General features: G+C 51.6%; 5 protein-coding genes and 1 non-coding gene across 8 annotated transcripts; 3 read left to right on the forward strand and 3 right to left on the reverse strand.

Moving 5' to 3' along the window:
• The first annotated feature begins 10,449 nt into the window (after nt 1–10,449).
• On the forward strand, nt 10,450–49,994 carry DEDD (death effector domain containing). Its single transcript, XM_077841532.1, has 5 exons — nt 10,450–12,330; nt 26,909–27,307; nt 39,817–39,924; nt 42,932–43,078; nt 46,750–49,994. Exons 2-5 carry the CDS (start codon nt 26,956–26,958, stop codon nt 47,124–47,126), a joined length of 984 nt encoding a protein of 327 aa, XP_077697658.1. The 5' UTR covers nt 10,450–12,330; nt 26,909–26,955; the 3' UTR covers nt 47,127–49,994.
• LOC144280043 (5S ribosomal RNA) lies at nt 36,407–36,525 on the reverse strand. The gene has a single exon (XR_013348715.1). It is a non-coding gene; the product is annotated as a 5S ribosomal RNA (ribosomal RNA).
• On the reverse strand, nt 49,889–60,523 carry NIT1 (nitrilase 1). 3 transcript variants are annotated; one of them, XM_077841529.1, is made up of 7 exons: nt 60,376–60,523; nt 58,705–58,809; nt 58,172–58,447; nt 57,106–57,209; nt 55,448–55,581; nt 53,906–54,031; nt 49,889–52,811 (listed from the first exon to the last, which is right to left on the reverse strand). In XM_077841529.1, coding segments are annotated over exons 1-7 (1,026 nt in total). In that variant the 5' UTR covers nt 60,378–60,523; the 3' UTR covers nt 49,889–52,532. The 3 variants fall into 3 exon arrangements, with proteins under 3 accessions (XP_077697655.1, XP_077697656.1, XP_077697657.1); XM_077841530.1 differs by lacking the exon at nt 60,376–60,523 and adding an exon at nt 59,746–60,252; XM_077841531.1 differs by lacking the exon at nt 60,376–60,523 and adding an exon at nt 59,362–59,673.
• A 53-nt stretch (nt 60,524–60,576) lies between these two features.
• On the forward strand, nt 60,577–64,227 carry PFDN2 (prefoldin subunit 2). The gene is made up of 4 exons (XM_077841533.1): nt 60,577–60,725; nt 61,287–61,375; nt 62,098–62,221; nt 63,908–64,227. Exons 1-4 carry the CDS (start codon nt 60,633–60,635, stop codon nt 64,085–64,087), a joined length of 486 nt encoding a protein of 161 aa, XP_077697659.1. The 5' UTR covers nt 60,577–60,632; the 3' UTR covers nt 64,088–64,227.
• A 6,747-nt stretch (nt 64,228–70,974) lies between these two features.
• On the reverse strand, nt 70,975–83,767 carry KLHDC9 (kelch domain containing 9). Its single transcript, XM_077841561.1, has 4 exons — nt 83,262–83,767; nt 82,560–82,710; nt 82,135–82,333; nt 70,975–71,138 (listed from the first exon to the last, which is right to left on the reverse strand). Exons 1-4 carry the CDS (start codon nt 83,765–83,767, stop codon nt 70,975–70,977), a joined length of 1,020 nt encoding a protein of 339 aa, XP_077697687.1.
• A 10,376-nt stretch (nt 83,768–94,143) lies between these two features.
• On the forward strand, nt 94,144–112,257 carry LOC144279511 (V-type proton ATPase catalytic subunit A-like). The gene is made up of 14 exons (XM_077841049.1): nt 94,144–94,225; nt 97,092–97,220; nt 97,591–97,805; nt 100,658–100,795; nt 101,650–101,801; nt 102,975–103,137; nt 104,732–104,840; nt 105,201–105,323; nt 106,104–106,218; nt 107,103–107,166; nt 107,263–107,466; nt 107,586–107,680; nt 109,272–109,443; nt 112,165–112,257. Exons 1-14 carry the CDS (start codon nt 94,144–94,146, stop codon nt 112,255–112,257), a joined length of 1,854 nt encoding a protein of 617 aa, XP_077697175.1.
• Nucleotides 112,258–140,394: the final 28,137 nt, after the last annotated feature.

Raw genomic sequence — 140,394 nt, forward strand, 5'->3', positions numbered from 1 at the left:
CACAGTCCCATGGCCAGACAGGGAGATAAGTGTCAGCTATGTCCTACCAGATAGGAACATTTCCAAGATACGTACCCTCGTGGACTCCAAGCCCTTAAGAACACAATTTTCTGCACAGATTCATAACTCCTTAAACAGTATCAGAACTTAATCACAATTATTATGGTGATCACTGGCTCTTGTAGAGACCTCATGTGCCACCTGATATTGGCAGATATCTGATATTCGGCTGGTGATCCTTGTAAACCCTATCCACCCCTCTTCCAGTCAGCAGCAAGGGGTCCCTAGGTCCTATTCATCTGCTCCAGCGTCCCCTCTCTGACAGTGACCATGCTGCACGCAGGGTCTCTGTGGCTAAAGTCTTGGCCTATTCCCAAGGATCTGTACGATTCAGTCAACCCTAGAGCTGTAGCCTAGATTGCCTCCCCCGCATAATTCCCTTGCTCTGTCAATGAAAGCAACAGGGGGAGTGGGTGCCCACAACTGGGAGCCTCCCAGCCCATTTGGGAAGCTTCATATCCAGGATCTCTCGGGGGCAGTGTTAGAATTCCACCCCCTGAGCGTTCCATGTCTGGTTACTCACAGACACGTCTGTTCAGTGAAAGGTTTAATTCATCTGCTAACACTAGTATGCAGACTTCTGGGGAGGAGCGCACCTGGGCAGCAGAACAGTGGAGAGCTCTTTGCAGAGAACACACCAGTAGGGGCAGAAAACAAATCTGCCGGCTGATGGCCTTCCCAGCATTTTGGCTGCTGAGTGAAACCTGCTTTAGCTGGAGCCTTCGAAGCTCTGCAAAAGCTGTTAAAGATTTTGTTCTCAATAAATTCATCGAGCTACGGCACTCGATACATTGCTCATGTCCTGCCCAGTCTTGGCTTACCCACTGCCACTGTCACTACGAGACATTACAGAATTAAGCCATTTGTATCTATTGCCTGCAAGGTGTCTGCTGCTACCAACCCTCTTAACCAGATCTTCTAGTGGTACCGTTTGGTCATGTGTCTATGTATGGTCTAATTGCTGGGGTGGAAGTGACTGCCATCTACTATGGGCAGCTGATATTTTTTGCATAAGAAATGGGCGGAAACTGCTTTATCAGGAGGAATGAAATCACCTGCTTTTTGATTTCATATCCACATTTCTAATTTTCTATTTATGGCACAGACGAATCTCAGGCATTGTCCCATAGCTGCAAAATGGAAACTCCCATACTCAGCACCCCCTAGTGCTGCACTGAAGGTCTGTCTCTGCTTAGCTGAGCTCACAGCAGAGGGAGAACAAGAGCAGCCCACGCTGGCATGGCTCTCTGGCCTTTAGACTGCCTGTTTTACAGACAGGGAAACTGAGGCACAGGGCAGGGGAATGACTTGCTTAAGGTCACCCGGTAGGCCAGTAGCAGAGCTGGGAATAGAACCAGTCCAGTGCTCTGTTCACTAGGCCACACTGCCTCCTACACCCTGCTTATCTGCACAGACTCCCTAAGCTATTGGCCTGCAGGTCCCTTCTACTCTGGCTCTCCCACAACCATCCCTGGTGCCCTCCCATGACCAGGCTCCAATGCTTTCAGTTCCACCTACGACGCAGCTCCCCACTCTGGTTCCTACCACCTGGCATCCTTGGTCTCCACAGAGTCCTCAGCTCCTTCCCACTGCCCCTCCTCCCTGGCCCCTGACAGGGCCTCTGCTTCTTCCAGTTACTGTCACTGTGGATCCCGCTGTACATGTGCACATGCCTCATGCATGCAAAATCAGGTTCTTTCAAATTGCAGTGTCTGTCAGTGCTGTGCATGCCCCCTATGCCTCCCCCTGTTCCTGTGGAGGTGTGTCATACCCGGAATACAATCCAGACCAATGAATAGCTGTGTCAGCCTGGGGTGCCCTTTACACTGCTTTGCTGCTTAACCTGCAGGCGGGACTGCTCACAAACAGCCTCCAGCATGCAAGTCACTCCCAGCTATGTCTGGGTGCTCTTACCAGTCTCGGTTATACTGCAGAGTGACCCCAACTCACTCCCAGTCTTAGATTTCCCCCCAGAAATGTATGTCCTGTACTGCCCAGCCCTCTCCCAGACAATACAAGTTTATATAAAGTCAGTTATTGCTTTAATAGAAAAAATGCATATAACTTGCCACCCCAAATGGACTTTCCCAGACACTTCAATTTAAACACACTGGATTAGATCAAACAATAAAACAAACCACTTAGCTACAAAGAGAGAGCTTTTAAGTGAGTACAAGCAATGAGGAATCAAAGTCAGAAATGGTTACGAAAAATAAAGATAAGAGGTTTACTAACATCTAACTTAACAAACTATCAGATTCAAGCAAAATTTCTCATCACATGGTTTCAGCAGTTTTACTGGCCAAACTATAGATCAGGACCCCTTTCCCAGAGTCCAGTGAATGCTTCTTTTGTCACTTCAGGTGCAGTGAATGCAATGGGCAGGAGTGGGGGTCCTGTGATGTGTTTGTTCCTCCTTTTTATAATTTCAGTCCTCTCTTGAAAAACATTTCCAGCTAGGCACTAGGGGACAAAGAGTCTGTGTGGAAGGATCTTCCCTGCTGCTTTTTTCTCACCTGTTTGAGCTTTCTTTGATTCCCTTCCTGCTTGATGATTCTGTCTACTGCTTAAATGCAAATTAAGCAGAGCACTCGTTCCTTTGTTTAGGATAGACCTGTTTGCCAACCTCATTTTGGGCAGCGTTGTGGGGTTTGGAACATGTGTTAACAACACCATACAGCGGTATTTTATAACTCTACATACAATCTTGCCATGCATTTCACCAGGACAATAATAATCAGCGGATTATGGGTTTTCAAATGATACCTCACAAGGCACACTTTATACAAAAATTATCACAATAGTGTGTAGGATGTGAACACAAGTGTAACATTCTGTCATAATCCCCTTGGTCATTCCCCACTCCCTCCCTCCCTCCCTTTCTGGTTCCCAACACCCATTCCCTTGGGGATCCCCATGAACCTGCTCTCTCTCCTCCTCCTCACTTTCATCTTTTCCTGGTCCTTCAACAATAACTACCCGCAGCACCCAACTCCATTCCCCACCATTGTTCCGTCCCGTTTTATTATTGTGTGTGGACTAGACCCCAAATGGGAATGCATCTCCACTTTCTCCTCCATGTGGCCTCTGATTCTTCCTAAGAGTTGAGTTGCTTTTCCCCATGGCAGCAGTTTGACAGGGTTTCTCTCCAGGTGGGATTCCCTCATGGGCATAAGAACAGCCATACTGGGTCAGACCAAAGGTCCATCTAGACCAGTATCCTGTCTTCTGACAGGTTTCAGAGTAACAGCCGTGTTAGTCTGTATTCGCAAAAAGAAAAGGAGTACTTGTGGCACCTTAGAGACTAACCAATTTATTTGAGCATGAGCTTTCGTGAGCTACAGCTCACTTCATCGGATGCATACTGTGGAAACTGCAGAAGACATTATATACACAGAGACCATGAAACAATACCTCCTCCCACCCCACTCTCCTGCTGGTAATAGCTTATCTAAAGTGATCATCATCATAAATGGCCATTTCCAACTTGATGATCACTTTAGATAAGCTATTACCAGCAGGAGAGTGGGGTGGGAGGAGGTATTGTTTCATGGTCTCTGTGTATATAATGTCTTCTGCAGTTTCCACAGTATGCATCCGATGAAGTGAGCTGTAGCTCACGAAAGCTCATGCTCAGATAAATTGGTTAGTCTCTAAGGTGCCACAAGTACTCCTTTTCTTTTTGTCTTCTGACAGTGGCCAATGCCAGGTGCCCCAGAGGGAATGAACAGAACTGGTAATCATCAAGTGATCCAATGAGGACTAAGTTCCAGTTTACTTTTCCTACAGTATGTGCACTGATGGCACTTCTCTCTCATGTGGACTCCCCAGCCCCACCTCTGCCTGGGTCCCTGCTCCAGATTTAAAGAAACAGTATGTGTCCATCTCTCTCTCGACCCGCGAAGGCCCAGATGCAGAGTTTAATGTGTGACAAAGACCCAAAATGAGGGACACAGAAGCTGTTCTTGCAGAAAACATAATATGATTTGAAAAGCTCCCAAATTTCATGAACATCAAGCGCCTTGTGCCCTTCCACAACTGGATTGAGTCCAGCTACACTCAATCCTTGAAAACCAAGAACTGGTGTAAATAACATTCAGTGTTAAAGGTGAGAGAACAATGGCTCTGTGCGGAACAGAGGTAACTGGGGGACAAAAACGAGGTGGGCTTAAGAGGTCTGTCCCTATCTTCAAATCTTCCCTCCCCCATTGCTTGGTCTCAGCAATGATCTCATAGTTCAGAGATGTCTATTGGATAACAGCTCACGCCTCTAGAGGGCAGGACATGGCTACTATTGCTATTGCACAGATGGGGAACCAAGGCACAGAGAGGCAAAGTGACTGGCTGAGGCCGTGTGTGGCAGAGCAGGGAGTTGTTACTTGTGTTCAGTATTGTTTCTCATTCAGATTTATCAGGACTGGGTCTCCTGAGGGAGTTTAAGGAAGAGGAAGTATGGTCCAGTGCTTAGAACACTAGCCTAGGACTTGGGTAAGACAATTCCCTGCAATGTCAGACTCTTTGTGTGACCTTGTATAACCCACACACCTTCTGGGTGTAGTGTTCTGTCCCATCTAGTGGCACCAAGACCACTTAGAGAGAGAGATAAAATGAGTCTGTTCTACAGCCTTAGCTAACAGCCAGTTGAGTTTTAGCTCTTGCGGTAAAGGCTCATGCACTAAGCTCCAGAAGCCCCAGGTTCAATCCAGCCCACCGAGGACCGGGGTCTGTCAGCGTTACACTTGCACAAGTCACTTAGCTTCTCTGTGCCTCAGTTTCCCATCGGTAACATGGGGAGAAAAGCATGGCCCTGCCCCACAGGAGTGTTGTGAGGATAAACACATTAAAGCAGGGGTAGTCAATTATTTTTTTGTCACGGTCCAAATTTCTTGGTCAAAGCTATACTCAAGGTCCAGCCTTCAGAGAAAATAATAATTAAACCCCCCCCCCCATTCTAATGATAGAAAGTAAATGAAAAGATTTTAAGGTCTGTCCAAAAGCATCTGGAGGTCTGGATTTGGCCCGCAGTCCAGCTACTGACTACCCCTGCATTACAGGTTATGAGGTGCTCAGATAGAATGGCAAGGGCGGGGTGTCATATTGGTAGACAGCTTTGGGCTGCATTTTAGTAGTTAAAGAAGACCTGATTTGGTGTTTCTCAACCTCATGCCATATAAAGGAGAGGCACATAGGGCAAAACTCTACCTGTAAGAGTTGGCATATTTGTTTTGAGCTGTCACTCCACCTATATGTAGCTGAGCTGGAGTTAGTGCTGGATTGACATCGGGGATAACATGTTTCAGAGTAACAGCCGTGTTAGTCTGTATTCGCAAAAAGAAAAGGAGTACTTGTGGCACCTTAGCGACTAACCAATTTATTTGTTAGTCTCTAAGGTGCCACAAGTACTCCTTTTCTTTTTGGGGATAACATGGAGTCTTTTGGTCATAGAATCCTCTTAACAAATAAAGTAAATACTAATGGAAACTGTGTGATCATGGGAGACTTTAACTTCCCAGATATAGACTGGAGGACGAGTGCTAGTAATAATAATAGGGCTCAGATTTTCCTAGATGCGATAGCTGATGGATTCCTTCAGCAAGTAGTTGCTGAACCGACTAGAGGGGATGCTATTTTAGATTTGGTCTTGGTGAGTAATGAGGACCTCATAGAGGAAATGGTTGTAGGGGATAATCTTGGCTCAAGTGATCATGAGCTAATTCAGTTCAAACTGAATGGAAGGATTAACAAAAATAAATCTGCAACTAAGGTTTTTGATTTCAAAAGGGCTGACTTTCAAAAATTAAGGAAATTAGTTAGGGAAGTGGATTGGACTGAAGAATTTATGGGTTTAAAGGTAGAGGAGGCCTGGGATTATTTTAAATTAAAGCTGCAGAAGCTATCGGAAGCCTGCATCCCAAGAAAGGGGAAAAAATTCATAGGCAGGAGTTGTAGACCAAGCTGGATGAGCAAGCATCTTAGAGAGGTAATTAAGAAAAAGCAGAAAGCATATAGGGAGTGGAAGAAGGGAGGGATCAGTAAGGCAAGCTACCTTATTGAGGTCAGAATATGTAGGGATAAAGTGAGACAGGCTAAAAGTCAAGTAGAGTTGGACCTTGCAAAGGGAATTAAAACCAATAGTAAAAGGTTCTATAGTCATATAAATAGGAAGAAAACAAAGAAAGAAGAAGTGGGACCGCTAAAAACTGAGGATGGAGTGGAGGTCAAGGATAATCTAGGCATGGCCCAATATCTAAACAAATACTTTGCCTCAGTCTTTAATAAGACTAAAGAGGATCTTAGGGATAATGGTAGCATGATAAATGGGAATGAGGATATGGAGGTAGACATCACCATATCTGAGGTAGAAGCAAAACTCAAACAGCTTAATGGGACTAAATCGGGGGGCCCAGATAATTTTCATCCAAGAATATTAAAAGAATTGGCACAAGAAATTGCAAGCCCATTAGCAAGAATTTTTAATGAATCTGTAAACTCAGGGGTTGTACCGTATGATTGGAGGATTGCTAACATAGTTCCTATTTTTAAGAAAGGGAAAAAAAGTGATCCAAGTAATTATAGGCCTGTTAGTTTGACATCTGTAGTATGCAAGGTCTTGGAAAAAATTTTGAAGGAGAAGGTAGTTAAGGACATTGAAGTCAATGGTAAATGGGACAAAATACAACATGGTTTTACAGAAGGTAGATCGTGCCAAACCAACCTGATCTCCTTCTTTGAGAAAGTAACAGATTTTTTAGATAAAGGAAACGCAGTGGATCTAATTTACTTAGATTTTAGTAAGGCGTTTGATACGGTGCCACATGGGGAATTATTAGTTAAATTGGATAAGATGGGCATCAATAGGAATATTGAAAGGTGGATAGGGAATTGGTTAAAGGGGAGACTACAACGGGTCCTACTGAAAGGTGAACTGTCAAGTTGGAGGGAGGTTACCAGTGGAGTTCCTCAGGGATCGGTTTTGGGACCAATCTTATTTAATCTTTTTATTACTGACCTGGGCACAAAAAGTGGGAGTGTGCTACTAAAGTTTGCAGATGATACAAAGCTGGGAGGTATTGCTAATTTAGAGAAGGACAGGGATACCCTACAGGAGGATCTGGATGACCTTGTAAACTGGAGTAATAGGAATAGGATGAAATTTAATAGTGAGAAGTGTAAGGTCATGCATTTAGGGATTAATAACAAGAATTTTAGTTATAAGCTAGGAACGCATCAACTAGAAGTAACGGAGGAGGAAAAGGACCTTGGAGTATTGGTTGATCATAGGATGACTATGAGCTGCCAATGTGATATGGCTGTGAAAAAAGCTAATGTCGTCTTGGGATGCATCAGGAGAGGTATTTCCAGTAGGGATAAGGAGGTTTTAGTACCGTTATATAAGGCACTGGTGAGACCTCACCTGGAGTACTGTGTGCAGTTCTGGTCTCCCATGTTTAAGAAGGATGAATTCAAACTGGAACAGGTACAGAGAAGGGCTACTAGGATGATCCGAGGAATGGAAAACTTGTCTTATGAAAGGAGACTCAGGGAGCTTGGCTTGTTTAGCCTAACTAAAAGAAGGCTGAGGGGAGATATGATTGCTCTCTATAAATATATCAGAGGGATAAATACCAGAGAGGGAGAGGAATTATTTAAACTCAGTACCAATGTGGACACAAGAACAAATGGATATAAACTGGCCACTAGGAAATTTAGATTAGAAATTAGACGAAGGTTTCTAACCATCAGAGGAGTGAAGTTTTGGAATAGCCTTCCGAGGGAAGTAGTGGGGGCAAAAGATCTATCTTGCTTTAAGATTAAACTCGATAAGTTTATGGAGGAGATGGTATGATGGGATAACATGGTTTTGGTAATTAAATATTCATGGTAAATAGGCCCAATGGCCTGTGATGGATTTTAGATGGGGTAAGATCCAAGTTACCTGGGAAAGAATTTTCTGTAGTATCTGGCTGATGAATCTTGCCCATATGCTCAGGGTTTAGCTGATCGCCATATTTGGGGTCGGGAAGGAATTTTCCTCCAGGGCAGATTGGAAGAGGCCCTGGAGGTTTTTCGCCTTCCTCTGTAGCATGGGGCACGGGTCACTTGCTGGAGGATTCTCTGCTCCTTGAGGTCTTTAAACTACAATTTGAGGACTTCAATAGCACAGATATAGGTGTGAGGTTTTTTTTGTAGGAGTGGTGGGTGAAATTCTGTGGCCTGCGTTGTGCAGGAGGTCAGACTAGATGATCATAATGGTCCCTTCTGACCTAAATATCTATGAATCTATGAATCTATGAAACAAACTGTTCTGATCTTTCCACCACCCTTTGTGGGTAGTGGGGACTGGAAGAAATACATCTGAAGTCATTCTGTAGCCTCAACACTTGGAGTTCGGAGCTAGTAAGCCATGGTCAATAGCTACTTCTTCCAGAATGCCAGAATGAGACTTTTAATTTTTTTCTGACCTGCTGAGTTATAGGGCTAGTGAAAAGCAGAATTTCTACAGCTGATTATTAATATATTACAGGAGCATCTGGAGAGTCCAAGCAAATCAGGGCCCCATTGTGTTAGGTGCTGTACAATCGTATGGTGAGAGGCAACCTCAGACTCAAGGAGCTGACTAGCTAAATAGACAAGACAGATAAAGAGTGGAGGGTGAAACAGAGTCACAGAGCAGGGAAGTTATTTGCCTAAATTTTTCCAGAGAGGCATGTCTCTTTTTCAGACATACACTGCCATTTATACAATACAATACACAATGCACACAAACAGCTCCTAAGCACCTTTCTTTGTAGCTGCCTCATCCCTATAAACCAGAGTAACTTTTTTCCCAGCATGCTTTTCTGGGGGCTAGCCCTTTAAATTTGACAGAGCCAAATACCAGCAGCCCTAAAATGGTGATTTGCCACTGCACTGGGTTGCTGGCTGCTGCTTCTTCTTCCTTTCCAATTGGTACGTATTAACCCTGGTTTTCCTCTGCTTTTTCCCTTCTTATTTCTGAGGAGCTGATACATTCTCACAGTAGATTAATGACAATTCAGACCTTAAGGCCCTGATCCTGCTAGAACTGACTAGTACAGACCCGGCTGCAGTCACATATGAAGCTGGGTCTCTGTTATAAACAAGGAATATTTGACCATAATATTAAAATATGTATTTTAAAAGAAATGCATATGGATCTACATAATAATTCTTGGTTTCAGAGTAACAGCCATGTTAATCTGTATTCGCAAAAAGGAGTACTTGTGGCACCTTAGAGACTAACCAATTTATTTGAGCATGAGCTTTCGTGAGCTACAGCTCACTTCATCGGATGCATTAGCTCTTCTCTAGCACTTCTCAACTGTAGATTTCAAAGTGCTGTCAAAAGAAAATTAATGTAAATATTATTTATCATCTACCTAGGGCCTGATCCTCCAAAGACTTAACTGTAGATCATAGAATCCTAGAAATGTAGGGTTGGAAGGGTCCTCAAGTCCACCTCCCTGTGCTGAGGCAGGACCTAGTAAACCTAGGACCTTCCCTAACAGGGGTTTGTTCAACCTGTAAGGGCTGGTTTAGGTTTAGCTTGTTCGGGAGGACTGCTCGCAGTACCTAATGTCAATAATGGCTAGTGCTTATACAGTTTAACTTAGTTAAACTCACGTCTTTGCAGGATTAGAGAATTAGATTGTGAGCTCTTTAAGGCAAGGATCATCTTGTCTGTATCGCTGTGACCATGATCTTAGCGCATTGGGACCTTGCTCCCTGCTCGGGACACCAGACACTCTCAGAACAGAAATAAATAATAACAATGATCCCCGTATTACAGATGGGGAAACTGAGGTGCACGGGCAGTGACATGCCCAAGGTCAGTGGCTGAGCCAGGAACAGAATCCAGGTCTCCTCATTCCCAGCTCACCCATCAGCCCTCTTTATAAACAGCAGTTCATAACAATATTCCTGACGGTAAGGCAGGCAATAGCAAGAGAGGCAATGGCCCGGTGTTTACTGGTGTTGGGCACTACGCCTGTTTTGTTTAGATCCTAATAAGCACAAGGGAACGCTGACCAACAACGTTCCGCGAGCCGCCTCAGGAGCCGACCCTACTTTCCCACGTGCCCATTTGCCCTTAACAAAGATGGTAGCACTCTCCCATTCTCTTCAGTAGTGTGAAGTCAGATCCCGGATGTGCCGGCCCGTCTGCCCTCTACCAACATGGCGGCCGCCTCCCCAGTCTCATGGTATTGAAACCACCCACGAATACCCCGGATGGAGCCGCCAGCCTCCCTCCACAAAGATGGCGGCCGTGCCCCCATTCCTTCCTGTGGCGGTGAAGGAAGGCGGCGGGACCCCGGATGTACGCAGCCCCTCCTCCTCCCCCGCCCCCCGCCCACTCGGGAGGAGGTGCCGGTTACCCGGATGTTGCTCCTGCTCTAGCGGCAGCGGCCGCCTCCCTCGGACGGGGAGAGAAGCTGACGGATCCAATATGGCCGCCCTGATCCTGAGGAGAGAGTGAGAGGCCTAGGGAGCCCGGGGCAGCCCCCCAGTCCGACAGCAGCAGCCCCTGGGGGCGGGGAAAGGAGGAGCGGGGGGAACCAGCCCCTGCAAAGGTCCAAGCTCCCCCCAGCTCCTGCCACCCCCCCGGGCCCTGGGTGTCCTGTTCTCTGGGGGGAGGGGCAGCCTCTAGCTGATCCTGGGGGGAGGGGAGCACTTGCCATAGCCCCCCTGTGCCAGCTCCCACTGAGCCCCACCTCCTGGGGTACGGGGGGATGGGGAAGAGAGGGTAGAGAGCAGGCAGCTAGGAGGGTCCCTGGGTTGATCGTTGCTGGGGAGGAGCGAGCCATTCATTTCTAGCTTCCCATCAGCCCTCTTTCCCTGGGATCTTTATTTTTGTTGGGGGGAGGGAAAGGGGCAATAGAGCTGGAGAGAGACGCATGACAGGCAGGTGGAGAGTCTCAGGGTGGCTTTTTCGGGGGGAGGGGGAGAAATAAGCCAGTTAAAAACATCCACATTTTCCAGCTTCTCATAAACCCAGTTTTCCTGATTTATTTTTTATCTGAGGAGGCAGGATTAAATGTATATTGACGTGTGGGAGAGGAGGGGATCGTCTCTGGGGGGGAGAGTTGCAGAAATTAAAACAAGACACTTTAAAAACCTTTTCTCAGCTTCACATTAAACCAAATTTCCCTGGCCTAGGAAGGGAGAGAAAAGGGGGTCAGGGACAGAAAAGTAGGACTAGAACTGCATATTGAAATGTGGGAACTGCTAGGTAGTTATTGCAAATATTAGTTAATAAAAAGGGAGGAAAGAAGCAATCACAGGTAAAAAGCAAGCTGTGTGATGACATTAAGCATCTTCAGATAACCCTATTTTGGTGGGTTAGTTATATTTTGGGAGCTTATTTTTAATTTCTGGGGGAGTCAGAGTTTTAATTTTTTTTAATATTTAAAAAGAATGTAGGAAGATACAGCTGTAAAAAGTGGGGAAGAGCCTTAAAGTTGAACAGCTGCGTGGCAAGCCAGTTTTCTGAAAATTTAACCCCCAATTTCTAAATCTCCTGCTTTTGGAGAGGGGTCTGTTCTTTGGGGTAAAGTAGTATTATGGGAAGAGTGTGTGTGGGGGAAGACAAGCACTAAAAGTAACAATCACAATTAAAAATAAAAAGGAAAGTACAGGTTGAATTTTCAAGTATTTCGGAGATTCTAATGACTTTTTCTTGGTTATTGTGGTAGAGTCTCTACTTAAATTTCCCAGAAATTCAGTTAGTTCTAATAAAACTAGAACAAAATAACTTGGGAGCAGAGGAAAGTAGACAAACCTTCCTTTTAAAAAAGAGATCATCTCTGTTTTTGCAAGAGTGGCAAAGGAACTACTAGTAATAAGGAAACAGAGACGCGTCAAAGCTTTAGAAAAATGTTTTTAAAAGAAATGACCTAGAGGGTGCAGGATAGATTTTGGATCTTCCCCTCCTCCCCTTCCTTTTCTCAGTGGGGTGAGATAGATGGGGAGATTTTGGCATCAGAGTTATTAGGAAAATTCTTTAGGCAAGTGTACCTGCTTTAATACCACACTCTGATGCTCTAACTGTAGAAGTTAGGCTTCCCTGACATGAGAGCCATACTGTAAAATCATTCACAAAGAGCTTAAGCTGTTCTGCTGGGTTTTTTGTTTATTTAAAAAGTAAAGTAAAAGGGAGGAATAGAAGACTCTTTAAAAATTCTTGTTCAGCCCCATGTTCGAATCAGTGCAGTAGAGCGGATATAAACAAGACAAGAAGAGCTTCAAATTAAGGTTGGTCTCTATTTTGTCTGTATTTATATATCATTTTATAATACGCTAGTGATTCATCCGCTTCAGTTTATCTTCATAGGAGGTTCTATTTCTCCATAAGTGGAGATATTGTGCCTTGTGCTGGCTTCTGTTGTGTGAACTGACTTAGCCTCCAACTGCCCAGCTGATGTGTAAAAGTTTCTCACACAGTGTAAGCCTTAAACCATTGATTCATTTAAAACTGAACATGTGATTTGAGGGAGGGGTGAGAGTGTGGTTTTCAGTCCAAGACATGATACTAATTGCTAGGACTGAGTCCAGTTGCTCTTGGTTTAGCTTCTTGCCAGCCTTCTAGAATCATAGAATAAAGGAGAATGCTAGAAATTCCATGACTTGAAACATTTAGGGCACTATCCAGTCTAGTTTTAAATGAGCATTTCCTAAAGTGTGGTGTTACACCTCCCTAGGGTTGTCTGAAGCTGTGTGCACATATGTGTGAAGACATATACCTTAAGGTGGGTAGGCCTTTAACAACACATGGCACAGTTCTGTGATTAGTTTCATTTTCTTGATGGTGGGATTCAGCTTCCAAAAGTTTGTGAAACGCTGCTCTTAGACAAATACATAGCAGAAAATTCTGTCCTGGAGATGAATGGGAAGGGAGGGTGGATGAGAAATGGCTTAATATATCAGACATCTCTGACCTCTTTGCTTATATAAACAGGTTTTTGGATAAGGTTGGCTAGACTTGAGAAGTTTTTGCAATGTGGTCCAGGTGATAGAGTACTGGGCTGGGAGTCTGGAGATGTGGGTCCAATTCCTGGCTCTGACACTGATCTGCTGTGTGACTGTGAGCGAGCTGCTTCACCTTTCTGTGCCTTAGGTTCCTGATCTGTAAAATGACAGGTTTCAGAGTAACAGCCGTGTTAGTCTGTATTCGCAAAAAGAAAAGGAGTACTTGTGGCACCTTAGAGACTAACCAATTTAGTTGAGCATAAGCTTTCGTGAGCTACAGCTCACTTCATCGGATGCATACTGTGGAAAATACAGAAGAAGTTCTGTAAAATGGAGATGATACTGACCTCCTTTGAGTTTGCTGGATTGGGACGATGCTGTATTAGAGCTCAGTAGTATATAAATAGCCAAAGTGCTGTTCAGAATACTTATTTTTCAGAAGAAACTCTGGATTCTTAGTTGAACTTTCATGTAGCCTTAAACTTGGGGTCCAAACTTGGGCTCCTGATTGGAGCCTGACATTTGGCTAGATCCAGCTTTGAAGCCCACTCATTTAAACTAGCGTGCTTGGTTAGTTCTGCTGTCTGTGGCTCCTTAGGCCCTGCCTACGCTATAACTTTTAACTGAGTTTGTAACTAGTCCTCTGGCTGTAAACATAGCTTGTGTCTATGCCCAACATGGTTATATTACAGTTGTTAACTCTGGTAGCTGTTACGCCCTTGCCAGCAGCCTGGGCTACTGCGTGGCTGTTTTTCTCTAACTGTTCTGACAAACTTAATTTGCTTTGTAGATGGATTCTCTCACTGTGCCTGTGCATCTCAGTTGGCTGGTCTTATCCTCCCAGTTTTCTGCGTGGTAGGAAGTATCTGAGTGCATTTCTGTATGTCTTACTCCTCTGTGTGTGTGTCCTACTGGCACTCCATTGCTAAGGCATTATAGGAGAGCTCTTGGATACTGTGCTGGTTAGTGGTATAAATACCTGAAAAGAAAACGGCCTAGTTTTCCCATGATACACTGATACCATGCTGTCAACCATGTTTGTAGTGTGGATGTGCAAACAGGATGGATATGTGGTTGTGCTGTGGGGGAAAAAAAGGCCTGTTGCATGGCCGCAACCATTTTTGTTGTAACCTGGTTAGATAAGGGTGTCATGACCAGGATACAAAACCATGGCTGTCGTTATAGTGTAGACAGTATTTTAAGTTATTTGGCGTTGGAGTCAGCCATGGAATGGGCGTGTCATATTGAAAGCCATCTCTGGACTGAAGAAGAAACTTTTGAAAGGACTACTTTAAAACAGTGGGTCACCCCAACAGGGTTACAATCACTTTGTCTAACAGTGTAAACCATGTTTTAAAAACTTTGGCAACACTAGTTCCTTCTCTAAGAGCCCTTCTCTAACCCCTGTCTATGCTACAGATTGAACCACGTTGATTATAACAGGTTACTGGTAAACAGTTCCCAGCTGTACTAGAAAACTTGTAACAGTATTTGGAAGGTGAATAGCACAGGTGCAACAGGCTTTTTAATAACTAGCCACTGAGCAGGACTAGCTGATGTCGAATGCCCATGTCCTGCCTGCAATACAGCTTAGAACCCCAGTAATTCAATTTCAGCTGTTAGCTGTGTAACACACATTGGGCTCAATCTAGTTCAATGCAACCATTCAGTGGCATTTCTGCCAATGTACAGAAATCTCCATACTGTATCAGATCAACGGTTCCTGCAGTCCAGGATCCTGTCTCTGGCAGTGACAAATACCAGTTGCAGAGGAAGGTGCAAGAAACTCCATAGTAGACAATTATGGAATAATACAGGTTAGTGATTGGCTTATGCCCTGAAGCAAGAGTGTTTATACCTCTGATATTTAAAAATAATCCTATCTAATGTGCCTGAACTTTATTGAATTGTTGTTTGCTTGTCCATACATACCATGCTTCACAGTTACATTTGTTTGCATTCTGGCAAAAATCAGGCAGTTCTCCCATCTTCCCTTCCCAGATGCCATAGGTAGAGGATTGTGGGTGTCTTTCAGGTGATGTAGTCCACATTGGGGTATCTGGTGCTTAGAAGCCAGAGAATTAAGACGACTTGCTAACCTTGTTATACACGCATTTAAGTATTCTAGTCTACGCGGCAGAAGAACCACCCAAGAACCTGATTGCAGGAGGCCTGATGATCACGTTGTTCGTCTCATGTGCAGGGTTGAAACATTATGCCACATGCACAATTGGGAGCCATGTGTTTAAATATGTTTAAGCTTGGCATGATTCAATTTAAATAATTAATTGTTGGTAAATGTCAATTTCACCTGACACACAGAACAGCTAGCAAGCATGGCCTCCACAACATCTAGGGCCTGTAGAGATCCGGTGTCCCTGGCCCAGGGCTATGCAGGGAGCCCTGTGCAGTCCCCTGTCGTGGCTGTGGCTCTGCCCGCCCGCTTGCTCACTCGTGGCTGGGAGTATGGGGCCTATTCAGCAGTGGGATGGTCTCTCCAGTGGCTGGGAGCTTGTCCTTCTCTTCATGAGTCTGGCCTGGGGTCACTGCTCCACAGCCTTACCTGTGCCCGGGTGTCTCAGGCCCTGCTGTTAGCACTAAGAGCTCCCTACAGCCCCGCTGTCCATGCTGCACTAATCCAACCCCCCCTTAATTTCCTGCAACTGCAAAAATTAAAATGATTAAAAATGAAAAAATTCTTACAAATAAAAATAATTATTGTGAAGCCTTACAAATAAAAAACAATATTGTAAAATTACAAAAATAATCAAATTTTGTCAAGCCTAAATATATTGTATATAGGCACTCAAAGGCTCTAGTGTGATTTTTAAAAATAAGCTATGCTATTTTTTGTCCTACTTTTTGATATAGAAGGCCTTAAGTTAGCACCTCCTCCACCCCACCCCCCAAAAAAAGTTTTTGCTTTAGAAAGATCGGGAATGCTAACTGTACAGTGTCTTTATTTGTACTGGGTCTCAGTGATGCTGGATGGGAATGGGCCAGAGACACACAAATTGGGTCACTGGTCAACAGCTCACAAACCCAGACAAATAAGGAGTGTCATTCACATACCATAAATTAGCTTTCAAGCGGAGCACTAGAAAGACATGCTGATTCGTAATATGGAACCAAGAGACGGAGGATTCTTGATGCTGGAGCTTATGGAACTTAGATACAGACAAAAAGTACTGTATTGGTCCCTTTGAGTAAAGAATTAGGGAGTTTATGGTGGTTGTGATGGTTTGGGAAATTGAAGAAAAAGAGAATCCTCGAGGAAAGAGACATTTTTAGTATTATAAGAATAAATAATTGCTTCTGTCCCTCCAGAATTTTGCACTTATATAGTTAATTGCATTTAAAAGGGAAAGGCATCTGTTTTTAAAAAGACCTTGTCAACTTAATCAAATTTTCAAACCAGGGGTTTGACTTTTTTCATGTACTCTGGTTTCAAGTAATATGTAAGGGCAAAACAGTTTTGCAAAAACTTAAGTATGAGAGTATGTGTTTGGACATACGACTTCAACAGGACTATTCACATGCTTAAGTTTTTGCAAGATTAGGGTTTACGGTCCTGATCCTGCAAAGACTTTTCCACATGCTTAACCTCATGCACTGGGTGTAGTTTCACTGAAGATTAGTGGAACTGTTTGAGATGTGTAAAGTTAAACATGTGCATAAGTCTGATGGATTGAGACCTAAGATTGCCATTACTGATAGGGGTAGGGATTGGGGGGGAGGGGGTTTGGGGAGGGTGTATAAAGCGGTACTTTGTCTAGTGTCCGTTGAAGTATTTCCCCTGTATAGTGGGCTTCCTCTGGTTTTGTGAGTCTTTCACTGTACAACAGATGGAGAAAGCAACGTGTTTTAAAACAAAAAAACTAATAAAGTGTGATTGTAAAACTAAAAGAATAGGCAGGGCTGACTCGGGACTGGTGGAGAAGCTGAAACTATCTGAACCTTGATTAGATTTCAAAGTTGATGGTGGCCCTTTTAAAAATATTCCTTGTGTGTTACTAGTAAATTCCTGAATTATGAAAACAAGACTTAAAAAATACAATTTACTCTGCAAGAGGTAGAGCATTAAGGTTGACTTTAGAACATTAACCTTCCATTTTCTGAGTTTTATGCAAAATCTCAACCTAAGGTTTGCACTTGTATAGCTTTTAATATATTGCGTGCGTGCAGTTTTCATGTATAAAGGGTACCATAGATCTGTTGCTCCATGGAATAATTTTTTGGCCATTGTCTTAATTTAAAAAGTGAGTATTTTGAGAGAACATCCCAGGAATCTGTGTGTAGTAATAATCTAGTCTCCTAATATTATTTGAGTTGATCTATTGTAGAACATATGTGACTTAAGTAGAGTTGTGGGGTTTTTTTGTTTTTTTTGTTTTTTTGGCTGTTCAAGTTACTTATTGTACCTATGTCTTTCTGAGTAGTGTGGAAGGAGAAAAAAAACAATAACACAACAAACTCCTTCATTTGAATAGGGGGGTGTGTGTGTGTGGGGAATAAATGTTTATGTACTAGCTATTAAACTCAGTAATAGCTAGCCAGGCTGTGATGCTAGAATGATCAGATACTTTATACCACGTGCTGGTGCAGTGGTGTTTTTGTAGCCATGCCATAACGGGCTTGTCTTACTCGGTTACAGTGAGTACAGTTGCGTTGTACCTGTACATCCTCTTTCTGCAGAATATAGCCATGTGGCTCAGATAGATGCTTGCAAGTACATGCACCTGTGTGTGTTTTTGTCAGTGCATTCTGGGAGAACCTGGGCAGCTGTCTAGTGCCTCAAAGGGACAGAGTGTCCAGAGGATATGTGCGTGTATAGTGTCAGCAGCCTGTGGACAATGTGCTCCTCGAGCATGAAGAGCTGGGAGGAAGGGGGAACTGCCAAACCAGTCGTACATGCTCACTGCCAGTGGTCTTGCGTATGCTGCAAAATAAGTGCTATGAAGTGTTTACAGGAAAACAACTCAACATGCCAACAGCATATTAAAGGGATACCATCAACTTAAAATCACACTTCTGCGTGCAATTTTTACCCATTTTTGTTACAAATAATAAAACATCTAAGATCACTGAGTAAAAGAGAAGAACTCTTCTCTGTTTTTGCCGTTTCGCTTCATGTATTTTACAGCAGTTTTTACAGTTCACTTTCTCTCTCCTGCTGTTGTGTGAAAGACCCACACAAACAGGGAAACGTGTGTTTTAAAAAAAATCTCTAAAATTGGCTGGAAGAGTTGGGACAGGTGTAAGACACGTAACTACTACTTTGTAATTAAACTTTTGAAACTGGCTGCCTCTCCAGTTGACTGGGTCCCTTTAATCATGTGGGGTGTGGACACAAACAATTGGAGCAGATCTTTCACCTGGTTTGTTTTGGCAGGAAGCTATTCCAGTTTGAGGAGCTGAACTCACTTCCTCTCCTCCCACCCCCCCCACCCCCCCACCCCCCAAAAAAAAAAATCATTCCACTTGCTTGTTGCAAACTGGGATTAAGAACTGTCCTGTACACAGGGTTTTAGTCTTCAGTGAGAGATTCTGTTTCCCATCCATACACCCACACCTTCAATCACAGAGCCACTGTAAAAGATCAAAGGATTCTAGTCCTTGATATACATGCTACTGTACAACAAAACAGGTTGCGTTCTCCTGGGTGGGTGACTTCGAAATTGGAGGAGAGCAGAGTTGGAGGGGAAGTGGAGTGTCTTCTATCCTGTACACAGTGGAAACCCCTGATTAAAGTAGCCTGAATACAACAGACTTACATGTCGTTCTGGGGTATTGCAGCAATGAGAAGCTGCCTGCTGGGACATCAAGAGACTGGAGTTTTTGTGCTGAATTTTCATTTCTGTCCAGAGTGTACAGCATAGAATTTCCTTATGCTTATTAATTTTTTTAAACTTTGCACTTCATTTTCCAGGTGTTTGGTACTTATGTATATATAAAATATACATACATGCCTTCGAATTCTAGAGTAAGGGGTTGTGTTAATTTAGCTTATACCTCAAGTAGGTTTTATAAATCCTAATGTCCCTAGAAATGACTCATGAGAACAAAAATACTTATTTAAACAAATTGTATGTATGCATATGTATATTTGGCATTCAAACCTTGCCCTGCAGTCTTGGATTCCCAGATTCAGCATCAGGCCTAGAGCATGGGAACCAGGAAGTGAAACTTGAGTAGAAACAGAGTGAAACTGAAGAAGTGCCCATAATAAACAAACAGCATAAATGGGGAAAAGCGAGCTAGACTTTTAGAGTTGGTTTTTTAAAATATGTTTCTAAAACATGGAAGGTAAGTTATTTTCTTGATAGTGCCCCTTAAACTGACCTGAGTGTGCGGAGGCTGAGAGTGCAAATTATGTACAACAGGTGCTTCAGGATAGAAATTTGGTTGCATGGGCTGTCCCCATATCTAAAATGATTAGTGTTGCCACTCTAGTCTTTTGTGTTGTTGCTGCTCTTGGTGGAGTGTGGGAAGGAGGAGGAAAATGTTACTGTGTAAGCTGCTAGGTACAGTCTAGCTAATGAATTCGGCTGAATGATACTTGGCACTACTTTGGTGTCATCTCTATAGAGATCTCAAAGCATCGCACAAACACTAAGACTTATGATTGAGGAAGGCAAGCGTCATTCTCCCCTTTTTGTAGCTGGAGGAAACTGAGTCACAGATTATGAGCCTACACCCAGTGAAGTCAGTGGAGCAACTCCATCAGCTTCAGTTGGGTTGGGATCAGATCCTCAGTGACACACACAAGGTCATGAAGCGAGTGTGTGTGGATCCCTGCTGCTTGCCTAACTTGCAGATAGCACTTCTGCCTTCTGCACTAGCTGCAGGCAGCAGAGAGGGAACTACTGTAGTTAATCCACTTGGTCATGAAGAGAAGTTGTCACACAACAAGCAAAGGGTTGGCTTGCCCAAATGCAGCAGAAAGAAAACTTTATACTACATCCAGCATGTGGAAGGGGTATGTACGTTAATGATGTGGTTCTTAAACTGCTGTAGTTAAAACAGTATGACCTTCCTCAGTGGATGTGGTTGTATTGATACAAAGGTGCTTATTCCAGTATAGCAATCCCTGTGTGAAAAGGGGAATAAGCAGTACTGGTGTAAAGTACCTTTATATTGATATAACTGTGTCCACACTTGGGGGTGCAGTGCTATAACTATTTTGGTTAAAAATAATCAGACCCCTGACCAAAATGGTTATACAAATATAAAACCTGTGTAGTCCAGGCCTAAAAGCTGGAATATATTGTTGGCCTCTAAATATAACATTGATTGCTCATTTTGAAATATGCTTTTGGCCACTTTTGTTACAGGAATTAAAAAAAAATCACTATCCATTGCAGTCTTAATATTTCACACTGTTATAGCACCTTCTACCCAAGGATCTCAAAGCACTTTGCCTTAATCAGTTAAACTTCATGGTGTCCTGTGAGTTGTGGAAGAAGTATTTAGAGATTGGTTTGCTTACTGCTGAAATGCACTCCTTTCTGGGGTGGAATGTGAGTGCACCTTAGCATCCTGTATCAACAGCACACAGCACTTCAGAGCAGAAAGTGAATGAGGTTAGCCCTTACAGCTCTTATATCCTCAAAGTGGTGCACAAACATTCATTAAGCCTCACAACAGCCTGTGAAGTAGGTCAGTATTGTCATCCTCAGTCGTGAGTCATTGATGGAGCCAGAAATAGAACTTAAAAGATTCCTGTCTCTCCATTCATGCTTACTCCATCAGGCCATGTTCCCTCTCAGAATAACGCACCTTGGCAGTGCCCACCCTCATTTTGTTGAAGTCCCCCCATTCTGTGAGTTGGTAGAGGGGTGCCCTCTTTCTATATCCCCTTTTTGTACCATGCCGTGACCAACTTCTCGTTCTGTCCGTTTTCTTTCCCTCCTTTTTTTCTAGTTGTCTCCATAGCCTTTTAGAGAAGGGAGGCAATGTGCTACTCAGGGTGATCGTCCACTGACTCTCTGGGTTTGGACCTTGTTTTCTTGCACCCGAGTCAAGTGCCACAGGGCTAGAGATTGGGGGATGGAAGGGAAACTTGATCAGGTCAGCTGCTGCCTGAAGCCCTGTGTGTGAGCTGCTTCAGTGGCCAGCTGCAGTGGGGGAAAAGACTGGTGGTTTTCTAGGAGCTACCACCTGCAGTCAGGGGAGCAGGTTGCAGTGGATGGAGGAGATGATCCAGGGTTCTGCAGTTTTCTCGGCCTCCACTGCTCTTTCCCTTTCTCAATCTCCAAACTAGTTTGATATCCCTGGGCCTGCTCTCCCAGGCAGGAAAATGTTGCTGTGTCTGTGGGTTGAAACCATAAGGCCAAGTTAGGGAGACTCCGTAGTTAACGTCCTGACTCTTGTGAAAGGACTGCTCAGGACCTTGGTTTGACATGTCACAGGAAAGAACAGGAGGAAATCTTGGACACAGACTGTAAAGGGCCTGCATTCTTTGAAGGAAACAAAAGCGGTTTGATTAAATGAAGCTGCTAGATCTCCCCAAGCTGGCAAATTGAACATCTCTTGATGTTTCACTACTTTTGGTTCTCTTTTAAAATGCTGGCTCTCTTCAGCCCACCACTCATTTGAGAGGGGTCTCTTTCCCGTGGCTTTTTTACTGCTTGCTTTTACATTCTGTTACAACCTCAGACGCACATCTCTTGACTTAGGCTGTGTCTTCCCTGAAGAGCTAATTCAGGCTCTTATTTGGCTGTTTCCCCTAACTCTTCTCTTGCCCACAATCACATCCCTCTCATCTGTGCTTGGTGCTTTCACAGCTTGGGCTGGCTGGAAGTGTAGGTTAGAATTGTGTGCTGCTTTCAACAGGGCTGATAACCTGCCCGCTTTGCAGTGAGGATGCAAGCTAAACCACTTGAGTGTTTCAGTGCTCCTCCAATGCTTTTCCACAGTTTCCCTCTGTGCGCCCAGAAGGACAGACAAGTTCACTGGGAAGGAATCATAGAGTGGCTCAGCTTATTGCAGCACAAAGAACCATAGGATATGCCCCTTGAAGTCCTAGTGACACACTTGAGTGTGTTCAGCACCAGTGAGGGGGCAGTGATTTGAGCAGGGCTTTCTTTGGTTGCTCACACCCATGCTAGGCCTGGGTGCTGATCACTGGAGTTAATTGTGCAGTGAGGACATCCCTGTAGACGTTTCTGATGGTAGGGGTGTCATTGACCTTGATGGAAGACCCTACAGTTGAAGTGTAGACATGAGTTAACTTACACTAACTTTATTTGAAAAGAGTGCGGGTGGGTGGGTGGGTGAGTGTGCGCACCCGCACATGCCTGTGCACACACGTGCGCTTTTAATTGGAGCGTGAGGATTCCATAGCAGCCCTGGAAGAGATTAATTCCCAGACAGCATGAAAAGTCAGAGGAGCTCCTCTGTGGTACAGGTTTTTGACAGTTAAAGGATATAATGCTATCAGTCCCCAACTGTTAGGCAACTGTGCTTCAGCATGGTCATTTTCTTGCTGAGAGACAGGAGCAGGAGGTGGAAGGAGGAGGTCTCTTTTCTAAGATTTTAATTGGCAACATATATACACTCCCTTGGTTGAGACTTTGAAACAACCTTTTCTCCATTGTTTGATCTTTACTTTTAACAGTTGCTACATCTAAGTCCAGTGTGTACCTTGTAAAAGTACAGCTCCTTCAGGAGAAGCTGCGTCTCAAAAGAGATAAGCAGGGCTTCTGATTTTAGATTTTAACCAATAAAACATCCCTCCCCCCACATGCACACAAGTGCAGTATTTATTCAATAAACACCAGAAATGGTTACTCAGTTCATACTGACTTCACCTCTTTCCTAGTGCAGTTTGTTTATAAATGTGATGTTCCTGCTCCTTGGCTCATATCTAAGCGCTTGTCTACACAGAGCAGTAATGCGGGCTATGGGGATTGATTTCTAAAGTGCATAAAGATGTTCCACATGAATTGGTCTGTATGGACCCTACTGGTGCACGCTCGTAACATAGTGCTGTTTGAAACAGGACTACCTGTGTATACAAAGAGATCCCTGAAACCTGCTGATTTTTGGACGGCTACATGGAACTCAAAAACTAGTTAAAAAAATATATATATTCCCCCCCCAACCAAATTAAATTAATAAACTCCAAAAACCAGAAGCCTTCAATACAAGCCTTTTTAATGTCTTCAAAATGTTCCCTTGTCAGTTTCTTACGGCATTATTTGTTCCCACAGTGTGCTTTGTGCTCTGCAGTGCCTGCTTCCAATCTAGTGCAGTCTGTTAAAACAATTCAGACATATGCAGTTTTTTTTTCCCATGTAGCTTAGCAACTATGGAGGACAACCTTCTCTGAAAGGGGTAGGCAAAAATAAATCCTATAGATGCCTCCCATCAGAGCCCCGGTGCAGCAGGGGGCAGAGATCGCACTGTGTGTGACCCAAAATAGGGCACGCAAAGCATTCTCTGCCTATCCCAAGCAGCCTACCTTGCCTACAAATATCCATGCTGATGATATGCAAACTTCATATTAGGTGTAAAAGCTATGTAAAAGTAATCGTAAGTTCAGAAATTCACAGCTATCGCTGTCTTGGCCTGTGAGAACTTTTCAACTCAAAATTGTCCTAAAACTTAAATTTTGCTTTAAAAAAAAACAACAACAACCTGTTGCTTCTCTTCTCCTCCTCTCCCCCTTCCCCCCCCCCCCCAACCTTCCCTTGTAGTGAGAACCTGGAAGTCAAGCTGATTCTAAACAAAACCATAACTGGCTAAATGGGGCATATGTCAAGATGAGAGAAATGCAAAAAATAACACTGCAGAAAGAAGGACCAGGAAACTGGGTTTTAAAAAGATTATCTGTTTTAATAATCTAAGGTGGAGTTTTAATATCGACAGGGAACCTATTTAAAATATGATTAAATTCAGTCCCATTAATGTACTTAAATATTGACAGGGCCTGTCTTTACAAGGTCTCAACGCTGAACAACCTACCATGGGCAACTTTCCTTAGCTATGTTAGTGTCCAGGTATCCTCTCCTTTGATCACTTTCAGAGCATGTGTAGGTGGATAGGGTTTATGTTCTCAAAGCTCTGAGAATTCCCTCTTCTCTCCCCACCTGCCCCCAGATTGGGGGCTTGACAGAACTCCCTTGTTGGAACAGGTCAATGCTACTTTTAATCAGTTATGGGTATGAGAACATTAAGATGCGGACACCTACCAAATCAGCTGCTCTACACTGACAGCCCCTGCCACTATGGGAGTAATGTCTGGGCATCAGACTTAGGTGTCTGGCATGGCAGGGTTTTCCCAGCCTTTTGGGGCAGTTTTATAGCAGGTGAGTGTGCATAACTGAATGGTAGACAGGTGACATAGACTAGTCTAGAGATTCACTGAAGCAAGAAGAAAAGGAGTACTTGTGGCACCTTAGAGACTAACCAATTTATTTGAGCATAAGTTTTCGTGAGCTACAGCTCACTTCATTGGATGCATCCGATGAAGTGACCTGTAGCTCACGAAAACTTATGCTCAAATAAATTGGTTAGTCTCTAAGGTGCCACAAGTACTCCTTTTCTTTTTGCAAATACAGACTAACACGGCTGTTACTCTGAAGCAAGAAGGGGTCACAAAAGTCTGTTCCCATCTGATTTTAAAAGTGAAACAGGTTCTTGCCAATACTTGACATATTGGGCTTACTGTTTCATTGTGATACCAATGGCTGCTCTCAATGATTTTATATATTTGATGGCCTTTATCGTAAAAACCCTGCCCATAGGCCTTGGATGGGGCCATTAAGCAGATTCTGCTTTATCTCCGTAGTTGGAGGCACTACTGTTAGATGCAGGGGTCGTTGCTGGAATGGAAAAAGCTAACTGTTCACTTGATTACTTGCTTGGATTCCTTTAGAATACACTAACCAGTTCAGGCATTGTAACTTGTATATATGCTTGCTAGAAGGTATTTGGGATCATAATAGTTAAAGATGGTGTCACAGAAAGGCTGGTCCCTGTAAATGAAGTAGGTTCAGTGCCCCCTGTGCCAGGACGGGTGCTTCCATTTGGCTAATTAAGAGTGCTGGGCAGTATTAGGCTGTTCAGCCTGGGGCTGTTCGGTATTAGGAAGGGGAGTCCCCATGAGTCAGAGCAGACTGGTTCAGTCAGGAGGGTAGATGAGAGCTGCCAGGGGACTGTAGGAATCCTGATAGGAAGTAGGAGGTATTTCCTGGGGAAAGGCTGAAGGCAGGGAGAGCAGCAAGAGGGGTTTGCTGGCTGGCATCCCCAAGCCAGAGAGCAGAACTGAAGGAGCACCATAGAGAGTTGCTTGCTGGCTCTAAGCTGGAGGGGTAGGGGGATGGGGGCTGAAGGCAGGGTAGTAGTGGAGGGGCTTACTCACAGGGCCAGAGAGCTGGACCTAGCAGAGCCATGAGAGAACTGGGAAAGTGAGGGATGCTTCCCTGGCAAGAAGGCTCCCCAGCAATGAAGTTGTGGGGGTTCCCACTGGGAAGAACAAGGGTGCTCTCCAGTTGGAAGGGTTAGGGTGGCTATTCTGGTACAAGGACAGGAGAGAACTGACAGAAGAGCCAGGGTATGGTGAGAGATGCCAGGGCAGTGCTAGGGAGCTGGGGTGTGCTGAGGGCTGCTGAAGCTGTATTTGATGCTTTGTCTGGACTGTGGTGTTGTGACTTATGTGCCCAGGGGTGTGTGTGTTTCTCTTGTAATAAATTAAATGCAAAAGGGCTATGAGAACTAAGTCTTTGCACTGTTTCTGGCGACTCTGAAGGAGGGAAGCCGAGGCAGGTGTGCCTGTTATGCCACAGCCTGTCACAGGAGGGCACTCAAGGTTGGGCAGCCTGATGACCGATGAAAGACCTGCAATACAATTAATTTATATTCCACCCCTTGAAGGGTTGGATAGAGTCTGTGCCATACATTTTGCACCAAGTCTCTCTCTCTCTCTCGCTCTTAATCTAAGTCTTACACATGTGCAGGTGGCAGGATGACAAATTACCAAGCAGGGTGAGAATTGAGCCATATGGTGTGAGTGGGAGGAGGAAAAGTTAAACTACCTTAACCTCCATGAATGAAATGCTTCAGTTGTGCTAGTATTTAGAGTGGGGAACTAGGTGTCAGGGCTCCTGGGTTCTCTTCCTAGATTTGCCACTCGTCCATTGGATGGCCTTGGGCAAATCGCTTACTCCCTCTATGTGCCAGAGTATTCCTCTGTAAAAGAGAGACTGCACCTTTCTCAGAAGGGAAACTGTGAAACTTAATGTTTAAAATACTTTGAGATGCTTAGATGAAAAATGATATAGCACTTTATATTGGTCTATAGATATGTTCATGCTGGCCATTCAGCCATGGGAGTAGCGTCAGTACCTGGCTAGATACTTCATGGAAAGCTTCTCTTCCCCCCCTCCTTCGTAAAAAGCCGAAGTATGTTTTTGCATTATGTCTTGAAGGCCAGTAGACTGGTCTCTAGTGAACAGCAAGATGGAGTGATTTCCAGCATCTTTATAGGAGGAGGAGTTGGTAGAGGAGATCAGATATAGGGCTGGTGATCAGGACTCCTTGTTTCTATTTCCAGCTCTGACACAGACTTGTTGTTTGGCCCTTGAACACACTCTGAGCCTAAGTAACCCCACTTTCCAGATGGGGGAAATATAATCCTGCCTGATCACCGTAGGGACTTAGGTGAAAAGCACTATATAGAGAGAGGTGGGAAGTATTAGCATGAATATTATGACTCTGCATAAGGAGGATCTGAGCACAGACTGCTCCTGATGCAGGAATTCAGACAACGATTTTCATTTAAGTATCTTGTGAAGAGTAATTAGGGAACAAACCCAGCAAAATTCTTGATTAAAGCCTGTTGGACCTCTTTATCTTCCAGGGTTGCAGTGCTGCGAACAGCCCCCCAATCCTTTGGAATTGGGTGGCATGTGGCAGGATCAGCTGTCGTGCAGGATGGACACCTTGAAACGGAGTCGAGCACAAGCCTGGCCAGAGGAGACTGGGGACAGGGAGCATGGACTCTATAGTTTGCACCGCATGTTTGACATTGTGGGCACTCACCTGACCCACCGGGACGTACGTGTGTTGTCCTTTCTTTTTGTGGATGTGATTGATGACTACGAGAGGGGGATGATCCGCAGCGGCCGGGACTTCCTGCTGGCACTAGAAAGGCAGGGCCGCTGTGATGAGACCAACTTCCGCCAGGTGCTGCAGCTGCTGAGGATTATCACGCGCCATGACCTATTGCCCTATGTCACGCTGAAGAGGAGAAGGGCCGGTAAGTCATCTGATCTGTGTCCTAGGCTGCTCTTAATGCTCTATTGAGAGCTTTAGAACTCTGTTGGCAGTTTAAGTCAAGCTGCTACTGCTTTGTGTTGCTGAGAAGTGAGATAAGCCTGTCTGTGGCTGTCCAGTAACCATGTGGGCAATGGTCTGTGCTGCCGTGAGGGACAACCTAGTTGAGTTCTGAGGGCTGTTAAGATAACTTGTCCCATCAGAAGCGGGGTAGACCATACAGTAGAATCTCAGAGTTACTAACACCAGAGTTATGACCAGTCAACCACACACCTGTCATTTGGAACCGGAAGTATGCAATCAGGCAGCAGCAGAGACCACCCCCCCCCCCCCAAAAGCAAATACAGTACAGTATTTTGTTAAACATAAGGTACTAAAAAAATAAAGGAAAAGTTTAAAAAAAAAAATTTGACAAGATAAAACTTTCTGTGCTTGTTTCATTTAAATTAAGATGTTTAAAAGCAGCATTTTTCTTCTGTATAGTAAAGTTTCAAAACTATATCAAGTCAATGTTCAGTTGTCAACTTTTGAAAGCACTACCATAATGTTTTGTTCAGAGTTATGAATATACCGGAGTTACGAACAATGTTCATTCCCGAGGTGCTCATAACTCTGAGGTTCTACTATATTATGAAGATGAGCAGCAGCAGAGAAGTGTCCTGAAAGGAATCCCTACTGGTCCCCCTGAGCCTAGAAGCATAATGGGGATGGTGGAGGGGATTAGTGTACTGGTGTGAGATGCTCAGACAAGGAATGTGGGGGAGCTGAGATGGAGATGCCTGCCTCTTTCCTCCGTTTCTTTGCTTACCAATAGCAATACCATGCAGGATTTCAGTGACTGGTCCTGCCACCCTGAGAAGGTACAAATTCACACACTTGAGAAGCAAAGAAATCCTGAAGTATGGTAGAGTCTGGTTATAGTTCCCACATGCAGCAGGGTCTTCCATTTTCTCTAATAGCAGAGAGCTGTAGTGTGGTCTCCTGTTGCTAATGCTTTGTTACTCCTACAAAACAAACCATTAAATATCTGTTAGTACTTGGATAGAGATAGGGCTGCATATTTGCCATGTAGTCATGGATCATCTTTTTTTAAAACAAAGCAAAATGAAGCTACCACATTCATTTATTTACAGAAGTTTTGCGGAAAATATTCCTTTTTAGACTGAAGTCTCTCACTTGGTGCTGTCCCAGCTGTGAAAGTCTTTTGGGAAAAATGGAATAAGTTCAGTTGGTTTTGATGCTTGTATGTGTAAGGTGAGGATAGGAATGGCAAGCATATGCTTGGGAGCTTTCTTGATACAAATTGTTTTCACTTCTCTTGCACTCAATTCAAAATTGGGTGTTACAAACTCCAGTGCACTGTGTACCTGCTGTCTTTGATGATGACTTGATATTCACTACACTGTGGGAGGGAAACATTTTGAAATGTTAATAATGTCCTGGTTATACCCTCCCCTTGCTAAGCCCCTGGGGATGTGCACATTGTAAGTCAATCAGGGTGAACTTTGAAATAGACTAGGGTGCAGGGGTGTAACTCTCTGGGAGTGAGGCTTCAAAAACACATTTGTCATCTTCCAGTGTCAAAGATAGTGTGTGTGTGGGGGGGAGGGCGGCTAGAACAGTTTCTCAATCCCTCCTTCTTTCCTTCATCCCACAAAAAATCTGTTCAGAAGGGGTTAATGACCCTTCTGCTTTCTCCCCTGCCCTGTCCCATAACCTGCTTTCATACATTGTGTGCTCTGCACACTCAGCATTCTGCAAAGCACTGGTCTGAGAGATGTATTTGAATGTGGGATGTAGTGAACATTTCAGTAACCACCCAGGTACAGTGATTCTCCCTTCCAGATCTGAGCAAATTAACCTGTAGGGTCTCAGCCACACCACAACTCTGTACCAATTTTTCAGCTTCTGAACCTTCCTGGATCAATGCCATGCATCTACTGGCTATGTACTGCCTTAGAGCATGCCAGGATTCCAATGCTTGGCCTAAGAAACTTTGACCCAAATTAAACAGAACCTGAGAGATCCACCTGCCAGAAGTCAGATAGAAACTTTCACTTATAACAAGGAAAGATTGTCATCAATTTTTTGCAGAATTTAAACTTTCATTTTTCATAAAAACCAAAACACAACTAGCCCTTATAGTTGCAAATGTAAATCAAGCTAATTCTGGCTGAGTCAGCTGCTTCTGGCCTTCCTAAACCACCATGAAATTGACATGTGTCTGATCAGTTTTCAGAGTGAAAATGAAAACTGACCTTTGACTTGTCAATTTCACCCTGCCAAGTTTCTGGTCAGTTTGCAGAGTGAAATTGACAAGTATTTGATCAGTTTTCACTGTTGTTGTTCATAGGATTATGGACAGCCGTGGCATTTCATGCTACTGCTTAGGAAAGCTGTGAGCAGCTATATAGGCAGGCATAGAAATGATACACAGGTGGAGGGAAAAGGGGACCAAAAACAGGCTGGGGGAGGTGTCAAGTTAGTAACTACAGCCCCAAACTTCCTCCTGAGCTGGCTGTTCCCAGGCTTTCTCCTAGCAGGACATATCATGCTCTCCATCTCATTTGCCTTAGAGACTGTAAACTTTGATACTCTTGATTTGGAGCTAAGGAGACCCACCTGGTCTACTAGAGTGAATCAGAATAGCTATTCATTCCCATGAAAACTCCTAGAACGTGACACCTAGGTTCTCCATAGCTGTTGAATAGCTCTTGCTGCTGTCTATATTAGTCTCTTAATTTAATTTGATTACTTTTAGCTGTGTCACCTTGTAGCACCCTGAAGAATCCCCCTTCTTTAGTGTTTAGGCAAGGGTTAACATTAAAAATTGATGGCATTCCTGTTATCATATTATAGTGTTGTCTTGCCTATATGGCGACTATAGGTAAATGTTGACAATTTAAAGGTATCCACTGTAAATCAGTGTATATTACCTTTCTCTGAGAAGGACACCCATTTGCTCTCTGTTCACTGACTTATCTTCACAGCATTGGTAGCTCAAGTTATAACTTAAGTGTTGCCTCTCACCCAACTCCTGCCCACACCCACAAATGTTTTGCTTGAGTTAAGTGGTCCTTTAAGCTCACGCTAGGTGTCCTGTTGTGGATGAGAGTTGGAGCTGGAGTGCTGCTGAATCTAGAGCTGGGGGATGCAGGGACTTGAGTTACAGCTCCTCAGCTGCTAATCCAGTCATTCTATGTAGTGAAAAGAACAGGAGTACTTGTGGCACCTTAGAGACTAACAAATTTGTTAGTCTCTAAGGTGCCACAAGTACTCCTGTTCTTTTTGCGGATACAAACTAACACGGCTGCTACTCTGAAATCTGTGTAGTGAGTGTTTCACAGTGTGGCTGCCCTCACTTGAGCTAAGCTAGTTTGAATGGTGTGACTGGAGGGTATTAGTAATTCAAGCTAACAGTTGCAGTGAAGACAAACGCTAATAGAAGAGGAGATTGGGAGGAACATATATGCCAACTCTTGATTTTTCTCGACAATAAAGTGTTGGAAGTAGTCGTCAGTGTAATAGACAGTTTCATTTCCTCAATAACGTATGGTAAACCTGGAAGTGAATCAAAGAGCTGTCTAAACAGATGAGCAAACTGTCAACACTATTTTTTTTAAATTGGTATTTTGCCATATAGTGTCCTAATAACATAATTGTTATACAGATGAAAGTAGATTTGCATTTACCTGGAAAATGAATAGAAGAGTTAAGTTTACTGCACCTTTGGGAGGAAGGGATGACATTTGAGTTCTCCTCCTGATGGCCACAGACATTGACATTGGGCAGGTCACTTAATCTGTGCCTCAGTTCTCCATCTGGAAAGTGGGGATAAGGTTTTTTGTCCTGGTTGTGGTGTTGTGATGATAAACTCCTTTGTGTTTGTGAGGTGCTCAGAGATTGCTGTGCTGAGGGACAGAACCATAGAAAGCCTCTAAAGAAAGTAAGATAATTCAGCTTTTTATCAATCGCGTGTTTTAAGGCTTCCTTCATTATAGTGTCTGGGATCTACCTTTCCTTTAAGTCAGGAGGAGCTTCAATAGGAGGGCAAGCATCTTTCCTCCACCATGGGGGTGGCCTTCAAATGTTAAGACCTATTAGCCAGAGGCTCATGATAGAACCCACAAGCTGGGTCCATAGTCAGCAACCTTGTAGGAATCTCGGTAAGCAGTTGGAGTAGGGCTGGGCTTTTCATCCATGCATCATCCTTGAACTTCCTTGGGGATGGGGCCCTCCTCTTTTTTGCTCATGCATCATCCTCTGGCTAGTGAGTGACTGGCAAACTTTTAAGCCCTGACATAAAGGCTCCAGTGACTTGAATGTGCAGCCCCACTCAATTATATTTCATTTCTCCTTCCCTTGTTTGGGTTTTAACCAACAAAATTAAAGGGAAAAAAGGAAAGTTTGAGAATTGAAGCAGACTGAAATCCAGAGTTAGTTCCCCACAGCAGTGTTAACCATATTAGATATATATGGTACATAAATTCACAGTACAAACACTTACGCATATTGTGACTGAATTAATATTGCTTTGAGATTCCCTGAAGACACCTGGATTTAAAAAAAAAAAGTTAGCTAAATAATGATTTCATTAATTTCAGGGAATTCATGTGTCCCAGAACTTCCTCTGCCAGTTTTCTGAGCATTACAATAACTTTCATATTTTCATTAAATGCTTTTCTCTTCCCTCTTGTGTTACAAATCCAAACAAATAAGCAGTAACTGAGAAATTGAGTGTGTAAAAAAAAAAAAAAAAAATGCTGAGAACAAAAAAGATTTTTTCTTGATCTTTTTTTTTGTTTTTTTGTGTTTGAGGTGTACAGGGGTCTCTGATATTGGAACAATAGTAGGTAAAAATTCAGTGAAGCATGATTTATTTAAAAAAAATCTAAACTGAAGGCCTCTCTTTTGAATTTGCACATAAGTTCGCAACATTTTGCATTTGTACAAACAGCACTTCTATTTTAATCTTCATCTCTATGTCCTGTTGCATGGCGGATTGATTTAAATAATCCATTTCAATCTAATTTTGCATTTGTACTTTTTAAACTCTTCTTTTCCTAAAGATTCTCAAAGCTTGGTATAATTAATTACATTTTTGTTCACCAGCACAACACTGTATCTATACACATTTATTTAAGCAGTTATATAGCTTAACATAAACTTATTCAGATTCATAATTTTTGTGTTTTATTGTTAGAAAACAGTGAAGCATTTCTTGTTTACTAGATTAACTTTTTTTTTACTGATTGTTGAGCTGCATTTGGAGGGAAATTGGAACAGAATTAAAAACACACAAAACCAGCATTTTAAAATTATTGGTTGAATTAAATTATCTTAAATGTGCTGTATACATAAGAACTTATCAAGCATTTACCATTTAAAATTGATTTATTAAACAAAGGAAATTTTTATATTTAGTGAATCGAACTGATTATTTTTGGTCGACATATCCTGCAATGTTTTAGAACTAGTAGACCGTATCCTCTCACACCTCATTTTTATTTATAGGTTGGAAGAGGGCAACATGCTTTTTTATTAAAACTTACAATCAGTTTCTTACTTTGAAAGAACTAACTATTGAACTGAACTGGTTGAATAAACTGGAATGAAGGAAATAGAAGAGGCTGCTGCTGTTGACAAAAGCTGCTTTAGCACTTCAGCGAACTCTATTTCCAGATACTCAGCCCATGATTTCCAGATCTTGAGCCTGTGATTTCCACCAGTTCAGGGGTTGACTTTCTTTGGCAGCATATGTGTACTGCTTGAATATTATTTTTATTTAATTTAAATGATTTAGTAGATTAAAATAAGTTTAGGTCTTAACAAAGGATGTCATAATTTAAATTTATTTAATCTGAATTTTAAAAATCAGAATTTTTCATCAATTTTTATCGAGTCTCCAGGTTGTTTTCACTGGCATAAGAGGATAGTAACTATGCTCAATGATTGCACTCTGATCTTGCGTAATAGCAGTTTCCTGCCAGACTCCTTTAATACAATTTTGAAACTGGCTGGAATCAAATGCTTAGACCAGTGGTTCTCAAACTGTGGGGCATGGAGGAATGTTCATGGGGGCATGCAGTGGGGCCCAGGCCAGTGCCCCCATGGGGAGCAGGAAAGGGAGTGCCATACTTCCAGCCCTGCTGTGCCCACAGGCCCAGTTCCACCCCCAGTCTAGCTCTGTCCCCAGACCTGTTCTGCCCCCAGCTCCACCTTCAGCCCAAGCTCCGCTGCTGAGGAAGCCTTGGCTGTGCATTAATGTGTGAAGGAAGGAGGCAATAGATTCCGTTAATAGTAAAGGGGGGGGGCGGTGCGCAACTGGAAAGTTTATGCACCACTGACCCCAGACTCATGTGATCTTACTATGTTTCAGTCCACTGCTGCATGATTCATAGATTCCAAGGCCAGAAGGCACCATTATGATGATCTAATCTGACCTCCTACCTAACACAGGTCAGACAACTTCCCCAAAATAATTTCTAGAGCAGATATGTTAGAAAATACATCCAGTCTTGATTTAAAAATTGTCAGTGATGGAGAATCCCACTACAGTCTTGGTAAGTTGTTCCAGTTGTTAATTACTCTTACCATTAAAAATGTATACCTTATTTCTAGTCTGAATTTGTCTAGCTTCAGTTCCCACACATTGGATTGTATTATACCTTCTTCTGCTAGACTGAAGAGCCATTATTAAATATTTGTTCCCCATGTAGGTACTTATAAACTATAATCAAGTCACCCTGTAACCTTCTCTTTGGTAAACTAAATAGGTTGAGTTCCTGGAGTCTGTCACTATATATGATAGGCTTTCTAATTCTTTAATCATTCTCATGGCTCTTCTCTGAACCTTCTCCAGTTATTCAACATTCTTCTTGAGTTGTAGGCACCAGAACTAGACACACTATTCTAGTGCCAAATACAGAGGTAAAATAGCCTTTCTGCTTCTACTTGAGATTCCATCGTTTGTCTCCCAGGATCTCATTAAGTCTTTTGGCCAGTGTCTCACTAGTTGCTCATGTTCAGCTCATTATCCACCATGACCTCAAATCTTTTTCAGTCACTGCTTCTCAGGGAGAGTCCCCTATCCTGTAAATATGACCAATACATTCTTTGTTCCTAGATGTATACGTATACATATAGCATATTAAAATGCATACTGTTTGTGCCCATTTATTAAGTGATCTGAAGAGAAATAAGAAAGAGTTCTGCGATTGTTGAGCATACTTAAGTCTTTCATCTGAGATTTCAGGTTGTAATGTGGATAAGCCAGATGGGTGGCCAAGTCTGAACTCTGTGGGTAGCCTGGAATATACTGGGTTAAGATACAGAGGGAACACAACTACTAAGTATCTTTAAAAGTAAGTAATAGATTTAGAAATTAATACAAAATTTGGTCAGCAAATGTAGGGAGCGTAAGTCAAGGATGAAAGGTTCATTCAGCTGGGCACCTGTGAGAATAGACTGCGCTGTTCTATACATATTGCTTTCTGGGCAATACGCACCTGCAAGTGAAGGATAACTGTATCATGCCCTGAAGCAAGGAAAACTTGGATTAGTGATTCCTTGCGAATGTAAGACTGGAACCTGGGTGAGAGTTAAAGTTATCAACAGATTGCTCAGGCAATTAGGCTATAAGGAGGCCTTTGGGATGTTTGACCACTGGGAGGCATTCATGGACAGAGGACAGTTCTTAAGGGATGGACTCCACCTGAACAGGGAGGGAAATAGACTTCTGGGATGGGGTGGGCACAACTCATTAAAAGAGCTTTAAACTAGGAACTCAGAGAAGACTGCTGGGAGATGCTCATGTAATCTCCATGCCTGATTTTAACATTGAGAGGGAGGAAAATCAAGTAAGAGAAGATATATTAATGAAGAAAGGAACAGCCGTGGGTAGGAGAATGGACATTAAGAGGAAGGATAGATAGGCGATACTGGCAGTGGAATGACTGTACCCAATTAGGCGAGGAATTTGGGCGAAACCAAGCAGCAACCGCTAAGATGTTTGTAAACCAATGCAAGGAGCCTGGTAACAAAATGGAGAAATTAGAACTACTGGTGCAGGAAGTGAAACCAGATTTATAGGGATAAGAGAGACATGGTAGAATAGTAGTCATGACTGGAATACAGGTATTGAAGAGTGTATGCTGTTCCGGAAAGACAGAAATAAAGGCAAAGATGGTGGAGTAGCACTGTATGTTAATGTTGAGGTAGACTGTAAAGAAATGAGAAGTGATGGAATGGATAAGACAGTCTGTTTGGGCCAAAACCACTTTGGGGAAGAAAACGTCTAGAGGTTCCCCTGATATAGTGGTTGGGGTGTGTTACAGACCACCAGGATCCAATTTGGATCTGGATAGAGACCTCTTTAATGTTGATACTGAAATAGATACTATGGGGAATTGTGTGATTATGTGAGACTAACTTCCCAGCTATAGATTGGAGGACAAATGTTACTAATAATAGTAGGGCCCAGATTTTCCTGGATGTGATAGCTGACAGATTTGTTCACCAAATCATTGTTGAACAAACGAGAGGTGATGCCATTTTAGATTTGGTATTTGTGAGTAGTGAGGACCTCCTAGAAGAACTGATTGTAGAGGACGACCTTGGTTAGAGTGATCATGAGTTAATTCAGCTTAAACTAAAGGGAAGGGTACACAAAAATAAATCTAAAACAAGGGTCCTTGATTTCAAAAGAGCTAATTTAAATTAATTAGTGGGGAAGTGGACTGGATTGAAGAACTCGGGGATCTCAATGTGGAGGAGGCTTAGCTTCTGCAACTTTGACAAAGTAGCGCCATCTAAAGTCTGGATCCCAAGCAAGGGGAAAAAATTCATAGGGAAGGGTTGCAGACCAAGTTGGATGAGCAAGAATCTGACCGGTTATTAATCATAGAGTACCAGGGTTGGAAGGGACCTCAGGAGATCATCTAGTCCAACCCCCTGCTCAAAGCAGGACCAATCCCCAATTTTTGCGCCAGATCCCTAAATGGCCCCCTCAAGGATTGAACTCCAACGGTGGGTTTAGCAAGCCAATGCTCAAACCACTGAGCTATCCCTCCCCCTCAAGAAAAGCCTACAGCACCCAGTATTCCCAGGAGGTCTCCCATCCAAGTACTAACCAGGCCCGACCCTGCTTAGCTTCCGAGATCAGATGAGATCGGGCATGTTCAGGGTGGTATGGCCGTAGAGAAAACAGAAAGCTTTCCTCGCTGGTTCTTCCCATCTTCCATTTCTTGTAGGCTGTCTCTTGGAGTCAGAAAGTATAGAGATAAAGGGAGAACTGCCAAAAGCCAAGCAGAGTTGGACCTTGAATCAAAACCAATAGTTAAAGGTTTTGTAGCCATATAAATAAGAAAACACAGGAAGAAGTGGGACCACTAAGCACTGATGATGGGGTGGAGATTAAAGATAATCTAGGCATGACCCAACATCTAAACAAATATGTTGCCTCTGTTTTTAATGAGGCTAATTAAGAGCTTAGGGGTAGTGGCAGGGTGGCTAATGGCAACAAGGATATGGAGCTAGAAATTACCATATCCGAGGTGGAAGTCAAACTCAAACATCTTAATGGGACTAAATCGGGGGGCCTGGATAATCTCCATCCAAGAATATTAAAGGAACTGGCACATGACACTGCAAGCCCAATAGCAAGGATTTTTAATGAATCTGTAAACTCAGGGGGCATACCCTATGACTGGAGAATTGCTAATATAGTCCCTATTTTCAAGAAGAGGGGGGAAAGTGATCATAGAATATCAGGGTTGGAAGGGACCTCAGGAGGTCATCTAGTCCAACCCCCTGCTCAAAGCAGGACCAGAAACTACAGGCCTGTCAGTTTGACCTCAATTGTATGGAGGGTCTTGGAACAAATTTTGAAAGAGAAAGTAGTTAAGGACATGGATGTGAACAGTAATTGGGATAAAATACAACATGGTTTTACAGAAGGTAGATTGTGCTAGAACAACCTGATCTCCTCCTTTGAGAAGTTAAGTGTGGTTTTTTTGTTTTGTTTTGTTTTTTTTAAGACAAAGGAAATGTAGTAGATCTAATCTATTTGGATTTCAGTGAGGCATTTCATACAGTTCCATGTGGGAAATTATTAGTTAATTTGGAGAAGATGGTGATTAGTATGAGCATGGAAAGGTGGATAAGGAACTTGTTAAAGGGATGACTATAGTGTGTCATACTGAAAAGTGAACTGTCAGGCTGGTGGAAGGTTACTAGTGGAGTTCCTCAGGGATCGGTCTTGGGACCGATCTTATTTAACATTTTTATTACTGACCTTGGCGCAAAAAGTGGGTGTGTGCTAATAAAATTTGTGGATGACACACAAAGTTGGGAGGTATGGCCAATGTGGAGGAGGACTGGCTTATTGTACAAGAAGATCTGGGTGACCTTGTAAACTGGAGTAATAGAAATGGGATGAAATTTAATAGTGCCAAGTGTGAGGTCATGCACTTAGGGACTAACAACAAGAATTTTTGCTATAAGCTGGGGATTTATCAGTTGGAAGCAACAGAGGAGGAGAAGGACCTGGGTGTATTGGTTGATCACAGGATGATTATGAGCCATCAGTGTGATGCAGCTGTGAAAAAAGGCTAATGCAGTCCTAGGATGCATTGGGTGAGGTATTTCCAATAGAGACAGGGAATGTTAATGTTATACAAGGCGCTGGCGAGACCTCATCTGGAATACTCTGTGCAATTCTAGTCTTCTGTGTTTAAGAAGGATGAATTGAAACTGGAACGGGGCAGAGAAGGGCTGCTAGGATGATGAGAAGGGCTGCTACCTTATGAGAGGAGACTCAAAGAGCTTGACTTGTTTAGCCTAACCAAAAGAAGGCTGAGGGGAGATGTGATTGCTCTCTCTAAATGCATCAGCAGGATGAATACCAGGGAGGAAGAGGGAGTTATGTAAGGTAAGCACCAGTGTGGACACAAGAACAAGTGACTATAAACTGATCATCAACAAGTTTAGCTCAAAATTAGGATCCAAGGAGTGAAGTTCTGAAACAGCCTTCCAAGGGGAGCAGTGGGGGACAAAAAACCTAACTGGCTTCAAGATTGAACTTGATAAGTTTATGGAGGGGATGGTGTAATGGAACTGCCTACGATGACACGCGGCTCATCAGTGACTGCCAGTTGCAAAAATCCCCAATGGCCAGAAATGGGATACTCTGAGTTACTACAGAGAATTCTTTCCCAGGTATCTGCCTTGGAGATTTTGACCACATGCTCAGGGTCTAACTGATCGCCATGTTTGGGATCAGGGAGGAATTTTCCCCCAGGTCAGATTTGCCAAGACCCGGGGGTGGGATGTGGGGGGTTGCCTTCCTCTGCAGCATGGGGCACAGGTCACTTGTGGGTTTAAACTAATGTAAATGGTGGATTCGGTGTAACTTGAAGTCTTAAACCATGATTTGAGGACTTCAGTCACTCAGTCAGAGGTTAGGGGTCTATTTCATGAGTGGGTGAGGTTTGTGGCCTGCGATGTGCAGGAGAACAGACTAGATGATCACGATGGTCCCTTCTGACCTTAAAGTCTGAGTTTGAGTGCGTCACTGGTTGAAGCCTTGCACAGGGCTAGGTCATTACGGTTGTTAACTTTCTAACAAAGGGTTGTGTGTATGCGTGTGTGACATATAACGCCCAGTTAAGTCTGACCAATCATTAGGCCCTCCAGCTTCTAATGAGTTGAGATGATGTAAGTAATAGTGGTAGTAAATCCAAATAGAAGTGTTTCTGTAAGTTCTGTTTTATAAAGTCATTGGTATGCTCTCACGTTTTGAGTATTTTGTTTTAAAATATGTCCAGCCAAAGGGATCTTAAAGAACAATTAATAGTTCTACACGCTGCAGTTCTTGATGTGCTGTTTAATTTGAAAATGGGTTGTGCCGCTTTTTGTTAGGTTATGTCTATCATTTTGCAAACTTAATTAAGTTTGGGAATAAATATTAGATCATCACTGTTAGGGCTAGAAAAATCTTCTTGTCCCTGGGATCCAAGCAATCAACTTTTTTAGAATCTAAGGTTTAATTAAAAAAAAAAAAATCTAGCCTTTACGGTTGGGAAGAAAACCATTCAAAATGTGAATGAGCGCAGAGCCATGTTCCTGAGACTGCTCGCAGGTCCACCGCCTCAACTGCTGCTTATAGATTTCTCAAGCAGCAAAGTGAAACTGACAACAGTTCCCTTGCTGCTCTTCAGAACCCAGTGGGCAACAGTGAAAGTGACGAGAATGATGTTAAATTTCATTCTTGGGAAGGCAGTCTCTGCATTGGAGCTCTTGCCCCTGGACCTCCTTTGTGTGAACCCTTCCTTCACCCTGAAAAATCTTTCATGTTGGCCTCTGGCAGGTAGACGTCAAATTTCTCACACCCTGATTTTGAACAGTTCCCTCTGCCTTCATGTTAGTGTCTGCTAGATCAGCAATGGTCTCCTCTGCCCTCCTTTTAAAAAAATACATTTTCCTCTTTTCCAGTGTGCCCAGACCTTGTGGACAAGTACCTAGAAGAGACGTCCATTCGTTACGTGATGCCCCGAGCTCACAGCGACGCAGAGCATGGTCTCGCCCCCCCCCACAAATCAGGTCAGAGTTTGGTACTGCTGCCTCATACCAGGGTTTCACTGGAATCCTTGGTCGTAAGCAGCTGGGATCTCCTGAGACTTATGCATCACTGTGTTGTAGGTTAAATGTGGATTATCGGAACTGTCCTTTTTCCCATTTGATCTCCTTGTCTGCATCCCTTTACTTCCATGGCACTAAACTCTTAACATATTGAAACTGATGCATATTACACCCTGTTTAGGGGTGCTCTAGTTGAACCAGAAGTTTTGGGCAGGAATTGCTGAGGGAAATTCTCTGGCCTGTGTTATGCAGAGGTTGGATTAGGCGATCGTAACTGTCCCTTTTGGGTTTAAAATCTATGAATTTATAAATGTTTGTAAAGCCAGCTGAGACCTTCCAATGAAGGCCCTAGAAAGGGAAAGTACTACTTAGCAGCAAAAAGAAAAGGAGTACTTGTGGCACCTTAGAGACTAACCAATTTATTTGAGCATGAGCTTTCGTGAGCTACAGCTCAAGCTGGAGTCCTGGGCTCCCAAACTGTGGTCCCAGGTTGTCCCAAATGCTCATTTTTTTCCTGGAAAAGTTCAAGCCTGTAATTTCTGGCTCAGAAATGTCACTTGTAACAAGTCCAGCTCACAGCTGTGATTTCAAGCGTTGTTCAGGGTGAGAATTAACTTTTCAGCTTGTAGAACACGCTCAATGGAAAAGGTTCACGAACTTTTAAAGTGAGGTTCTTTCCATGGCAAACGGAGTGTTTTCTTCAGCAGGCTGTTGGAGGCACCCACTACACTGTGAAAGACTTCTGCTCAGACATAGCCCTGTGTATCCCAACGCAGTTTAGGGTGGAAAAATATTATGACCAAATCTCTACTTCTAAAATCAAAATATATTGTTACCCTCCGAAGAGGACCCAGTGTGACTCCATGTCGCTACTCTGTGATTCCAGACCAAATGTGCACTATTAAGTTAGGGAGGGGGGAAAAACTTCTAACTGCTGGTATTCCAAACTCCTCTTGGAATCTGAAAATCAAGCTGCTGCTGCTTCTGACCTTGTCCAGCAATTATGATTCTGCATTTGGCCATGCTCAGCAATCCCAAAGGATGAGCCAGAGCATGAATTCTAATTCTTTGGGTTTTGATTAAATGAACATTAAGGGCAAAACCATCCTTGCTATTGTACTTTGCTATAGTTGCTTAAAATTAGCAATATAACTCTGACACACACAGGGAATGAGGTAGCAGTGTTTTTACATAGACACTTTCAAAAAGAACACACATACAAGCGCTCCTTGGGTTCCGGAGGGTTATATTCCTCTGACTATAGATTTTAGGCCAAAATATGCTCTAACCCTGCATAGGAACAATAAAGCAACTCCTTGTAGATAGGCTGCATCCAAAATGCACTTGCTTGCTGCTGTACTGGAGCCTGCCACTAGAGGGTGCTTGTGACACTTCAAGCCGGTAAGTGAGCTGTAGCTCACGAAAGCTTATGCTCAAATAAATTGGTTAGTGTCTAAGGTGCCCCTCGTCCTCCTTTTCTTTTTGCGAACACAACTAAAGGCTCTCATTCATTGAATCAGTGCAGAAATGATATTGAAACAGATTAAAAGGCTCTCGGTGATGAATGAAATCCCAGCAGGCGTAAAACTGAATTTAAGGAGCGTCATTTCCTTCTGGAGGCTTATGTCAAAATTATCAAATGTTGCCTTGGCAGGTGTCTAACTTTAAGCTCTGGGGCTGAAATTTTCAAAGGTAACTCTCCGAGCATACTCCACCCAAACACCTCAGTGGGGGGTTAACTGCAATAACAGCCATGCATTGAATTCAGTGAGCAAAGTCTTAGCCTCAGACACCCAGGCCTGTCTCTGAAATCCTGTGTCATTTTGTTCCAGAGCAGCAGGTTGCTGTGGTATGTGCCGCTGCCCTCGATGAGCCAGAATTATATTTCTTGTCCCATTGTGCTTGCTAATGTCTGCCTCTGCAGCCATCCCAGCCTGTGCTGTGATCTTGTGGGAGCTTGCAGACTCTGCAGGCTTGGGAGAGTGATGTTAAATGTTCAGAAGGGGTGCTTTTCCCTCAGTGGGTCGTGCGCCCCAACATGCTCTGAGAAGCACTGTGCTGCTGGAGGAGTTTCTTTTGCATGAGATGCCAAACTGCAGTCCTGACCATATGGGGCCATTAAATATGTTCTAGCACTGTTGGTAAGAGCTGGAGTGTTAACCTGGCCAAATGCCATATGTTCTGCTTCCTTAAATTCCTCCCTGTAGTTTGAATTGGGGATAACATGGGAGCAGAAGTGAAGAAAGCTCTGGTGAGCAGTGTTGTGAGCTGTTAAACCGCTACCATGCCCCACCCAAGAGGCAGCTGCATTTAAGTTGTGGTTAAAAGTGATCGTGGACAGTAAATTAGACTAGTGTTTGCATTGTAATATTTGACCAAAAAAGATGAGTGCAACTTTGGGCAGCATGAGCACAGGTATCACTAAGCAAGAAAGTGACCATCCGTCTCTCTGGCTCAGTTCTCTCTGTCTTTGGGTATTGGTTCCGTGTTTCCAGAAAGACGGAGAGAGACTGGGGAGAGTTAAGAGAAGAGCAGCAAAATCATCTGGGAGGTGGAGGGTTTGGCTGGATGGGGGCGACAAGGAGGAGATGGAGTGAAAGCACAGGGCAAGGCTGGGGCTTTTGTCTGCTGATCTTTAGAGGCTGTACACAGCAAGGAGGGTGAGGAATTCTCTAGACTGCTGCAGGGGTCAGGGCTAACTGAACAGCTTCCCTACTGTAAGGAACTTCCAGACTGATGGGATGTTGACCACCTTCCCAAAGGAGAGGCTGCAGTCCCCATCACTGGAGACCTACAAAACTTCCCACAGCAAGTGCTCTGCCATGGCTGGGGAAGGAATACATGGGAGCTGAGAGGCTTCATCTGTGTTTACTTGGTGTGATATTGTTCCCCCTTGGAGAAGTGATGTGATCCTGGGCTCTATCTACCCTTCCCTTTCTAACCCCTGGCTCCTCTTTCTCTGTATTAGTGCCTCCTCATCACCCTGTGGTCTGCCGCTCCTCCACTGGACCTCCAATCTGTACCAAGAGGCCTGGCCGTGGGAGAGCCCTCCTCAGTAGCCAGCATAAGAGGAGGAAGTCAATGACGCCGGATCCTAAAGAGAAACAGACTTGTGGTAAGAACTTGTGAGGAGCCTAAGTTCATGGAGGATAGGTCCATCAATGGCTAATACCCCAGATGGTCAGGGACACAACCCCATATCCAGGTGTCCCTAAACCTCCAACTGTCAGAAGCATCTAACACTGGCCACTGTCCAAGACAGGACACTGGGCTAGATGGAACCCACTGTGGCCATCTTTCTGTTCTTATGCCTGTCTGTGGCTGTGGTGGGTTTGTGGGTTACGCACTGGGGTGCTGGGAGAAGCTTATTCTTCCTCCTTCCAGGGACAGGTTTTATTTTATATGGTCATCTTGCCTGGCTGGTAGAAAGATCTGCATCCCCACTTTACACAACTCTCCCAGCAAGGCTTAATGGTGGGGCAGGTTTGGAAGCAGAGTTCTATTATTTTTACTTTGCAGATAATATAAATTAATACTAAGTTCCGGGGGGATGGGGGGGGGGGTTTGGTGGCCAAATTGAACACCGTGCTGAGGTCTCTAAACATTTTTGGAGCATTTTGATGCCTGTATTTTCATCCACCAGCATCAGAACAGCCTGACAAAATTCTGCTTTGCCTCAGATCTGGTGTTCTGGCTCAGCCTGTTACAAGGTGAGCCACAAATTGGGATCTAGCCCAGCCTGGAACTGGTCAAAAGCTTTGTATTCTGATTTTGTTGATGGGGCAGAGGGGAGTAGCTTGGGGGCGGGAGAGAGGGTTGGGGTCTTTTCTTGGACTAGGGAGTTAAATTTTATTCCCCTCCTTGTGTGAAGGGTGGGGCTGGCTGATCTTGTACCTGAGCTTGATAGTTTGGCACCTGTCTTCCAAAGGCTGCATTAGAAGAAATTAAGGAAAATATCAATAGTCTGATTTAAACAACCCAAGCCCATTTTGTGTGTGCAGCTGGATCCTCAGCCTAGTTTGGCGGGAGGGCAAGGGGGGAATGAAACCTCTGACTATTGCCCCCTGCGCACGCCAGTTTAGGAGGAGAAAGAGAAAATCCAAAGAGTGAGTTTAGTAAAACTAAATATTTCAATGCAATTCCTAGACCAGAAAGAATCTGTTGTGCAGATGCTCACAATTCAAACCCTAGAGGTCACAGGCACCTTAAGGGTATTGGACATAATAGGAGGAGCAGTTATGTTGATCAGCAGCTTGAGGTTTTTAAACCTTCTGTCCTTGGAGATTTTTAAAAACAGGTTACACAAACACCTGACAGGGCTGGTCTCCTTTACTTGACCCTGCCAATTGTGCGGGGAGGGCCCAAATGACCTTTGGAGTTCCCCTCCAGCCCCCCGTTTCTAGGAGTCTCTAGCTGTCACAAGGGCTAGATTATTTTTTAAATAATACATTGGGACTAACATGACACTTGCCAACTGTCACTCTTAATTCTGCTTGTTGTTATCCCTTTTACCCAGTGTACCCACAATGGGGTCCTGGTCTGGCTTGGAGCCTGTAGAAACTACTGGAATACAATAGAGATGGTGAACCTCCAGTTTCAGGTGGTGAATCTCTGCCTGTGCAAGAAATCAACGTTTGTATAATCCCAGCCCCCGCAAAAGGGTTTTTTAGTCCCGGTGTGAATGAGGAATCTTTCCAAGGGGTTGAGAAGCAGTTGAGGTCTTCATTGAGATGCTAAACATTGTGTGATGGGAGTTGGGTACTTACAGCATGGTCAAGTTTGGAAGACTTGGCATCAGTAGACCCCGTTCTTTACTCTGCTTCGTCGTGGGGATGACACAGTCTCCTTGGAGATCAGTCAGTTGGGAGGGGCTCCTGGCTATGAGCTCTGTCGCTTCAGCTCTTCTCGAGGGGCTTGGAAAGGCTGCCTTTGGTTGTGACGGCAGGACTTAATTCCAAACTTTCCCATTGAAAGTGAGGGGCAAAAACCAGTCAGCTCCTTTGATCTCCTCCAGATGACCCTGAATGGCCTTCTCCTCTATTGCCTGCGCGGAGAGCAATCTTCTGCGATGAGTGACATTGACTGATTGGTCTGACTTCCAGTTCACTGGTGCTGTGGCCTCTGGGCACGTGATTTTTAAACGGCCCTCATGAGACAGCATTAATATCACCCCCACCTCCCAGCACTGAGTCCAGCCTGGGGCTCTGAAGGCACTGGTGGGCAGATTGCCAAAAGGAGCTGGTTCCCCAGCTGGGGACCCTCTGCTATCTCCACTCTTCAAGCATGATCACCATCTAGGGACTGTCAGCAGAGTGACCTCTGCTGTTTGCAGCCATTAGTACTGCCTGGAGGAGAAGTGATCCCTAGGCCAGGTGGGTCCCACACCACCTGGGACTAGGTAGGTTAAATGTACACCTTCCATCACACTCTGAATCAAGGGAGAAGGTGGCAGAGTTCCTGGAGCACAGGAGACTGTGTGGCCAGCGGGTGCCTCTAGATGGGAGCTTGTTGGGATAGTCCCACCTGGAGGTATTGACAGGTGAGGAGAGTGTGTGGCCTCTTAGCCACCCACAGATAAACCTGTTTGAGCCACCACTACTACCTGCAAAGCCAAGAGCAGCCCGGAGTCCTGGCCTCCGGCAAGGGGTGACCATGTCTGCAGCACATGGAGCAGGCAGAGACCCCATCCCTCTTCTCGCTGCCCCCCCCACCAGCCCCATGGCTCCATTAGCCAGACTGAGGCAGCTCATTCGTGCCTGTCTCACCCGAGCCTGGAGACTCTGAGCATGACTCTGAGAGCTGTTACAGCTGGCCCTGCCCCCTTGCTTTCCCCCATCCTCCTCCTCCATATGTCGAACAGGACTTGGGAGTGGGGGGCAGCAGCCACTGTCAGAGCTTGGCCCATGTTTTAATTCACAAGAAAAAACTGGCCATGGTGCTGCCGTGGTGGGAAAGCTCCTGGCGCTCGACGACAGCAGGGCCCGCTCGGTGCACTTGTGCTCAGTTAGACAGCGCCCCGAGCTCAGAGCTGGCAGTCACGCTGACCTGGTTTGTCCGTGGGAATCCGCATGGGCATGCGGACGTCAGGGCACAGGTTTGGATCGCACAGCTGCTGTAAATCGGCAGAAGGGGTTGGGGCTTTGGAGGAGACAGGCTGTCGTCTCTGCAGTGCGCTGGGTGGTGATACTGAGCTGGGAATCTGAGCACTCTGGGCCGGGTTTTCGGAAGAGCTCCGCTCCCGGTTAGGCGCCTATAGCGAAGGGCTTGTCCAGCAGCTCCTGCTCAGGGGGATGCTGCAGGGGTGCTGCTGGCAACAAGCGTAGGGCTGGGCACAAGGCACTGCCCTGTCAGCTGGAAACAGACCAGCTGTCATTGATATTTGTGACTGTTCTTTGTCTCTTGGTTTTCGTGCTGGTTGCGCTGACATCTAGGCACACAGCATACGGGAGAGGCAAGACTGGGTCCAACAGCCAGACCCTGTGGTCCCACCTCCCCACCCAACACCAGAGCCACCTCTCCACAGCTGATGCTTGGTGACAGATGTATGGGGAAGTGCAGAGGGAGTGGGGAAGGAGCGGTGAGCTACTGGCCACTCTTGGGTTCTAGTCTGAGCTCCGCTGCTGGCTCTGGCCTTGGTTACATCCCTCCCCTCTGTGCCATCTGGACAGGGCAGCTACCCCTTCCCAGGGCACGGAGCCTCCTGTCCCCAGGGCAGAGCGCTGGGATCCTCAGGCAGAGGGGGGTTGCAGTGAACTCACTAACTCCTGCCCTGCCTTCCGCCCCCAGACATCCGCCTGCGAGTGCGAGCCGAGTACTGCCAGCACGAGACGGCGCTCCAGGGCAACGTCTTCTCCAACAAGCAGGATCCCCTGGAGCGGCAATTCGAGCGCTTCAACCAGGCCAACACCATCTTAAAATCCCGGGACCTGGGTTCGATCATCTGTGACATAAAATTCTCAGAGCTCACCTACCTCGACGCCTTCTGGCGCGACTACATAAACGGCTCTTTGCTGGAGGCCCTCAAGGGCGTCTTCATCACGGACTCGCTCAAGCAAGCCGTGGGCCACGAGGCCATCAAGCTGCTGGTCAACGTGGACGAGGAGGATTACGAGGTTGGGCGCCAGAAACTCCTGCGGAACTTGATGCTGCACACGGCCCCTTGACCCTCCCCCAGGCTTGGCCTTGGCGGCTCTTTGGGAGCCAATCGTTTCATTTTTTTTTTAAAAGGAAAAATCATTTAAATACCCACCGCCCCCCCGGTCCCCACCCAGCACCACCGCCCCCCAGCAAACTCCTGCCAAGTGCTGTGTAACTGTAGGACCCGCCTGAGCGGGAGGAGGGCTATGCTGCCACTTAGCCAGCTCTCTGGTGGCCCCAGCCCAGCCGAGAGTCCACGATACCTGGGGCAACCCAGAGAGCAACTCCCCGCTCTGCTCCAGGAGCCTGGCCAGAGGATGCCGAACCGCCCAGCGGTAGGAGGAAGGGAGAGCTGCCGGCAGGAGCGCTGGGTGCTCACGTGTCCTCCCCTCCCCCCCGGTTCTCTTGTGCTGGTTTTTCTTTTATACGGTCTTCTTTTTAAAAAAGGCAGAACTGTCATGTGGCACCGGGGCCCTGTGCGTGTGGGGGATGCGGGGCAGAGATGGGCTGGGGAGGTGGGACTCTTGATTATTCACTTTAATAAAAATGAACGAGTGCAGCGGGAGCTGTGTGCGTGTGGAATGAACAGCATGCGGGGGGGGCCTGGGCCATTGGCCTTCCATTGCTGGGAGCCCGTTTCCACCAGTCCACTTCGCACTCAGCTGGCGATCCAGCAGGGGTGCCCTTTAGCCAGTTTGGGTATCTTTCCAGGGTGGGATGGTGGGGAGGGAGGCTGAGCTAAGGCGATTGCTGTCCCAACCCCTGGCGGGGTCCTGTGGCATCATCTGCTCTAGGCTGGGCAGGCTTGTTTCAGGAGTAACATCTGCACGAATGGAGCCCATGCTGTTAATCTGCCTCCAGAGGCAAGAGCTAATTGTTGGGTCAGTGTTCCCTTCTCCCAGCCTGTGCCTTTGTTACCCCCTTCCCTGCAATCCTCCCCCCATCCCTGCCAGGCCAGCATCTGCCTCTGACCCCAGAGAGGAAACCTGAGCAAGGGGCTCCCTGCCCTGCCCATCTGATGCATAGAGCTGGTCGGACCCAGCCACAGCTGCTCCCCCCAGAGCTGAGAGATGCTTGCAGGCCCAGCAGGAGAGTTCTGCGCATGGAGATGTGCACCCTCGCTCCCTTGGCCTGCAGGGCGGGAACGCATGGGGGCAAGGCCAGGCTTTTGGGATGTTCAGGGACAGTGTCACAGCAGCAGGACCTGGGGGTGGTGAGCGCCCAACCCTGGCCTATGTCACAGATGATGCCCCAATGTCTCCCTCTTGCTGCTACAAGGCTGGGCCCAGCAGCGGGGCAGATTCCTCTGGTGGTGGGGTTGGCTGTGTCCCCTGGGCTGTGCAGCAGGGAGGGATGCAGTGGGGCAGATGGTAGAGTAAGACTTTGGCACAGGGCCCATTCCCAACTGGGACGAAAATGGCTCCTGTTTGATCCTACCCCATAACGGAAGGTTTGAGAGTTAAATTTGTTCCCCCTGCCCAGATGTACAGACTCCAGCTGGGAACCTAGAGGTGGGGAAAAATCCAAGGAGGGGCCAATCAGGGTGGTGCTGCCTGGTTTGCTCCCGGTCAGCTCCTTGGCGCTGGGTCTTGTCTGTCTGTTGCTGGCACTGGACGTCCATCCCAGGAGGAAGGAGCTGCTCCCAACAGGCAGGACTAGGAGGTGCTGTCCTGCATTAGGCCCTGTCTAGTTACAGCGATGGCTCTGGGGCCAGCAAGCTGGCTGTTTGCAAAGCACCTGTCACCTCGGGGCTGCTGTAATACAAACAGTCTCAGGGCTGGCCCTCTGCCTGCCCCTCCCTTACAATCCCCATGGCTGAGAGAGAGTCCTCGCCCAGCATGGGGAGTGGGGCTGGCTAAAGCAGTAACACGCTAGAGGCTGCGGTCCGAGCACCTCCTGCCACTGCACGCAGGATGCCACAGGTGGCCTGGGCCAGTGGCTGGCTTAGCTGCATATTTTTAATTTTGGGCTGACTTTTGTTACTTTTTGGTAACAGGCCTCTGGGCTTGTTCCCTCCTCTCTCCCCTCCTGCTGAGCCCAGAACTTGGTGCGAGGGCAGACCTAGCCAGTTACGTGCCCACTTGGTAACATCATGTCAGGGATACAGTGGGCCTGGGGCTGAGCGGGCTTGTCAGTGAAATGGTCATTCTCAGTACCAATCTTCCAGGAGCCACGAGTGCATTTTAATTGGAAAATTCTCTTCCTCCCCAGTTCTTTTCCTGGTAACTCAAGTAAACACCCCAGGATTTAGGAGCCGCAAATCTAAAGCAGCTCCACAGAACTCCACACTGAGTTGAGGGAGAACAAATGGGTCTGAGGGTTATTTTTGCTGCATTTGATTTTCTTCTTCTCATCCTCCCAAATCTCTGCTGAGCTGCAGGACGTTTTCCCTATCGGTTCAGATGCTCAAAGGTATGCAGGTGCCCAACTCCCATGAGGAGATACGCACCTCCGTACTTTTGAGGAGCTGTGCCTTGAAAGACTGTTGAAAGCCAGATCAGTGCACGTGGGGTGGAGGAATGTTTGTTACAGATTGTTGCCTCCCTACCTGGGCATGGGCAGAGGGATAAGAAAGAGGGTGTTGTGCTTACCGAGTCCCCATCCAACGAAGCTGGCATGTGATAGCCCTGCAGGCTGCAACCCTCATGCCTTGATGGGGTTGTTTGGTGTGTGTGTGTGTGTGTGTTGATGCATTTTCTATCCACAGGCTGTCTCAGTTGAGAGCGTGTAGACCCCTCCCTCCCTGCACACACCTCCCTGTTTAAGGACAATTCTGGCACAAACTGTGTAATTTCTGTGACTCTTCTGTATTTTTTAAACTTCCAATATAACAGTCATAATCCCCATGTAGCTTTCAGTTTTCTTGAAATAAACATCTACTGCATCTCGTCTGCTTCCTTACTGCACAGATGCTGGGTCAGTTCCGTTCCCTTCCAGCTGTTTAGGGTGGTTTGTTTTGAAGTGTTGCATCTGGCCTGGGGTTTTCCATTTCCTACCAGGGTGACCTTGAGCTCTGCAGAAGCACATGTGCCTGGGAAGTGCAACATTCATCTTGTTCTTAAGATCCCAGCTGGCCTACCTCAGCTAAGCCCCAGAGCGCCGTTAACCACCAGAGCTGTGGCTGGGCCGCTGGTCCCCCCTTGGGTTTTGTAAAGGTGGGTCCTCGTTGTGTCACATCTGCACTTCAAGTAAAGGTGCTGTGCTGGGAAAAGAAGCCACGAGTAGCAGGGGCCCTGGCGGTTGCATGGCTAAAGACTGCCCCTCTTCACTGCTGAGTTCAGCTCCAGAACCATTTTGCGATGTCTGCCTGAGTCTGCAGCCAGCCTGAACCGACAGCTCCAACTAGCAGGAACTGCCCCACCGTATTTAGATCAGCCTGCAGATGATGTAAGTGCGGCCTTGATTAATTGCACTGGCTCAGCCAATGCACCCAGCTAGGTTAGGGCTGGAGCCCCTCTCCCCCCATACAGTGTACTCACTGCCCCCCAGTCAGCTCACAATTCTCTATTATGGACTGAACCCTCACGCTCTTCCTGGGAGGAAATCCAGCCTTGGCCCTGGTTTATAGATGCAAACCAAAGGGCCACCGCAAAAGTACTGTCCCAACAGTCAGTCTCACTCTGAGTGCACCAACCACTAGAGTGACAGTCCCTTTACTGGGGTAGGGAATGTGTTTCCTGCTAAACTGTGGGTCTCTGGGCCTTGCTCTCCATTGGGCCAGTGGAATCAGAGGAGAAAGTGATACACAAGAGGGCCAGTAGCTTAGATACAAGGCAGAGCCACCATCAAGCGCTAGGATGGGAGACCTTGCTGGGGCAGGGCTGGGGAGGCACTGGCTGCCTACAGAGGGGAGATAATGGCAGGGAGGGGGTCCTGAGCTGTGGGAGAGAGGTACAGTGGGAAGATGATCCAGTTCTCCTGCTTCACCCTAGGGTTGTGGCCAGCATCCAGCCCTCTGGGCTGCCCATTACCTCAATTATTAAGTGTCACTTCTCCTTTCCCCAGCCGCTTGGGTCTTGTGCTAACATGGAGCTTTTCACCTAAAGATTGTGGAGCATGTGTCATCAGACAGATGGGGAAACTGAGGCAGAGGGAAGGGACCTGTCCAAGGGCTCAGAACAGCATTGTAGGGGCTATAACTAGGGTGCAGTTCCATGCTCCAAGACCCATGAGCTCTAAAGGTGAAGTAGCCCAGGCCCATCATTCCCTTGCTGAGGCCAAAGGGCGGAATCAGGCACACCCTATACGCTCAGAAGTAACAGACTTCTCACCCTCTTAGAATTTCCTAACTAGTTATAAATCACAGGGGAACTGCCCAGGGTGGAGAGCCCCTCTCCCTCTGCTGGGAAATTGAGCCCCACCCCACCTCAGGCAGACCATGGGACAGTTTTAGGGCACTAAAAGAGGAGACTAAGGGGGGATATGATAGAGGTCTATAAAATCATGAGTGGTGTAGAGAAAATGAATAAGGAAAAAAGTTATTTACTTGTTCCCATAATATAAGAACTAGGGGCCACCCAATGAAATTAATAGGTAGCAGGTTTAAAAGGAAGTTGTTCTTCACTCAGCACAGTCAACCTGGGGAACTCCTTGCCTGAGGAGATTGTGAAGGCTAGGACTAACAGGGTTTAAAAGAGAATTGGATAAATTCACAGAGGTTAAGGCCATTAATGGCTATTAGCCAGGATGGGTAAGGAATAGTGTCCCTAGCCTCTGTTTGTCAGAGGGTGGAGATGGATGGCAGGAGAGAGGTCACTAGATCAGTACCAGTACCTTGGGAGCACCTGGCATTGGCCACTGTTGGAAGACAGGATCCTGGGCTGGATGGCCCTTTGGTCTGACCCAGCATGGCCGTTCCTATGGCAGGGACGTAGTGACAAGGGCAGCAGGCAGGACGCCTCAGGAACTGGTACAGCTTGAGCGCTTGCTGAGAGGGGAACGGGTCCGACACACCAGCTAGCCCCAGCCTCCCCAGGAACCTCTCCACTGCTCCGTCTCTGAGCCAGGGTTTTACCAGCAGCCGCCTCACTTCCGCTTCCTCCCCTCTACCTGCTCAGCTCTGGAGCCCACTGCAAATGCTCCTTCCACGGGGCAGCTGCCGCATCAGCTGCTGCCTGGAGAAGCCAGGGGCCCGGCTGGAGCTGCTCCCTTCACCCTTGGGAAATGCTCCATCTTCGCTTGGGCCTGACAAGGCAGCACCAGCCCGAGCAGGAATTGTTGGGGGATGCTGCAGTTCCATGCTGTCTCCCAGAGGGCGCCTCTGCCCAGCACACGCCAGGAGAGCCCTCAGCCCTGCTCAGTGGGTCTCGGCAGGGGGAGGTGGGGGGGAGGAGGTGATACCAGGAGGGGTCTCTGCTCCCTGCTCTGCCTCCTGATTACGGAGGGTTGCAGGGCTTGGCTGGCAGTGGCTGATTTTCCGGGGGGTCAGCCCCTCAGGGAGGCGTGGGTTTCTTCAGCACAGTGACCCTGCCGTAGAGGTCGGCCCGCCGGTGGGTGCAGACCGGCATCTCCTGGCGGATACGGCGCAGGTAGCCCAGGTCAATCTCCGCGTAGCACAGGCCTGGCCCCTCCTGGCACTGGGCGATCACACAGCCCCAGGGGTCCACCACCATGGTGTGGCCGTAGGAGGTGCGGCGCTCGTGGTTCTTCCCGGTCTGAGCTGCTGCCACCACGTAGCACTGGGTCTCGATGGCGCGGGCCCGCAGCAGCGCCTGCAGCGGGTCGGACAAAGGGGCAGGGCAGCTCACCACGGACGCTCTCCTCCAAGCGCCACACCAGCCAACCCTCCCGGCTAGCTCCTGGGCTAGTTTTGTGCTGCTGAAAAAGGCAGGAGGCTCCCCACATATCATCCAACCAGTGGGTCTCAGCTCAGTCTCGGCTGGAAGTGCTGCCTACAATTAAGGTTGCCTGACACTTCCCATTCTGAGACCCTGTTTTCAGTGGCTTCCAACTTTGTCAAACTTGAACTGTTCGGGCTGATTCCCCACGCCAGGCTTCAGCCTCGGGGTGAACGCTTTTGGAAAGTTGCGGCTAAAACGGCTCTGCCGTTTCTGAGAACGGGATTAGGGGATACATGGCTTTGCCCGAGTTAAACACATTCTCACCACGCTTTCATTGAGCGGTTCTAGTGCCCAGAGGCTTTGGAGCAGGGACTGGGTAAATGGCCTTGGGGCCACTGAGGTGCCTTTTGCCATCACCCGGAAAACTGGCCCAAATTTGGCCAAGTTATGAGCCTCTGAAAAATCTCAGTTTGCACATGCGCAGTAGAGACTTCTTAGAGTTGGCAGCTAAGTTCTCCCCCCGAGCATGCTCCAGCCTCCCCCACCCCAGCTCCTACATGCTCCAGCCTAGGGATGCCAGAGCTGAGCGGGACTTTCACTGCTTGTTTCTCCGGGTACTGGGGGCTCATCTGGCATCAGAACTTAGAGCAGGGGCACCCAAGAGGAGGAGGGATTGGAATTTGGAGTGGTGAGGATGGGGGCTGAGCAGGGCAGAAGATGGAGAGATGAATAAGAACAAAAAGTCAGAAAGGGGCAGGATCCAGGACAGGGAGGGAGAGGAATGGGGGGCAGGGGCGGCCATGGCTGGGGAGGGGAAGGATTGGGCATTGGTAGGGATTGAACTCAGGGCTGCCAGTACCAAACAAACACAGAGACCTCTAAAGGAATCCCCCCCTTCTTATAATGGTCAGGAGCTGTTCTAACAGCTCTGTGTGTTCCACCCGCCAGAGTGAGCCATGGTCTCATATACACAGGCTCTGCATTGTCCATGTCACTATGCAACAGGCAATCACAGCTGGACTCACCTCCCAGTGGGCGGAGCCTGTGGTCACCGTGAAGGCTGATGGGTAGGTGAGAATCTCCGCCCCCTCCTGGGTTAGTGCCAGAGAGATTTCTGGGAAACGCAGGTCATAGCAGATGGCGAGGCCGATCTGGGGGGAGGAAGAGGGGTTCTTTGAGCCGGCGAATGACGCAGAGATCGCCATGGGTGCTGCCAGTGATGGGCCTCAACCAAGCAAGGGCCGCATCTGCCCTGGGCCCCAGAACTCACCCCCAGGGCAGTTCCAGTCTTGTCTGCACAACAGCTGCCACCAAAGTGTGTGTGTGTGTGTGGGGGGGGGGCAGGGATCCAAGGACCTGATTGTGCCTGCTGCTCCCCAGACCCCATCCTCCTCCACCCCTAGGATCACTGGTTTGGCCCTCTTGGGAGAGGGATTCGAGGCAGCTCCATGATGTGCATCAGCTCAGTGTGTAACAGCATTCGCACATTCAGCTTGGGCCACCTCATTGCAAGGAAGGCCTGGCACAAGAAGGGCAGGGAGCCATGGGAAGAAAAAGCCAAGTGACTAGGGCTATTTCACTGGAGAGAAGGCCAACTGGGCTCCCATTTACCCTGTGCCCAAACACCCAGGGGCGCTAGATGCATTGTACAGGCCACCCATGGAAAGCTGCAAGAATCTACCTTCTAGATGACCCACAGAACTCACTACTGCAGGATTTCACTGCAGCAGACATTGGCAGGGATCAGTCAGGGGGCTGGAGCCAGGATGGCACCTGCACTGATATTAGCAGGAATCAGAATGACGTGGACCACCGGTCCACATGCTCCAGGGGTTACCGGGGGCCAGGCATAAAGCCACACTGCACACCAGGGTGCATCATGGTCACTGTTGGGGGAGGGGTTGGGTCTGTCATGCGTTAGTGAAATAAGGGAACTGGTCCTGACACACCACTGTATCTGGAAGCGGTTACCGGTACCAAATATGGTGATGACAGCCAAATATTCAGCCCTGTGAGATGCCTCCCCTCCCGCTTCGGCAGGGAAACACAGAAGCCAGCACAGAGTCCTGGGGCTCCTGGTTGGGCCCAGGGCTCCCCCAGCCTCAGTTAGCAATAGTACTTCTCCCCCCACCCCGTGCTTTGAACTCTCATTTGCCATGGAACAATCCGACCTGGGGCAGGCAGTGGTCAGGGGCCCCGAGCAATGACCCAGCCAGACCTCAACTCCCAACGGAAACATTTCTGAATTCTCAAAAATACTCGCCAGACGGGAAACCCGTCTCCAGCCCAGCCCTAGCCAGAGTTGCCTACGTGCCCAGGAGATGCCGACTCTGCGGGGTCTGTCTCGGCAGCCATGGGAACTGCTGCCATAAGGCTCAGGCTCCGTGGGTGCAGGAGCACTGCAAGGGCCCAGCTCTGCTCTCAGCTACTCCAGGGTAAGTCCAGAGTCACCCCCACTGTTGGTGCCGTCGCTCCGGATCGACAGCGCAAGGCTTGGCCTGAGAATCTCGGATCTTGGAGCACCCTGCCCTGTTCAGACCCTCCTCCCCGCCACACCGGGCTCCTACCTTCCCAGCAGGGGTGCTGACAGGCAACACAATCTCAGGCCCGGGGTTGGTGAAGTTGCTCTCCTTCATAGACACTCGCCCTTCCAGGTCTACATCGCAGAGGTGCGTCTTCCTGTATGTGGCCACGACGTGCCCTGGGGACGAGTAGGGAGAGGAGACTGCAGGCAGCATGGGCATCCCGCTGCCTCTGGGGAATCACTAGGAGAAGGGGGTTAGGGGAAAGGGCCAACACTCCATGGACACTCAAAGGGCCAACACTCCAAGCACTTTGCAACCCCACCTCTCCACAGCCCCTAGGAGGTGGGTAGGCAGCATTGTCCCCATTGGAGGCAGGGGGAAGGGACGACCACAGCAAAGAACAGAGTTGGGGACAGAACCCAGAAGTCCTGACTCCCAGCCCCACCACTGCTCTAACCCATTGGACCCCACTCCTCCTGCAGAGCTAGGGATAGAACCCAGGAGTCCTGACTCCAACACTGCCTCCTCCTTGCCAGCTTGGATGAATTGGGGGTCTGGTTCATGCCCTGGCCCGAACTGCCAGAATGGGTGTGATACTGTCTAAAGGGGAAGGTGGAAGTCTACACTAATATGGTCACCACTTTTACAAAAGCGAGATAAACCTTGTTGAAAATATGTATTGTGAGATATCATTGGAAAAGTTGTAAGCTGCTGAGTATTATTATCCTGTTATAATGTATGTATTAACACTGTATGGGGAGTTACGAAATTCTGATATATTTTTGTAACTCAAACATGTTATATGTCTGAGAAATGCCTACAGGCTGGCTCTTCAGGTATAACAAAAGAACTGTAAATAGGGGCCTCTGCATGTTGCCCCGAAGACCCTCAGACTGTATGTGCACAGGAGGTGCCAGCAAAATTTGTAGTTCACATCCAGGACTGATGGCAAAGCACGTACACCATGGAACTGCCTGACCCATGACACAGCCAGGATTTTTCCCGTTAAGATATAAAGAGGGAGACCAAAGGCCCCTCACCACCTCTTTCCTACCTCATCTCAGGACTGGTGAATTCTAAATAAATGGTCTGAGGTCCCCAAAACTATTTGGCCCAACCCAGGGAGACTTATAGACAACTAGCAGATTTAACATCCTGCTATCATTTTGGACAACATAGTTTGATCCAACTTTTATTTGCTTTGGCCTTTTAGTAACTCTCATTCCTTTTTCTTAGTTCATAAATCTTTAGTTAGTTTACTAAAGGATTGGCTACAGCGTAGTCTTTGGTTTAAGGTCCTGAGCATCCACTGATCTGTTTTAATAACCTTTGCTCATAGAAGTCTAGTCTGCCTGGGTGATGATATAGACTGGAATGTCTATGGGGACTGTCTGCGGCTCCGGATTAAGCTAGTATGGCAATCCAGGAACACACAATTGTTGCAGCTCTGATTAAATCTAATTCTAGACTATACCCCGAGTGTGGGAGTGCCCGCCTAGTTTTTGACAGTCTGACCTGAGATTGGCCCTCTCAGCTGTGACCCATACCAGGCACGGTGACAACGGGCAGAGAGCGGTGACCCCTTCACATCCATCAGTTACCCCACAATGGCAGGGGCTTGGAGCCAGGTCAGTGGGCACAAGGGGCAGTGCCTGGAGATTTCCCTGCAGGGAGTGGCTGGCGGTACCCGATGCTCTCACCTGTGGGGTCCAGGAGCAGGTGACAGTTATAAATCCTCCGGGTGCTGGCCCAGTCCTCACCTCTCTCATGGAAGCCACCCAGAGACAGCCACACTTGGCACTCCCTGTCAGGCAGAGATGCACCCACGTTACACAGGGAGCGCGGAGACCCTCGCTGCCCCTGCGTGCCTGAGGAATGGCTCTGGAGCCTGACAGCCTCAATCCCCAGAGCGGCTGCAGCCCAAGGCAAGCTTCCCTCCCGCACTTCCCTGCTTGTGTGCGGGTTCCCGCCCTGCCAAGGCCCCGTCAGAGGATAGCGCTGGTTCCATGGCTCACTCAGCACTTGGCCCTTCTGCCGGCTAGTGCCAGCCACATCTGTCCAATAGGAACAGGGACCCGATGGGGACAATGCCCCAACCGGCAGCCCAGAGGGGACGGGCTCCACTGCTTGTCCCAACGAGAGCGGCTGTTGTACACGCTGCCATTTAGAGAGACGCTGTCAAGGCTGGGAGGCCTGTAGTGAACCCTAACCAGCTCTGCTTTGCTGCCTCTCCTCATCCCTTGCCCACCCAGCCTGGGAAGGGACCACAAGCCCCATCGGCTCCACTGGGGCTCTTCTAAACAGGGTTCTGGTCACGTCCGACCTCTCCCCCTTGTGGGCCTGACCCTTCAGAAATGTGACACCACCTAGGGTAGCTCATTCCTGCCCCCTCTCATCACCCGGCTCCCACGCCGAGTCCCTTGCTTCTAGCGGGATAATGACAGAGCGAAGGGAGTTCAGGAACAATCGGGGGTGACAATGGGGAAAGATTCAAAGCAACACGGGCAGGGGAGCAAGCTCCAGACAGACGAGGGACAGACAGGGCGGGACATGGGGGCGGAATAGTGGGAAGAGGGCAAAACGAAACACGGGATCACAGTTTGGCTGGAAAGCAGAGCACTGCCGGGGGCCAGCTCCTCAGGGATGGGGCAGGAGCCCCATCACACAGGCCATTTGAACAAAGGCGGGCTGCGCGAGTGGGCCCAATCCTGCCCTGGCCCGGAAAGGGATTTCCCAGCCGCCGCCTTCTGTCGAGCAGAGCTGTACCTGGCCAGGCCAGCGTAGCGCTGAATCTGGGCCCCCTCCAGGCTCTCGGCCAGGCTCAGGGTCTCTTGCGTGTCGCTGCCGATGAAGTCGAAGGCCTCGGGAAGGAAGACGACGCAGGCACCTCGCTGTGCTGCCTCCCGGATGAGCCGCGAGCAACTGGCGAAGTTCTGCTCCTTGTCAGGCGTGGAGGTGAGCTGGCACACAGCGATGAGGGGCTTCAGCGCAGTGGCAGCCATTATGCCAGGCTGCCAAGGGGCACAGGACAGCAGGGAAGAGCTGGGGGCCAGGAACAAGAGGAGAGTGGAACAGACTGATATGGGGAGGGGCAGACGGCTGCAGTTTCTGGGCTCTCAGCCCAGCTCCAGCCCAGTTCAGGTCCCAGTGGGGAGGCCATGTTGCTGGACGGGAGCGTAAAGCGTCCTCCCAAAGAAGGCCTTGGACAGGAAGCCTATGCAAAGGCCTCAGAGAATCCGGCATCAGCTTCCTCCAACCCTCCCCAGGAGCCCAACTCCCCACACCCCTGCCCATTGTACCTGCGGCTGGCTGTGCGGGATGGGATCCTTTGCAGCTGTCTCCCAGGAACCCGGCGAAAGGCACAGTGCAGCGGGCATAGGGCAGTCTGGATCACTGCTCTCAGCCTGGGGGGATGTGCAGAGAAAGGGGGGTTAATGATTCAGTTCAACCCCTGCAGCGAGAGGCCCAGACCAACCCCCCTCCTCAGAGGCCTGATGCTGGCAGCCCGGGGTGATGGGTGGAGGTGAGAGCAGGGGGGCTTTAAAACAAGATCAGTGTCTCCCTTTTCAACAGAATGTAATCATAATGGGAAATGGGAATAGACCAGTGCTCACAAACAACCCGATCACCACACACCAGCTGGCCAGCCCAGGACTTGTGAACAATCCTACCATAACAAACCAGCCCGGTTTTCAAGAACAACCCTGCCACAACACAAACCTGCCCGGCCGGCCCAGCGCTCGTCAACAACCCTGCCACAACACAAACCGGCCCGGCCGGCCCAGCGCTCGTCAACAACCCTGCCACAACACAAACCGGCCCAGCGCTCGTCAACAACCCTGCCACAACACACCAGCCCGGCCAGCCCAGCACTCGTCAACAGCCCTAGCACAACACACCAGCCTGGTACTCGGTAGCACAGCTTAGCACACTCCTTGAAAAGCTTTCCAAAATACCTGTGCCAACAAACACCAATATTTCTTCATCCAGATTCATGTCCCTTTTGCAGTCACTTTCCCTGAACATCTGACCCAAGAGGCTTCCTGGACTGACCATCCTAGAAACGTGGCCCCAAGAAGGGGGCTCAGGCAGCCAGAGACAAGAAACCAGTCTCTTGCTCTCAGTGGCTTATCTCAGCAACAGCAGGAAAGTCAAGTCTGGCCTCCCGGGGGTTGCTTGGAGGAGCTATGGGAGGGCTCAGCGATATTTGCTCAGTGCTCTTTGAGCTTGTCTCCTCCAACACAAACACAGAGCAACGTGCGTGTGAAAATACCCCCCCACAACCGGCCCCCACCCACAAGAACAAACCCCACCAAAGCAAAACCATCCCCTGAACACACTTATTCTCCTAGGGAGAGGGAGCGAGAACCACACATGCCAGATGCCCGGCAGTTGCTTAATGCGTGACCGGAGGGCTCCTACGCCAGAGACGAGCTTGGGGGCGTGAGACTCCACGGGGAGCAGAAAGTCCTCGATCAAAGGGCAGGGCTGCCGCCCTCACCAGACCTCGATCAAAGGGCAGGGCTGCCGCCCTCACCAGACCTCGATCAAAGGGCAGGGCTGCCGTCTCAGGCACGAAGGCTTCCGTCAGCCAAGACGTGCCTTTGCTGTTGAAGTCCACACAAGTCAGAGCTTTGAGCACTTTGACTCCCTTCCCCTTTCAACTCGGACTTGCTGGGCTCTGGGGATTTACACTAGCTCGGCAGTTCGCCCAGGGGCCGCCAAGCCGAGGCCGGGGCCGAGTTTTTAAGGGGGAAACCCAGGCCCAGGAACCGAACTCTCAGGCTCTGGGCGGACAGAAACTCAAGGGCGCGATCAGATGCGCCCCGGCCCGCCAAGGGGGGGGGGGGGGGGGGGGCTATCGCCTGGTAGCCCGCTTCCCAGGGCGGCGCCCCCACTGGCCAGTCACAGCCCCGCGGGGCGAGCCAGAGCCGGTAACGCCCCGCCCCGCCCCGAGCAGGGCCCGTTACATGGAGCAGGCCGCGGGGGACGGGGCGACTCAGCTCCTCCGGCCCGGGGCGGGCGAGGCAGCTCCTGGCTCTCAGCGACCGGCCCCGCCGGACGCCTGCGGGGGGTGGAGAGCGGAGCAAGGGCCTGCGAAGCCGGAAGGCGACGGCGGCGGCCCAGGAGCGTCGCTAGGGGACGTGCCCCAAACAAATATGGCGCCCGAAGGGCCCTTTTTCCCGGCCGGTGGAGGTCGTGACCCCGGAAGTGGGAGGAACGGACCATGCGCAGAACTGGCGGGAAGATGGCGGACAGTGGGAAGAGCAAGACCGCGCCGACAGCTCCATCCGCCGGCAAAGGCCTGACGGCGGAGCAGGTACCGAGCGGGCCCATCGCACCCGATGGGGGGACGTGTGTGTGTGTGTGTGTCGGGCGGGCCCATCGCACCCGATGCGGGGGACGTGTGTGTGTGGGTGTGTGTCGGGCGAGCCCATCGCACCCGATGGGGGGGGGACGTGTGTGTGTGGGTGTGTGTCGGGCGGGCCCATCGCACCTGATTGGGGGGGGACGTGTGTGTGTGTGGGTGTGTGTCGGGCGGGCCCATCGCACCTGATTGGGGGGGGACGTGTGTGTGTGTGGGTGTGTGTCGGGCGGGCCCATCGCACCTGATTGGGGGGGGACGTGTGTGTGTGTGGGTGTGGGTGTGTGTCGGGCGGGCCCATCGCACCTGATTGGGGGGGGACGTGTGTGTGTGTGTGTGTCGGGCGGGCCCATCGCACCTGATTGGGGGGAGACGTGTGTGTGTGTGCCGGGCGAGCCCATCGCACCGGATGGGGGGGACGTGTGTGTGTGTGCCGGGCGGGCCCATCGCACCCGAAGGGGGGGTATATTGAGTGAGGTCCTGTCCCCCACGCCTGACCTTCCTCTCTCCCTGCAGGTGGTGGCCGGGTTCAACCGGCTGCGGCAGGAGCAGCGGGGCCTGGCCTCGAAGGCGGCGGAGCTGGAGCTGGAGCTGAACGAGCACAGGTGGGGGCAGGATCGGGCCCCCCCTCCCCCACGCTGAGCTGCCCTCTGCCCAGCCAGCCTGGAGCCCTGTGCTCCGAGCCCCTCAGGGCCCTGGAGGCTCCCCGCTACTGCAGCACGTGGCCCTTCTCCCAAGCCCCCCACAGTTCAGCACAGGGGCCGAGCCAGACACGGCGTGGCCCTGATCTTGGTGGCTCTGCATCTGGGCCCCACCCCTGCTCCTGCAGAGAACCCCAATCTCTGAGGCCCAGGCCCAGGGTCGCATAGGGACTCTGGTGGAGTTGGGCATTGAACTCTGGTCTCCCAAGTCCCAGCTGGCACCCTGAGTGGGCCGCTGTCCTTTTCAGTTCCCCGTGGGGACCTGCCTGCTGCTGCCTCTTGCCCGCCAGCTCTCCCTGCAGGGGATCCTTAATTGGATTCCAGTGTGTGCTCCCTGGACTGTTCAGTGGGGCCAGACGGGGGAGCGAGGGGGGCAGAGCTGGAGTTTGGGTTGTTGGGAGCTGTAGGCTGGTGAGCTAGGGAGCCTGGAGAACTGCACAGCAGCCAAAGAGTTGAGTCGTCCTTCTTCCCCCGCATCCCATCGTGACTCTGAACACAGGGCCCTGGGTATAGGGTAGGCTGGGCCTGAGACTATCCCACGTAGCCAGGCCTGTGGATCTGCAGCCCTGGCTGTACGCTCTCTGTGGTGTCTGGAGGGACCTCAGCAGCATCTGCCTTTCCCACAGCCTGGTCATCGACACGTTGCGAGAGGTGGACCCCACCCGCAAGTGTTACCGCATGGTGGGCGGGGTGCTGGTGGAGCGCACTGTCAAGGAGGTCCTCCCTGCCTTGGAGAGCAACAAAGAGCAGGTAATGCAGGTGCCGGACACCGGCAGGATCTGGGGAGGGTACTGCGCCCACTGTGGAATGCTGCTGTGCTCTGAGCCCCACTGGTATAGGGTGGTCACGGGTGCTGGCTGCACCCTGTTTCTCTTGGTGATGGAGTGTCTTCTCCATCTTGCTGGAGGGGCCATGACGTGATTAGTGCAGGGTGGATGGGGCGTCGTGTCTGGGAGTGGGGAGGTGCTGGACCCCTCTCCATGGGGCTCTGTGTGGGAGCTGGAAAGGATCAGTGTCTCCTGGATTTCACGGGGAGCTGAGCACCTGTGGAACTCCCAGCCCTGGGTCCCAGAGAGACCCTGCCAAGCCATCCCTTGTCCCAAAGGAGCAGTTAACCCCTTCACATCCAGGGGGTAGCACAGAGTGTGAGTGGGGACACTGAGTCGCGTCTGTTTTTCATTAAAATATTACAGTTCCCACGTTTTCCCAGGACGGGCTGTCGCAGCGAGTCAGTAATCGAGACAGGAATAGAACCCAGGCATCCGGGCTCCTGTGCTTGGGCTCTTCTCAGTCCCTAATTTGAATCTTTAGTCTCCGGCAGGGCTGTGCTGATTGCTTCCCTTTCCCCTTCAGGGAGTTGGGAGGGGGCACTGCTGGCATCACAGTGAGCACAGCTGCTGTCCCCTCGTTAACTGACCAAACCGCTGCGATATGCTCCCAAGCTGTGTCCCACTCCTGGCCAGTGTGGCCCTGATCTCCTCCCTTGGGTGGTGGTGCATGGGTTTCTGGCCATACACATTGGCCTGGGGCTAAGTGACCCTGCCATCATACATGGAGAGGAGAGGATGGCACTGTTCAGCCTGGGATTGCAATAGACCAGAGATGGGCAAACTATGGCCCGTGGGCCAGAGCCGTTTTAAGCCAGCCCGAGAGCTTTCACTGTGGAGCAGAGTCTGGGGCTTGCCCCACTCCGGGGCACTGGGTCGGGGGCCACACCACACAGCTCGGCCCTGCTCTGGCGCTCCAGCCGGAGGGCTGGGTGGAGGGCTGCCCCACGTGGATCCCGGAAGCCACGGCATGGTCCCGCTCTAGCTCCTGTGCGCTCCAATGGCCCCCTCTGGTGCTCCAATGGGAGCTGCAGGGGCGGTGCCTGCGGATGGGGCAGCTTGCAGAGCCGCCTGGCTGTGCATCCGCATAGGACCTGGAGAGGGGACATGCCACTGCTTCCGAGAGCCACTTGCGGTAAGTGCTGCTCGGAGCTTGCACCCCTGAGTTCTCCCCAAACCCCTGCCCTAGCCGTGATCCCCCTCCCTCTCTCCAAACCCCTCAGTCCTAGCCTGGAGCACCCTCCTGCACCCCAAACCTCTCATCCCCAGCCCCACCCCAGAGCCTGCACCCCCAGCCGGAACCTGCACCCCAGCCCTGATGCACCTCCTACTCTCCGAACCCCTCAGTCCCAGCCCAAGAGCACCCTCCTATACCCCAAACTCCTTATCCCAAGACCCACCCCAGAGCCTGCACCCCCAGCCAGAGCCCTCACCCCCTCCCGCATTCATGGCCCGCCATACAATTTCTATTCCCAGATGTGGCCCTCAGGCCAAAAAGTTTGCCCATCCCTGCAACAGACCCACCCTAGGGGGGTGGAGGGAGGCGCATGCTGGTGCCCGCCCTGCACCCCAGCCCTGACTCCCTCCCTCCCTGCTTCCAACCCTGCAGATCAACAAAATCATCGAGACCCTGACCCAACAGCTGCAGGCGAAGGGCCAGGAGCTGAATGAGTTCCGGGAGAAGCACAACATCCGCGTGATGGGGGAGGACGACCAGAAACCGCCGCCCAAGGAGAGCTCCGACGGGGCAGGAGCCAAGACCAGCTCTGCCGGGGTCCTGGTCTCCTAGTGGGGAGACCACTGTGTCTAGGCCCCTTCCCAAAGGACTTTCTGCCTCCCTCCCCCTCCCTGACCCCTGAGGCTTAACTTTATTATTTGGTGTCGCTCTTGTAATATTTTTTTTTTTGTTAAATAAACATTTTTCTGTCACGAGCTTAGGTGAATGTGGGGCTGGGGGAGGGGCTGGACTGGCCCCCTAGAGGTTAGTGTCTTCTGCCCACCAAGCAGGGGCACCGGCTACCAGGAAGGGATGGCCACTCTATAGGTTGGTCCTTGAGTTCTCACGATATTGCCAGTGCGGGAGCCAGACACCACCTGGGGTTTTTATGCAGATGCCTGCTCCCAGTAGCTGCTCTGAGGCTTGGCTCTCGTACGCCAGCAAGCAGGTGTCCCTCGCGACCATGCCGTAGCTGGATTTGTGCTGCTGTGTAGAAAGAACAAGGATCTGCGGCCCACCACCAGAACCTCCAGCTGGCCGACCCTCCCGCTTGGAGGCTCCTGTCTCGGGGAGAGGCTCCTTTTCCGGAGCCCCGGCTGGTGGCGAGTGACAAATGAGTCTAATCAGCCCCCTTGGAAACAAGTGGAGCCAGATGTGCTGCCTGGCCGCAGCATTGGGCATGGAGGGATGGGAGTCAGTGGCTGCATTACACCTGTTTTGTCCCATGGGAATCCCCTCCCTGCTGCCAGGAGAAAAGGTCACTAGGCGCCTTCCAGTTAGGGCTGGTGGAGAATTTTCCCTCCATGGTTTTATGGAAAAATCAGGGGGTTCGTGAAAAATTGTGTTCGGTCGCAATGTCTGCTGTCTGCAGAAACTCTGGCCTCAGACGCTGCCACGCGCTGGGGCTCCCAGGCTGTTACACCCCGCATCTGCCAGCTGCTTCTTGCCGTACAGAACTGAGAGAGAGCAAGTCCATGCCCTGCTCCCACTGGCCTGGCCACCTGCGGGCCCACAAACCAAACACACACAAACCAAACCAAGGATGAGAGCATTGGCCCTGCCAGCAGCACCCCCCCATGACTTTAAAACCCCACCAAACCCAATGGTCTTGGCAGCATTTTCCCAAGTTCTGAGTGGAGGCCAGGCCCTTGGCTCCCTGCTGGATGCATCTGACGCTCATGGACGAAGCTGATTTCCCCATCTGTGGCCATTCTCTCATGGGGTCTGGCTGCGGGGTTGACGTCAGTGGAGGTTGTTTGGCTGTAGCAGAGCTCTGTGTCACAGGGACGGGTCTAGAGGCGTCTCGGGACCTGCTTTGACTGCCCCACCCTGGGGCCTTCAGCTCTCCTGTCATGGAATCCTGTGATTGGTTTAATTGGGGATTGGACCTGCTTCGAGCAGATGACCTCCTGAGGTCCCTTCCAACCCTGATCTTCTATGATTGTCCCACTTTTTGCATGGGCCCTGGGCTACAGCCCCCAGCATCTCAGTCTCACTTTCCCACCAGGTCCCGCTGGGTTTGGTTCTTTTCTTCGGCAGCTGGGCACTGTGGTGAATACAGCGATCAAGCAGCTTCTTAAACCCCAGGCTTGTTTATTTTAACAAAGTGACTAGGAGGGAATGGATTTCAAATCACAGACGGTCTATACCCAGGCCTGTCTTACGTAAGGCCTTGCCCTCCCCAAGCCAGGCCTGACTTGACACATGCCAGTGGGGTCTGTGTAAAGCAGCACGGTTCCCCCAAAGCCCTCCCTGAACAGCTCCTCTACAACGCACATGTGCAATGGTCTAATTCTGGGTGTCGGCTTGTGCGCTTGTTGTGTTTAACGGCCTGTGCTAGAGGGGAGCTCAGTCTAGCTGGATCTGGCCTTGAATTCGAGGACTCTGATCTCTTTTCAAACTGCTACTGTCTGGTTCCCAGCCCTCTTCCCAGCCTGGCCCTGTCTCTTGACTTTCTCACATGTTTGCTTAGCTGGAGCTGTTATTCCTTGCAGCTGCACTCTCATTAAACTAAACCACTCTAGTCTTCCAATAACATCTCAGTCACCAAGCCAGCACGTAGGGGTTATAAATTAGCACAGAGCAGTTCCACTTCCATTACACTGTGAAAGGATATTGCTTTCATGGCTCTGCTGCCCCCGCTGCTGAAGGGAGATCACAGTTCAGCATAATCCCTGGCCTAACGCGAACCTGTCAAGTTCCCTAAAATTCCACTGGGATACTGGGAAGATCTCCCCAGCCAGAAACTTGAGCATGTTGATCTTTTACAGCCAAAAAGCGCAGAGCTAAGCAAGAAAGTTTGCAGCTGCAGCATGGCCCCCATCCCAATGATGATTTAATTGGATCAACCTGGACTCAACCAGGGAAGGAGATTGAAGGGTTTGACAGCCTGAACCCCTAGGATGCATCTAGAAATAGGACACAGGGTGGGACGAACAAGTCAACAGCTGGGAACTGTACAAAATTTCAAGCATTCATCACTTAGCTTTTGCTTAATGCAAACTGACTGTATTTGGTGTTCGCTCGCTTTTTGACATAAGACATAAGAATGACCCTACTGGGTCAGACCAAGGGTCCATCTAGCCCAGTATCCTGTCTTCCAACAGTGGCCAATGTCAGGTGCCCCAGAGGGAATGAACAGCACAGGTAATCATCCAGTGATCCATCCCCTGTAACCCATTCCCAGCTTCCGGCAAACAGAGGCTAGGGACACCATCCCTGCCCATCCTGGCTAATAGCCACTGATGGACCTATCCTCCATGAACTTATCTAGTTCTTTTTTGAACCCTGTTATGGTCTTGGCCTTCACAACATTCTCTGGCAAGGAGTTCCACAGGTTGACTGTGCATTGTGTGAAGAAATACTTCCTTTTATTTGTTTTAAATCTGCTGCCTATTTCATTTGGTGCCCCCTGGTTCCTGTGTTATGAGAAATAGTAAACAATACTTCCTTATCTACTTTCTCTACACAAGTCATGATTTTATAGACCTCAATCATATCTTCCCTTAGCCGTCTCTTTTCCAAGCTGAAAAATCCCAGTCTTATTAATCTCTCCTCAAATGGAAGCCGTTCCATACCCCTCATCATTTTTGTTGCCCTCTTCTGAACCTTTTCCAATTCCAACATATCTTTTTTGAAATGCAGCAACCACATCTGCACACAGTATTCAAGATGTGGGCGTACCATGGATTTATAGAGAGGCAACATGATATTTTCTGTCCTATTATCTATCCCTTTCTTAATGATTCCCAGCATTCTGATCACTTTTTTGGCTGCCGCTGCACACTGAGTAGATGTTTTCAGAGAACTATCCACAATGACTCCAAGATCTCTTTCTTGAGCAGTAACAGCTAATTTAGATCCCATCATTGTATATGTCGAGTTGGGATTATGCTTTCCAATGTGCATTACTTCGCATTTATCAACATTAAATTTCATCTGCCATTTTGTTGCCCAGTCACACAGTTTTGAGAGATCCTTTTGTAGCTCTTCACAGTCTGCCTGGGTCTTAACTATCTTTAGTAATTTTGTATCATCTGCGAATTTTGCCATCTCACTGTTTACCCCTTTTTCCAGATCATTTATGAATATGTTGAATAGGACCAGTCCCAGAACTGACCCCTGGGGGACACCACTATTTACCTCTCTCCACTCTGAAAATTGACCATTTATACCTACGCTTTGTTTCCTATCTTTTAAACACCCTGACAGCAGGATTGTCTGGCTATGTAGACTCCCTCCTCAGGCCCTATGCTACCAGCACTCCCAGCTATCTTCGAGACACCACTGACTTCCTGAGGAAACTACAATCGGTCGGTGATCTTCCTGAAAACACCATCCTGGCCACTATGGATGTAGAAGCCCTCTACACCAACATTCCACACAAAGATGGACTACAAGCCGTCAAGAACACTATCCCCAATAATGTCACGGCTAACCTGGTGGCTGAACTTTGTGACTTTGTCCTCACCCATAACTATTTCACATTTGGGGACAATGTATACCTTCAGATCAGCGGCACTGCTATGGGTACCCGCATGGCCCCACAGTATGCCAACATTTTTATGGCTGACTTAGAACAACGCTTCCTCAGCTCTCGTCCCCTAATGCCCCTACTCTACTTGCGCTACATTGATGACATCTTCATCATCAGGACCCATGGAAAAGAAGCCCTTGAGGAATTCCACCATGATTTCAACAATTTCCATCCCACCATCAACCTCAGCCTGGACCAGTCCACACAAGAGATCCACTTCCTGGACACTACGGTGCTAATAAGCGATGGTCTCATAAACACCACCCTATACCGGAAACCTACTGACCGCTATTCCTAACTACATGCCTCCAGCTTTCATCCAGACCAAACCACACAATCCATTGTCTACAGCCAAGCTCTACAATACAACCGCATTTTGCTCCAACCCCTCAGACAGAGACAAACACCTACAAGATCTCTATCAAAAAGAGTACTTGTGGCACCTTAGAGACTAACCAATTTATTTGAGCATGAGCTTTCGTGAGCTACAGCTCACTTCATCGGAACCGATCCGATGAAGTGAGCTGTAGCTCACGAAAGCTCATGCTCAAATAAATTGGTTAGTCTCTAAGGTGCCACAAGTACTCCTTTTCTTTTTGCGAATACAGACTAACACGGCTGCTACTCTGAAAGATCTCTATCAAGCATTCTTACAACTACAATTCCCACCTGCTGAAGTGAAGAAACAGATTGACAGAGCCAGAAGAGTACCCAGAAGTCACCTACTACAGGACAGGCCCAACAAAGAAAATAACAGAACGCCACTAGCCGTCACCTTCAGCACCCAACTAAAACCTCTCCAACGCATCATCAAGGATCTACAACCTATCCTGGAGGACGACCCATCACTCTCACAGATCTTGGGAGACAGGCCAGTCCTTGCCTACAGACAGCCCCCCAACCTGAAGCAAATACTCTCCAGCAACCGCACACCACACAACAGAACCACTAACCCAGGAACCTGTCCTTGCAACAAAGCCCGTTGCCAACTGTGTCCACATTCAGGGGACACCATCACAGGGCCTAATCACATCAGCCACACTCTCAGAGGCTCGTTCACCTGCACATCTACCAATGTGATATGTGCCATCATGGGCCAGCAATGCCCCTCTGCCATGTACATTGGTCAAACTAGACGGTGTCTACGTAAAAGAATAAATGGACAAAAATCAGACGTCAAGAATTATAACATTCAAAAACCAGTCGGAGAACACTTCAATCTCTTTGGTCACTCGATTACAGACCTAAAAGTGGCAATTCTTCAAAAAAAAAACCCCCCAAAACTTCAAAAACAGACTCCAAGGGGAGACTGCTGAATTGGAATTAATTTGCAAATTGGATACAATTAACTTAGGTTTGAATAAAGACTGGGAGTGGATGGGTTATTACACAAAGTAAAACTATTTCCCCATGTTTATTTCCCACCTCCCTCTCCCCCCCTCACTGTTCCTCAGACGTTCTTGTCAACTGCTGGAAATGGCCCACCTTGATTCTCTCACACACACACACACACTCTCTCCCCCCCCCACCCCGCTGGTAATAGCTCACCTTACCTGATCACTCCCAACTTGATGATCACTTTAGATAAGCTATTACCAGCAGGACAGTGGGGTGGGAGGAGGTATTGTTTCATGATCTCTGTGTGTATATAATGTCTGCTGCAGTTTCCACGGTATGCATCCGATGAAGTGAGCTGTAGCTCACGAAAGCTCATGCTCAAATAAATTGGTTAGTCTCTAAGGTGCCACAAGTCCTCCTTTTCTTTTTGCGAATACAGACTAACACGGCTGTTACTCTGAAACCTCTCATTACAGTGTGTATGGTAACACCCATTGTTTCATGTTTTCTGTGTATATAAATCTCCCCACTGTATTTTCCACTGAATGCATCCAATGAAGTGAGCTGTAGCCCACGAAAGCTCATGCTCAAATAAATTGGTTAGTCTCTAAGGTGCCACAAGTCCTCCTTTTCTTTTTACAGATACAGACTAACACGGCTGCTACTCTGAAACCTAACAGTAAATGGAGACCCAGCAGCTGGGCCCCAAGTCCCCTTTGCTCCTTCCCTGGCCTTTCCGGCCTGGCCTGAGTCGAAGGGGTTTTCTAACAAACTATGCTCGTCTCTCCACCTCTCTCCTTTCCAAGGATCCGGTAAAGGACGGCATGAGCCTTCTCCTGGCATGAGCTGAGGGCCGGGCTGGCCGTACTAAGCGATCCGCCGACAGCGCGGCTTGGAACTTCGGGGAAACCAGTCTGTGTGCTGGAGGGCACAGCCTCCTTCCTGGGGGCTGGTGGTGCAGGCCCCCCCCCCCCGTTCGCCCCCTCAAGTCATTTCACACGCGAACTAGGGAACGGCTGGGAACAGCTTTCCTTCTCCAGGCCTGGTTCTAGCACCAGGCTGCTTCCCGGCCCTGCCTCAGGACAAGGGACGGGACGGCCAGTCGTTTCCGCTGATGAATTCTCGAGAGGGTGGAAGGCTTTATTTTAACGGTGATCCGTGGAGGAAGAGAACAGCTCCCTGCCCTTCCCCTGCTCTCAGCAGACCACGCAGACCTGCCCCATTCCGCCATGTTTGGTTTCTTTTCCCCCTGAGACATGTCAGCACCACCACACCTGGCCTCTCCTGGCTGTGCGGGAGGCCGCAGAGAGCCGACTGTGTGTTCCTAGAGACCGGCGGGGGGGACTGACTCTTTAGCAAAGAAACTTTTTCTCCCCAATCTCTCTCTTGTTTGAGTTAAGTCCCTGGTGCCAGCGTGCCGCTCCCTGTGGAGAGGAGGGGGAGCTGGGCCAACAAGGGGCACTTTTATTACACATAAACAGAGCTGGCTCTCAGGGTCGCTTGCAGGAGCCGCGCGATTGCCAGGGAATGAGTGGGGAGAATGCCGGAGAGGAGGGGGACGTCCTCCTCTCTCGCCTCTTCCTCACTAGGGGATCTCTAAGACGCAGATCTCAGGGCAGGGGGTCTTCCCATCTGGGCCAAAGCCCCCCACAAGATAGAGCTTGTCGTTCCAAAGGCATGTGCGGTGCCCGACTCTCTTCTGGCCCCGATCTGAGCAGGGGAAGCGGAACCAGCTTGGTGGCGAGCATCCTGGAAAACACAATAGGAAAGGAGCAGCTTGAGGCTCTCAGACAGCTGGGCCAAAATTGATGCTCAGTGCCCTCCGCCCCTCTTGCTGTGTCAGTTCCAATTCAATAAATTGGTTAGTCTCTAAGGTGCCACAAGTCCTCCTTTTCTTTTTGCAGATACAGACTAACACGGCTGCTACTCTGAAACCTATCTTTTAACCAGTTACCAATCCATGCGAGCACCTTCCCTCGTATCCCTATCCCTCTTATTCGTTTTTCTTTCCCTGTTTGCTGGGATGCCACTAAACCTCCTGCTTTTTAGTCCTGGCCTAATTTTAGAGCCAAAGCCGGTAACCACGTGTGGGGCACTCTGCCTGCGGAACCAGTCCCTCTGCTTCTCCATGGATTCCTCGGCTGCTTGCAGGGCATCAAACACGCTCGGCCATTGGCTTTGAGAGGCTTTTGGAGAGAGGACTTGAACTTCAACCGCTTGGCCTCCAGCAGCAGGGATCCTGCAACTGGTGGCTCCGTTAGTGTTAGCACAAGGATGCGGGAGGCTGGGCTGCATCCTAGGTTGGAGAATTTGTAGCTGGTTTGCTCTAGGCTGAATCACTGCAGCTGCTCTACAACAGTGGTTTCCAAACTGCGGGTCGCGACCTAGCACTGGGTTGCAGAATGGAAGGTGCTGGGCCGCGGCGGCTCTGGTCAGCACCACTGACCGGGCCGTTACAAGTCCCGTCGGCGGTGCTGCCCAGCTGAGGCAGGCTAGTCCCTACCTGTTCTGACATCGCGCTGAGCCCTGGAAGCAGCCAGCAGCAGGTCCGGCTCCTAAGCGGGGGGGCACAGGGCTCCGCGTGCTGCCCCCACCCTGAGCACGGAAACTGGCCAATGGGATCTGGGGGGTGTGTGTGCCCACAGGCAAGAGCCATGCAGATCTGCTTGCATGCTTCTGCCTAGGAGCTGGACCTGCTGCTGGCCACTTCTGGGGTGCAGCGTGGTCCACGATACCAGGACAGGCAGGAAGCCTGCCTTAGCATCCCCACTGCTGCCGGGGAGCTGCCTGAGTTAAGCCTATGCCCCAATCCCCTGCCCTGAACCCACCCAAACCCAGAGCCCCTTCCCGCACCCCAAACCCCTCATTGTGGCCCCACCCCAGAGGCTGCACTCCCAGCCGAGCCCTGCCCCCTTCCCACACCCCAACCCTCTGCCCCAGCCCTGAGCCCCCCCCCAAACCCGGAGCCCCTTCCTGAACCCCAAACCCCTCATCGCGGCCCCACCATAGAGCCTGCACTCCCAGCCGACCCCTGCCCCTTCCTGCACCCCTGCCCCAGCCCTGAACCCCCCCAAACCCAGAGCACTCTCCTGCACCCCAAACCCCACAGCCTTCACCCCCGCATCGCAACCCTCTGCCCCAGCCCTGAGCCCCTCCCACTCCCCAAACCCCTCATCCCCAGCTCCGCTGGGTCACGGACATCAACAATTTTCTTCAACTCGGTGGCCAGAAAAAAAAAGCTTGAAAGCCACTGCTTGACAGTCCATCCAGCTCCGCCTCAGAACAAAGTTAATTGTGGTACAGTTTTTGGTGAAACAAAACCAGGGGCGCTTCATATTCTAGTCCTGCCCCTTAGCTGATGGATGCATGGTGCTGCACCCTTTAAATCAGCAGAGGATCCATCCTTCTGTTCCTACCCTCCCAGCCCATTCAGGTGCTGGCTGTCAGAGGGCTTGGCTTTTCCAGGGCAAAACCCAGCTTGCGCGTGGTGGTTGAGGTTCACTGTCCATCCCCGCTCCCTGCTGAAACTGCAACCCTGGGCCTGAAATAAAACTCTCCTGCACCAGCGGTGGGGAATGGCTGGCTGGAGCTAAACCAGGAGTCAGAGACAAACTCTCTGTGACCTGCTGGGTAGAAGCAACCTGGACCCAATCTGCGCTAATCCCTCTGGATTCCAGGCCAGGACTTTGGAGCTGTGACCCCAGTGGTTGCTGGGAGATAACTGGCAGTTCAGCCCAGTGTTTTGGGGCTTAATTCCAGAACCCGAAGGAGGGGCTGGGGCATGCACAGACCTTGTTCTCCACCGTCTCAGCAGAAGACATTTTTAATAACTCAATCTCTAGGTGTTATGAGTGCAAAGAAAACCCACCTCGGCTGCAGAGATGCCCGCCTGAGTTTGCAGAGAGTCTGAAACAGTCAGTGCACGTAGTCCAGTAGTGCTAAGGGGACCCCCAACTGAGATCGGGGCCCCTGTGCTGGATGCTGCACACACAACACACTGGGGGACCAGTCCTCATATCAAAGAGTTTACAGCCTAACTAGACAAGCCTGGTGGAAAGGGCTGGAACATACGGAGGGTGAGCACAGCTAGGCGTGGGCATGCACATGTTGGAGCAGGCCTTCCCCACCCTCTTCCCCCTCCCCTCCCCAGCAAGGGTGGTTGTCTTTGCTCCTCTACAGCGTCCAGAGCATGCAAGCCTCCCTTCGCTCCGCAACCCCCGTGCCTCAGCTGTGACCTTCAGGGCTGGGGGGCAGAAAGGAGACCAGCCCTCGCCCTGGGATCCATCCCTGGCCCTTTGCTGAGTGTGCCCCCCAAGGGAAGTGGTGGGCACATATGTTCCCACTGTAGGGTGGGGTACATCTGCAGGACCATGTGGCTGGCAGAAGAGTGTGAGAGGGCGTGATGTCCCACCATATCATGCTCTGAATGGGGAAGCAAGCACGGGCCCAAGTTATTTTTAGGAGGTGATTAATGCCAAGTCCTTTGGCTGGGGACTTGTCCCAGCTGAGGCCTCTTTCATTTACAAGCGCTCAGTTGGCATACGAATGTGGGAGAGTTTCTGGCTGTGATGTCGTGAGAGCTGTACGGAAGCCAAGGTCCCTTCTCCTGGCACGAGCTGAGGGCCGGGCTGGCCGTACTAAGCGATCCGCCGACAGCGCGGCTTGGAACTTCGGGGAAACCAGTCTGTGTGCTGGAGGGCACAGCCTCCTTCCTGGGGGCTGGTGGTGCAGGCCCCCGCCATTCGCCCCCTCAAGTCATTTCACACGCGAACTAGGGAACGGCTGGGAACAGCTTTCCTTCTCCAGGCCTGGTTCTAGCACCAGGCTGCTTCCCGGCCCTGCCTCAGGACAAGGGACGGGCCGGCCAGTCGTTTCCGCTGATGAATTCTCGAGAGGGTGGAAGGCTTTATTTTAACGGTGATCCGTGGAGGAAGAGAACAGCTCCCTGCCCTTCCCCTGCTCTCAGCAGACCACGCAGACCTGCCCCATTCCGCCATGTTTGGTTTCTTTTCCCCCTGAGACATGTCAGCACCACCACACCTGGCCTCTCCTGGCTGTGCGGGAGGCCGCAGAGAGCCGACTGTGTGTTCCTAGAGACCGGCGAGGGGGACTGACTCTTAGGCAAAGAAACTTTTTCTCCCCAATCTCTCTCTTGTTTGAGTTAAGTCCCTGGTGCCAGCGTGCCGCTCCCTGTGGAGAGGAGGGGGAGCTGGGCCAACAAGGGGCACTTTTATTACACATAAACAGAGCTGGCTCTCAGGGTCGCTTGCAGGAGCCGCGCGATTGCCAGGGAATGAGTGGGGAGGACGCCGGAGAGGAGGGGGACGTCCTCCTCTCTCTCCTCTTCCTCACTGGGGGATCTCTAAGACGCAGATCTCAGGGCAGGGGGTCTTCCCATCTGGGCCAAAGCCCCCCACAAGATAGAGCTTGTCGTTCCAAAGGCATGTGCGGTGCCCGACTCTCTTCTGGCCCCGATCTGAGCAGGGGAAGCGGGACCAGCTTGGTGGCGAGCATCCTGGAAAACACAATAGGAAAGGAGCAGCTTGAGGCTCTCAGACAGCTGGGCCAAAATTGATGCTCAGTGCCCTCCGCCCCTCTTGCTGTGTCAGTTCCCAGGCCGCTCTCCAGGTCAGAGCTATTGCACATCAAAGATGACAGCTGATACCAAACAGATATGGGCTTGGGACTCCTCCAGGATTTAAATAAAAAAAAAACAGGGGGAGAATGGGATTTAGGGAGGACTGGAAACCAGGACTCCTGGCTTCTAACCCCAGCCCTGTCCCTGGGTGACCTTGGGCAATCACAAGCCCTTACTGTGCCTCAGTTTCTCCATCAGTGAAATGGGGATAATATCTCTTTTCACAGGAGAGCTGTTACAATTCAAACGATCAGAGGCACCATGCTGCAGGGATTGGTACCCTGCTTCCTCCAGATAGACCATCTTGTCCCGCTTCCTGTCGCAGACAGCAACCAGTGTCAAAAGCTACAGAGGCAGATATTAATGACCAGGACCCTCCCCTTGCCAAATGTACCACACCTGTGCCATGCAATACATTCCCTCCTGACCTCCAACCAGCTCATGCCCTGAAGCATGAGGATTGAAAACCCTTAGAAGTTTCTCCTGGCTACTGTGACCGCAGGGGCTGTCTTCAGCTGTATCAGTGTTACAATCCCTTCGTTGTAATCCTCATTAAACAACTTGCCTCCACTGTATCCTGCAGCAGCGAGTTCCACAGGGGAATGATAACATTGCAATGGAAATTTTTTTTCTCTTTTAAAGATGTTTCCCCACTCCCTTTTAAAGATGCTGCCTTATGAAAATGATCAGCAGCAGCTTCCAAAGAGGGCAGGGGAAACTGTCATTGGTCATTAGAGAAATTGGCTCTTATTGAAACCCTACATGAAATATTAACATTTTATTTAACTGTATATGTTTTGAGGGCACGTTTGGCTCTGCTCTAGAACTCTGAAGTCCTTATCTGGCCCTGGGCCCGGGATGTCTAAGCACCCCCCAACGTTTGATGTATTTATTGTCACAACAGCCCCAGGAGGTAGGGCAGGGCTGTTACTCCCATTGTACAGGTGAGAAATGGAGAGACTATGGCCTTGAGATTCACAAAAGTGCCTAAACCCCAGGCTTAGGCACCTAAATCTGTATTTAGGCACCTAAATCCCAGTTTAAGGCTCCACTGCAAATCACCAAATTCCCACTGGCCCCAAAGGTGACCACACTTGGCACCAACATGTTTGCAGGCAAAATTTCTCTCGGCGCCTAAGTTCCTGCCTCTGGGCACATACATTGCTGCCCCCTGTAGGTGCCTGGAAGCCCGTCTCCCACCTGAGCCCCGCAGGAATTCATGAACCAGGGAAGACAGACGTCGAGCCACCTACCTCGCAGCCAGGATCTGAGCCGGCAGGCGTGCTCAGAGGCTGCCTACCAGAGGGGGCCCTGGAAGTGAGTTCACACACAGCAGCTGAGGGGGGGTTGGAAGAGTGAGACACCCCTCCCCGCCACTTAGCCCAGTGGTTAGGATGCTCACCTGGAGCATGAGTGACCCCTGGTTCAAGTCCCTCCTCCCCCAGTAAAGGAAAGGATTTGAACAGGGATCTGCCACCTCTCAGGAAAGTACCTTAACCATTGAGCTATGGGACATTCTGAGATGGGGCTCATCAATCTCTCCTGGTGTGGCTGGTGCACTTCAGATAACTAAATTGTCAGTGGAGCAGGGGACTGGATCCCCCACATCCTGGGTGAGTGCTTGAACCACCAGGCTACAAAGCCATTCTCATGCTTCTGCTTTCTCTCTGTAGTCCAACTGAGACATTATTAATATAACCTGTGACCGTATAGATCATTGGTGCAACCACTGTTATATATTTGCAGCAAATATTGTACAAAGGTTGTCGTGTAAGGTGTCTGTGGAAAGGTTATGATTTGCTAATTATGATTATGCTGTCTGTATGCGTGTATCATTTTTGTATTTGAAGTTATGAATATTGGCTATGTACTTGTATATCAATGTGTTTTGATTTGGAGGGAAGGATAGCTCAGTGGTTTGAGCATTTGCCTGCTAAACCCAGGGTTGTGAGTTCAATCCTTGAGGGGGCCATTCAGGGATCTGGGCCAAAAATTGGGGATTGGTCCTGCTTTGAGCAGGGGGTTGGACTAGATGACCTCCTGAGGTCCCTTCCAACCCAGATAGTCTAGTCTATGAAGTAGCCTTAGTAAAGCATTTGGTCAGCTTCTTGAGAAAGGAATTCGCAAATTAAGTGCCCAATCAAGAAACACTTAACGGACAATGAACCTTGGGAGACTCCAATCCACATAAGAAGTCTTCCTGAGATAGCATGTTCAAGATAGCATGTGAGCAGTGGCTGCCGCCTGTAAAGAATTGAGTCACGCATGGACATGTGACTTGCCCATATGACTCCAAACTCCATTTTGCTGTAATTTTCCACAGTAAGAACAAAGAGGTGTCCTTACACCTGGAAGACACTATAAAAGGCAGCTGCCTTATCTCCATCTAGTCTTCAATCCTGCTTCTGACCTCTGGAGGGACTTTGCTACAAACTGAAGCTCTGAACAATGGACTGAATCATAGAATATCAGGGTTGGAAGGGACCTCAGGAGGTCATCTAGTCCAACCCCCTGCTCAAAGCAGGACCAACCCCAACTAAATCATCCCAGCCAGGGCTTTGTCAAGCCTGACCTTAAAAACCTCAAAGGAAGGGGATTCCACCACCTCCCTATGTAACGCATTCCAGTGCTTCACCACCCTCCTAGTGAAAAGTTTTTTCTAATATCCAACCTAAACCTCCCCCACTGCAACTTGAGACCATTACTCCTTGTTCTGTCATCTGCTACCAAGGAGAACAGTCTAGATCCATCCTCTTTGGAACCCCCTTTCAGGTAGTTAAAAGCAGCTATCAAATCCCCCCTCACTCTTCTCTTCTGCAGACTAAATAATCCCAGTTCCCTCAGCCTCTCCTCATAAGTCATGTGTTCCAGTCCCGTAACCTTTTTGTTGTCCTTCGCTGGATGCTTTCCAATTTTTCCACATCCTTCTTGTAGTGTGGGGCCCAAAATTGGACACAGTACTCCAGATGAGGCCTCACCAATGTCGAATAGAGGGGAATGATCACATCCCTCGATCTGCTGGCAATGCCCCTACTTATACAGCCCAAAATGCCACTGGCCTTCTTGGCAACAAGGGCACACTGCTGATTCATATCCAGCTTCTCGTCCACTGTCACCCCTAGGTCCTTCTCTGCAGAACTGCTGCTGAGCCATTCGGTCCCTAGTCTGTAGTGGTGCATGGGGTTCTTCCGTCCTAAGTGCAGGACTCTGCACTTGTCCTTGTTGAACCTCATCAGATTTCTTTTGGCCCAATCCTCCAATTTGTCTAGGTCCCTCTGTATCCTATCCCTGCCCTCCAGCATATCTACCTCTCCTCCCAGTTTAGTGTCATCCGCAGACTTGCTGAGGGTGCAGTCCACTCCATCCTCCGGATCGTTAATGAAGATATTGAACAAAACCGGCCCCAGGACCGACCCTTGGGGCACTCCGTTTGACACCAGCTGCCAACTAGACATGGAGCCATTGATCACTACCCGTTGAGCCCAATGATCTAGCCAGCTTTCTATCCACCTTATAGTCCATTCATCCAGCTCATACTTCTTTAACTTGATGGCAAGAGTAATGTGGGAGACCGTATCAAAAGCTTTGCTAAAGTCGAGGAATAACACGTCCACTGCTTTCCCTTCATCCACAGAACCAGTTATCTCGTCATAGAAGGCAATTAGATTAGTCAGGCATGACTTGCCCTTGGTGAATCCATGCTGACTGTTCCTGATCACTTTCCTCTCCTCAAAGTGCTTCAAAATTGATTCCTTGAGGACCTGCTCCATGATTTTTCCAGGGACTGAGGTGAGGCTGACTGGCCTGTAGTTCTCCAGATCCTCCTTCCCTTTTTTAAAGATGGGCACTACATTAGCCTTTTTCCAGTCGTCCGGCACTTCCCCTGATCGCCATGAGTTTTCAGAGATAATGGCCAACGGCTCTGCAATCACATCCCCCAACTCCTTTAGCACTCTCGGATACAGCGCATCCAGCCCCATGGACTTGTGCTCGTCCAGCTTTTCTAAATAGTCCCGGACCACTTTTTTCTCCACAGAGGGCTGGTCACCTCCTCCCTATGCTGTGCTGCCCAGTGCAGGAGTCTGGGAGCTGACCTTGTTCGTGAAGACAGAGGCAAAAAGAGCAATGAGTACATTAGCTTTTTCCACATCCTCTGTCACTAGGTTGCCTCCCTCATTCAGTGAGGGGCCCACACTTTCCTTTACTTTCTTCTTGTTGTTAACATACCTGAAGAAACCCTTCTTGTTACTCTTAATATCCCTTGCCAGCTGCAACTCCAAGTGTGATTTGGCCTTCCTGATTTCACTCCTGCATGGCTGAGCAATATTTTTATACTCTTCCCTGGTCATTTGTCCAATCTTCCACTTCTTGTAAGCTTCTTTTTTGTGTTAAAGATCAGCAAGGATTTCACTGTTAAGCCAAGCTGGTCGCCTGCCATATTTACTATTCTTTCTACACATTGGGATGGTTTGTTCCTGCGCCCTCAATAAGGATTCTTTAAAATACAGCCAGCTCTCCTGGACTCCTTTCCCCCTCATTTTATTCTCCCAGGGGATCCTGCCCATCAGTTCCCTGAGGGAGTCAAAGTCTGTTTTTCTGAAGTTCAGGGTCTGTATTCTGCTGCTCTCCTTTCTTCCCTGTGTCAGGATCCTGAACTCGACCATCTCATGGTCACTGCCTCCCAGGTTCCCATCCACTTTTGCTTCCCCTACTAATTCTTCCCGGTTTGTGAGCAGCAGGTCAAGAAGAGCTCTGCCCTGAGTTGGTTCCTCCAGCACTTGCACCAGGAAATTGTCCCCTACGCTTTCCAATGACCCATCCCAGCTGGGAATGTTCTCCAGAGACATGATTTGAACCTGCAGTTTATTCCATCACTGCTACAAGCCTGAACCAAGAACTTTGCCATTACTGTACGTCATTGTTTCCATTGAACCGATTCTAGCTCTCATCTCTATCTTTTTCCTTTTATGAATAAACCTTTAGATTTTAGATTCTAAAGGATTGGCAACAGTGTGATTTGTGGGTAAGATCTGATTTGTATCTTGATCTGGGGCTTGGTCCTTTGGAACCAGGAGAACTTTTTTTCTTTTACTGGGGTATTGGTTTTCGTAACCATTTCTCCCCATAACGAATGGCACTGGTGGGGATACTAGGAAACTGGAGCGTCTAAGGGAATTGTTTGTATGACTTATGGTTAGCCAGTGGGGTAAAACCAAAGTCTTCTCTGTCTGGCTGGTTTGGTTTGCCTTGGTGTGCAAAGGAACCCCAGCCTTGGGCTGTGACTGCCCTGCTTTGAGCTATTTGTCCTGAATTGACACTCTCAGAAGTTTCAGAGTAACAGCCGTGTTAGTCTGTATTCGCAAAAAGAAAAGGAGTACTTGTGGCACCTTAGAGACTAACCAGTTTATCTGAGCATGAGCTTTCGTGAGCTACAGCTCACTTCATCAGATACATCAGATACTCTCAGAAGTGTCTCACCAAAGCCAGAATCACTACACCAACTCACAATGAACAGGTCCAACAGGAGAGGTGGAGGGAGTCCCCCCATCAGAATAGCTCGTAACCCAACGGTTTGGGGTGCAAATCTGAGAGGTGCAAGACTGCTCTTCCAGTCCCTTCCCATATCGGGCAGAGGGGGACGAGAACTGGGGTCTCCCACATCACCTGACTGCAGGGCTGAGAGGTATAAGGGAGGGGTCTCCCACATCCCCTTGCCACAAGGAGCCGGAGGTACTGACTTCCAAAGAGGAATCCTGGTTGTGGATCGCGGTGTGGGGGTTAAGACACAGTCCTCTTGTCAGGATCTCCCGTTGCCTAACTCCTAGCTGGCTGGCTTTTGCAGATGACAGTCCAAGATGCCTCTCTCCATGGGCACGTAGGGAGCCTGGGGGCAAGTGGTGGCTTTGGGAATCGCAGCGTGTACCAGTGGGCTTCTCTACGTGCCTAAAAGTGCCTCTGTGAAACTAGGCTCACGTGACTTGCTCAAGGTCCCCCAGGGCATATGTGGCAGAAGTGGGGGTTGATTCAAGGTTTCCTAGTGCCCCGGCTAGCCCACTAGCCATTGGGCCATCCTTCCTTCCAGGCTATTCTTCCTCTCTTTGCTGGGTTTGTGACATCTGAGGTGATGGAGCCCAGCTAGCCGGATAACCAGCCTGGAGTTTGTGGTTCACACAGGAAGACCACAATTCTCAGTCCCACTCGGGCCCTGGTAGTGGGTGGTGCAAAGGGTGTTAACCTAAAGGAGAGTCATAATATCGCCAGCCCTAACCATTCAAAAATCACAAGCCAGGCCCCCAAAATCAGGACATTAAAAAAATAAAAAACAAACTAATACAATTTGGGTTCCTCCTATTCACCGTCAGGCTTCGGGCTCACACGTTTGCATGCTTGTCTCTGCAGCTGGGATGGGAGGGCTAGAGCCTGAGTTTTTTACGAGATAAGAGCTGTGTTTCGCCTCTAACTGCATGATTCCAGGAGCCGGGGCTTTGAGAAAAGCACCAGATCTTGCAAGACGTGCAGAAACATCGTGAGAGATGGCAACACTGGAATCCAGACCCGAATCTCTGAATGCCCAGCTCTGAAATCCTCCCCTCTTGTTGTACCCTGCCTGGGAAAGGCCAGCGGAGAAGTGGGCTGCAAACTATACCCAGCCCAGGTCTGGATTGCCAGCTCGACTGGATTGCAAGATCCGCCTGACTGACAGGCGAGGAAAGCCTGAGAGGTCACATTCATCTTCACTCCCCAGGGGCAACCAGTGGAAACTACAGCTCCCAAGAGACAATGCACAATGGCGAGCAGGATGGAGTGACGCATGTTGGAAGCTGTAGTTTGTAGCGGTTGCACTTCAGCATCAAGAGGAAAGTGGCTAGAGGGAGGCTGCACGGGCGGGGAGCTCTGCGGGGACATAAAGGTTGCCCCCATGGGTGTAGGGATGTGACTCTAGGATTCCTGTCTCCAGTATGAACACCTGACACCTGAGCTAAAGGAGACTCCCCATTAGGTCTGTGCAGTACGGGGGCTGTGATGCATGGACTCAGCAGTTCTGATTCCACCCAGTGGAGGGCAGTAATACATACACACATGCGCGCCCGTTGTCTCCTCTCTTACTTGTATCGTAGACATAGAGATCGTTACAGACGGTGTCTCGCCCCTTCGTTAGGGTCTCCCCACCAAAAGCCACCACGAAGGGACCCACCACCGTGCAGGATTGGTGCCTCAGGCCTTTTGGAGCCTGCCGTGAGCCATTCTCGGAGCCAACCAGACGGGAGAGCTGCTCTGTTAGCTTGGGAGCATGGATGGACTCTACCTAGGAGGAAGGAGGAGGGTCAGTTTGTGGATTTGCCTGCTACTCTACTCCAGCCCTGGCCTCTCCCACCAGTGGGCGCTGTGGAGAGTGGGGCAGAAGCACTGGCTGTGGGAGCTCCCAGCTACTCCAGTCCCAGTCTCTCCCACCAGGGGGCGCTGTGGGGAGTGGGGCAGGAGCAAAGGGCTCATTCTGGGGCAGTGACAGTCCAGAGCCATCAGACACTCACGTGGATTTTTCCCTTGCCCCAGCGCCCGGCCACCTCGCAGTCGGAGGAGTCACGGCCCCCAAACACCATCAGCTGGTAGCCACCTGCATTGCGGAGCAGCATGGCCGAATGTCCAGCCCGAGAGGCTGTCCGTGATTCCTCCTCCTTGTACCTAGACAACAGGGAGGCGTTACGGGTGCTTGGCATGGGCCACCAGGCCCACCCACAATGCCCAGGGGTGTTAATTTAGGGGAGCATCCCAATACATGGGGCCCTAGGACCTGAGCACCCTTAAACTTTGGGGGTGTGGATCCACATGGAAACCAAATGGTTTCACATGGTTGCCTTGGGCGGAAACCAAAATCCTGGATCCCAACTCTCCTGGGCATCGGGGAACTGATAATCCAGATCTCATGCCCAGTGGGCACTGCAATGGCCATTTCTAGGGCACAGGCCTCCCCAGTGCTGGGAACAGACCTGACGGCCCCTCCTCCCACAGCCTGGATCTCCGGGGGACCACATGACCATAGGTGAATCTCTCTAAGGGGTGCATCCAAATTCGAACCTGCTGCCCAGTTTTAATCAGATCCCACCCTGCAGGGGGTGGGCAACTCGGCCCAGCTGTCCCCATGTCAATGTGCACCTCTCTCAGTTTGGGGGGAGGGGACCCAGCCCCAGCCCCAGCCCCAGCCCCAGAGCCCCCTCGGGGACACAGGGACCTACCAGTAGGTCTTGGTGGCAGGGTTGACACGGAGGGTGTAGATGCTGGAGAAGCGCCGCTGGGTGCGAAGCCCACCCTCCCTGCCCACCACCCGCAGCTCATGCTCCGACACCTTTGTGCAGGTATGGCTGCTGAGCCCCACGGGGGGGTCGTTGGAGGGCCCCTCGGCCCAGCGCTCCCACTGTCCCTGCTCGGTGTCCCAGCAGCACACGGCCGAGACCCTGTGGGCGCCGTCCCAGCCCCCCACCACGCACAGCCAGCGGTCGGCCAGCACCGCCGTGTCATGGCGGCTGCGCTGGTACCCGCTGTTGGGGGCCACTGTGGCAGCCGTCAGCAGGGTGGGGTCGAAGGCCACCACGTCCCCCAGTGGGGGCTCCTTGAGTTCACCCGACTTCAGCCCCCCGAAGAGCAGCAGCTTCCCTCGCACCACATCGCACGAGTGGTAGCCACGTGCAAGCAGGGCGTCCCGTGCGATGGGCTTCCATGCCCAGCTGCTGCCCGTAGCCATCGTGCCGGCTCCCACCTGCAGGGGCAAAGTGCCACCAGCCAAAGGACGCACCACCCGCCTGTAAGGGAAGCAATGGGGTTAGTGAGTGGGCCTGACAGTCAGGACTCTTGAGTCCTGTTCCCAGCTCTGCCCTTGCCTGCTGGGTAATGTCAGGCAAGTCACCTCCCATCTCTACAGAGGGGCTATCAGTACTGTACTGTGTTGTCTATTGTATGTGTTCAGCATCGCCCTCTGCTGGATGGAATCACAATGGGTCAACTGTGTGTCATAGGCACTATGTTGCTAAGAGCTCATGGCGATTCTCTCTCGCCCATCCCTGCAGTATCTCAGATAAAGGCTTCCTCACCCTATAGGAATTTGGAGGCAGGTTTTAAACTCTCCCTCTGGTGTGGATGGATTTTGCCTTGTGAGTCCCTATGAGACACCTAAAATCGCGCTTGTTGCAATGGTTGCCGCTTGGAAGGACAATTCTGGAGAACTGTCCTGACCCAGATTGCACCTGCCCCTGCAGTCACAGCTCCACCCCACCCTCCATGCACCCACACGTACACCTCCCCACCCAACCCCATGCACCTACACACACAGGTCCCTCCCAAACACGCACATCTCCCCACCCTGCACCCACATACACACCTCCCTTCACCATCTCACCTAGGGCGACCAGACAGCAAGTGTGAAAAATTGGGATGGCTGTGGGGGGTAATAGGTGCCTACATAAGACAAAGCCCCAAATATCGGGACTGTCCCTATAAAACTGGGACATCTGGTCACCCTAATTGCACCCCACCCACATGTACCCATCTCCCCACCCAACCTCCCTGCACCTGTATGCACACGTCCCCCATGCACCCACCCACACACCTCCCTTCACCACTGCACAGCTCCCCTCCCCACCCCCACACCCCCTACCCCCAAATGCACATCTCCCCATCCCCTATGCACCCCCCCAGCCCCCCACCACCATGCACCCGCTTGCACACCTCCCCATCCCCCATGCACCCACCCCCCCAGCTCCCCAACGCCATGCACCCGCTTGCACACCTCCCCATCCCCCATGCACCCCTCAGCCCCCCACCACCATGCACCCGCTTGCACACCTCCCCATCCCCCATGCACCCACCCCCCCAGCTCCCCACCGCCATGCACCCGCTTGCACACCTCCCCATCCCCCACGCACCCACCCCCCCCAGCTGCCCACCGCCATTTCCCCGCTTGCACACCTCCCCATCCCCCCTGCACCCACGGTTCACGGGCTGCAGTTGCCTTGGGCAGCTCAGTGCATCGGATGAGCCAGGGACCCGCGCCGCCCCCCATGCACCCCCACACGCACCCCCCACCATGCACACTCCCACCCCAAAGACACCCCCATACGCACGCGCAGTGGAGGGCTCAGCGGCAGCTCGGGACCGAACCGCTGTCGCTTTCCCAGGCCGCCCCCGCTGCAGGAACCCGGGGCGCGCCCCTCGCAACCCGCCGCGCGGCTTGGCAACGGCCAGGGCCAGCTCAGGCTGCGCCTCCGCCCGCCCCGCGGCTGCTGCAGCTGCCGGGGGCGGGGTCCGGCGCTCCAGGCATTGGGGACAGCGCCGAGCGCAAGAGGGATCCCCCGGGGCGCAAACGGGGCGGGGGCCCCGAGAAGCCTTTGAAAATCCCACTCGTGGCCTATCTAGCTTTCAAAATCCGGCCTAAGGCCTTGGACAAAATCCTCCTGCGCCCAGGGGAGACCCTGCGGTCCGGCCACTTGCTGTCCGCAGAGTGCGGGGGAAGGGACCCTGACCCAGCTGAAGGGAGCCCCCCTGCAGTGAATGCAAAAATGGGGGGGGGGCAGAGAGGCGAGTCCCGCGCCCACTTCCCGGGCTCAGGGCGTCCCCGTGCCAGACAAGGCACCTCTTCCTGGCTGATCGCACACACTGAGCTGCCCAAGGCAACCGGGGTCCGTGACCCCTTTTACCGACCCCAGCCTCCAAACATCGTAACGGTTCGAAATGTTGCTGGTGTTTAAAAGAATCCCTACGAGTTTACTGAATGCATCCGGTGGCCTGAGCTCTCGCTCACGAAAGCTTGTGCTCAGATAAATTGGTTAGTCTCTAAGGTGCCACAAGTCCTCCTTTACTTTCTGCGAATACAGACTAACCCGGCTGCTACCCTGATGCGACTTTATCGGTGTGCAGAAAACCTCATTGCGGTCCAAACAATTGGTCTTAACTGCGACTGAGCCTGGGGAGTGGCCCGTTAATGTTGCTCCCCCCGGCTCTTTGCAGCACATGATTTAACACGGCCTGATTTAATTATTAACCAGCCTAAGTTATTAGCCAATCAGGATGCGTTTGCTATGTTATTAACCAATTGGTCAATCATTCTGCTGGGAGAATTATATGTATATAATGCTGAGCGCTAATTTGGTTCCTGAACACTGAGGTCTGAGTGTCACTGTGCCATCTGGTTGCCTGACTGGATGGCCTCTTCCTCCTCATCCACTCCAATGGAGTTTCACCCTTTTAAGTCATTTACTTCTTAAAATGTTATTTTTATTACTCTTAGCACATTATCATTTGCCTTCGTTCGCATTGTGCCGATGGCTGTCACCGCGCACCATGGTGCAGGTTTTTAAGGGCAGCTATTTATTGAAAATATGAAGTTGCGAGAAGCTTCTGCAGTTGCATCTCGCTGTGGCATTATGTTGCCTGTTTCTAGTGCAAGATTAGTTTTAAATTCCAACTTTTTTCTTTTTTTATATTCAAAAGTTTATTCTTTGGGATCATATGGCTTTGAGGCTGATTGATTTCCTGGGTTGGTGTGAAAATGTCTTCAATTTCCTTTAATCCGCCAACAGGGATGGCCTTTATCAACTGTTATTTAGCCTCCCTATCCAGTACCTTCATGCTCTTTCCCATGTTACCACTGTTCTGTAGAACTTGTTGCCCAAATAGGCATTAAAGGCTAGATTTTTAAAGGTTGAAAGCACTTAGATACTTTTGAAAATCCAGCTAGTTGCCCAAATACCTTTAAAAAATCTGGACCAGAGGTCACTATACTTGTATGACAATCTTCAAATTTCTAGTGCAATGTTTACTTCATATACATATACAACCCCAAGATATATGTCCCTAGCCTCTGTTTGCTGGAAGCTGGGAATGGGTTACAGCTGGAGATGGATCACTGGATGATTACCTGTTCTGTTCATTCTCTCTGGGGCACCTGGCATTGACCATTGTCAGAAGACAGGATACTGGGCTAGATGGACCTTTGGTCTGACCCAGGACAGCCATTCTTATGTTCTTAACCATAAGGATTAAAAAGTCTTGAGCAATGCACCCAAAAGTCATGAAATTAAATAAATAAATAAATAAATAAATACGCGTTGGGTTCTTTTAATTTGCCTTTTTATTTCTGAGTCTTAGGGTACAAGAGCTCCATACTTCTGTTGTTACTTCTCCCAGAGTAACTCAAATGGTTGTACATGCCTAAAATATGCAAATACCAGTTTTGCATATGCAAAATATGTAATATGCACTACCGTGCTTGCTTCCTTGCCATGCACCCACCTGCTTGATTGAAGCTTGATTGAACTTCCCGGAGTGTGGCCCTGTTAGAAAAGTCTTGACAATATTTCACAGGTATCAATTTTGGCCTGACAAAATGTCAATAAATGCGGTAAGGTTAAAATTGAAAGTCATCTCGCTCCTTCTCTCTGCCTGGTGCAGGCCAAGGCATCTTTGATGAGCAGGAGAATGAAGGCCTGAGAGGGTCCTGATAGATTTTGCTGTGCACTCAGTGGGTGTTGGTCTAGCTGTACAGGAATCCTCTCTATAAGCCATACAAAGTGGGGGCATTCTTGTCCCATTAGAATTAACCCATTGATCCACATTTTTGGTGCTTTAACTGTAAAGTTTCCTCTTCGATCTCAGCCTCTACCTGCCCACTAAACACTCCTGATATAAACTGTCTTTTCCTAAGTAGGTGCTCCCAGGAGAATGTAAGTTACAACAAACACAGCATTGTCTGTTACGCCTCTCTTCCATTCTGATGGCAATATTAAGGAGTCCACCACTGCCGTAGCCACAAAGGTGTGAAGACACAGTCTGATCGGAGCCAGAAAAATATTTTCAGCTCACCTAAGACATTGTGACGTTCTGCCTCAGCACCCGTGCAGAGCGCAGGGCCGATCATCTGGCCCTGAAACATCCAGAAACGGTGTGGCGTTTAACTAGACCGGCTCTGTATTTATTTCTGAAGCTGTATAGGGTGTTTTCATTGTAGGCAAAGCACCTGGCCGGGAACTTTCTGTTTACTCACCTGATAGCTGAGCCCGTCAGAGCTCAAGGGGGGAAATATAATAACTAGGTTTGTCAGGATTTGATTTAAATCAATAGATGTTGGCAGTTCTGCCTGGGGTTAGGCATTTGCCTAACTCTTTCCCACAAGAAACTGCCACGAAAAAAAAACTCCAGTAGAGGGGTTCCCATCTGTGGATCGCTAGGCAAAGCTACTTGCAGGCTAGACTTAAGTGCCAAACTCTGTGAGAGGGGCAGGGCTTTGGACACACCCCTCTGTCACATTTTGGGGTTCAGACCAGTTAGGGGTTTTGCAGGAGACTGAGCAAATGTTTCCACAGACGATCCCCGCAGAGGAGACGATTATGGGCAGAAGTGCAAAGTTTGTGTTGAAAACTTGTACAATATGTGTAACAGTGATGGGGCAGGGGGAGTCCGTACAAGGAACCGGAGGCGGATTAGGGGTTTGTGGGGCCCTGAGCCAGAGCACATGGGGGTCCCTTCCCACGCCTTCCACCTGCAGTCCCCCTACCCTGCCCGGCGCTCCTGCTGGGGAAATGGGGTCAGGGCGGGGAGGCTTGTCCCGCTCCCCGGCAGCAGCGCTGGGCAGGTGGAGCAGGTCAGGGCCCTTTCCAAAGACCCCCAATTGGCCAGGGTCCCTGGGCACGGGCCCTGTTGGCCCAGTGGCTAATCCGCCACTGTAAGGAAGAATGGCAGATGTCCTGCCGAATCGCTTGTGTTTCAAAGGCATTCATAACGATTTCCAGTGCCATTTTCCGCAGTGTAGCTGTAGCCCTGTCGATCCCAGGATAGTAGCGAGACAAAGTGGGTGAGGTAACACTGTTTACAGGGCTTTCCACATCGCCAGTGTTTTGTGCACATGAACGGTGTGTTTACTGTAGAAACTCTGGGGCCTACAACAGAAAGAGACTAATAAGCAAGAGCAAGACCTTCCTTCCAGGTTTTACATACAATAGCCCTGCGGTGTAATGCTGCGGGATGCTTTTCTTTACTTGTGTCCAGCTTGAAACTAGAGATTTCACAGGGGTACCAAATTGTGATGGGAGTGCCCCCATCTGTCACAACGTGCTACCCCTGGACAGGGAGAGGGGGAAAGGTAGAGGATGGGGAACGAGGAGAGGTAACACGTTGTGATGGGAATTGTCCCCATCCATCAGAATTTGATCCCCCGGACTAGCAGTCCGGACAGGTCAGCCAAAGAGGACCCCTAGATGGTGGTACGTGCTGGAGTAACACACCGGGCTGGCAGCAGGTTCTGACACGAAACCAGCCCTGCCTGGTGCCTGGGAACAAGCAGCCCAGAGGCCTGGCGGGGGGAGGGTGACGCAGGTTTGCACCCATGTGTCCCAGAGGACCCAGGAGACGGGCAGCGCCGGGCATGTGGAGCAGCTGCCTAGCAACTGTGGGGGAATGGCTGGGTGGAGGAGGGGGGATACAGAGCTGGGAGCCAGGACTCCTGGGTTCCATCACCATTCAAGGGAAGTGTCTAGCACTTACAGCAGGGAGGCTGGGAGCCAGGACTCCTGGGTTCTGTCACCATTCATGGGAAGTGGCAAGTGCTTACAGCCCGGGGGCTGGGAGCCAGGACTCCTGGGTTCTATCCCTTTCAATGGGAAGGTTCCCTGGGGAGTGGGGATCTAGTGGTTAAAGCAGGTAGCTGGGGAACCAGGGCTCTTGAGTTCAGTCCCCATCCACAGGCGGTGGTGTGGGGGATGAGTGGTTAGAGCTGCGAGTCGGGGCTGCTGGATTCTATGCCCATCTGTGGGAGGCTAGTGGTTAGAGCAGGGGGCTGGGAGCCAGGACTCCTGGGTTCTGCTCTCAGCTTTGAGTTGTGGGGTATAGTAGTCAGGACTCCTGGCTTCCTCTGGATCCATGACTTTGTGTGAGTTTTTTCCTTGCCCCGTGCCTCAGTTTCCCCAGCTGTACAATGGGTGTAACAAACCCACGTCTCAGGGGGTTTGTGAGGATCTATCCCTGGAGGTTTATGAAACACTTTACTGCCTGTCGGTGCCATTTCGCAAGTCACCATCACCCTGGCCTCTAAATGCATAGAGGTGAATTCCTGTCTCAATAGATGCCCTGGCAGACCATTAAAGACCGTTTTTGGGAGAGGAAGAATTTGCCTTGGTCTCCTTGCTGACACTGCCCCTTCCCCTCCACTGTGCAGCATCCTTTGTGCCCCCGTTGCACTCCACCCCAGAAGCAGCTGCATCCCCACATAGAGGAGGATTTCACAAAGGGCCAGAGAAATGGTTAGTGTTCTCATAGCCCGTCCTCTTGTCTGATGCGAGATTGATCCCTGCGGTCCAGTCTCCAGGGCTTGGTCTAGCCTAGTTGTCAATAGCTCAAGTGATGGGGCTCCTGAGATGAATGGACCTGGGACTGAGGAATTCCTTTGGGGACTGTCCTGGGGTGAACACATTTCAGGGAGGGCAGTGATCCCGGGCCGTGGGTGTGCCAGGAGTTAGGAGGAAGTGGCACAAGAGGAGCCCCTTGCTTGGGGGATGGTGGAGGAAGGACAGTCCCAGGGGAATCCCGACCGGGAAAATGAGCCCTGGGGCCAGCCTGGTGTGTAAGTGTCTTGAGCCCCCAGAAGTATTAACAGATGCTGCGTCCCACCCCAGAGCAGGCTGCAGTGAGTGTGCCAACAGATGGGAAAGGACGTCGAGGGCTGTTCAGGCCGCCCAGCCTGGGGTGAGCTTAGGGGACTGACAGTGGGTGGGTAAGCTTCAGTGGGATGGTGGCAGGAGGGAGCAGCTGGACAGGGACAGACAGGGAGGGCAGCAGGACATGGAGCTGTGGGGACTGTTTACTGTTGCTGGAGCTGAGTTCTCCGTTTCCTGACTCCCCTTCCAGTGACCTCCTCGCCCGTCCCCAGCTCCCTAGAACCTGCTCGGGCTGGAACTGGTTTCACGGCAGGAGGGAGCCAGACCTGGCCCTGTCCTCTCTGCCTCCCTGCTGTATAAACCCAGGAGAAGGCAAGGCACAGTCCGGGTGGCTGCTCACAGCCTGCCAGCCACGGAGCAGAGGGACAGTCAGAGCTGGAGAACAGCAGGTAGGAAGAACTCTCATCTGTAACACCACTCACTATCCGGCTCTTTAAGAGCAGGGGAGTCGGAATCAAGACTCCTGGCTTCTATCTCTGGGAGGGGAGTGGTGTCTAGTAGTTGGAGCAGAGAGGGATGGGCATCAAGATTCCTGGGTTCTATCCCCAGCTCTGGGAGGGGAGTGGGGCTAGTGGTTAGAACTGGGGACGGGGGTGCTGGGAGTCAGGACTCCTGGGTTCTATCCCCAGCTCTGGGAGGGGAGTGTGATTTAGGGCACAGAGGACTTGCAAACATGCTTACATGCCAGTCCCTTGCTGTTACTCAGACTCTGGCAGGAGGACACAGAAAATCCCCTCTCAGGGAGATTTCCCCCTCCCACCCAGAGAGGTTGTTTCCCTGAAGCACAGTTTTGTGGTCCCATTTTTCATCTCTCTGAGCCCCATGTTTGCCCCCTCCCTAGCACTGAGACTCATTTATTACCCTGGAGTTTTCCAGCCTGGCTAACTGGTGTCCATGGGCGCTGCTGATTTAGCCCAGGGCGGGCCCAGAGCTGGAGGCTCCGCAGCAGCCCTGGAATGCCGGGTCCTTTCCTCTGAACCCACCGCAGGCTGTGGATTCAAGGGGCACTTCAGGCTCTCCTCCCCCACGCCTGGGAGTCACCCATTCAGTGATGGCACTTGGCCAGTCTCCTCTGTCTGCCCCGTGGGGAAGGGCCGGTCACTTCCCGCCCTCCCTGCACTCCTCTGCAGCCCTGCCCTGGGTGATAGGTCTTTGACTGGGAGCGGCTGGCCTAAGTCTGCTCAAACACCTGCCCTTACCCAGCCAGGAATAGAGCCCGGGCATCCCGATTGCCTGACCCCTGCTCTTCCTCTTCGGGGTAGAACCCAGGTGCTCTGACTGCTCGTTCGCTGTCTCTGGGGTCCTGGATAACGCCACCGGCTCAGGCTGGCATCAGGGCATGGGACCTGAAGCTGCACTATTGGGAAGCAGGGGCGGTGCAAACCCACTGAGCCACCCCAGAGCTTGGCTAGCAGATTTCCGGCACAGCCGGTCAGCCTCCTTCTCACCGGCTGCCTGGGCTGGCTCCTAGCTCTGCACATTCTCTAATTAGCAGGGTTTGCGCTTTACAGGGGTTTTGGCAGCTGCCGCTCCCCTCCCTGCAGGGCAGGGCTCCCCCAGAGGGGCTGGCACAGAGGTTGGTTCCTCCCTCCCCTGCAGCAGGTGAATGAAACCCAAACATGCCCTTTGCTGCGTCTGCCCATGACAGGTCCCTGCCAGCCGGGGCTGCCTGTGCATCGCTGACAATGAGAGCAGAACCGGGGCCCATTGATGTGAAACACCTGAGGCTAAAATACTCCCTTCTGTTAGCCTAGGCTCTCCCCACCCTCTGTGTGTGTGCCACAGTGCAGGTTCGACACAATCCACTCAGGGCATGGCCCTGCCTGCCTGGGCTGCCAGCAAAGTGCCCTGAGCCGCCCCCCCCCCGCCCCTGCTGCATGGTGCAGGGGGCAATGGGGCTTGTGTGAAACGAGCTGGTGGGTTCTCAGTGCAGCAACAGGGTGTCCTTGGGTCCCGAAGCACCTTGGCATTGTTGGTCCTGCCCTGGATGGCCATGGAGTGGATGGGCCATGGAGACTGAGCTCCTCACACCCAGGGGGTCCATGCAGGGCAGTGTGAAGGCAGGCAAAGTTTGTGAAAACCAGGCAGCTAGCCTGTCAACCCCAGACTGGTGCCCCTGGCAGCGGGCCACAGCTGGTGCTTCGGGGAAGGTGACCCTGGTTCTACAGCACATCACGGATCAGTTGTGCAATACTCCGTGTCCCCTTCCTGACCTGACTGGTGTAATCGTGCCCTGAAGCCTGAGGGTTGATCAGCCTCGTCCAGGCATGCTGGAGCAGTATGTACAGTGTGGGTGCTGAGAGCCATTGAACCAAACTGTAAACCCTGTATATGATGGAAACCACTTCAAGCCGAGGGTGCGGCAGCATCCCCAGCACCCCTAGTTCCAGCATCTCTGGCCCTGTCTGCATTAGCACAGCTGTAAACATCACCCAATTTCCCAGTCCTGGTCACAGAGTGTGACTCAGGCACCCGCAGCAGGGAGCTCCCCAGGATGCACGGGCAGAAACGGCCTTTCCTTTGGGTTCCTTTACAGTCCCCAGACACTGACTTCATTCAGTGACATGCCCCCATTGCCACCCCCCTTTCCTATCCTGGGAGTCAGGGCTCCTGGGTTCTGTCCCCAGCTCCAAGAGGGGAGTGGGGTCTAGTGGTTGGAGCAAAGAGACTTGCCAGCATAGTCACCTAAGTGCTGTCTCCTCGTTGTTAGGCGGCTCTGGCAGTTGGGGCTGGAGAATCCCCTCTCCGTGAGATTTCCCCCTCCCTCCCCAGAGAGGTGAATTCCCTGGAGAACAAGAATGAAGAGCTGAGCCCTGGGAATGGATGATCGTCATGGTTCCGTCTGGCCTTGAGCAGGATTCAGTAATCTGCTGCCGAACCAGCAGGGGGCACTCACATGTCTGTCTCTAGTGGGTCCCACTAAAATGGAGCACTTTTTCAGCCGCCCCCCCACCACCATTCTTTCTTCCTGGACAGGAGTTGAGGGCTCAGCGCGTTTCTCAAGGGGTTTGAATCAGCCAAAGGGGCGGCCGGTCTGGGATTGGCAGTACTGATGTTAGGGGGGTGCCCATCCCTTTGGGCGCTACGTACCCAGAATCCTTGGCTGTTTGCCTCTGGGTTGCCCAGCTCAGGAGCAGGGATTTAAAACCTGTTCAAGCCCTGGCTGCCCAGCCTTCCTCTCTGCATTATGGGGCCTGCTCTGTCCTCTGGCCCAAAAGCACTTGAGTTCTAAACCACCCATGCTGTGTTTTGTGGCACTAAGTCCTGATATGGACATAGGTCCTGGTGGCCGTGCGGGCAGCTGGCTAGGTCTGCAGGGCACCAGCAGAGCCAGCGACTGGTTTAGTTTAAATGTGTTTCTCTTTGGAAACTCAGCCGCCACCAAAACCCAGAGCTGGTTCCCTGCCTCACCAGAGCCATGGAGTTCTCCAAGCTGCCCAGGATAGAGGATGTGGAGAAGGAGAGCGTGCTGGGGTTTGTCCACGGCGTCTCCGGGCCAGGTAGGTGATGGGGATGCAGCTCCAAGGTAGATGTTGGCAGGGTGCAGCCACGGCCCGTGTGGTGCTAGCAATCCAGGCCTGGCAGGCCCAGCTGGGACAATCTGAGGACAATCAACCTGACGGTTTGGGATGCCAGCCACGAGGCCTGGCTGCTAACTCATTCCCTGGGCTCACTGGGGAAGAAGCATGTCTGGCCACAAAACAAGAGGCCTCTGTGGGGCTCTGCGCTGGCCCTTTCCACCAGCCACCCTGCTGGCCCCTCACCCCACCTCTCCACCAGCCAGCGGCTCACCAAGATGTCTTCAGGGCCCCCTATTTAACACAGCACTCAGTGAAGTCAGCTGTTTATGGGGGAGCCTCACGGCTGGTGCACAGCAATTGACACTGTCCCAAAGTGGGTCTGATACTTAAAACCTAGATAGCAGTGATTTCAGCTCTGCAGTATCTAACCAGCCTCTCAATGGAGTCTAAATTAGCTCTGTTATTACACAGCGGAAAGAGGAAAAGTCAAATGGTGTCTAAGACCCTCCTTAAACAAGGCCCACACCACAAGCTACACATACCTGTCCCTGTAGGGACTACAGTGGGCAGGTGAGAGGGGTGGGGGCAGGGAAGAGGAGTGGGTGCAGAAGATACAGGGGGTGGGGGAAGGGGTGGGGCAGGGGATACAGGGGGTGGGAGTAGGGGATATAAGGGGCAGGGGAGAGGGGTGGGGTAGGGAGATACAGGGGGTGGGTAGATACAGGGGGTGGGTGCAGGGGATATAGAGAGTGGGGGGGTGAGGTGAGGGGGAGGGGGTTCAGGGGGTGGGTAGATACAGGTGTAACCCTTCTGCCCGTCAGAGTTGGCAGCAACAAGGGCCGGGTTCAATATCTAGGGGATCCATTCCAATAACACAATGCAAACCAGCTCGAGCCCCCACCCAGTGACTTGGGACAAATATACATCACCCCCACTGGGCGCCTCCAAGAGGCAATACTTCCCCTCTCGCAAGCACATAGTCTGAGTGTAGCAAAAAGCCTTTTAATAACAGAGAGAAACAATGTGGCATTATGTTGGGGAAACACCACCAACAGGATTCATAACACAACCCATGATCAAAAAAAACCCACCCCAAGCAAATTGGGGCATGCCCTTTTCCCTTTGGTTCTTGAGTCCAGCAACCCCAAATCACCCAAAGTCCCAAAAGTCCAATGACCCAAAAGTCTCTGTCCCTGGTCAGGGCAGCCCCAGAGTTCAAAAGTTTATCTGCGGAGCTTTACCTCCCAACCTGGGTGGAGATGGGACAGGGGTAAGAGGCACCTTACATGATCTGAAGCTGACCACCCCACAGCTCCATAGGCCTTCGCTCCGCTCTGCCAGCCGCCCCAAGAACTCCTTCGCTCCGCGGCCCACAAGCAGCTCCCGCCATCCCACGAACTGCTCCACCAGCCGGTCCACAAACTGCTCCGCGTCCCACCAGCAGCTCCTGCCATCCTACGAACTGCTCTACCAGCCTGTCCACAAGGCACTCCAGCCATCCCACAAACTGCTCCACAATATATCTTCAGGCTCCCCTACTACTTAACACAATGCTCATTGGCGAATTCAGCTTGTAGTAGGGGAGCCTCAGTGCTGGTGCACCATTAGCCCAAAGTGAGCTCAGCAGCTTGTAACTAGACTCCTAATGAAGTGGAGAAAATGCAATTAACACATAAGGCCCTCACCAAGGGACCCATACCACCAAGCATTAATACCTATCCCCACCCTCTCTCAATTCACAGACTTTTGGAACCCATGACCCTTGCCTAGCGAGTGCCACTTAGTTGATGGTGAGTCCCTCCATCATAACAAAAGGCCAAGTACAGTTCCAAGCACAGTTCCCATAATCAGGATAATAACAGTTTATTCTTCCTGCCCCAATAACAGAGACACTGGGGATCCCACAGCAGCCAAAGTGACCATTTGGGCAGCTATGGCCTCATTCTAGGCTGGGTGGGTGTGCCTATGCAAATGAGATCGGCCCCTGAAGTTCTTTTCCACAACTTGCCACACCTCACCACCAGATGTCAGGGTGGAGCTCGTCCTGACACTGCTTACATGGGGGTTGGGTGCAGGGGTTACAGGGGGCGGGGGAGAGGGGTAGGGGTAGGGAGATACGGGGGCGTAGATACGGGGGGGGTGCAGGGGATACTGGGGGTGGGGGAGAGGGGTGGGGGTAGGGAAATACAGGGGGTGTGGGAGGGGATACAGGGGATGGGGGAGGGGGCGGGGGGAGGGGGAGGGGGATACAGAGGGTGGGTAGATACAGGGGTTGGGTGCAGGGGTTACAGGGGGCGGGGGAGAGGGGTAGGGGTAGGGAGATAAGGGGGTGGGTAGATACGGGGGGGTGCAGGGGATACTGGGGGTGGGGGAGAGGGGTGGGGGTAGGGAGATACAGGGGGTGTGGGAGGGGATACAGGGCATGGGGGAGGGGGCGGGAGGGAGGGGGAGGGGGATACAGAGGGTGGGTAGATACAGGGGTTGGGTGCAGGGGATACTGGGGGTGGGGGAGAGTGGTGGGGGTAGGGAGATACAGGGGGTGTGGGAGGGGATACAGGGCATGGGGGAGGGGGCTGGGGGGAGGGGGATACAGAGGGTGGGTAGATACAGGGGTTGGGTGCAGGGGTTACAGGGGGTGGGGGAGAGGGGTGGGGTAGGGAGATACAGAGGGTGGGTAGATATGGGGGGGTGCAGGGGATAGTGGGGGCAGGGGTGGGCGAGGGGAGCTCCGCTGTGAAGACTGGGTGCTAGGGGCCATGCAGGCTCCCGGGTCAGAGGCGTCACCCCTCCCCTAGCCCAGCCCTGGGCACCATCCCGGGGTCTAACCTCCCGTCTCTCCCCCCAGTGGTCACCGCCAGCAGCATGGCCGGGGCCGCCATGTACGAGCTGGTGCGCGTGGGCCACGCCGAGCTGGTGGGCGAAATCATCCGTCTCGAGGGAGACCTGGCCACCATCCAGGTGTACGAAGAGACCTGTATCCTTCCTGCCAGGCTGTGCCCCCTGAGCCCCCCAGGCCCTGTCCTCTGAACCCACCCACCAGGCCACGTTCCCTGCCCTGCCGCCCAGGCCGTGTACCCTGAATTTCCCCCCGCCAGGCCGTGCCCCCTGAACCCCACCCTGGGCCGTGGCCCCTGAATTCCCCCCCCCCAGGCTGTGCCCGCTGCCAGGCCTGCACCTCATGCCCCCCGATCTCCCTCATCACCTGGCCATGCCTACCTATCTGCACCCCCTCTATCTATCTATCATGGGGGGACCCTGAATATGTTTGAGCCCGTTCCCACCCACCCCACCTGCCCCTGTGCATGTCTCTGGGCCCGGAGCCCTCTCCTGAACACTGGTGGCAGCGGGGGTCTGCGTGGGGGACCCGGTGCTGCGGACGGGGAAGCCGCTCTCGGTGGAGCTGGGCCCGGGCATCATGGGCTCCATCTTTGACGGCATCCAGCGCCCCTTGAAGGACATCACCGAGCTGACCCAGAGCATCTACATCCCCCGCGGCATCAACATCCCCGCCCTGTCTCAGGACGTCAAGTGGGACTTCGCCCCGAGCCAGAGCATCCGGGTAGGGGCCCGGCGTGGGGCAGCGCCTGGTGTGGGGGAGGCTTTGCCAGCAGGAGTCTCGCCCTCCCTGAGCCGGTTCCCAGGCACCTGGCCGGAGCCTCCCGCAGGGGTCTCTGCAGCTCCAGGCACGGGCTGCGGCCGGCACCCCCGGTGGAGGAGAGAACCCAGGAGATCAGGAGGGTCTGGCCTTGTGTAGACGTGCAGAGGCAGCAGATGCAACAGGACTCATGCAGGGCATGGCAACAGGCAGGGCAGCAGGACTCATGCACCAGCTCCCGGGGACCGTGCCCTGGGGACTCAGGCACAGGCTGGCATCTCCAGCTGCACAGCGCCCCCTGATGCTGTGTGGGGCCATCAGGGTCACCCCTGCCTGCTAGGGAGAGCAACCCTTAGCGACACCCTCACTCCCTGCAGCACAGCGCCCCCTACTGAGCCCTCACCGCCCCCGCAGCACAGTGCCCCCACGTTTCTCCCTTCAGCACAGCGCCCCCTACTGAGCCCTCACCCCCCCCTGCAGCACAGCACCCCCTACTGAGCCCTCACCCCCCTGTAGCACAGTGCCCCGTACTGAGCCCTCACCCCGCCCCCTGCAGCACAGCGCCCCCTACTACACCCCCACTTTTCTCCCTGCAGCACAGCGCCCCGTACTGAGCCCTCACCCCGCCCTCTGCAGCACAGCGCCCCCTACTACACCCCCACCTTTCTCCCTGCAGCACAGCGCCCCTTACTGAGCCCTCACCCCCCCTGCAGCACAGCGCCCCCTACTGAGCCCCTGCCCCGTTCCCTGCAGCACAGCGCCCCCTACTGAGCCCTCACCTTGCCCTCTGCAGCACAGCGCCCCCTACTACACCGCCACCTTTCTCCCTGCAGCACAGCGCCCCCTACTGAGCCCTCACCCCCCCGCAGCACAGTGCCCCCTACTACACCCCCACCTTTCTCCCTTCAGCACAGCGCCCCCTACTGAGCCCTCACCCCGCCCCCTGCAGCACAGCGCCCCCTAGTGCTGCACTGGGGCATCGGGGCCAACCCTGACTGCTAGGGGAGAGTGCCCCCTAGTGACCCCCTCACTCCCAGTAGCACAGCATGTCCAATGCTGCTCTGGGATGTTGGGCTCAGCCCTGACTGCCTGAGGCCAGCGCCTACTAGTGAAAACTTTGAAAAACTTGAAATTTGGCTCCGGCGTTTCCTAAACTCCTCTGCCTCTGGGACACAAGGAAACCAGCACTTTTGTTCCTGGAATTATTTGTCTGCTCCTGCTGCTCCTTCCCACCCCCCAGCTCATCACGACTGGGGTTCGTCACCGTGACACCCCAACCAGAGACCACCTGTGGGGAAGGGGCTGCAGGGGCAGACGAATCCCTGAGGATAAGCCAGGACCGGGGGATGGAAAGGAGCGAAGAGCGGCAAGGAGAGACACAGGGAGTCCGTCCTTGGCAGTGGAACTGCTTGTGGTTGAGGATGCTCCCCATAGGAGGCAGGCAGCTCTTGGGGAATCTTGTGAGGGTCTGTGCCAAGCAGCACCCCCTGCAGGCCATACATGTGCAAGTACAAATCACGTCAAACCAACCTGATAGCTTTCTTTGACAGGGTAACAAGCCTTGTGGAGACGGGGGAGGCGGTAGATGTGCTATATCTTGACTTTAGTAAGGCTTTTGATACTGTCTTGCATGACCATCTCATACATAAACGAGGGAAATACAACCTAGATGGAGCTACTATAAGGTAGATACATAACTGATTGGAAAACCATTCCCGGAAAGTAGTTATCAGTGGTTCACAGTCAAGCTGGAAGGGCATAACGAGTGGGGTCCCTCAGGGATCAGTTCTGGGTCCGGTTCTGTTCAGTATCTTCATCAATGGTTTAGATAATGGCATAGAGAGTACACTTATAAAGTCTGCGGACAATACCAAGCTGGCAGGGGTTGCAAGTGCTTTGGAGGATAGGATTAAAATTCAAAATGATCTGAACAAACTGGAGAAATGGTCTGAAGTAAATAGGATGAAATTCAATAAAGACAAATGCAAAGTACTCCATTTAGGAAGGAACAATCAGTTGCACACATACAGAAAGGGAAACGACTGCCTAGGAAGGAGTACTGCGGAAAGGGATCTGGGGGTCATAGTGGATCACAAGCTAAATGAGTTAACACTTGCCAAAAAAAAAAAAAAAAAAAGCAGACATCATTCTGGGCTGCATTAGCAGGAGTGTTGTAAGCCAGACATGAGGAGCAATTCTTCCACTCTACTCCGCGCTGATTAGGCCTCAACTGGAGTATTATGTCCAGTTCTGGGCTCCATGTTTCAGGAAAGATGCGGACAAATTAGAGAAAGTCCAGAGAAGAGCAACAAAAAGGATGAAAGGTCCACAAAACATGACCCATGAGGGATGATTGAGAAAACTGGGTACATTTAGTCTGGAGAAGAGAAGATTGAGAGGCGACATGAGAAGAGTTTTCAAATGCATAAAGGGTTGTTACAAGGAGGAGGGAGAAACATTGTTCTCCTTAACCTCTGAGGATAAGACAAGAAGCAACGGGCTTAAATTGCAGCAAGGGCAGTTTAGGTTGGACATTTGGAAAAACTTCCTGTCAGGGTGGTTAGGCCCTGGAATAAATTGCCTAGGGAGGTTGTGGAATCTCCATCATTGGAGATTTTTAAGAGCAGGTTGGACAAACCCTTGTCAGGGATGGTCTAGATAATACTTAGTCCTGCCATGAGTGCAGGGGACTGGACTAGATGACCTCTCGAGGTCCCCTCCAGTCCTATGATTCTATGGTGACTGGGCTGTCTTGGCCCTGCAGCTTCACCAGTAGGCACTGTCCTGTATCTGACACTTCTCTTCCCCCTTTCCAGGTTGGGAGTCATGTGACCGGCGGGGACATCTATGCCCTGGTGGCCGAGAACTCTCTCATCAAGCACAAGATCATGGTACCACCCCGGAGCCGGGGCACCGTGACCTACGTCGCCCCGCCAGGGCTCTATGACATCTCGGTAGTGCCATTGGGGGGGGGCAGGGGCCGGTGTGGACAGCGACTGGTCAAGAGCAATGAGTATTCTCCATTATTTATACAGCAGCTGCCGGGCACCAGGGCCGTGAACGCTCTCCCATTGCGCTGGGTGCTGCTGAGGCCAGAACTGTGGATTTAGCACTGGTCCAAAGGGCAGCCTGACTGGCCAGCACCATACAAATGGGGCTTCTGGACCTGAGCTGCCCCAGAGCTCAAGGGGGATGTGAGTTCTGATCCAGTTGTCCTGAGCTGTGAAATTTGGCTCTGGGTCAAGTTTTGAGGGGATTTGGAGGACCCAGGAGTCCGGCTCGGGCTCATCTCCAGCCGGTTGTATTTTGGTTTTATTTTTAGATTTTTTCATTAGTCCAGAGTTCCTTCCTGTGTCTCAAACGACGTCATCAGATGATCACTTCCCGTTTGCTTATTAATGAGCCCTATATTTAATGAGCCATTTGCATTCCTCTCCCAGCAATTGGCTCTTCCAATCAGTTGTAGCCCTTGATTCTCTCACTCGACGGTCTAAGGTCCCTCTCTCAAAGGGAATCTTCTGCAGGCAGCTCATGGCCCGTGCCTGCCTTGCCCACACAATCCCACTGGCAGCTCATGGGCAGTATTTTCCCCCACTTACAGATAGAGAAACTGAGGCATAGAGCAGGCACAGTGAGACACCAGCGGCTGGGCAGGGCTCAGAATATGGGGAGCACAAAGATGATTAAAACCCCTTAGCCCCCTCCCCCCAATGCAGGGATGGGGTAGCTGAGAATCAGCCCCGGGGTCTCCCACCCCCCTGTGGTGGCTGGCTCTGGGCCCCGCTTAGCCATATCTGCCTGCCCCCAGGACGTGGTGTTGGAGCTGGACTTCGAGGGCGTGGCAGAGCGGCTCACCATGCTACAGGTGTGGCCTGTGCGGCAGATCCGGCCTGTGACGGAGAAGCTCCCCGCCAACTACCCGCTACTGACCGGCCAGAGGGTCCTGGATGCCCTCTTCCCGTGAGTGACGCCCCCCAGCCCCACTCTCAGCCCTGAGGTGGGGGTGGGAGTGGGGGGGAGACCTCAGGCAGATGGTGGGGTTGGGGCTCTTCCACCACCTCCCCTGGCACCGAAGGCAAAGACAAGGGAGAACAATGGGAAGTGGGTGTCTGCCAGTGTCCAGCAGCAGGGGACGCTGTGGGGAGTGGGGCAGGAGCGCTGGCTATGGGGGGAGCTCCCAGCTCCTGGCCCAGCCTTTCTAGGGAGTGGGGCAGGAGTGCTGGCTGTGCGGGGAGCTCCTGGCCCTGCCTCGGTCAGCCGGAGAGTTGGAATCTCAATAACTGATAAAAGCGCGGGATGTATTTACCCAGCTTTGGTTTTCTCTGATGCCTTGACACCCCCACCCCAGGGCCGGCAGCTCCCTCCTCCCCATGCCACAGGGAGTCTGGGAGAATACCGATTACTTTCCACCCACTCTTCAGTATTTTGGGGCGATGCCAATTAATCTTCTTGCCAGCATGGCAAACCTTTCCCTTCCTTCACTCCCCCCTCGTTGCTCCCGCTTCTAGCCCCATGCCCCGCCCCACAGGCCTGACTCCTCCTGCCCCGCTCTTGGCCTTCACACAGCGTTTCACACGCGCTTTCCCCCCGGGGCCAGTGACCCTGCTGCAGCTGGAGAGCTCACGGGGCCAAGCAGACAGCTGTGAGCCTGATGTGCCCCTGGCCAGCATCAGTGGAGTCCCGGCTAGGGTATGCAACTGGAAGCTAGGTTGCTAAGAGGTCTGCCTTGGCATCTATAGCCCCCCACCCACTTTGGTACTTAGGGTATTTGCAGCCTCTTCTCACGTCCCCCAGCCCAGAATCAGCGTAACAGCCTGAACCCACAGTGGCTGTCAGCAGGGATTGAGCCTGGACCTGCGGGCACCCAGGGCGCAGCTCTGGGCCGTTTGAGCTACAAGACCAGCCATGGGGGGTAAAGAGGAGGCTGTTATAGTCACTGGCCACCAGTGGGCACCCTGGTCACCTCCCCCTGAGCCAGCGTGGGGCTGCCCTGAGTGACCACAGGGAGCTGCGGGCCGGGACCGTGCCCTGCCTGCGGGCAAGCTGGTGAAGCCCTGAGCTCCCCGGGCGGGGCAGGGGCTGTGCCCCAAGGCACCTCCTGTGCTGCTGACTCAGGGCCCCTTTGCCCCCCAGGTGCGTTCAGGGTGGGACCACGGCCATCCCGGGGGCCTTTGGCTGCGGCAAGACTGTCATCTCGCAGTCACTGTCCAAGTACTCCAACAGCGACGTCATCATCTACGTGGGCTGTGGTGAGCGCGGCAACGAGATGTCGGAGGTGCTGCGGGACTTCCCTGAGGTGAGCTGGGGAGGCCGTGGGGGGTGAACCCAGCTGGGGTGGCGGGAGCCATGGGGTTGAACCCAGTTGGGGGAGCAGGAGCAAAGGAACATGGGAGATATTTCACTGATGGGGTTGTGAGCCATGGACGATGTGGGAGTGGGGTGGGAGCTCCGGGCCATAGGGGGGGCCTCTCCTTATGCTGGGGGCAGCTCATGAGCCGGGGGGTGCTGTGGGTTTGGGGGGGATCATGGGTTGTCTGGGCTTCTCCAATGAAGCTTGGGGCTCAGGAGCCGTTTCCCTCCTGTCACCAGCACCTGCAGCTCCCCCAGGGCGAAGTCATGACTCTCCTGGATCTGGGCTGATCTCAGCTGTGAGGTCCCCAGAGACCTCTTCCACTTGGGTCCCCAGAGCTCAGTCTGACTCATCTTGTCACTCAGGCAAAGCGCCGGGAGTGGGCACAGGATGCCCCACCCAGCCAGAGTCACACACTAGACCTCTCCCATCCGGTGCCTTTACTGGACGTTTGGGGCCTGGCTTGGTCACCATGTAAGAGCCATTCCCTGTGCACCAGGCTCCGTCTACGCTCGACCTGCTCGTCACCTCACCTCTACATCCCCCACGTATCTTGTCTATCGTTATCTTGTTGCCAGTAAATGGGTCTCTGGGTGTTCTTCCTCTTATCTTGGCTGGCTCAGACATTCTTTCTCTCCATTCCCGCACCCACGCACTGTATCCTAGTTAGCACAAACATTCTGTTTCCAATTTGCTGAGCAATTTCCCTCCCTGCTCCTGTCTTCCAAGAGATGAGGTCTCCCCATGTTTAATTATGTACATCAGGCAGGCCTACATTCCTACACCCCGTGGCCTGGCCAGCAAGAGCCATCCTGGGCCAGTCCCAGCTGGGAGACCCTGGACGATTCAGTAGGGGTGTACCGGGCCAGTCCCAGATGGGAGCTCCTGGCCAATTCGGTAGGAGTGTACTGGACCTATCTCAGCTGGGAGCCCCCTGGCTGGTTCAGTATGGATGTACTGGGCCTATCCCAGCTGGGAGCCCCCTGGCTGGTTCGATACGGGTGTACTGGGCTGGTCCTTGCTGGGAGCCCCTGGCTGGTTCAGTACAGGTGTACTGGGCCAGTCGTTGCTGGGAGCCCCCTGGATTGTTCAGTAGGGTGTACTGGACCTGTCTCAGCTGGGAGCCCCCTGGCCGGTTTGGTAGGGGTGTACTGGGCCAGTCCTTGCTGGGAGCCCCCTGGTTGGTTCGGTAGGGGTGTACTGGACCTGTCTCAGCTGGGAGCCCCCTGGCCGGTTCGGTAGGGGTTTACTGGGCCGGTCCTTGCTGGGAGCCCCCTGGCCGGTTTGGTAGGGGTTTACTGGGCCGGTCCTTGCTGGGAGCCCCCTGGCTGGTTCGGTAGGGGTGTACTGGGCATATCCCAGCTGGGAGCCCCCTGGCTGGGGGAGTCAGGGCCGGGCTGAGCCAAGCGTCCGTTTCTGCCTATCCCACTCATCCCTGGATGGGAACATCTCCCAGGGCTTCTCCAAGTCTCCTGGGCCCGGGTTGCATCTGTGCCAAGAGCCCCTCCCTGGGACTGACCCTGCTGTGTTCTGTCCCCAGCTCACCATGGAGGTGGATGGGAAGACAGAGACCATCATGAAGCGTACTGCGCTGGTGGCCAACACGTCCAACATGCCCGTGGCTGCCCGGGAGGCCTCCATCTACACAGGTGAGCACCTGCCCTGTCCTTGGGGCTGGCGGGCACTGCTCTGCTCCTGCTTTCTGCCACGCATCCCCCAGCATGGTGCTTGCAGGAGGGACTCCATGATGAGTGGACAGAGTGGGAAGGGCTCAGCCTCCCAGTCTCCAGCCAATCACCCCTATGGGACAAGCATCACAAAATTCAGTCTGACTCACAGTTTGCCCATGGCTGGGCTAGCAGAGGGCTGCGGGTCGGGATTGAGGGGCACCGGCAGAGCTGTGGAAGGGGAAGCCCAGAACTGGCATAGCAGGTTGGGTCACCAGCAGAGCTGCGGGGAACTGGAAGGGATCTGTGGGATTCCTATTTCCGATGCTCGCATCCCCGCAGGGATCACACTCTCGGAGTATTTCCGCGACATGGGCTACCACGTCAGCATGATGGCCGACTCCACCTCCCGCTGGGCTGAGGCGCTGCGTGAGATCTCCGGCCGGCTGGCAGAGATGCCTGCAGGTGATGCTCTGCCCGCTGTGCAGCTGAGGCCTTGCACCGAGGGCAGGATTAACCCCAACTCTGAACCCCTCTTGGAAAGCAGAATGGGGCCTGGCGAGTCTGTGTCCCCCCGAATCCAGTCACGTTCCCTGGGGCAGCTGGTTCCCAGCACTGGGGCATGGGGCTGGTCACTGGGGCATGGGGCCGGGCATGTTCCCGCTCCATTGCCAGGGCTTGTGACACTGTCTCCTCTGCCCCCTTCACTGACCATAGCTGCTGCCACCCTGCCCCCAAGGGTGCTGCCTTGATGGGTGTTCTGATGTGGCTTCCCCCTTCACTGCATGTGATTGGCTCTGACCCTTTTCAATGGTCACACATACCCACCCCCTGCTGACCCGATTGGTGCCATCCTCAGGGGCATCCCCAGGCAGCCCCTGATCGGTGTCATCCTGTCCCCGGGGTGCCCCCTGATCCCAGTGTGCTCAGGCTGTGGTGGGCAAAGAGGATCCCAGCTCTGGTGTGGGGACCAGTGAGTTTATAGCCCTGGGCTGTGGGGGGCCGAGTGCACTGCGAGGGGTGAGGCTGTGCCGAGATGGAGCCCCCCTTCCCCTCGTGAGAGGGACCCCAGGCACATCGCTGGCCAGGGTGCTGTGCAGCCCCCCATGCCGTCTGCCCATTGGCTTGGGATCCCCCATCTCCTGCCCCCTGACTCAGGCAAGACCAGAGGGCTCCCCCTGCTGGTGCCGCTGGGACCCGCCCTGCTCTGAGCACCCCCAGGCACACGGTGGCTTTGCTTTCCAGACAGCGGGTACCCGGCCTACCTCGGCGCCCGCCTGGCGTCCTTCTACGAGCGTGCAGGACGGGTCAAGTGCCTGGGCAGCCCGGAGCGGGAGGGGAGCGTGAGCATCGTTGGCGCGTGAGTTCTTCCTGCCTTCCCCGAGCATCCAGCCTTGATGCCAACGAGGTGGGGGAGTCGGAGCTGATACGGGGAAAGGCCCCTGACACCCCCCAGAACTCCTGACACCACAAACATCCTGACACCCCCACAACCCCTGACACCCCCACACCAGCCGACACCCCCCAGGACTCCCGACACCCCCACAACCCCCCGATACCCCCAAGATCCTGACACCGCCCACAAACCCCAGCACCCTCACACCAGCTGACTCTTCCCAGGACTCCCGACACCACCACACCAGCCGACATCCCCCACCACTCCCGACACTCCCACAACCCCCTGACACCCTGACACTCCCACAACCCCCAACACCCCCACTCCAGTTGACAACCCCCACCACTCATGACACCCCCACAACCCCCCGACATCCCCAACATCCCAACATCCCCACAACCTTCGACACCCGCATGCCAGCTGACACCCCCCATGACCCATGACATACCCATAACCCCCAACAACCCCCCGACACCCCAATGCTGCCCAACACCCCCAAGCCCCCTGAGCCCCCAACACCCACATCCATCCATCCACTCTGCATCTGTCCATCCATGCCTGCATCCATCTGTCTGCCTATCCCTGCATCTGTCCATCCACCTATCCACCGATGCCTCCATCCACCCACCCCTGCATTTATCCACCCATCCCTCCATATGTCTATCTGTCCATCTATCCCTGCATCCCCCCACCCGAGCATCCGTCCACCCATCCATCCATCCCCGTGTCTGTCCCCCACTCATTGCTGTGGTACATTAGCCCCACTCTTAACCCAGCATGATCCGGCTGTGGATTAGAGTCCATACTGGCCAGTTGCTCAGACTAAGCCCCTCTCTATGTCATCCCAGGGTGTCCCCGCCGGGAGGTGACTTTTCCGACCCTGTGACCTCTGCGACCCTGGGGATTGTCCAGGTGAGTCTCCCTGGGGCCTTCGACCCCCTTGGGAATCCCGCCCCCCCGGTCCTGTCCCCTTCTCACCCCCTGCGGCATTTCTCCTGCCCCACCCAGGTCTTCTGGGGGCTGGACAAGAAGCTGGCCCAGCGGAAGCACTTCCCCTCGGTGAACTGGCTCATCAGCTACAGCAAGTACATGCGGGCGCTGGACGAGCACTACGAGCTCCACCACCCCGAGTTCACCGCCCTGCGCACCAAGGCCAAGGAGATCCTGCAGGAGGAGGAGGACCTGGCCGAGATCGTGCAGCTGGTGGGCAAGGTGAGGGGGCACGGGCTAGGGGAAGGGAAGCAAAGGCGGGAGGAGAGCGGAAGGGATGGGGGAGGGAAATGGTGGGAGGGCCAAGCTGTGCCCCTCATGTCCCCGTGCTCTCCCCACAGGCCTCCCTGGCTGAGGCTGACAAGATCACGCTGGAGGTGGCCAGGCTGATTAAGGATGACTTCCTGCAGCAGAACGGCTACTCCTCCTACGACAGGTACCAGCCACCTCGGCCGTCGGCCAGCCCCACAGCCACAGCCCCTGGCCACTCTACATCCCTCCCCGTTTACCCCCATCGTGCTCCACCCGGCCCCGTCCACCCCCATCGCTCTCTGTCCATCCCCCGTCCATCCCCTTCGCGCTCCGTCCGTCCAGTCCACCCCCAACCTGCTCCGTCCCTCCCCATCCACCTCCGTCGCGCTCTGTCCATCCCCATCCACCCCCAACACACTCTGTCCCTCCCCATCCGCCCGCATCGCGCTTTGTCCGTCCCCGTCCACCCCCATTGCTCTCTGTCCATCCCCCGTCCACCCCCTTCATACTCCGTCCATCCCTGTCCACCTGCATCATGCTATGCCCGTCCCCATCCATCCCCATCGTGCTCTGTCCATCCCCGTCCAATCTCATCGCTCTCCGTCCGTCCCCCGTCCAATCCCATCGCTCTCTGTCCATCCCCCATCCACCCCCTTCACGCTCCGTCCCTCCCCGTCCACCCGCATCCTGCTCTGCCTGTCCCCGTCCATCCCCATCGCGCTCCGTCCATCCCTGTCCACCCCCATCGCGCTCCGTCCATCCCCGTCCACCCCCTTCACGCTCTGTCCATCCCCGTCCACCCCCTTCGCACTCTGTCCATCCCCCATCTACCCCCTTCACACTCCGTCCGTCCCCATCCACCCCCATCGCGCTCCGTCCATCCCCGTCCACCCCCATCGCGCTCTGTCTGTCCCCATCATGTTCCGTCCATTCCTGTCCACCCCCTTTGTGCTCCATCCGTCCCCGTTCACCCGCATCGTGCTCCGTCCATTCCCATCCACCCCCATCGCGCTCCGTCCCTTCCCATCCAATCCCATCGCGCTTTGTCCGTCCCGTCCATCCCCATCGCGCTCCGTCCATCCCCATACACCTCCATTGCTCTCCGTCCTTGTATCCCCTCATCTCTCGCTCTCCTCCCATACCCTCCCTCCATCTGTCGCAGTAGCACCTGGGCACTGGCCCACTGGGTTATCTCTAGAGCTCACTCCCTTCGCCCTACCTCAAGTGGCCCAGCGGTTCCAACTGAAGAAGTCATTCTTCACTTCCTGTCCTAAATGACTGCCGGGCGTTGACATGCCACACCCTGGATTTAGCAGAGGGGGAGAAACTTTCCTCTCACTTCCGCTGGTGCAGATGGGGTGGAAATGTGTGTTTGGGGTGAAGCAGGGACCGGGGCCAAGGGACCCACTGGGGTGATGAAAGAGGCCGTGATGGGCTCATGTTGACCGGGGAGAGCTCTGACCTGGAGGAGGAACTGGGGGTTGAGTATGGCCCAGCTGTGGTAGTCCTGGAACCCAGGCTGGCAGAGGTGCCCCCCAAGATCCCCATGGGGTCCATCACTGCAGATGGGAGCCTCCTTCTCTAGTTCCTTTCCCACCCTGAGCACTCTCTGTTGTTGATTGACCTCTGCCCACCGCATGAGCTGCTCGCAGCTCCAGGCCGGCCGTGCTCTGGGACAAGGCTGACGTCAGGGAGCAGCTCTGGTGCTGTGTCCATGGGGGCCGCTCCAGAGGCTCCATGACACCCCAAGGCCTTTCCTGTCTCTGCCGTGGCAGGTTCTGCCCCTTCTACAAGACGGTGGGGATGCTGCAGAACATGATTGCCTTCTATGACATGGCCCGGCACACGGTGGAGTCCACGGCCCAGTCTGAGAACAAGATCACCTGGGCCATAATCCGCGAGAGCCTCGGGGACATCATGTACAAGCTGAGCTCCATGAAGTTCAAGGTGAGGCGCTGGGCAGCCCTAGCTCTGCGCGGGCATGGTATTGCATGGGCAGTTGGCTCTGGGACTGAAGCGGTTAACAGTGTGTTAGCTAATTAAACTGCTTCAGAGCGGCTGGTGCTGCATGGCTTTCAGATCCATCCCGCCACGCTCCATCCATCCATCCTCCCATCCACCCATCTACCCACACTTCATCGATTCATCCATTCACCGACCAGCTCATCCTTCCATCCACCCACCCTCCATTCATCCATCCTCCATCAATCCGTCCATCCACCTATACTCCATCAATCCATCCAGCTATCCACCATCCTATCCAGCCACTGACCTGTCCATCCATTCTTCCACCCATCCATCCAACCATCTACCCACCCATCCGTCCATCCAGCTCTCCACCTACCAACCCTTCCACCCCCCGCTCCCCTTGCATGCACCCCACCTCCTTCCACCTGCAGTTTCTGTACTTAGCTGTCCCCTTGCTGTCTGAGCTCTGTGAGGTCTGGCTGCGACTCCAGATCACTCGCTACCAGGAGACTCGCTTCCCTGCTGACATGCTGGGGTCACTGAGTCCACTGCTGCGTGACCAGACCGTCACCTCCCAGGACAGAGATGCCATCCAAGGCCTTGGTCATGCCCCCATGTGGGGCGGTTCCCTTTGGCCCCGCCCCTTTGCTATGGCCCCCACCCAGCCACGGCCTGGCCCTGCTTTAAGAAGTTTGGGGAGGGGCAGCACATGTACAAGAGCCACATGCTAGACTCGGGGTTCCCTCCCTTCACCTGTTTGGGAAGCCAAGGCTGGGTCTGTCCCAGAGAAGGGAGGACCCCACCCTGCACCCACCTGAGCAGAATGCAGGGAGGGGGCCTGTCAGCACCCCCCCAGCAGAACCATGATGAAAGAGTGTCTGGGAGCCCCCCCTTTCCCCCGATCCCTCTGCTGGAGCACTGTGGGGCACAGCGGATGGTTGTCTCAGGCTCTCTGCAGACTCAGGCAGGTGTCGCTGCTGTGGTTACACTCAGGTCATCCATGAGGGCTGAGAGCCCGTCACCAACATGTAGCAAGGGGTCGGTCACACCTGTGCCTTCGTCCAGCCCTGCAGTCTGCAGGGCCCTGCAATGATACCAACCATCTAGTTCATCTCAAAGCGCTTTGCAAAGGAGACGTATTATTATCCCCATTGTACAGAGGGAGAAACTGAGGCGCAGGGAGGGGAAGAGACTTGGCCAAGGTCACCCAGCAGGCCCATGGCAGAGCTGGAAATAGAAGCCAGGTGCCCTGAAGCCCAGGCAATGCTCCACTCACTAGGCCTCAGACCAAGGGCTGGGGCCTGTCCTTGCACTGTGGAGGAACTCGCTGTCCTCCCTCTACAAGGCCTAGGTTGCTTTGTGCGGCAATTTCAGGGCTTGATCCTGCTTCTGTTGAAGACCAAGGCCCATTGTCCTGGCCGGACAGGCTCACTGTCACATCCAGCACCCAATTCCCTGGTGGTGGGTGCAGCAGTGATATCCTGGACAGGCATAGGACCTTTGGCCGCGGCCACGCTGAGCACATCTGCTGCTGCAATGCTCAGGGTCTGAGCCTGCCCCCCATGGGAGCTTGGTCCCTGACTCCATGGGGCCGGGCCCTTGGTCCTGAGCCTTGATGGATCGCTCCCCTAGAGCTGCACTTGCTGGGGAGCATGGCTGGAGCAGGGGGGATCGTCACTCGGCCAAACTCTGGGGACCCTGCTGGGTTTGCACTAGGCCCTCTCCCGGGCGGGCGCCCCTCGCCGGCTCCAGGGGTTGGGCTCATTGGCACCAGCCTTAGTGTCACTGTGTGCCCCCCCCAGGCAACTCAGCTGCATCATAGAATCATAGAACATCAGGGTTGGAAGGGACCTCAGGAGGTCATCTAGTCCAACCCCCTGCTCAATGCAGGGCCGATCCCCAATTTTTGCCCCAGATCCCTAAATGGTCCCCTCAAGGATTGAACTCACAACCGTGGGTTTAGCAGGCCAATGCTCAAACCACTGAGCTATCCCTCCCCCCAGACATAGCTGCTGATTCAGCTGCCTGGGTTTTTCGGGAGCCCGACTCAAGATGCTTCCTGACGGGGCTGGGCTCCCAGAGGGGCCAATCCCACTCCCATCATGGGGGGACAGGTCCCTGAGAGCTCAGGGCTGGATTCCTCAGGGCGCCACAAGCAGGGCTGGCCTGTCAGCAGCAGCTCTCACCCTGACACTCGAAGCCTCGGTGCCACGGGGGCATTGACCAGCCGCTCTGTGTTGGCGGGTGGCATGGGGAGCAGATGCTTCACTCCCACTAGACTCCTGCCCAGAGCCAGCACCCTGCTGGGCCATTTCTGTCCTGAGAGTCTCACGTCGGGCTCCCTAAATCAGAGGACAGTTTGGCAAAAGTTGGCCCTAAATTTGTACCGCACCTAACACAACGAGGTCCTGCTCTCTTCGGTAATACACATCATCTATAATACTAACAGTAAAGTGAGCTGTAGCTCACGAAAGCTTATGCTCAAATAAATTGGTTAGTCTCTAGGGTGCCACAAGTCCTCCTTTTCTTTTTGCGAATACAGACTAACACGGCTGTTACTCTGAAACCTAACAGTAAATGGAGACCCAGCAGCTGGGCCCCAAGTCCCCTTTGCTCCTTCCCTGGCCTTTCCGGCCTGGCCTGAGTCGAAGGGGTTTTCTAACAAACTATGCTTGTCTCTCCACCTCTCTCCTTTCCAAGGATCCGGTAAAGGACGGCGAAGCAAAGATTAAGGCTGATTACGCCCAGCTGAACGAGGAAATGCAGAACTCTTTCCGCGGCCTGGAGGACTGAGGGTCAGCAACCGGGGCCTCGCTCGGGACTGGCTGGCTGGTGACCTGGGTCTTTATCAGGAATGTCTCTATTTATAAAATTTTTTTAAAATGGTCCGTTTACTCCCAAATTCCCTCGTTATGTGTCCGCTGTGGTGTTACCTGTCAGCTCTGTGCTTTGGGGAACCAGGGCGCAGTACCCAGCCTGTCTGACTCACGAAAGCCCTTCCCCGCCTCAGCCTCTGCCTGAATCAAAACCGATCAGAAGAAAGATTTACAAAGAGCAATGAAAAGGCCGTGGGAGACACCCCTAAACCCCTCTGGAAAAGGGTGACAGGATTAAGGCTACTCCCCTAACCTCATTTGCATCAAGGATGGGACAGGGAGGCACCCGCATTAGCATACAGAGATTCCAAGGCAAGAACCGCACTGAACTCTGGGGGATCTCTGCTCCAGGTGTTAACGAACCCACGCCCGCACACACCCAGCTCAGCAGTTATCAGACCAATTCTAGTAATAAATCCTTTATTGGTATCCAAAATACTGAAGCTACATAATTGTATTGTGAGGTCCCGCAAAGAAACACCACCCATAGCCAGTAAGGAGCAGTTCCTATTGTCTAGCCTGAACAAAACAACTTTGGTATCCTCCCTTGAGCCATCAGTTTACCCATAAACAAATCGAGTGTTCTCCCTTGAACCATTGTTGTTTCCGTATAAAAACCCGCGACCCACGCTCAAGTAAGCGTTCTGACACCTGCGTCCAAAATCTGTGTCAGTTCCACTGGGACTTCATCTTCTCCTGACCATGGGTGGCGAGTTATATGGGCCCGTGGTGCCTGGGCACCAGGAATATTCCTGGCCTGGGGCCCGGCTCCAGGCATGTCTCTCCCTCGGCCCCGCCTTCCGCCCCTGGGCTCTCCCCCCGCACATCTCCCGCGGGATTTAAAACGGCCTGGGGCCCCCACCCGCCACCGGCAGCACAGCGGAGCTGAGTGGCTTCCTGCCTGCTCGCTCCACCCGTGGCTGCCGGCCCATCCCTGCGGCCCCTGGGCAGGGTGGGTCTATGTCCCAGCCCAAACGCCCCTGTGGCCAATAGGAAATGCGGGGGCAGTGCCTGGGGGTAGCAGCGCACGGAGGCCCCCTGGCCCGCCCTGCCTAGGAGCCGTAGGTAAGCGCTGCATTCCTCCCACCCCCTCCCAGAGTCTGCACCCCCACCCCTTTCCCACACCCCCCCTCCTCCCCCAAACTCCCTCCCAAAGCCTGCACCCCCACCCCCAGCCCAGATCCTGCACCCAAACTCCATCCCAGAGCCTGCACCCCAGACCTCCTCCCCCAACCCAAACTCCCTCCCAGAGCCTTAGGCAGGTGGAAGGCAGAGTTTCGGGGGGCGGGCTCTGGGTGTTCTGGGCACCACCAAAATTTCTACAAACATGCTGCCCCTGCTCCTGACTGATCGTGCTGGGGGCTCTGCCTGTCTCCAGCACTCTGGACCCTCAGCTACCCCCACCACCTGGGACCCCCGATTGATTCAAGCTTCACGGAGTGGTGAGAACCCAGCTCTCTCTCTCTCGCTCTCTCTTAGGTGTAGCCTTCTGACCCTGACGTGTGTGATCAGTTATAGTTTTCTAAACCTGACTTGTATAATCAACTGTAAGTTAGATTTAATATTATAACTGTTTCGTTTGTTTGGCTCCCCTTGGATGGTTATTACCTGGCAATAAATAACTTTCATGGTTAAGCTGATTGCTTCTCTCTCTCTCTCCCCCTCGTGGGTGTTTTTTTGGCTTCCCCATTCGCTCTGCAGCAACGCTCCTCGTACCTGAGCTAAAGATCCCTGCAGCGGCCAAAAATCCTGTGGGGTTTGCTCAGCAAGGGGGTTACGCCCAGAACAATTGGAACGTGAAAGTGGGGATCGGGACGTGCTGAACCTGGGGCATATGAGGGTGGCAGCTTGGAAATGCTGCTTGACCCAGCCTGCTCCGGCGGGCTTTATTCTGGTGCGGTGCCCATGGCATACGAGGGTGGCAGATTGGAGGTGCTGTTCGACTCAGCCTGCTGGATCCAGGGACATATAAGGGGTCAGCTTGGGAGTGCTGATTGACCCGGTCCTCACAGACGCGCTCTGTTAATGTGTGTGTTCGGCTGATTCTGGGGCGGGAAGCACCCAGCCCTGGGGAACCGAGGTCCCGCAGGCTCCACGGGGAGGGAACTTGCAGCAGGGAGAAGTAGAGCTCCCTATGAGAACACAAGTGATACAAGCAGTATGCGGATAGAATTACAGACCCCCCCCCCCCCCGCCCCGGAAGAGTCACCCTAATAAATGACCGTACCCCAAAGTAATGGGCAAAGCTGGTAACAGTGGTGGGCAGTATAAACCCAGTGGTGCATTTTCTGGTCTGGATCGCCCTTATGGCTGGGACTCGCTAACAGAGGGTCTCAGTTTTCTTTGCAAAGGCAAGTGCCCCATGGGTGAAGGGAAGCTGCCGGCCCTGGCTGTATCTGGGCTGTGCAAACAGTTGCCACTGTTAACAGCCTAGGCTCCAGGAAGGTCATTCCCAGAAGCAGTGCGGGATTCTGGACTAGCGCCCTGGGAATCTTGGAGACGGGCCAAGGGGCAGGCGAATTTGCTCTGAATGCCGTGTGAACTTGGACACAGTGCGTCACAACCCATAAATCGCTGCATCTGGCACTGGTGCAGCTCTGGGGGCGGGGGCGGCCCAGAAACTGCCCAGAAACCGGCCCAGAAACTGTCACAGGGCAGCTTGCATTGAGCAGGGTCACTTGGGATAGGTTCAGCAGAGGTAGGGCTCTTGGGCAGACACATCCCTAATGATTAGAGCAGGTGACTGGGAGCCAGGACTCCTGTTCTCAGCTCTGGTGGGGTAGCATCCCCTTATGGTGAGCACAGGGGACTGGGAGCCAAGACTCCTGAGTTCTGTGCTGTTTCTGCCACTAACCGTGTGACTGTGGGCAAGTCCCCGTGCTGTTCTGTGCCTCAGTTTCCCCATCTGGACAAGGTTGCTCCTGGGATTGACCCAACCTCCCTAGAAGAGGAGGATGCAGGGAGATGAGCAGAAGGAGCGTGGCCCAGGGTCTCTGCTGGTTCATCAGCCGCACAGGCAGGCCCCTGAGGCGCACCCGTCTCCGGCATGGTCAGGAATCGTGAGTCAGCCCCAAACCGCTCGAGCTTGGCCCCAAACCATGAGACATTTGCTTCAAAAATAGAAGTGTCTGAGTCTGTATCTCTGCTTTGATGGTTGAACTGGGCTGGCTCCCGCCCATGCACCGAGTGGTGGGATTCTGACCCTGATGGTGCCGAGTTTCCAGTTTCTCCCTTACACTTCGACTTGTTCCTTCAGTGCCCCCCACCCCTGCTCCTCCTGCAGCTCCAGGGATTCTTTAACCCCACGCCTCCCCAGCCTGACGCTGCGGGTTGAGGGGAGCAGAGTGACCCATTGCTCAGAGGAGGGGTGGGGGGAGCAGAGTGACCCATTGCTCAGAGGAGGGGTGGGGGGAGCAGAGCTGCCCGGCTCTTTCTGTCCCCACTCTCTCCCCAAAACTCCTCCGGCTCCTGCGTGGCCAGCGGAGGGGGAGTGCTGCCTGCTGACTGGCAGCAGTGCTGATTGGCTGCTCTTCCCCAGGAGACCGGAGAGGTGGGGAAGGCAGCCAATCAGAGATGATTTCCCCCCCCCCCCACACACACACACTAGTGCAGGGCAGAAATTCTCACATAGCGGAGGGGGGAGGGGGGCAGGGAGGGGAGGGGAAGGGAGGGAATGGCAAAAGGGCCCAGATGGCTCTTCGGTCATGGAAACCAGGCTGGAGACCCGGCTGTCGTGGGAGGAGCCAGCAGTTTCGTGTCTGAGCTGCTTGTCCAGGCCCTGCTGAAGGAGTGTGGCCTGCTCCTTGCAGGGACCCTGTGGGGCTGACACACACGCACAAGCATACGCATGCACGCACACAAACAGGCGTGCACACGCGTACACACACAAATCTACGTGCACATGTGCACACAGAGGCATGCAGACGCAGAGCCTGCTCCTGCCCTTGTTCAGTGGCAAAATTCCCAGGCCCAGTCTGCACGAGGCTCTGTTAGCAGAAAACTCCCCCTTTTGGCGGGCAAGTCCCAGCTCACCTGCCCCAGCCATAGCCCTGGGCAGGGAACCCGCTCCGCCCTCCAGCTGGCCTCAGCACCACCCTTGGCTAGACCTGTCCCCAACAGGGCTTGCTGGTGCTGGCAGAAGCCGTCTCCACTGGGACTGGGAACAGCTCATCCTGTTGCAGGCAGTGGTGAGCGCTGGCCCCAAAGCTGCTTTGATCCCTGGGGTGCCCTTGGCCCAGGTGACCCCTCTGGCCAGCACCCTCCTTGCCCATTTCTCCTGGGTGGGGGGAAATGGCCCCGCACAGGGCAACTGGAGGAAGCTCGGCTCCCTTTGGGCCCCTCCCCATGGCACTGGCTCCTTCCCCTCCCTCTGCCATCTCCCTTCCCACCCCCACGGAGCCTGACCCCACTGAGGGGTCCTCTCCCTGGGGTCAGATCCTCTCCCTGGCCCCATCACTGGTGTTGGGCCCCCCCAACTTGCTCGCTGCTGGTGCCCCCTGGGTCAGAGGCCCTGGTGGTTGCCCCGGCCACCTCTGCAGGGTCTGCCAGTCCTGCCCTGCACTCCTCAACCTTATGCACTGCCCTTCAAGCCAGGTCTGGGGCCTCATCCCGCAAGCGCAGGCTGCTGATTGTGGCATCTGACGGAGATGCCAGGGCTGCCTCTGTGGCAGCAACGAGGCCATGTGGAAGCCACATGGGCCCATGGAACAATCCAGCAGTGTCACTGGAGTCACCCAACAGTTCGCAGCACTGGGCTGAGCTAGATTGAAAATACAACACCGCTTAACTGCAAAGAGGGAGATTGCAGGTGAGTACAAGTGCAAGGATTCGAGTCAGAAACGGTTGCAAGAATAGCAGAGAGAAAACGCTGTCTAGTCACTCCAAGTTCACAAGCTGGACTTGGGTCAAGGGAAAATCCTCACCCAGATGGATGACCTGGTACCCCTGGGCCAGGATCGGTCCCCCAAAGTCAAAGAGCTGGTACTTTTGTTGTCTTAGGTGATCCCCTGGGGTTTCTTGGCCCTGTCTTTTCTAAGGCATCGAATCTTTGATAGGGATTTGTCTGAAGGAGACCTCCAGAGACAAGCCTATTCCCAGCTCAGAGCCCAGGCAAGGTGGGGTCTGTCTCCAAGGATGCTGGATTTGTGGCTGCTACAATGCGGGTGCAGCTGAATACATTAGACATCTGACCATCCATCTCCTCCTCCGCTCTGGTCCTGAGAGGTTTTTGCCTCCCCCCTTGATAGCTCAAGGGGTCTGTTGCCATGATACAGAAATCCATTCTCATTGTTTTTCCAGGTTCATGGGCAGTCACTCCCGGGTGGCGAAACCCCTTCCCGTTCCTCAGGCAGAGTCAGTCCTGATCAGCTGACGCACACAGCTGAAGATTTTCCTGGCGATTTATGGCTATAACTCTGCAGCGGCTGCACGCGCCTGCCACTTGGGATGATATTAATCACCAGAACACCAGGAACTGTCCCTGGCATCGCGCCCGACACTGCTCAGATACAGTTTGTGACACGAACGAATTGGGGTACGCTGGAGCAGGGCAAGCCAGCTGCAATTCATGTCTGGGTGCCTGTGACGGAATGCACCCCTGAATTCACACCCTCCACCCCATTGTAATAATCTTTGTACAAAATCTGCCTTTTGAGGCATCATTTGAAAGCGAATAACTTGCTGGTCAGTAATACCACCGTGAAATGTGGGTAGCAACATCACTGGAAAGTTATGAACATCAGCTGAAATCCTGGCTGAAGTGTGTTTACCAGACACATCTGGGGAGGAGCTCAACCTGTTTCTCAAGGACAAAGCTGATGTCTCTAGCCAGGTGTCATCAAAGCTGATGGGCCATCACCCACTGAGTGGCCATTCTTTGGCTTTGCAAACAAGAGTACAGAACATCTTTCACTATGAAACTCCTTGACTCCAACCTCACAGCGGGAATGAACTTTATCTAGGGGTAACCATCAGGCAAATGCATTTCAAAGGGGGACTGGACTATCAAAGTGAGGGGCAAAGACACCCCACGTTCGTTCTTTCCAGCCCTCTCTCGCTCTTTTCACCTAAGACAAAAGTAACCGCCGTTGGAAGCAGATCCTGGCCTGAGGGTTTGGTCAGCCACATGCTAGAAATGTGTGGTGAGGGACGAAGTGTTTTATCGTCATTTCTCTCCTAACCAGTTTGGCCTTCAAGGCCTTCTACCTTCAGGCAATTCCAACCGCGCTCTTTGTCGTGAAATAAACGTGTTTTATTCTTCAAATAAATTGTGAATTGTTTGGGTGACTCCGTTTAAGGCATCAGACTGTTTGTTGTATGTTGGTCCCCTGAGAGGGGCAACAGACCTGATAACTCTGGACTGTCCAGGAGACAGCTGTGCAGCACAGAACACACGGGAACGAACAGGAGCGGGAGTGTGCTGGGGTCACCCCAAAAGGAGCGACCAGAGAGTGGCTGGTGTGTGCTGACAGGCTGTTGGTGTCAGAGCTACTGGCCCAGGGCTGTGGCTACCCAGCCTCTTGTGGGGGGACCTGTGTAGTTAGTCGTTGGCTGCGTGTTTGTTCTGTCTGGGCGGTGCACTGGCTCTGACCAGCTAGCCCGTACAGCAGGCACTAATTGAACTGCCCAATGCAGCCACCAGACTTGATGGGAATGCTGTGTTGGCCTTGTATGATATGCTTATGCTACAGTTAAAAACCCGCAGCTGGCCTGTGCCAGCTGACTTGGGCTCAGGGTAAGGGGCTCTTTAATTGCGGTGGAGAAGTTCGGGCTTGGACTGCAGCCCGAGCTCTGAAACCTTCCCACCTTGCAGGGTTCTACAGCCGGGGCTCCAGCCTGAGCCCGAACATCTACACCACAATTAAACAACGCCTTAGCCCAAGCCCCATGAGTCTAAGTCAGCTGGCACAGGCCAGACACTGGTTTTTAATTGCACTGTAGACATACACACAACAGTCTTAAAGGGTATCTCGTTCTGAGCAGGGTTAGCCAATATGGTGCTTTAAATGCGGCAGCAGCCTAGAGCAGGGGTGGCCAACCTAAGCCTGAGAAGGAGCCAGAATTTACCAATGTACATTGTCAAAGAGCCCCAGTAACACGTCAGCAGCCCCCCAGCGGCTCCCTCCCCCGCCCCCACTCCCAGCGCCTCCCGCCCACTGGCAGTCCTGCCAATCAGCGCCTCCCCGCACCTCCCGATCAGCTGTTTCGTGGTGTGCAGAGGCTCTGGGAGGAGCGAGGGCATGGCAGGCTCAGGGGAGGTGTAACGAGGCTGGTTCTGGCGGGACCCAACTGCGAGTGCCAATTCAGGACGAATTGCTTAAATCAGGGCAGTTACAGTCCAAGGCTGGGGTTTCTGTGCCCACCAAGGCAAACCAAACCAGCCAAACAGAGAAGACTTTGGTTTTACCCCACTGGCTAACCACAAGTCACACAAGCAATTCCCTTCGACGCCCCAGTTTCCCAGTATCCCCACCAGTGCCACTCGTTATGGGGACAAATGTTTATGAAAACCAATGCCCCAGTAAAAGAAAAACGGTTCTCTCGATCCCAAAGGACCAAGCCCCAGACCCAGGTCAAGATACAAATCAGATCTTACCAACAAATCACGCTCTTGTCAATCCTTTAGAATCTAAAATCTAAAGGTTTATTCATAAAAGGAAAATGATAGAGATGAGAGCTGGAATTGGTTCAATGGAATCAATGACATACAGTGATGGCAAAGTTCTTGGTTCAGGCTTGCAGCAGTGATGGAATAGACTGCATGTTCAAATCAAGTCTCTTGAGAACATCCCCAGCTGGGATGGGTCATTCAGTCCTTGGTTCAAAGCTTCAGTGTAGCAAAGTTCCTCCAGAGGTAAGAAGCAGGATTGAAGACCAGAAGGAGGAGCTTCAGCAGCTCTTTATACTCTCTTGCCATGTGGTCTTTCTTTGTCCCAAGGACAAGCTGTCCCTCACGTGGCCTGGAAAAACCTCAGAGTTCTGTCCACAGGCAGGTCCCTGCATACCTTGCTGAGTCACGAGATGTGTGCCTTCTCTCAGTGGGTCACTTGTATGGCTGATGGTCCTTAATGGGCCATCAAGCAGGCTAGGCAGAGCTGACCCCAACTTGGCTGGGGTGTCACCCAGAAGCAGAGCATAAGTTTGCAATACAGACAGTATAGAGCCAATACTTATATCTTTAAATGCAAAAATGATACATGCAAACAGATAGTACAATCCTAACCAGCAAACCATAACCTTGTCTTAGATACCTTATTTGACCCCCTTTATACAAGATTTGGTGCCACTACAGGACCTTGGTTGCAACAATGTTCTATACGGTCCCAGTTCAAGTCAATAACATCACAGGAGGGGGTGGGCAGGGGTGGAGTGGGAGCAGGGCCTGTGGCAGAGCCAGGGGTCGAGCAGTGAGCACCCCCCGGCACACTGGAAAGTTGGAGCCTGGACTCCAGCTCCGGCGTCGGTGCCTAGATATATTAACTTCGGAAGAGCCGCATGTGGCTCCGAAGCCACAGGTTGACCATCCCGGTCTAGATCCTTGTGTACATTAACATGTCTATCATCATCAGTGGGACTGTCCTGGTGGTAGCTTTGGTGGGATCATAGGCGCAACTTTCCTTGGCGCCGGTGGCTGCTCGCACCCCCCCGCCCCCACCCCAACTCCGCCCCCTCCCTGCCCCTATTGGACCTCTCCCCAAATCCCCCCTCGGCCCCGCCTCTTCCCCGAGCGCTCCATGTTGCTCCTCCTCCCCCCTCCCTCCCAGCACTTGCCGTGCGAAACAGCTGTTTCGCGGTGCTAGCGCTGGGAGGAAGCAGGGCGAAGCAGGACTCGGTGACGCACTCAGGTTTTCTTTATATTTAGTATGGAAGTTAGACCCAAATGCAAATTCTTCCTTTAAAAACTTGTAGGTGTGATACAGTAAATCCTTTGGGGTTGGGTCATGCCTACTGGAAAACAGCTTATGGGACATTATAGAAGCTAATACTTTTTATTTATATATTTTTTTTTAAATCACAAAAACATCAGGGTTATTACACAGACAATAAAAATACTCCCATTGTGGTGATGCAGCTGTTCTTGCCATGAACAAAAATATCTGTCGAATAAAATTTGCTCAGGCAGATCAGGAGAGGAAGCTTAAAATAATTCAAGGATAAACTGATCTGAAGAGGAAGGTTTTACACTAAACCAAATACAATGAAGACAGCCACTGCAGGACTCAAACAGATCTTCTGATGCAGCGAATTCTGCCGATGGCTCTCTGAGTAGGGTGACCAGATGTCCCAGTTTTATAGGGACAGTCCCAGTTTTTGGGTCTTCTCTTATATAGGCTCCTATTACCCTCCGTCCCCTGTCCCGATTTTTCACACTTGCTGTCTGGTCACCCTATCTCTGAGCCACAAAGTTCTCAATCCAAGCAAGATGGAAGTTTGGAATGCTGAGTAAGAATAGCTCTCTTGAGGTCCATCTTAAAGGTTACAAGCAAAACAAAAGCACCTGGGGTTAGCACAGAGGAATGCATGAGCCATAAAGAAATAAAAGGGATAAACCTAATTGCATCTTTCTAGACATTTCCTGATCTACTTACATATCTGGGGTTTTAGATGAGTAGTTTCTAGGTATGCTACTGATGATTTCTTCATACCTGGCCCAAGCTTTTACAGCACAGCTTTGCCCTGTCCACCTCTCCCCAGGGAACAACCACAGACAGACAAAAGGGGAGTCTTTGTTCAATTTTCAAAAGTTCTAGCCTTCCCATTGGCTTTTTTGGCCAGGTGTCCAGTCACTTCCTTTTACCTATGCATAGCACTGAGACTTTTTAACCCTTTAGAGGTAGGGCAATTAGAGAACAGCTCCTAAGAGGGATTTTTATAGCTACTGGCTGGGTGTCCATAAAAGGGAGCTACCCCTTTGCCCCCCTTCATTTATCACAGGAACTCATTGTCACAATATGTCAGAGTCCAAGAGCTTTGCAGAATAAAAAGGATTAAAAATGGATAATGAAAATATTCTTGGTTACATTCGTTAGAATAAAAAATGAAGGCTATAACTCCTCATTCTTCAGGCAGTCACTTTCTGCAAGTGTGTTTAAGGGGAAAGTAGCCTCATGGGCAGTTCAATATCTGTCCATTATGGAGTTTCTTGTACCTTCCTCTGAAGCATTTGTATTGGCCTCTGTCAGAAGCAGAATATCAGATGAGATTTCATTTGAGAATGTAATTCCGATATGATATATTTGAGACTAGATTTACCTACATTTTTGAGAAGATGAAACACTGCAGTCAGAAACTTTACAATATATACAAACCATTTATTAAAAGGAACACTTACATTTTCCTTGGCTCAGCAGTCTAAAAGTTCAAAAAGTCAGAAGTACTTTTCGCTATAAAACTTTTTTGAAGTGTGTTTAAAGGTAGCATTTCTGTGATGCCTGATTGCCTGATGCCTAAATCATCCTGGTGAAAAGTCACACTTTGGAATTGGTAGTAACTATATTAAACTTTATGAAAGCAGGTTTCATACTTCTCTAGTAGATTTCTTTTTAAAATCAGTGTTTTATGGTGAGACAGTATTTAGGATGGGAACTTCACAATTCTTGCTCACATGATTAGCCAAGGGGGCTACTTAAAGTAAGGAAGCGATTGTATGTCTACACTACAGAATAAGGTTGAATTTATAGAAGTCATTTTTTTAGAAATCGGTTTTATATATTCGAGTGTGTGTGTCCCCACAGAAAATGCTCTAAGTGCATTAAGTGCATTAACTCGGCGGAGCGCTTCCACAGTACCGAGGCTAGAGTCGACTTCCGGAGCATTGCACTGTGGGTAGCTATCCCACAGTTCCCGCAGTCTCCGCTGCCCATTGGAATTCTGGGTTGAGATCCTAATGCGGCTAAAACATTGTCACGGGTGGTTCTGGGTACATATCGTCAGGCCCCCGTTCCCTCCCTCCCTCCCTCTGTGAAAGCAAGGGCAGACAATCGTTTCGCGCCTTTTTTCCTGAGTTACCTGTGCAGATGCCATACCACGGCAAGCATGGAGCCCGCTCAGGTAACCGTCACCGTATGTCTCCTGGGTGCTGGCAGACATGGTACGGCATTGCTACACAGTAGCAGCAACCCATTGCCCTCTGGCAGCAGACGGTGCAATACGACTGGTAGCCGTCCTCGTCGTGTCCGAGGTGCTCCTGGCCACGTCAGCTGGGAGCGCCTGGGCAGACATGGGCACAGGGACTAAATTTGGAGTGACTTGACCAGGTCATTCTCTTTAGTCCTGCAGTCAGTCCTATTGAACCGTCTTATGGTGAGCAGGCAGGCGGTACGGATTGCTAGCAGTCGTATTGTACCATCTTCTGCCTGGCAGGCAAGAGATGAGGATGGCTAGCAGTCGTACGTACCATCTTCTGCCGAGCAGCCATGAGATGTGGATGGCATGCAGTCCTTCTGCACCGTCTGCTACCAGCCAAAGATGTAAAAGATAGATGGAGTGGATCAAAACAAGAAATAGATCAGATTTGTTTTGTACTCATTTGCCTCCTCCCCCGTCTAGGGGACTCATTCCTCTAGGTCACACTGCAGTCACTCACAGAGAAGGTGCAGCTAGGTAAATCTAGCCATGTATCAATCAGAGGCCAGGCTAACCTCCTTGTTCCAATAAGAACAATAACTTAGGTGCACCATTTCTTATTGGAACCCTCCGTGAAGTCCTGCCTGAAATACTCCTTGATGTAAAGCTACCCCCTTTGTTGATTTTAGCTCCTGAAGCCAACCCTGTAAGCCGTGTTGTCAGTCGCCCCTCCCTCCGTCAGAGCAACAGCAGACAATCGTTCCGCGCCTTTTTTCTGTGTGGATGCCATACCAAGGCAAGCATGGAGGCCGCTCAGCTCACTTTGGCAATTAGGAGCACATTCAACACCACACGCATTATCCAGCAGTATATGCAGCACCAGAACCAGGCAGAGCGATACCGGGCGAGCAGGCAACGTCAGCGCGGTCACGTGAGTGATCAGGACATGGACACAGATTTCTCTGAAAGCATGGGCCCTGCCAATGCATGCATCATGGTGCTAATGGGGCAGGTTCATGCTGTGGAACGCCGATTCTGGGCTCGGGAAACAAGCACAGACTGGTGGGACCGCATAGTGTTGCAGGTCTGGGACGATTCCCAGTGGCTGCAAAACTTTCGCATCCGTAAGGGCACTTTCATGGAACTTTGTGACTTGCTTTCCCCTGCCCTGAGGCGCATGAATACCAAGATGAGAGCAGCCCTCACAGTTGAGAAGCGAGTGGCGATAGCCCTGTGGAAGCTTGCAACGCCAGACAGCTACTGGTCAGTTGGGAATCAATTTGGAGTGGGCAAATCTACTGTTGGGGCTGCTGTGATGCAAATAGCCAACGCAATCAAAGATCTGCTGATATCAAGGGTAGTGACCCTGGGAAATGTGCAGGTCATAGTGGATGGCTTTGCTGCAATGGGATTCCCTAACTGTGGTGGGGCCATAGACGGAACCCATATCCCTATCTTGGCACCGGAGCACAAAGCCGCCGAGTACATAAACCGCAAGGGGTACTTTTCAATAGTGCTGCAAGCTCTGGTGGATCACAAGGTACGTTTCACCAACATCAACGTGGGATAGCAGGGAAAGGTACACGACGCTCGCATCTTCAGGAACTCTGGTCTGTTTCAAAAGCTGCAGGAAGGGACTTTATTCCCAGACCAGAAAATAACTGTTGGGGATGTTGAAATGCCTATATGTATCCTTGGGGACCCAGCCTACCCCTTAATGCCATGGCTCATGAAGCCGTACACAGGCAGCCTGGACAGTAGTCAGGAGCTGTTCAACTACAGGCTGAGCAAGTGCAGAATGGTGGTAGAATGTGCATTTGGACGTTTAAAGGCGCGCTGGTGCAGTTTACTGACTCGCTTAGACCTCAGCAAAACCAATATTCCCACTGTTATTACTGCTTGCTGTGTGCTCCACAATATCTGTGAGAGTAAGGGGGAGACGTTTATGGCGGGGTGGGAGGTTGAGGCAAATCGCCTGGCTGCTGGTTACGTGCAGCCAGACACCAGGGCGGTTAGAAGAGCACAGGAGGGTGCGGTACGCATCAGAGAAGCTTTGAAAACCAGTTTCATGACTGGCCAGGCTATGGTGTGAAAGTTCTGTTTGTTTCTCCTTGATAAAACCCCCCGCCCCTTGGTTCACTCTACTTCCCTGTAAGCTAACCACCCTCCTCTCGTCCCTTCGATCACCGCTTGCAGAGGCAATAAAGTCATTGTTGCTTCACATTCATGCATTCTTTATTCATTCGTCACACAAATAGGGGGATGACTACCAAGGTAGCCCAGGAGGGGTGGTGGAGGATGGAAGGAAAATGCCACACAGCACTTTAAAAGTTTACAACTTTAAAATTTATTGAATGCCAGCCTTCTTTTTTTTTGGGCAATCCTCTGTGGCGGAGTGGCTGGTTGGCCGGTGGCCCCCCCACCGCGTTCTTGGGCATCTCGGTGTGGAGGCTATGGAACTTGGGGAGGAGGGCGGTTGGTTACACAGGGGCTGTTGTGGCGGTCTGTGCTCCAGCTGCCTTTGCTGCAGCTCAACCATACACTGGAGCATACTGGTTTGGTCCTCCAGCAGCCTCAGCATTGAATCCTGCCTCCTCTCAGCACGCTGCTGCCACATTTGAGCTTCAGCCCTGTCTTCAGCCTGCCACTTACTCTCTTCAGCCTGCCACTTACTCTCTTCAGCCCACCACCTCTCCTCCCGGACATTTTGTGCTTTCCTGCACTCTGACATTATTTGCCTCCACACATTCGTCTGTGCTCTGTCAGTGTGGGAGGACAGCATGAGCTCAGAGAACATTTCATCTCGAGTGCGTTTTTTCTTTCTAATCTTCACTAGCCTCTGGGAAGGAGAAGATCCTGTGATCATTGAAACACATGCAGCTGGTGGAGAAAAAAAAAGGGACAGCGGTATTTAAAAAGACACATTTTATAAAACAGTGGCTACACTCTTTCAAGGTAAACCTTGCTGTTAACATTACATACATAGCACATGTGCTTTCGTTACAAGGTCGCATTTTGCCTCCCCCCACCGCATGGCTACCCCCTCAACCCTCCCCCCTCCCTGTGGCTAACAGCGGGGAACATTTCTGTTTAGCCGCAGGCAAACAGCCCAGCAGGAACGGGCTCCTCTGAGTGTCCCCTGAAGAAAAGCACTCTATTTCAACCAGGTGACCATGAATTATATCTCACTCTCCTGAGGATAACACAGAGAGATAAAGAACGGATGTTGTTTGAATGCCAGCAAACATACACTGCAATGCTTTGTTGTACAATGATTCCCGAGTACGTGTTACTGGCCTGGAGTGGTAAAGTGTCCTACAATGGAGGACGCAATAAGGCTGCCCTCCCCAGAAACCTTTTGCAAAGGCTTTGGGAGTACATCCAGGAGAGCCGCGAATGCCAGGGCAAAGTAATCGTTTCACATGCTTGCTTTTAAACCATGTATAGTATTTTAAAAGGTCCACTCACCGGAGGTCCCTTCTCCGCCTGCCGGGTCCAGGAAGCAGCCTTGGGTGGGTTCAGGGCGTACTGGCTCCAGGTCCAGGGTGAGAAACCGTTCCTGGCTGTCGGGAAAACCAGTTTCTCCGCTTGCTTGCTGTGAGCTATCTACAACCTCATCATCATCATCACCTTCTTCGTCCCCAAAACCTGCTTCCGTGTTGCCTCCATCTCCATTGAAGGAGTCAAACAACATGGCTGGGGTAGTGGTGGCTGAACCCCCTAAAATGGCATGCAGCTCATCATAGAAGCGGCATGTTTGGGGCTCTGACCTGGAGCGGCCGTTCGCCTCTCTGGTTTTCTGGTAGGCTTCCTCAGCTCCTTCAGTTTCACGCGGCACTGCTTCGGGTCCCTGTAATGGCCTCTGTCCTTCATGCCCTGGGAGATTTTGACAAAGGTTTTGGCATTTCGAAAACTGGAACGGAGTTCTGATAGCACGGATTCCTCTCCCCATACAGCGATCAGATCCCGTACCTCCCGTTCGGTCCATGCTGGAGCTCTTTTGCGATTCTGGGACTCCATCATGGTCACCTCTGCTGATGAGCTCTGCATGGTCACCTGCAGCTTGCCACGCTGGCCAAACAGGAAATGAGATTCAAAAGTTCGCGGTTCTTTTCCTGTCTACCTGGCCAGTGCATCTGAATTGAGAGTGCTGTCCAGAGCGGTCACAATGGATCACTCTGGGATAGCTCCCGGAGGCCAATACCGTCGAATTGTGTCCACAATACCCCAAATTCGAGCCAGCAAGGCCGATTTAAGCGCTAATCCACTTGTCAGGGGTGGAGTAAGGAAATCGATTTTAAGAGCCCTTTAAGTTGAAATACAGGGCTTCATCGTGTGGACGGGTGCAGGTTAACATCGATTTAACGCTGCTAAATTCGACCTAAAGTCCTAGTGTAGACCAGGGCTATGATTGGACCCTTAACGTGTAAATTTAAACATTGATATTAAATTTGTCCTGCTTTAAAACAGATTATCTATTCTGATACTGTCTGTCCATATGTCCAGTCTCACACATGCCACTTCAGAAAGAGCAATAAGCTCAAATCTCAACTGCAATTCACTTTTCAAGTGTATTTTACTCATAGTAAATGGCTTTGCTGTTTCCATTTTCAGAACAAATGGGTATAACTTTTCTTAACCACTAAGTAAGTGAAGTGCTGCTTAAAGTGCCAGATTGACGGTCCTAGAAACTGAAGTTCTCTGTTTAGTTACAAAAGCTGTGGCATGATCGGAAGCAAGGCAAGTTTTCCCACTTTTTCCCACCAATGCATTGCAGCCCTATCTCAGGAAATCCTCTATACGTGGAGACACAGTCAGGCGGCTCCGTGCGCTGCCCCGTCTGCAGGTGCCACCCCCCCAGCTCCCATTGGTCGGGAACCCCGGCCAATAGGAGCTGCGGAACCAGTGCTTGGAGCGGGGGCAGCGTGCGGAGCCCCCTACCTGCCCCTACATCTAGGAGCTGGAGGGGGGACATGCTGCTGCTTCCAGGAGCTGCGTGGAGGCACAAGAGGCAGGGAGCCCTTTTTAGCCCTGCTGCGCCGCAGACCAGATTTTTTAATGGTCAGCGGGTCCCTTTTTGACCGGGCATTCTGGCCGGAAACTGGGCACCTGGCAACCCTAGGAGTGGGGAAGAGGGGAAGAGCAGCGAGTGACGGGGGAAGGTGAAAGAGGAGCGAACTGGGGGGGGGGCCTCAGGAGGAAGAGGCAGGGCAGGGGTGAGGCCTGGAGGAAGGGCTGGGACAGGGTGGAGCCTGGGCAGTGGGGGGACAAGGTGGGGCAGGGCCTCAGGGGGAAGGGGAGGTTCTGGCACTCCCCCCACCCAGCCTGCTTCAGTCCAGCCCCCTCCCAGACAGGAACTGCTCCCTCCTGTTCCAGCTCAGCCTGCCCAATCCAGGCATTCCCCCCGAGGCCTCCTCTGTCCTTGCCCCCCCGGGACAGGCACTACCCCCCAGGCTGCTCCTTGCCCCCTTCTAGACAGCCACTTCCCCCCCCCACTGCAGCCTAGCCCCCCCAGCACAGGCACCTGCCCCCCCGAATGTTCCAGCCAGGCCCCTCCGCAGGGCAGGCCCTGCTCCCCCAGCCTGCTCCAGCCCACAGGACAGGGACTGCCCCATCAGCCTGCTCCGGCACTGCCCCCCACCAGCACAGGCATTGCCCCCCCAGGATAGGCACTGCCCCCCCTCAGTCTGCTCCGGCCCAGCTCCCCCAGGACAGGCACTGGCCCCCATGAATGTTCCAGCCAGGCCCCGCCGCAGGACAGGCCCTGCCCCCCGGCCCCGTCTGCTCTGGCCCAGCCACCCCCCGGGGCAGGCCTTACGTGGTGGTGCGGGGGGGTTGAAGAGCTCTATGGAAAGGGGCCGGGCCAGCCTGGATGTGCCCTGGACACAGTCCCTGGAGTAGAGAATGGGGCTCGGGCTCCGAAGCCTGCTCAGGCCTTGGGCTCTCTGCCAGCTAGTGCCCACTGGGCGGGGGCAGGGTGTACTTCTAGCAAGAGGGGCATTCATCCATTGAGACGCAGTCTGAGACCCACCAAACTCATCACACAGATGGCTGCCAAGCAGCCCCATGGCACCAGCCGAGGCTGGGTTCACACCAGTGACCAGTCTCCCCAAGAGATGTCGGCACTCGGAGCTGTGACTGCCCTGTGCCTGTCTCACCCTGGTGCCTGGCCATGGGGCAGGGCTCTGAAGGGGCTGCGTGGTTTGGGCTGTGTCCCCGGAGGGCACTAGCTAAGGTTTATCTGGGCTGCATGGGTCCCCTGGCTGCATTAATGTGAGCAGCTGGGCCTCGGGAGCAGGCAGTGAGCCAAGAGAACACCCAGACACAGCCGGGGTTGGGCAGCCGCTTTCTCGCCAGAGCCAGAGATCCGCACAGAGACACGGCGGGGGGAGGGAGGGCTCCGCGCTGGAGCCTGGGAACATCCAAGCAGCCGTCTGTGCCTCAAAGGGGGGTGAGCAGCTGGCCTTGGTGCTGGGGCCACGCCACATGCCAGGGGAGCATCTGGAGGCATGCCACACGGCACGTGAGTGTCTGGGGCCAGGCTGCATGGTGGGGGAGCACCCAGGGCTGTGCCACACGGCGCGGGAGCTGTTTGTCAGCCGAGCCCTGGACCTGGCCCATCTAGTAAAATACAGCAACGTGGCATTAGGGGAGCCTGGGGGCCAGATGGGAGGGGATAAGACAGGCAGAGCAGCTGGGAATCTGCCTGGCTCTTGTGAAAAAAGGGACGACACCACATGTCGTAGGGCGCACGGGTGGAAGCAGCCTATGCTTTGGATTGTAAGGTGCGGGGGTACTTGCACGTGCCATATCGTTCGTGGGTGTAGGCGGTCACACGCTGCGCTGGGTGAGTGAATGGTGCAAGGGGCAGGGAGACATGGGCTCAGTGCACCAGGCTGAAAGATGTTTGCATCCACAGGCTTCCTTCCTGCCCCTTGGCTCTCGCCCCTTAACTCCATCATGCTTTTGCCCTTGCCTCTCTCCCCACCTGCAATGGATTGTGCCCCTTGTCTCCACTGAGCCCCAGGCCCTGGCTCCAGTCGGGCGGGAGCAGCTCTGACTCTGCTATGCCCCAGTTCTTCAGGCTGGCTGTCATAAATATAAAGGGAAGGGTAAACACCTTTAAAATCCCTCCTGGCCAGAGGAAAAACCCTTTCACCTGTAAAGGGTTAAGAAGCTAGGATGACCTCGCTGGCACCGGACCAAAATGACCAATAAGGAGACAAGATACTTTCAAAGCTGCGGGGGGGGGGGGGGGGGGATGGGGGAGAGAAACAAAGGTTCTCTCTGTCTGTGTGATGCTTTTGCTGGGAACAGAAAAGGAATGGAGTCTTAGAACTTAGTAAGTCATCTAGCTAGATATGCATTAGATTCTGTTTTGTTTAAACGGCTGATAAAATAAGCTGTGCTGAATGGAATGGATATTCCTGTTTTTGAGTCTTTTTGTAACTTTAGCTTTTGCCTAGCGGGATTCTCTATGTTTTGAATCTAATTACCCTGTAAGGTATTTACCATCCTGATTTTACAGAGGTGATTCTTTTATTTTTTCTTCAATTAAAATTCTTCTTTTAAGAACCTGATTGCTTTTTCATTGTTCTTAAGATCCAAGGGTTTGGGTCTGTGGTCACCTATGCAAATTGGTGAGGATTTTTATCAAGCCTTCCCCAAGAAAGGGGGTGTAAGGTTTGGGAGGAGTTTGGGGGGAAAGATGTTGCCAAGCGGGCTCTTTCCCAGTTATATATATGTTAGACATTTGGTGGTGGCAGCAATAAAGTCCAAGGGCAAAAGGTAAAATAGTTTGTACTTTGGGGAAGTTTTAACCTAAGCTGGTAAGAATAAGCTTAGGGGGTTTTCATGCAGGTCCCCACATCTGTACCCTAGAGTTCAGAGTGGGGAAGGAACCTTGACACTGGCATTCAAAGGGGCCCAAGAACTTTAGGTGCCCAAATTTCCACCAGCCCCTTCACAAATCCCAGCCTAGCCGTGGTGTGGCACTAGCTGGCACAGCACAGCTGCTTTGGATTGGGCTTCTTGGCCTGCTGGAATGGTGCCGGCCGCCCCAGGTGGAAATCCTACCTGAGCTACCCCAGAGGCACCCGGCGGAGCTCTAACGCTGCTGTGGTGGTTGTGAACGCTCATTGTGCTTCTCGAGCTCTCTGATGTGAGGGGTCAGCAATTTGTTTTCCCAGTGTGCACTCAGACCGGCAGCCGATGGCTCGCGGACCGGCAATGGTCCGCGGACCGCCACTTTGCGTAGCACTGGTTTAGAGAACCTGCCTTCTGGATCGCAGATGGACACACGTCTCCCTTTTGTCTGGGCACCTCGACTTCCCTTGCGATCATCCGTTCCCTCTAGCCCTCGCCTCGGGCGACAGCTTAGAGGTCACATTGTCCAAGTTCTGTGGTTCAGAGGACACTCTTCCACGGCCTCTAGGCCCTCGCCTGCTCAGCGTCACTTGCAAGAGCCTGCTGCAGTCCGGAGAGTTCTGATCCCAGGCTGTCCACTGAGCGAGCAGAGTGGTTTCACTGTGAAATCGGCTAATCAACTCCAGAGTCCTGCTGCGGAACCAGATGAAAGGAAAGTGGATTCGGCTCAGATTCCTTCCTCCCACAAGCCAACCTTAGCACGAAAGTGACAGGAGGCCGGTGGGTGGGCGGGCAGGTGGAGAGCCTTGATCTCTGCTTGATCCGTCAGCCATGGAATTGTTCTTGGGTTCTCCACTGGGCTGTGATCCCAAACACCTGGGAGTCACATGCTTGGGGGCTGCCTTCGCAGCTGTTCAAGGCTCCCTGCGTCATTTTGCTGTTTACGGGGACGCTGATCTCCAAGCCCCGTTCCCTCAAAAAAACCCACCCTCTCTCCTGACACCCTTAGGGGTCCGTCTGGATCTACATCGGGTAAAGTTCATCCTGAGTATGTTCTAGCTACACTGCCTCCATGTGGTCTGCCCCAGCAGATTGCTGTCTCCTCTTATAGACTGGAAGCACCTTGCAGCCTGGATTTCCATGGTTTGTGTGCAACACGCAGCACAACAGGGCCCTGATCTCACTCAGGGTCTGTGCAAAATGGGGGACCCCAATCTTGGTCATGGTCTGTCCTGCACCTGGCACAATGGGGGCCCTGATCTTGCACAAGGTCTGTGCAGCACCTGGCACAATGGGGCCCTGATCTCAGCCAGGGTCTGGTCTCACCTGGCACAATGAGTGCCTGATCTTGGTTGGGGGTCTGTGCAGGGCCAGAACAATTGGGTCCTGGTCTCAGGCAGGAGCCTCTACTGCAAAGCAGCCAGTTACTGACTATGATAAATTCCACGTCTGCTTAACCAGGCGCACAAAGGGGCAACTTCCACTCTGCTGAAATCAGATGAGGCCAAGCTGAGCTGTACCCATGATGTGTCTGACTCATGACCCTTTTCTGTGCAGGGGCAGGAGGTCCCTGGGTTCACAAGGCACTGGGCTGAGAACCAGCAGCTCATTTCAAGTGATCTGGTCAGCTGCCATCGGGTGGGAACAGTTCTCTGTTCCTAACAGCCTGAGCTGCATTTGCTCCAGCAGCTGGGCTGTGGGACACAACTGTCGGCACTTCAGATAACCCATATGATGGATTTGACACTTGGGATGTGAGGAGGGGCTATGGGTGGTGTGACTCAGGATGCCCGCCCGGTATAATCATGCCAAGCTGGACTCACTTGCCAACTTGCATGCCAGGAGAGGCAAGGAGGTGAATGGGCTGTGTGTTATGGAGAGAAAGAAGAGAAACTTACATTGCACAGTGGAGATTGCTGATCTGTGAGAAACGGAGAACAACATCCTGCAGGTGAGATAGATCTAATCTAATCTATCTATCTATCTATCTATCTATCCCCATACACTCTATCTATCTATCTCTCTATCTATCTATGTATACCCATGCAAATGTTAGGAACCATTAGGAAAGGGATACATAAGAACGGCCACACTGGGTCAGAGCAAAGATCAATCCATCCCAGTATCCTGTCTTCCAACAGTGGCCAGTGCCAGGTGCCCCAGAGGGAATGGACAGAACAAGTAATCCATCCCCTGTTGCCCATTCCCAGCTTCTGGCAAACAAAAGCTAGATAATAAGACAGAAAATATCATATTACCTTTATATAAATCCATCGTACACCCACATCTTGAATACTGTGTGGTAATCTGGTTGTCCCATCTCAAAAAAGATATATTGGAATTGGAATACGTACAGAAAAGGTAAAAAAAAAATTATTAGGGGTATAGAACAGTTTCTGTATGAGAAGAGGTTAAAAGTATGGGGACTTTTCAGCTTGGAAAAGTGACGACTAAGGGGCGATATGATAGAGGTTTATATAATCTTGACTGGTGTGGAGAAAGTGAATAAGGAAGGGTTATTTACTCCTTCTCATAGCACAAGAACAGGGGTCACTCAATGAAATTAACAGGCAGCAGGTTTAAAACAAACAAAAGAAAGGCATTTTTCACACAAAAGCTGGGAGTGGACAAGGGGGGATGGTTCACTCAATGATTGCCTGATCTGTTCATTCCTTCTGAAGCACCTGGCATTGCCATTGTCAGAAGACACGATACTGGGCTTGATGGACCATTGGTCTGACCCAGTATGGCTGTTCTTATGTTCTTATATTCTTAAATCTATCTATCATCACTGCAGTATCTCAGTGCGTCCCCAGGAAGTCGATATCCATCAGGAATCCCAATGCATTTTCTGTGATGCTTGCTTTATTCTGGCATGATTTTTATTTAAAAAATACAAAAGCATTCTTGACTTATTTTTCGAGAGAAATCCTCAAACCAACTCGTCCTCCCCTGTCCCCCTGCCCAGTGGGCAAGACCAGCTGTCCCACAGGAACGCAGCCAGTAGTTGTAGCCTTGTTGGTTCTCCAGAAATGCAAACAGATTAGCCTGTGGCTTCCTGCTCTCAGCTTCCCTTTGCTTTCTTTAAATGTTGACACTGAGTTTAGCTTGTTCCTAGCGGCATTTTCAGGCTGGGTCACGGGGGCAGCTCCAGGTCGGTATCTGCCTTTTCATGGAGGGGAGAACCTTTTTTGCATTGGTTTACCTGTTGCTGGATTTGAACCAGGTGTTCGCCATGGATTAGCGTAATTGAATATTTGCTATGGAGGCTTGGCACTATTCAATTTTCATTTTTTGGCCATTTCTGTGGATAATATTGATGGTTATTTTAAAGCAATTTTTAGGTTTATTGATTTAGATGGTCACAGTTGCAGGAAACTGTAGTGATTTGAAGTTGCAGGGTCCTCGCCTCAGCACCTCCGTGCTCCCAAAATGAACACGTTATAGGGAGCATGGGCGGGGGCCAGCTCCCCCCCCCCCACATCTAAACAGGCCCTGCTCCAACTCTGGTAATGCCAGCAAACATCGTGATTTACATGAACGTGGCCAATACATTCTCAAGCAGTATTTTTCTTATTTTGCTTCTCTGTTAATATCGGTGAAAATGTTTTTGCAGTGGTTTGTGAGTATCTGGTGAAATCAGCATTTGCTGACATTTACTGATAACAGTAAAAACTTTCCAAGCCTACTCATATGATCTGTAACCTATTCAGAGAGGATGAAAATCACTGATAAGCTATTGAGCCAGATGCCAGCTGGATGGAATTTCTCTATGTAGCCATGCTGGAAACTTGCTTATCTCGCTTTGCCAGGTAGGAAGGAAGCAAGGAGAATTTGCCCCCAGTCAGCCTCTGCTGCGTTGAGAGGGGAGGGAAGTTGGTAGGGGTCGGAGAGGAATCACTGCCCTATTGGAGAGTGTGGTGGGAGGGAGTGAATGATGGTGGGCGGTATGGAAAAAACTCCCACTGCTATTTCCAGATTCTTCTTAGGATCCAGATATGTCCTTCCCCGGGCTGCATCTGAGCTTTGCAGCTGTCCCTGGTCTCTGATCTTGGAGGGAGGGGCTCACCCATCGAGACCAGGACTGCTGCCTAGTGTAGTTTGCTTGGGGTTTTGCGGGCTCAGCCAGGTTCCCCTCCTGTTGGCATGTAGTGACCCCTTCTGCCTTTCTTTTCCCTCTCTCAGGTCAGGGGGAGCAGAGCTGCCATAACAGCCGGTGGAGATGGGGCGTGATCTGTTGCACCTGGGTTTCCTCATCACAGTTCTCCAGCAGCTAGGTAAATACTGGGAGTGTCACCGCACGGCTGTTCTGTCTGTGTGGGATTGGGATGGGGGTCTCAAATGGGTTGGGGTCCTTCTCTAGAGCCCAGCACGCAGGGACCTCAGAGTGCTCTGCAGACAGTAGTTAACAACGCCTCTATTCTATTCTATTCTATTCAGGTTCGTGCCCATCACCATGGCACCTGATCAACTCACAACCTCCCTGGGAGGCAGCTTAATATTAGAGTTGGTTGACATTTTGAAACAGAATTTTTCTGCTGTTGTCCAAAACCAGCCCGGTCACGTTCTTCTCTACCAGACCTGGCCTAGTCACAGAGCTCACTTACCCACCCCAGCTGTGCTCGTCAGCATAAGATCTTTTAATGCTCTGCCAGGTATGGCTGGGGCTAGTTGCAAGAAGGTGTTTTACACACTGCGCCACCTAATGGCTGAACACTACAATACAGTTTAACGTTCCATCACGTCTCCCCCTTCTAAGTTCTACATTCCCATCATTTACCATAGTTTCCCGGCCACGCTCTCTTTGAAGTTCAGTACGGATCAGGCCGTTGAGCGTCTCTGAATCGTGCTGGTTTCCTAATTACGGAACCTGAACATGGAACAACTTGGTCATCTGGCTGTCCATTAGTTACGACTGGCTCTGGTCGGTTTGGAATCCTTGAGCCTTCTTCGTGTTCTGCATCTGCCACCTGTAGAGTTTACTCTGTTGATTGTTCCTGCTGAGGAACAAAGTGTGGGTGTTGATGGTTTCTGCTGAACTCTCCACCGTCCGTCTTGATCACATATGATCTAGGCACAGAATTCTTTTTCTTTAGGACAGCTGGCGTTGTGCATCCTTTTTCTCCATCCGATTTGGCATGAATATGGTCACCAGGTTCTAGACCTGGCAGTTCTCTAACTGAGCGAGGTCTGTTGTATACGTGTTCCTAAGCTCCCTTAGCGTTTTTTATCTGGTTTGAGACAAGGAACGTGGGCCCTGGTCATTGCAGATCCCCTTGTGCCTTTCCTCCAGGCCAGGCTCTTCACGTCAGTGCCCTGATTCCCAGCTCAGCCTCCTTCCCCCACCCCCATCTCCATTTGGACCCAGGTTTCTTCTACACTTCGTTTTGCTCGGTGGTGTTGTGCACAGATGAGCAGCGATCATCTCCCACCCAGGGGTGGCTGCCTGTCTGGGGTGGTTGGAGTGACTCTCAGGCTGGGTGCATGGTTGGTAAAGCACGGAGGGCTCCTTCGGGTGAAACGGGAGTGCTTCAGTAAGCTCTGTTCTGCTTGCATTGTTCCATTAAATCCTCTGGCCGTTAATTCAATCCCTTCATGTGTGTCTTCTCCATGGAGTTATTTGATGAGGGGAGAGGGGCACAGCCCTGAGCTGACTGGCTTACTGGGATGTTGCAGTTCTGGTGCCATGGTGGTGGTGGTGACAAGGCCGTAGGACAGGCTCAGTAGTAGCCAGAGGCCCGGGTCACGATCAGCTTCAGGTGGGTACCGACAGTGTTAGACATGGCTCCTGCTCACCAGGGTTGTGACTTTGCTCTGCTGTTCCCTAGCCTGCCCGGCTGAGCCATGTGGGAACACCTCCCACACCCAGCTGCAGGCCCAGGTCGGGGAGAACATCTCCATGAGTTGCCCCTTCTCAGTCTACGATCCCAGAAAGGTCTCAACGGTCATGTGGAACTATCGGAGCCAGACCAATGAAACCAACCTCTACATGAGCAGCAATGGGAGCGAGAATTGCTCGCACTACAGGCCACGCTTCGAGGGCAGGACGTGGGTTAACGCCACAGGGCTGGCCCATGGCGACGCCACCCTGCACCTTGCCGGAGTCACAGCGTCCGACCAAGGGAACTTCTCCTGCTATGTGGGCCTGGGCTACGACTGCGTGTCTGTGGAGGTGCAGCTCTGGGTCAGCGGTAAGTAGGAGGGAGGGGCGAGGAGGCACGTGTTGGGCGGAGAGGCCTCCGGGCCACCTCGGCTTTCGGATTCAGCCTTGGGGAGAAGAGAATGAGAATCTGAGAGCTGAGTGTCCATTTGGGCTCATCCCCACCCCCAGTGGGCGCCATACGGCCTGACTGAACCTGGCAGCATGTGTGTAGCAGGGAGTCAGGCCCTTTCTATGTACAAACATGGCCCCTGCTTCCCAGAGTATCTGAGTTGCTCCCCATCCTTAATCCCAGCTCCCTTGTGAGGGTGGGCCGGGCTGTCTTCCCCATTGCACAGCTGGAAAACTGAGGCACAGAGCTACGCAAGGGATGTCTGCATTGCACGCAGTGTGCGGGATTGCAGCCCCTGGAGACATCCCCGCACTAGAGGGGAAGCCATGGCAGCCAGGGCTGTATAAGCTGGGACCCTGCAGGTCAACTTGGGTGGTGAGCCCATGCTGCCAGGATGTGAACTAGCTAGAGTCAGCTCCCTTGGGTGTGTCAACGTGTGCTGCAGTTCTGCCCCCTGATGGCAGGACAGCCCTACCCTAGGGGGTCTGTGGCAGAACAGGGAATTGAACCTTGATCTCCCAAGTCTCTGGCTAGTGTCCGAACAGTGGGGCACCCTGCCTCTCGTCCTGCTCGTGGTGGGTCTGTGGCCGCACGGGCCCCATGCTATGACATGGCACCGACGCACCATGATGCCCGGTTGACGCGCGGGCTGATGACATGCCAATAGTGTGACATCCCATCAGACAAATCCCCAGGGCCTGGCGAGGGGCAGCTCTGTGCGATGCCAGCGCAACATGGCATGGCAGAGCAGACACAGAGCCCCCAGATGCAATGACTTGGGGAGGAGGCAAAGTCCCAGAGGCCACCACCCTGTGCAAACAGCCCTCTGCATGTGCCTGCAGAACGTCTGCCAGGGGCTCTGGCAGTGAAGCCCCAGCGGCTGAAGAGCAAGCTGGCTGGCATAAGACGTCTGCTAAACAGGAGCTTTGCTGGCGTAGATTCTGGGTTCGGGGACTCCCCATGAGCCAGCAGACCAGTTTGCTCCCCACCAATCTGGGAAGCCTCGAGTGGATCAAACCTTTTCCTTCTTCTTTGCAGAACATCATCAAGAGTCTAGGTTGGAACTAAACTGCGGGCTCGCTGCCATCTGCTTCTCTGGCCTGGTGCTTTCCCTTGCCGCAGCAGTTACCCTGTGCGTGTGAGCGCAGGGACGGGGGCTAGGCCCCAACTGGGGCATGGCTGTGAAACACTCAGAAGCCTCCGTGTGATCAAAGGGGACAGCCACCTCCTCGAACACGCCAGCCTCTCTCACATCTCAGCGCTGCAGATGGCCCGGGGCCCTCCAAGACAGGCTGGTACATGAAACATACACAGCTGGGACACTGAACGCTTGTCTACACTGAAACTCTACCCTGGCGCCGCTATGCTTCAGTGTAGACACCACCTGTGCCGACAGGAGGGGTTGTCCCATCGCTGCGGATAATCCACCTTCCCGAGTGATGGTAGCCAGGTTGATGGAAGAAGTCTCCTGTTGGCCGAGTGCTGTCTGCACGGGGAGTTAGGTTGGCTTAACTGTGCCGCTCAGGGCTGTGGATTTTTCACATAGCCGGGCAACGTAATTATGCCAACCTAAATTTCTTTTTTAGACCAGGCCTTAGGGTCCTGCATTGCTCTTAGCAAGGCACAGAGGAAGCCAGCTTACCAGTGTCCAGTATTTCCCGGCATGAAGGATTTTTTTGCAAATGACTCTGTGCCTCAATGAGTTTATTATAATGCAAAACCAGACAAGCGGCATTGAGGGTCACGTTGCCCCGAAGAACTCGGAGGGTGGCGGTTCTCTTCCAGCTTCTCTTCCAGCCAGAAACTGAGTGCTTGTCCCATGGGACCATTTTTTCCTTGTAAACACAGAGCGAACTCGAATCCCACAGTATTCCCACAAGCCCCGTCTCCAAATCCAAGCCATTAAAGGGCATGCCCCGAGATTTACTGGTCCCTTGCCACTCATTTATTCTCTCAGACAGACTTCTTCACTCAGCTGGCTTTATCAGAGAGTGCCCTTCTGTGATAAATGAAGCTCCCTTTTATGGACACTCAGCCAGCCAGTAGCTATAAAATCCCTCTTAGGAGCTGTTCTCTAATTGCTCTACCTCTAAAGGGTTAAAAAGTCTCAGTGCTATGCATAGGTAAAAGGAAGTGAGTGGACACCTGTCCAAAAGAGCCAATGGGAAGGCTAGAACTTTTGAAAATTGAAACAAGGCTCCCCTTTTATCTGTCTGTGGTTGTTCCCTGGGGTGAGGTGGACAGGGCAGAGCTGTGCTGTAAGAGCTTGGGCCAGGTATGAAAAAAAACATCAGTATCATACCAAGAAATTACTCATTTAAAAACCTCAGGTATGTAAGTAGACCAGGAAATGTCCAGGAAGACACGATTAGGTTTATCCCTTTTATTTTGTTATGGCTCGTGGATTCCTCTGTGCTAACCCCAGGTGCTTTTTGTTTTGCTTGTAACCTTTCAGCTGGACCTCAAGAGAGCTATTCTTGAGGTTAATCCTTCTAGGGTTGTTGTTTTTTAATTTAGCAAATGCCTGAGTTCCCAGATGTATTTTGTTTCTTTTTTTTTTATTAATAAAATTTACCTTTTTTAAGAACAGAATTGAATTTTTTGTGTCCTAAGAGGTTTGTGCCCTTGTTGTTTAAATTAGCAGGTGGCAACAGCTGATTTCCCCCCCTTTTTTTTTTCTTTCTCAGCTTTTCCCCGGAGGGGGCGTGAAAGGGCTTGAGGGTACCCCACAGGAAGGAACACCCAAGTGAGCTTTCCTGGGCTCTCAAAGGGGTTCTGCACTTGGGGAGCGGCAGCATCTACCCATCCAAGGTCAGAGAGAAGATGTAACCTTGGGAGTTTAACGCTTGGAG

Source organism: Eretmochelys imbricata, chromosome 24, assembly GCF_965152235.1.
Source record: "Eretmochelys imbricata isolate rEreImb1 chromosome 24, rEreImb1.hap1, whole genome shotgun sequence".
NCBI lineage: Eukaryota > Metazoa > Chordata > Testudines > Cheloniidae > Eretmochelys > Eretmochelys imbricata.

Excerpts from the sequence above, each read along its gene's own strand:
- DEDD (XM_077841532.1), top strand. The coding sequence starts at position 26,956 with ATGTGGCAGGATCAGCTGTCGTGCAGGATGGACACCTTGAAACGGAGT. Across the intron at positions 39,925-42,931 it reads CGCCCCCCCCCACAAATCAG|TGCCTCCTCATCACCCTGTG; the intron begins GTCAGAGTTTGG and ends TCTCTGTATTAG. Across the intron at positions 43,079-46,749 it reads TAAAGAGAAACAGACTTGTG|ACATCCGCCTGCGAGTGCGA; the intron begins GTAAGAACTTGT and ends TTCCGCCCCCAG.
- NIT1 (XM_077841529.1), bottom strand. Across the intron at positions 55,582-57,105 it reads CCTGCTCCTGGACCCCACAG|GGCACGTCGTGGCCACATAC; the intron begins GTGAGAGCATCG and ends ACTCGTCCCCAG. Across the intron at positions 52,812-53,905 it reads CAGGCTCCGCCCACTGGGAG|GCGCTGCTGCGGGCCCGCGC; the intron begins GTGAGTCCAGCT and ends GACCCGCTGCAG.
- PFDN2 (XM_077841533.1), top strand. The coding sequence starts at position 60,633 with ATGCGCAGAACTGGCGGGAAGATGGCGGACAGTGGGAAGAGCAAGACC. Across the intron at positions 60,726-61,286 it reads AAGGCCTGACGGCGGAGCAG|GTGGTGGCCGGGTTCAACCG; the intron begins GTACCGAGCGGG and ends CTCTCCCTGCAG. Across the intron at positions 62,222-63,907 it reads TGGAGAGCAACAAAGAGCAG|ATCAACAAAATCATCGAGAC; the intron begins GTAATGCAGGTG and ends CCAACCCTGCAG.
- KLHDC9 (XM_077841561.1), bottom strand. The coding sequence starts at position 83,767 with ATGGCTACGGGCAGCAGCTGGGCATGGAAGCCCATCGCACGGGACGCC. Across the intron at positions 82,711-83,261 it reads CCTGCCACCAAGACCTACTG|GTACAAGGAGGAGGAATCAC; the intron begins GTAGGTCCCTGT and ends CCTGTTGTCTAG. Across the intron at positions 82,334-82,559 it reads GGGGCAAGGGAAAAATCCAC|GTAGAGTCCATCCATGCTCC; the intron begins GTGAGTGTCTGA and ends CCTTCCTCCTAG.
- LOC144279511 (XM_077841049.1), top strand. The coding sequence starts at position 94,144 with ATGGAGTTCTCCAAGCTGCCCAGGATAGAGGATGTGGAGAAGGAGAGC. Across the intron at positions 100,796-101,649 it reads CAGGGCTCTATGACATCTCG|GACGTGGTGTTGGAGCTGGA; the intron begins GTAGTGCCATTG and ends GCCTGCCCCCAG. Across the intron at positions 107,167-107,262 it reads CGACCCTGGGGATTGTCCAG|GTCTTCTGGGGGCTGGACAA; the intron begins GTGAGTCTCCCT and ends TGCCCCACCCAG.